Raw genomic sequence first — 130,481 nt, 5'->3', positions numbered from 1 at the left:
AAAAGCATGCCAAATGCAAACTTTTACCTTTCCATAAAAAGTCGTTTGTGTCATTGAAAGCTCTGTTATTGTGTTTTTCTTTTAAGACAAAAGATGTTAATGTATGAGCTGTTATTTTTCTAAAGTAAAACCTCAGTATTCAGGTTAAATTGCCGTGTTGGCACTTGGTGATAAATAAGTGGGTTTTGGGTTGCAGTTTGGGCACTCGGTCTCTAAAAGGTTCGCCATCACTGCAACAGAGCAAGGAAGGGCCAAAGAACATGGCCCTTTTTCATTTGTTAAAAACAAAAAAAGAAAGATGTTCAAGGGCCTAGCTTAGGGTTGCCAACCAACAGATGGGGCCTAGAGATTTCCCAGAATTACAACTGATGTCCAGACTACAGAGATCAATTGCTCTGGAGAAAATGGCTGCTTTGGAGGGTGAACTCTTATTACCTTATTCCCCACTGATGACCCTCCTCTCCCAAACCCTGCCTTTCCCATGCTCCACTCCCAAAATATCAAAGAATTTCACAACCTGGAGTTGGCAACCTTATCTGCACTAACTAAACATTACATTTTCCCTGGGGGTGTTCCTGCATTCGGTGAAGCACATTCAGAGTTTCCGCAGTTCACAGGCACATTTCTCCTGATTTGGATTGGAACTGAAGTAGTGCAAGGAGTATTATGTTGATTTTTCTGCCAAGGGTAGTTTGGTAGTTTTTAGATACGATAACTGGTTTTCATTATCAGGAGTTTGCTTTAGTTGTGTTTGTTAACCACCCTATGGACTGTGCCTAGGGTTGCCAGGTCTGGGTTGGGAAATACCTGGAGGTTTTGGGGGTGGAGCCTGAAGAGGGCAGGGATTGGAGAGGAGAGGGGCTTCGATGCCACAAAGGCAAATTGCCCAAGGACCCATTTTCTCCAGGGGAACTGATCTGTGTCGCCTGGGGGTCTGTTGTAATAGCGGGAGATCTCCAGCCACCATCTGGAGGTTACAACCCACAATAATTACTTACCGGTAGCTGTACTAGAATATGTTATTCAAAAAAAAAAACCAACCCAGCTGTATGGCTTATATTTTCTTTCTCAAACTTACTACTATTGAAGAACTTATTGTTATGTTACCCAAAATAAGGTGTTGGCTATAATAAATTGGCTAAAATCAAAATGATGGGACTATAGAAGCCAGTCAATGACTGCTAGATGATCCTAAAAAAACCATACAAACTACGATCCTTTGGGAAGAAATTTATTTAAACAATATAATTTTGAAACAATACAAAAACGGCCAGGAGTGGCTGAAGAAATTTCTTTTGAAACAGCACTACTCACCGGGAAGCTGTCCCACCTAATATGAACTACATGGACTGTTTTTGTAATTTCTTTTGGTTTATGGTGAAGATTTGATTTTTTTTTTGGTCAGTTCAGTTCAGATACCTTTATTGGCATATCCAACATTCATCCAAGTACAGCAAGGATATAACATAACTTATTAAAAGGAAGAGCGAATTGCCATCACACCAACAAAAAAATTAGCCACAATTTATATGATTTTAGGGTCCTGGTTATTAAGAAGGGTGAGAACCCTTGAACAGTTAGAAAATCCCTCCTACTGAATCAGACTAGTATTTAAGAGTTTTAATCGTAATCTGTGATACAGAGGGCACCGAAGAAGAACATGTTGAATAGTTTCTGTCTCTTCCATAGAGCAAGGACACAGTCTATAAGGCTGATGGTAATACATTAATTCTGGCTAGAGAAAAAGCCCTGCGCATTTCTGGAGTATACAATTGATATAAATACGTGGCAGTTTCACCAGATTTAGGGAATATTCCATGGTGGAGAGGTGAGCATGTCTTAGTAGCAGACTCATATAATAAATGGAGCTCATGTTAAAGTAAATTGGCTCTTATAATTGAAAAGGCTGCAGATTCAGTAAGTAGAAAAAGGGAATCTATAGTGATGCCGATGGACCTTATTTTTAATTCTATATAAGAGATCCAGTTCGAGTCGTTAGAGTCTAAGAGGAATTGAAACACATAACTAGAAGGATTTGAGTGGAACAGAAGGCGAAGCCAATACTTAATAGTAATAACCCGCATTTTAGTTATTATTAGATTCTGTCCACGTTCTAGGCAAAGAGCCGCATAGGGAACACATGGTGGTACTCCAAAAACTTTTCTCAAAAAGTATGATTGAGGTTGTTCTATGGATTTATCAGATGCTTGGATCCATATTGGGGCACCATAAAGTAATTGTGTCCCTATTTTGGCATTAAAGACTTTTAAAGCTGCCGGAATATACTGATTTCCTCTTCCAGAAAAATAAAATTTGGAGATTGCTGTACTATTTACCTTGGCGGTGTTAATGGCCCTTTTCCTGTGATGAGTCCAGGTAGCGTTATATTGGTAATGAACCCCAAGATATTTAAAGAAAGACTGTTTGGCAGCAATTTGAGTTATGATAACTGTTGTATAAAATTGTTTTGCTTTACAACATTATATAAAAAATACTTTGGCATAAGAAAATTTATTATAGCCAACACCTTATTGTGGGTAACATAACAATAAACTCTTCAATAGTAGTAAGTTTGAGAAAGAGTTTGAGGAGACGAGGGAACTCAGCAGGATGTGATATCAAGACCTGTGAGGTCATGCCAAGGGCAACGGTTGCTCCTTCAACTCCTCTGCTTCCTGTAATTTCTTCCCACCAAAATTTTACTTTAAATATCTCACCTGATATCATTTTCCCCCTGCCCTTTCCTCCCACCTTAATTCAATTGTGGGCTTGTGTATCCATATCATGCTAACCCTAAATATTTGTACTGGTGTAACTGGCTGCTATCCAGTTATGTTCCACTTCCTTAAAAATGCTCACAATCCTCTTCAGGTTTATCTCAGCATTAAAAAAAAAAAAAAAGTCAGCAATGAAGGCCCAAAGGAGGGTGCCAGCCGACAGCAGCCCCATCTCTCTTTCAATCCCCAACCCGTATCTGGCTTTTTGAAGTGCTATAGTGGCTATAGAAGTTAGATGCTCTAGGATTTCTGTTTCTCTTGTGATATTTCACAGAGAGTCCTGCCCTGGATATCCCAGGCCAGCCTGATCTCATCAGATCTCAGAAGCTGAGCAGAGTCGACCCTGGCAAGTATTTGGATATGAGACCTGCAAGGAATACCAGGGTTGTGACGCCGAAGCAGGCAATGGCGAGCCACCAGGATAGACTGATCTCATCAGATTTTGTGAAGCTAAGCAGGGTCAGTCCTGGCTTGTACTTGGATGGGAGATCACCAGGCAATACCAGAGTCATGACGCAGAGGCAGGCAATGGCAAACTACCTCTGAACATCTCTTGCCTTGAAAACCCCAACAGGGATCACCATAAGTCAGATGTGACTTGATGCCCAAAATAAATAAATCATAAAGACTATGAGAAACTGATTGACTGCTGTAACCCACCCTCTATAGCTACTGTAGGACTTCTGTTTCTCATAGACTGTCTGGTATGCCATACAATCTGCACTCTGAAGCTGCCGTTTCCTCCAGGGTATGACCTCTGGAGGATGAAGATCAGCTGTAAATTTAGAAGATCTCCAGGCCCTGCCTTGACATTGGTAAACCCAATTTTAACTAGTATTGTACATGAGATCCCTTTAAGGTTGCCAACCCCAGATAATAGCTGGAGATCTCCTGCTATTAAAACTCATCTCCAGCTGATAGAGATCAGTTCACCTGGAGAAAATGGATCAGACCAAGGCCCATCAAGTCCAGCAGTCTGTTCACACAGTGGCCAACCAGGTGCCTCTAGGAAGCCACAAACAAGACAACTGCAGCAGCATTATCCTGCCTGTGTTCCAAAGCACCTAATATATTTGACATGCTCCTCTGATCCTGGAGATAATAGGTATGCATCATGACTAGTATCAATTTTTACTAGTAGCCATGAATACCCCTCTCCTCCATGAACATGTCCACTCTCCTCTTAAAGCCTTCCAAGTTGGCAGCCATCACCACATTTTGGGGCAGGAAGTTACACAATTTAACTATGCATTGTGTGAAAAGATACTTCCTTTTATCTGTTTTGAATCTCTCACCCTCAAGCTTCAGCAGATGACCTCGCGTTCTAGTATTATGAGAGTGGGAGAAAAGCTTCTCCCTGCCCACTCTCTCTAAACCATGCATAATTTTATAGACCTCTATCATGTCTCCCCTTAGCCGCCTTCCTTCCAATAGTTTAACATAAAAGCCCTGATTCAAGTCAGGAGTCCCCTATGGCTGTTCATAAAGAAAATTAAATATGCTCAAAGACCCAATCATAAGTCTGTTTTGATTGTCAACTTAAGAACTTATTTGCAGAACTTTATAAACCATTGTTGCTGGAGGCTAGTAGTACTCCCTGTGCTATAAATGATCTCTGGGTGAGAAAAACAATACACCCTTGCTTTCTGGTGACTTGATTAGGGTTGCCAGCTCTGGGTTGGGAAATACCTGGAGATTTTTGGAGCGGACCCTGAGGAGGGCGGGTGTTGGGGACGGGAGGGAATTCAATGCCATAGAATCCAATTGCCAAAGTGGCCATTTTCTCCAGGTGAACTGATCTCTATCAGCTGAAGTTCAGTTGTAATAGAGGGAGGATGGCAACCCTAGACTTGATGGATGTTGGTTTGAACTACTTCTGTTTACTTGAAGGGAAGCACTAACCAACATTTAAGGTGGTGCAACCAGAAACCACGAAGGCTGCACAAGCAGGAATTTGAGTTACTGGTGGCATTTCCAAGTCATTGACAGCTTGGTTTGTTGCCAGATGCTTATTTAAAGCCCCAAATGCCAGGCTCTGCTCTCTGCACGAAAGACTTCTAAGAAGAAAAGGCTCCCCATTCCATAAAGGCATTCAAAAAAGTCCAGAGGCTTTTAAGTCCCCTTGAGTGGTGTCCAATGTGCCTACGCGGACTCACTTTGCTCTCTCCCTCTGCCCCTCGCCAGTGATTGATATGAATGATTAATCTCTGCTCCGCTGTCTTCCATTTTGGGTTGAGGCATTTGGGTCGCAGTAAAAACCAATACTTTGTCACATTATCACCTGCCCCCAACAGCCTATCAGAATGTTGGTTATAAATAGAGATCCTCCCAAGAGGCAAAGTCTTACCTGGAACAGTCATCTGTGAGTATTAAAAGCCATGATTCGTGCTTGTCTATTGCTTGGCACTTGTTGATGACTTTTTTTCTTCTGAAGGAGGAGGAGGAAGAGGAGGAGGAGGCAGGAAGTATTTCTTTCAGTACTGTATACAGTGTGCTTTGTGGGAGTTTAAGGGAGCCCATACGTTCTTTGGCTCCAAATACCACCTTCAATACCTGCATTTTTCAGCAGTACCCTCCCCATTATACAATTTGGGGGATGTTCTCAAGATCACTTAAGCATGGGTTAAATAATGGCTCGGAGGTGTAATTCTATTACTCTTGTTTCAATTGTTCACAAATCAGAAATGGGTTACAGAATTGTGTATTTCCCCTTCTCTCCTCCCTTCCCATAATCAACTATGATACATTAGTACATGGGTCCCCAATGTAGTCCCCGTGGGCATGATGGTGCCTGCCAACAGTGTTTTCACTGAGGAGTCCTCCCCCCAAGGCCAAAATAGCCCTGGAAAGTGCCCGGCCCCTCCCCCTACTGACATCAAGGCTGGCAATACTGTTGTGGTTTCTTAGCAACCTACACAATGGCCACTGAGAGGGCATTGGTATCTTGAAGATAAAGGTGCTCCTTGTATTATTTTAAAGGGGCTAACCTCCCATTTCTATATTTTAGATTTTTTTTAAATTTGTTTAGATTTCAGATTTTTCTGCAAAGCTGGAGCTTTTTCCAGGTTCGTAGAAAGATCTGTCCTGCGTGTTCATGTGTCCAGTCTCTGGATTAAAGTATCCACAGGTTTGCTCATGCTGAGAATTACATATATTGATGTTCTCAGTGCAGTGTGGGACACAATTACCCATATAGGTAAAGTCTGAATGTCATACCTTGCCTCTTTGGAGTTTAGTTTACTGCAAATAATCTGTTGGAGAGCCAGGGGGTGAAGGTTGCATATAATTTTACATGAAGGAGCTGGGGATGGGTGCCAGTTTGTAACAGACATCATATAGGTCAGTGATTCCCAACGGGGTGCCCACGGCCGCCATGGCACTCAACAATGTTTCCTGGCACCCACCTGCTTCTTCTCCCAAGGGTCTCTTCTCCAAAGCAAAGAGCCAATCCTGGCTTTCCTCCACTTCATTGGAGTAGAAGGTGCCTCAGAACAGCTCAGGGGGTATCGTTTTTGTGTTTGTGGGGAGCACCCATTTGGAAAAAGTGGCCTCCATCACAGGAGCATGCTTGCCTTTTTATGCCATCTAACGTTTTGTGGAATCTCCTGATGCAACATGATTGGACCCAGCCCTCAAGGCTGCTGTTGTTCCCACTTCCCATGACAGCCATTTTGATGTGGTGTAGTGGTTAAGAGCGGTGGACTCTAATCTGGAGAACCAGGTTGGTTTCCCCACTCCTTCACATGAGGCCTGCTGGGTGACCTTGGGCTACTCACAATTTTCTCTGAACTCTCTCAGCCCCACCGACCTCATTAGGTGTCTGTTGTGAGGAGACGAAGGAAAGGTGATTTGTAAGCCACTTTGAGACACCTTCAAGGTAGAGAAAAGTAAGGTATAAAAAACCAACTCTTCTTCTTCCTCTCAAAAATCAGAATGTGCTCATGGATTCAACAAAGTTGGGGACACTGGTACAGGTAAATTGTGCACTAAGTGGTACTGCATCTTCTCTCCCTTGCCCCCTCCCCCAAATCCAGTGTGATCCAGTCCTTTCCCTTGGGTTATTTATTATAACAGAGGTGATAACAGCTGTCGAAGGGCCCCACGTGACTTACATGTTCCCTTTCTGCCAACAGGTCAGCCAGTCCATCAAGACGTCTTTATTTTTATCGCACCTATTCATAGCCAGCTCTCTCGACCCACTTCAGAAGAGCTATAATTAGTCCTTTTTAAACCCCATTCAAGATAAACAAAACACAGATGGTGCGAGTGAGTCCCAAACTCATTTGTATGGGCAAATAAGGCAGGGAGGCTTGGCTATGAAACCCTGGCCTGGCTGCAACAGAATAGCTCTGGTTTGGGTTAGTTGAAACGGAGCCTTTAAGTCAGCCCCGGCACAACTTGGCCGAATTTGGTCAGTTGATCAAGGGAAGCCGTTTGTTTCCATTCTTATTTGCAAAGCTGTGTGTGGCCATGGCAACATAAAACAGATCAGGTTTCAGTTCCCTGTTGGACTGCCTATTTAAAGCACACCCAGCCCATTCGCTTTCACTGCGACAGATTCTTTTCTTCAAGCCATTCATTTAGCTTTGCCAAGGCATACATCCAGGTCCCAGGGCCAACGGCTCAGTTTACAAGAGGACCACAGAAGAAGAATCAAACTTGTTCCTATCTCTGTGTTTCTTGGGTTCTGTTTCTTGGTCATGCTAGATAATTATGGATGTCAAGGATTCATTCATTCAGACAGACATTATTATTAGTTTTCAGGGGACTAACAGAGAGCTATGTCATATGAATGTAGTGAAGCACTTGGGAGAATCATAGAATCATAGAGTTGGAAGGGACCACCAGAGTCATCTAGCCCAGCCCCCTGCAAATGCAGGAAATTCACAACTAAATCCCACACACACACCCAGTGACCTCTACTCCATGTGCAGAAGATGGAAAATAAAAAACAACCCTCCAGGATCCCTGGCCAATCTGGCCTGGAGGAAAATTGCTTCCTGACCCCAGCATGGTGTAGTGGTTAGAGTGTCAGACTAGGATCTGTGAGACCCAGGTTCAAATGCCCACTCTGCCATGGAAGCTCAATGGATGACCTGGGGCTAACCACTATTTATTTCAGCCTACCCTTTTGCTATAGGGATAAAACTAAGGCTGTGGCTCAGTGGTAGAGCATCTGCTTGGCATGCAGAAGGTCCCAGGTTCAATCCCCGGCATATCCAGTTAAAGGTGTTAGCGCCACTAGACAAGTAGGTGATGAGAAAGACCTCAGCCTGAGACCCTGGAGAGCCTCTGCCGGTCTGAGTAGACAATACTGACTTTGACGGACCAAGGGTCTGATTTAGTATAAGGCAGCTTCATGTGTTCATGTGTGTATATATAAATAAGTTGACCACATTAGTCTTTATTCTGATCACCTTCACTTCAATTATATTTGCTGTTCTCCTGTTACAGATTTCATGGAAGGAAAGTATACATGGGATTCAAGAGGCTTCTTTAGGACACCAAACTTAAACTTTCAAAAACTTTTAAAAACAACTCTTAAACTTTCCACCAGCAAAGTCTGGGGATATTCTAAGTAGCACAAGATTTAAAATGATGCAGCGCCCACTCGTTGCCTGGTAGTGCTGAAAAGGTAGGGATGGGAAGCCAAGGAACAGAAGCCAGATGGAGGTCTTAGTGCTACCTGGGAGCTCCAGTCTGAAAGAGGAGGAAGCCAGAAAGGGTCCCTTGCATGCTGGAAGAGAAAAAATGGGATTCACAAGGCAATGAGAGTTCTACAAGGGGAACTGCAAAATAAAGCCTTGAAGTTGAGCCCTGTGGATCTGTACTGCTAATCAGTGCTTTTCTGTGGTACAAGGAGCTTCCTGCTAATGCAAAAGTCTTTCTCTTCCATTAGTAGGGTTGCCAGGGCCCTCTTCACCACCAGTGGGAGGTTTTTGGGGCGGAGCCTGAGGAGGGCGGGGTTTGGGGATGGGAGGGGCTTCAATGCCATAGAGTCCAATTGCCAAAGTGGCCATTTTCTCCAAGTGAACTGATCTCTGTCATCTGGAGATCAGTTGTAATAGCAGGAGATCTCCAGCTAGTACCTGGAGGTTGGCAAGCCTTGTGCCAGATGAAAGACCCACCTTTAGCAGAGTGGGATACAGCCCACTGAGGGAGTGAGACCTCAGAACCACAGATATAAACTCAATTCTCTATCTATCGGACCACGCTGATCCTCGAAGCAGCGTGGGACATTTCTTTTCCTGATCAGATGAAAGGAAACATGCCAGGGGGACATTTTGAGAGCCAGCTGCAGCTTGTGTAATAGAGTGTCTGGCAAGCCTACAACCAAGGACTTTACAGTAATCCTATCTGGATGTATGAGAAAGTATATCCTACTCAGAAGATACAACATTTAATCCATCTCATGTTTTGCAGGTGATAAAATTTGTTTTATTGGTAGATTTTCCCCCACCATCACATTGGTGAAGAGCAAGCTGCAAATCCAAAATAACTTCGAGATAGCTCACAGGTTCACAAATAAAGACAGCAGTCAACAACTGCAGGAGTTTTAAGGAAACCTAGCACATGAAATTATGTATTTTATATCGTGCAAAGAATGAAAAAAGTTATTCTGGCTCAAGTCTCATAAAAAAGCAGAAACATATAAGAGGACAACCCTCCAACCTTGGTAGAGAAACCATTCGATTTCATTTTGATTTGTTGGGGTGGCATGTTTGTCTGTCTGTCTGATTGTATAGGAGATTTTTATGGTGCCTCTCAGAGTTCTGCTCAAGGCAGTTTACAATTAGAGTTATTATTTTAACTGATATTGGTAATTTATTAATATAAAATAAGATGTTAAAACAATTAAAACCTATAACTAGGACCAGACACTGCTCCAGTAGCACCCCGAAATCGAACTGAAAACCAACTGTGCCATCTAAATTGCTGAGGATGCGAAGAATTTAATCTGCAAAAACGGACTGCAAAGGGATAACAGCAGGGTTGTATATTTTCTGGGTCAACATTTTCTGTGGCCTGAATTAAAAGCCCCTCAGTCTGGAAAAGTTCTATTGTGCAGTCACAGTGGTGGCAGAGAAGTAAGGTTGCCTTTCGCTGCCTTCACTGCCACAGAACATGCACAATAATGTGCTCCCACGTGTGTTCATTTGCATTTGCTTTGAGTTCTTGGCCTCTTGCATTCTAACCATCTGCCCAACCCTTTTATCATCCCAAGCTCCTTGGATAACCAAGGGGCATTTCTGTTTCCACAGAAAGGGAGGGCACTCAAGGATGATCACCTCCACAGCCCAGGTAATCTCAGCGTTCCACGGGTCAACCGAAGCTGTAAAAGACATATCATCTTTGCTGACCAGAAAATCCCCAAGGAACATCAGTAAACCCTCTGGTCCGACACCCTCCTGGGGTGGACCATTCTGACACACCTGCCTCCCACCTTTGTGGAGATCCCAAATGCCCATGAGTCTAATGAAACAAAATCTCAAGAGCAGCAGGTTACTAGGCAGGAGAGCTTGGTTGCTGAGTGAGAGGAGGAGCTTTGGAAATGAGAAGCAGAACTGGTAGGTGAGCGTGGTATGTTAAAAGTTTTATTTAAGTGGTTTGGCAATGCATATAATCCACAAAAAAACTACCTTGGTAAGTAAAATTCCATCACAACAATATGTTCATTTCATATTCCAAATGTTTGTGGAAGATTGAGGGGGGTCTGTTTTCCCTGGGGGTGATTGCTGGCCCCACCCTCTGCTGTTGCTCTTGAGCCTTGAACTCTAAGGCTCCTCCTTGTCAGAAGCTAGGGCTGGCAACCTCCAAGTTGCGGGGCTGAATAAATGAATGAATGAATCAATCAAATCTCTCCTTTGATTTCCTTCCTAGTACCTTCCATCCTATTAGTACAGTAGAAAACCTGAGATGAAGTACCATGTACTTTACTCAGAGCACTGGCATACCTGCTTGGATCAAGGAATGGATCCACCATTAACTACTATTGCCAACCCATTCATCTTTGGTGAATTACAATCAACAATCAATCCCTATAAGAAAGACTGCAACTTATGATGGTTGTTGCTCTTGTTGATATCATTATTATGCAACATAAATATAAGTCCCATTCCCAAGGCTCTTGCAATCTGCAATAACTTTTATTTATTTACTTACTGACTTCATCTACACCCCACCTTTCTCCCCAAAGGGGACCCAAAGTGGCTTACATCATTCTCCACTCCTCCTTTATATCCCCACAACAACCCTGTGTGGTAGATTAGGATGAGAGGGTATGACTGGCCCAAGGTCACCCACCAAGTTTCCATGGCACAGTGGGGATATGAACCTGAGTCTCCTTGTCCCACACTCTAACCACTACACCACACTAGTTCCCACATTGCACTTTTTTTTAGTTGCATCTCTGCTCAGAAGTCTTAAAAGAGGTATCAGAGCCTACTGCTGCATTGGAGATTAACCGTCTATGAAAGAATGGTTTGCGTCTCGCCACTGTGAAGAAAGTTTGAAAGCTAGCAAGCCAAGGAGACTAATTTAGAAACAGCAGAAGAAAAGTTCATTAGCATGCCGATTAAGGTCACTATACCTTCCATTGGGGTCGTCCAACTAAATTCACCAGAGCTTCATTTCCACTGACCCTCAGCTCCCCTAAAGTTCAGTCAAACCAAGCCAAATGCAAAATAAATAATTCACTTTAAAAAAAAGCTGAAACCCTGGAGAAAAGGCTTCTGATAATTCTCCTTTTTATCTAGAAAGCACTGAAAGAAGAATATCTCAAGGGCTTAGTTTGGGATACAGCAGCCTCACATCCAAGGATGCACAACATAGCATCTGTATCAAAAAGGAGCCTTCTGGCACCTAAAAGGCATGAGATTCATGGTGACACCACTTTTTACAGGCTACAACCCACTTCATCACGTGCGTGAAGTGCGCCCATGCTAGGATAGAGAGATGTATAGCCAGTGAGATGTACTAATTAGAGGGTTGGGCCAAGAAGACCTAGCTTGAAATCCCACTCAGCCACAAAACCTACTGTGGGACCATAAGCCTGTCAAATTCATATAGGCCAACCTACTTCACAGGGTTCTTGTGAGGATAAAATGGAGGAGAGGAGAATCATGTACACTGGATAACAGTACAGATGTATCTGATGACACGGACTTTAATCTGCAAAAGCTAAATCTGTAACTTTAATAAACTGCCGAAGACTCCTTCTTTATGCTTTCCCCCCAGGCATTTATATTAAGGAGTAAAACTGTGTTGTGGGTGATGTACGGTAAGACCTATTTCGTCCCTCCCTCTGTTACTATAACTTAGATGCAGTAGAAAGAACCCACCAAAAGCCCCAGCCATTTCTCTCCTATATCCTATTGAATCTTTTAGTAACACTACTGTTGGCAGGAAAGATATGTAAGATATATTTAAATAGAAAAACACAACCTCAATGGAGGTACAGTTGTTTTCACATGCCTATGATTATTGTGCCCTGACCAGGATGGCCCAGGCCATCTGATCTCAGAAGCTAAGTAGGGGCAGCCCTGGTTAGTACTTGGATGGAAGACTACCAAAGAACACCAGGGTCATTATGCAAAGGAAGGCAATGGCAAACCACCTCTGTAAATTTCTTGCTTTGGAAACCGTACTGGGTTGCCACAAGTCAGCTGCAACTTGACGGCACTTTACACACACAATAGTAAATGGATTGGCCCTTGTACGGATAGAGGTAGCTGCACAATGCGGACAGTCCCAGACAACATAGGGGACATGTCTACGTGTGTGTGTGTGTGTGGATCGGTGGGTGGGTGGGTGGGTTGGTGGGGGGTTTCTCCTGTGTGTGTAAAGTGCTGTCAAGTTGCACTCAACTTATGGCAACCCAGTAGGGTTTTCAAGGCAACTAACAGAGGTGATTTGCCATTGCCTTCCTCTGCATATCATCTCCCATCCAAGTACTAACCAGGGCCAACCCTGCTTAGTTTCTGAGATCTTACAAGATCAGGATAGCCTGGGCCATCCAGGTCAGAGTGTCTCTCCTAGTATGCATAAAAATATGACCGTAACTAACTATGGGTGCCTGTAGCTACCAATTCTAACAGAGGCTGCTACAGTCACCCAGGGGCTTTTAAGTTTGTGATAGCTGCTTCGTAGGTTGCTTCATGAACTAGAGCATGGATTTAACAAATGTGATGAGAGAAATCTCAAAAGCTGAGGGTCAAATCATGGATGTCCTTGACAACGAAGGACATTTGAGAGAGACACCTGTGGAACTTTAATCATCGGGCAATCAAAAGCGAAAATTTAGGACGAGAGTTAGTAGTATATTGCCACATGTGTATTCTAAATTTATACCACCTGATTTATCCTCCTTCCATGAAAGCCCTATCCTATGACTTTCTCCTTAGCCCTTTGAGCTGCCTCAGTGGTGTTAATGCCCATTTTGTACTCCTTGGTTTTGCCTGCTCTCTGCTGCAGAACTTTTAATATCTTTAGCAGCTTATGGTACATGCACAGTTTAACAGAAGCGTATCACATGGATTTGACCTCTGGATTACTATGCTATACCACAATTAAATGCAGTTGTTTTCAATCAATACTATTCAAGTGCACTTGCTAGGGAAAAGCGGAAATGAGGGCCTGGTGTCTTTGTTCTTTCTTGTAGGAAATTTTGACTACTACTTTTTCCCCTTTGCAGGGAATGCCATTATTTTTTTCTTTTATTTTTCATGATTGCAATTTTTATAGTTATGCCACTAAAACCATAAGGTTGGATCCAACCTGTTTTTCCACTGATGAAAAGGGGAGGAGGGAGTCCCCTCTGACAACTTAAAATACTACCCTGGGGATCGTGGGTCCTGCATAGACAACAGCCATATTAGACGGGGGCTGCAATAAGGAGAGGAATTGGCCAAGAATGAGCCAAAAGCTGGTTGGATCAAACCCATTAAAAAGAAAAGGAAAAATGAGCAATTGTTTGGCTGAAAGGAGAAAAACCTGCTAATTAACTATCACCTCCAGAACACCATGACCACCATGAAGTAACTAATTTAGGAGCACAACTCAAAGGGACAGTTCAGTTGCAGGGACTGGTAGAACCTCTGATTAGAGTTGCCGGGTCCCACCCCAAAATCCGGTGGGAGGATTTTGAGAAGGGTGGGGTTTGGGGAGGGGAGGGATTTCAATGCCATAGAGTCCAATCGCCAACGTGGCCATTTTCTCCAGGTGAACTTATCGGCTGGAGATCATCTGTAATAGCAGGAGATCTCCAGCTAGTACCTGGTGGTTGGCAACCTTACTTCTGATGGTCAGGACTTATTCCCGTATAAATATATAGTAAAACCTGGCTAGTGGGGATGGGCAAGACCAGATTTTTAATGAGAACCGCAGCAGTATATTAAGTACCATATAGTACCACAGCTTTAATTCTAATTGCCACTGATTGCACAAAAAGAGTGAAAGAGCAATGCGAAAGTACTGCAATATAAAAGCAATCTAAGACCCCATAATCTGCTTTCTGATGAGTTACCATAGTCAGTCAGGCAGCCAGCAAATGGCTCTCCCTAAATCATCAGCTGTTTCTAAGAGTCATGCGAAAGGGCAACATTTGACTCTAGAAGAGTGACAGGCAGGAAGCCGAGGACAGCTTTTACCAAATGCTTCTCTGAATTCTTCTAGAGATTTTATTTTCATTATTGTTTCGATGGTTGCCACAGACAAAAAAACCCACAACCCACCAATTTGCTGTCTGCAGCTTTCTATTTCCACTGCTAATGTACACAATGGACCAACTTAAGACTGATTTCTGTTGTCTGCTATGGAGTCTCAATTATACAGTTTAAGGTACCTTCCATTCCAACATCTTTGTAGGCCTTATACTGGGTTATACAAAATTTGGAATAACTTTTGCAGGGTCAGCCTCCTTTTTGAGGAAAGGACTCTAAGGCATGGGAAGTTTATGACATCTTTGTAAGAATAAATAAATAAATAGCAGCTTGGGAGGGGGATTTGCATTGGTATCATGGCGCAGGGGAAAGGGTTCAGTGCCATCTTCCTTCATACAAGAGACCTGCCCCAAAGCCCCCTGCCCCCTACCTGTTTTAACCCATTAAGAAAACTGTAAGAAATATGCATGGGGTTATTTCCGTCACCATCAAGCCCTGACTACTTTGGGGCTTTGTTTTCATTAGGCATGTATTTTCCCGACCTTTTGAAATCGCCTCGCTCTCCCCTCGTGTTTTCCTCACGTTTTCTGGATGCTATTTTAGCCCGAGTTTACAGTCTGCCTCAATCCCAAATCAAAAGCTGGTCCTGTGCATAACCGGTCAATTTGAGGTTTTCTTCCCACACCCATTCTTGCTTCTCCCTCCCACTTGACTTTCCCCTCATCCACCCCTCCCCTCAAAGCTTTGTGTGTGTGTGTGTGAGAGAGAGAGAGAGAGAGTGCTTGACTAGGAGAGAAAGCCAAGCTGCTTATTTGGTTATTTTCACAGGGAGTCGGTCAGTTTCAGACCTCCGCCGTCTCCCCATTTAGTTCCGGGACTGCACACACGGCTTGCTCCCTGGTCATTTCTCTGCCACAGGGAGGAATGTGTGAAGTTGTGCTACTCCAGGTTGTAGTGGAGGAGTCGAGTTGGGGAGGCGGTGGGGAGAGGGAGAGAAAAAATCACAACCAGGTTTATCAAAAGGGTCAAGTGGATGGCTGGGGAGATCGATGGCTCCACTCTTCACCTCACTTCCTCTCTGCAGAGAGAACAAAGTGAAGATCAAACAGGGCGGTGGGATGGGGGTTATCTTTTTCATTCCCCCCAAAAAACATCCCTCCATAGGAAAATTGTTTTCGTAAACAGAGTTTGCTTATTTTCACAAGAGATGATCTTGTTTTCCAACTATGGTTTAGCATTTATAGGGCAGTCAGTCCATTTCTTTACTCCTCACCCCCAAGGAGGAACATCATTGGCCTGTGTGTGCGCGTGCAAGAGAGGGGGGTTAGATCTAGCCAGATGCAAAGGCCTGCTCTAAAGCTAACCTGATAGTATTTTAAGAGCATGTATTGTGTGGAGAGAATGCTGAAATAGTCAAAAACTACTTATGAGGCTGCATATTTGGTCAGTTTCACAGCAAGTGTTGGTCAGTTTCGGACCTGGCTAGATGGAACAGGTTTTTTTGTTTGAGGGTACAGGATTACTAAGAAAACGCTGAAATAGTCAAATGGGGGCTACTCGGGTATTCAGCTCAGTTAAAATGAAAGAATCCCACCACAGGGCTGGTGCCTTTCCCCACCTGTGATCTATCACGATATTACTATTGCTAGGGTGCATGCATGATCAAAAAAAGGGGGCAAGCTGTATAACAATGCCAACATTGTTGTCATTAATTCAGAAGCTCCTCATTTTCACAAGTACTGCATAATTCATCTCTGAGTAATCCCAAGTACCCCTGTGCGTAGTATTTTGAGAATCTGAATGAAAATACTATGCATCTAGAGAGCAGCATATCCGGCAAAAACAACCCATGCATAAAAGACCCTAATCACTGGTCCTGTCTACTTTGGCTCTAGGTTTCTATATGAGCTTCAGAAAAAAAATTCACTAATATAAGCCAAGCAATCTACATGTACCATGGAAGTCAAGACATCAGAATATAGTTGCTTATTGCATTTATGCAATTATTTGTATTTTTTAACTGCTTCTTCCGGGTATGGGATGGGCAAAGAGCCACTTCCTCCCCACTGAATATCTTGCTCAATTTTCACATCCCCTCATCAGAGATTTCACCAAGAATTGCCCAGTGTCTACATACAAAGTCTTAAAGGTTAGAACCATGCTTTAAAAAAAAGGTAGCTTGGATTTTCAGATCTTGCAAAAATGGCAGCTACAGGAAAAATCGCTGTCTCTGCAACTAATATAATAGTGTGTCTGGCTTTATCAACCCAGAAAACATATATTTGGATATCAAGATGAGCATCCTGTGTGAGCTTTAAATATCGAAATAACTATATCTACCATCTTGGAAAATGGCAGCTACAGGAAAAAGCATCCCAAAATTGGAATGTCTACTCAAGAAAAATTTAAAACAATAGTGTCCTGAAACACACACACAAACAATAAAATTCTCTGAACATACTCATACATATTTTTGTGGGGGTCTATTGTGGATCCAGGACTACTGAGTTCAGTATCTACTACCATTTTTTCCTGATGTCATGTAATCACAGAATTGCAGGATCCATACCACCTTTTAAAATCTTCTAGCATTAAGTAAAATTATAGTGTCTGCAATATGAAAGGTGGCTCCCTCCTCTAGAGAGAGGCTGCATTGGTTTCTTCTGACATGTTGTGAAGATCATGTATTTTTGTCCATCATCATTTAGCAAACTCTCCTCTGCAAACAACATGCAGAGGATTTTTTATTTATTCAGAAGATGAGTGTCATTGTTCCCTGGTTATGACAACAACCCAAAAGATTCTGGGAACCCAGAATTGTGCATAAATGCACAGAACTGTGAAGGTACATTCACGTTTGGGCAGCTACTGAACTGGCTGCCTTTTAGGCCAGACTGTGAGCCATCTGGTCTGGATTAGAAAGCCTGGCTAATAGACAAAAGCAGCTGCTATATGGTTTGGTGTGTTTTTTTTTTTTTTACTGCTTCTTCAATTACCCCTTCCATTGTAACCTTGAATGACCACCTTTCTAAGCAAAGGAATTCAGTCTCTCTCTTTCTATGACTGAGTCCTTAGATGTCAGGAGTTGCTGATTACAACAAGATTGCAAAATAAGGGGACTTGATAGAGGTGTGCTCGGTTTGCTTGATTGCATGCTCATTTTATTAAACTGGCTCTAAAAAAATCCTGGTTGTACCTGCTTCTGGAATGATGGTGAGGATGTTTTTTTAAAAAACCTTTCTGTGTCTATTTTTCATCCCAAACATTTCATGACACAGGCACATGATACGTTTAGTTCTAATCAGTTTTAGTTTCCAGCCTGAACCTAAATGTGTCTATTATTTGCAAGTAAAGTCCACTGAGTTCAGCAAGTCAGGCTTCCTATCCTTGCAAATGTGAGTAAGGCTGTAGTAAAACATGCTTTCGTGGATGTAAGTTCTACTGAATTCAATGAGTTCAATTTCCTTCCAAGTACATGTGCATAGGGTTGAAGCCTTAAACAGATCAAAGGTTAGTGCTATGGCTCCAAACCCTTAGAAGCTTAAAAATGGCTGCCAAAGGAATCGCACTGTTTGCTTGACTCATCTAATGCAGACATTACTATCTTCAAGATGCATTTAAGAGGGCTCTTTTTATAAAAAGAATGGGGATGTAGGGTTAGGGAGGCTCCCACGTGTTCACCATTCTGCAAAATGTATCAAACAGAATTGATCAGGAGGACATTTGGAAAGAGGGCAGTAGCGAAATGGAGAAGTTCAACAAAACCGTATTGTTCAAGAAGGATCATTTTATAAAAAGAAAAAGATTGTAGTTTTAATATTTGGGGGAAAGATATATTTTTTTTATTTTATTAGGTTAATAACCTGCTCTTTCCCCTCCTTTATATCATTTATTGGGCCCTGACCTGGATGGCCCAGGATAGCCTGATCTCATCAGATCTTGGAAGCTAAGCAGGGTCAGTCCTGGCTTGTACTTGGTTGGGAGACCACCAGGCAATACCAGAGTCATGACGCAGAGGCAGGCAATGGCAAACTACCTCTGAACGTCTCTTGCCTTGAAAACCCCACCAGGGTTTTCTTTGTTCTCTAATTGTGTAATCCAGTTTTATTACACTGTTTGTTGTATGTATCGTATTGGTCTTTATTGCATTTTTTTTCAAATTCTGCAATCTGCCTTGAGTCTCGATGAGAAAGGTGGACTATAAATGAAGCAAGTAAGTAAATGAATAAATAAATATTGAAATGTAGCATGAAGAAATTCCAACCATATCCTCTGGCAAAGCATTAACTGGAAACAAGATCCATGAAAGAATTATAAGGCATACACATTTATCAAAGCTTACCCTACTCAGGATTGTATACATAGCTTCCACCTACCTGTTTAATCCTCACCACTGCGTGAGGTATGGTTAGGCTGAGAGATAGCAACTAACCCAAATCACCCGGCGATAGGGTTGCCAAATACCAGGTAATGGTGGGCAATTCCCCCCCAATTAAAGGGGCTGCTCACCACCCCTCAGCTGGCCGGTGGACAGAACCAGGCCAGCTGAAGGGGTGGGGTGAGTAATGTTACTTCTGGGATAAACCTGGAAGTGACAGAGACGCTCCAGAACATTCCTCCAAAAACCTCTATGGTTTACCCCAGGGTTTACCCTGGAAGGGACGTCATTGCACCAATCACACCCCCACCACAACAAAGCTCCCTCCGATGGCAAGGGAGGACCTGGCAACCCTACCTGGTAGGCCATGTGGTTTATGATGAATTGCCCCTAGGTCTCTCCAGTTGGACTGGATGAATGTTCTAGTCATACCACACCACCCCTGTAAACCTGTCTAATAGCTATGTCAGAGGCCCTCAGTCTTGTTGTGCGTGTGGACTCCTTTGGGAGAAAAGATAGTGGACACCACCACGAAATGGTTGCCATGGGGAACAATTACAAAATGCCAGCATCCTCTTATGAAGGAGCAGCTGAATGGATGTTCCTTGCAGGTCCTCCTGGAGTTTTCTGAAGGGATCCCGGCTTCAATGAAAGGGAGGAGAGCCAGAACTGGCTATTTGCTTTGGAGAAGAGGTTTTTTGGGGGAGAAGCAAGTGAGCACCAGGAAACATATTGCTAGGCACCATGACCCCCATGGGTACCACATTGGGGATCCCTGAGTTATGCTATCTTCCCATGAAATTATGGGAATTGTAATTCGGTCAAGGTAGAGAATTCTTACAATTCCTGGATGGCCCAGGGTAGCCTGATCTCATCAGATTTTGGAAACTAAGTAGGGTCAGCCCTGGTTAGTACTTGGATGGGAGATCACCAAGGAAGTCCAGGATTGCTGCACAGAGGCAGGCAATGGCAAACCACCTCTATTCACTTTTTGTCTTGAAAACTCTCCAGGATTACCATAAATCAGCTGTGACTTGACAGCACTTTCAGCCACCAGAGAATTCTCACCACCTTGTCATAGTGAAGTTCCCAGGAGTCTTTATTTGTCAAGGCTGTCCCCAAACATGTCTAAAACCAAAATAAGCCTGAGTCCAAGGGCCACACAGCTAGGGAAGGAAGGAGCCTATGACTCTCTGTTTCCAGACATGTGACAAATGGGTGAAAAAAGACATCAGATTACATTCAGAGCTTCCAATCTACCCAAATTGCAAACCTCATAAACTTCTAGGTTCCTTCGCAGCAGCATTTCTTGGAGGAGGACGGAAGAGCTGGTGTCCTGTACCACGGCTGAAATGTGAAAGAGATTAAGAGAGGGCACACCTGTTGTGGCTGGAAAGTACTATGGTGTCTGTGACAAATGCATATGGGCCAGGCAGCTGGCAAAGGCATCACAAGCCTGACCTCTTCTTGAATCTTAGGTTGCCAAGTCCATGTTAAAGCAGTTGGGAGGAAGAAGATGAACAATAAATGTCTGCATAGGCAGGAAGGAGAAATGTCTCAGTAGGTTTTTGTACAAGTATGTGAGTCACTCCGGTAGGTGGAGGGAGAAATGTGACAGGAGATGGATGATCTTATGAAATCTAGAATACATACTGGAATCCTGCATTTCAGCCTCTGGTTGACACATGTCATTGGTTCTTCGGCTACATTTTTCAGTATATGTGTACCCACCAGAATTGGCATCTTTGGGGCACAACTGAGAAACTGGGAAACAGAGTGCTGAATACAGAGCTGCATTACAGTTGCTTCATGTGAATTTTTAAAAACAAATCCTATGACAATATGTGAACAGTCATCAGGATCCTCCTAGAGCACTCCACGACTATTGAGAATAAGGTTCAATGAATATTTTAGGCATGGCTAGCCTGATCTCGTCAGATCTCAGAAGCTAAACAGGTCAGCCCTGGTTAGTATTTGGATGGGAGACCACCAATGAATACCAGGGTTGCTGTGCAGAGGAAAGCACTGGCAAACCACCTCTGTTAGTCTCTTGCCATGAAAACCCCAAAAGGGGTCGCCATAAATTGGCTGCGACTTGAAGGCACTTTACACATACACACACACACACACACACGAGAACATTAACATTGTTGCTTTCTACGCAGCTGACAGAGACCAAATGCAATGAACCTGATGCCTGACATTTACCCGGGTATTTGTCTCTTCACTGAGTGCAGCCACTAGCATAACTAGCAGTACCCCAAGGAAGCAAAATTGCCACTTATTGCACACATGCATATATGCATGTACTACCCCATAAAAACACCATGATTATTCACAAACTGCCTGTTGAATCAAATTGAGCATGACATAAATAGTGGCTAGACAAGGGAATAAGTGGGGGGGAGAGAATGGCTGATCGCATGGCAATCTTGCAATGAAGTCAAGATGTATTTGATCAACGGCCAGTTTACATTTCCCATACGAGTTTCCTGGACACATGAGCACATGAAGCTGCCTTACAATGAATCAGACCCTTGGTCCATCAAAGTCAGTATTGTCTACTCAGACCGGCAACAGCTCTCTAGGGTCTCAGGCAGAGAGTTCTTTTCACATCACCTACTTGCCTGGTCCCTTTAACTGGAGATGCTGGGGACTGAACCTGGGACACTCTGTATGCCAAGCAGATGCTCTACCACTGAGCCACAGCCCCTCTTCTATCATGCTGCACACAGAAGGCCCATTCAGAATTATGTCAGGCAGTGGGATGAACTGATTTAACCAAAACTTCTTTATCAATTGTCCTGATTCAGCAAAACCATACCGAGATATAGGACTTAGTGCATTCCAGGAGGTGCACACACTTACAAAACACAGTTTGAGCTTACAAAACACAGGTCACAACCCTCTGTCTGCATAAGTGCCACTGAAATCACTGAAAGTCATACTCTGTTCTCAAACTTGTTTGTACAAAAGCTGTACTGAGCTAGGCCAGTAAGATTAGTTTCCTATTACGTGCGCTTAGAGTTGCAGCCTTAGTTCTGATGCCAGTTAAAGTAGGATCTCTCAGTGTTGCAACAAAAATACCCACCTAGATCCACACTTCACTGGATCTGTGTACATTAAGAGTTCTGCAGAGCTCTTGTAAAATAATAAAAAATAACAATGACATTTACAAAACGCATGACATTTACAAAGGTTGAGTATCCATAATCTGAAATGCTTGGGACTAGAAGTGTTCCGTATTTCGGATCTTTCCGTATTTTAAATTTTTGCATATGCATAATGAGATATCTTGGGGATGAGACCCAAGTCTAAACATGAAATTCATTTGTTTTATATACATCTGAAACATAAAGCTCGAAGGTAATCTTAAACAATATTTTTAATAATTTTGCGCATGTGGGCCATCATGGGGAACCTGATATTGGTGTCACCAGACTGCACGCATGCCATTTTATTACCCTTTGTGGGCACTCAAAAAGTTTTGGATATTGGATTTATATCCCTATATGCTTTCAAGAAGCAGATTGCAAACCATTCACAATGGCATCTATTGCACTCCTCTATATATAGCAAATCCAGTTTCATGGAGGCTTTGATTTGAAAGCTGTTTGATCTGCCTTTTCATCACCCGGTGATGGAAAGCACTTTCTTTCCTCTGCAAGGCAATCCAAGGAAAGAATATCTGCCAGATTTGCAGTGCATGAACTTCAGCAACTAGGACCAAAAATAGGTGGTAAGGTTTGCAGTTAAATTGACAAGCAACATTGTCTCCGTGCAAAATCCTGAGCTGTGCAACACAAAACTATGCACTGTTTCCTTGTAGCAAGTGAAAAATGAATAAACTGGCACATTTCACCCTTTGGGAAAGCCATTTCACGGAATGCACAAAATTCTTATGCAGTTTGGGGACCAATGGGCAAAAGATTACATGTTTTCATGTTTAGGTTCAAATGGGATTGGAATGCACGTGTACAAAGTAGAGAGCATGGGCATCTGCATAAATTAATTCTGGGGGAAGCAAAGTTTTATTATCTCTGGGTTATTGGACTGAGTGACTATAGTCTTTACATCACTGGCAAACCAACCCAACCATCAAACACCATAATATGGTGCTGAAGAGACACGATAAGAATAGTGAACTCTCTCTAAAGGTGATTTACTGCATGGTATGAGATCACTTATTTCAGAACTAACCTGTAACAAAGTGCTTTTATTTTTCCAAGTTAAGGCACTGGAATGACATACAGCTTTCATTTGTCTAATGAATGGCAAGAGTATAGGATTCTAAACCAAGTTAAAACCATGTTCCTAACATTGCATTTCATAGCTTTTACACAGAATCTGCCTTTATTGTTGGATGCAAGGCATGTCTGAAGATAATCTGAATTCTTTATTAAAGTCTCACAGCCCGTTCCTGACCTCCAAGGATGAAAATCCTTTGGAGGCCAAAAAGGGGCTGAATTGGCATTGGGCCCCTTGCTCTGGCACCTGTGCCACTTACACCATGCAGAGTGGCCCCAACGTCAGCAGGGAGGCCCGGATGCCAGTCTCCCGGCATTGCCAAGTCAGCGTTACCCAGGGTGTCCCACCAGCGCAAAGCCCTGCGCCGGCATCCCTGGGAGCATTCTCAGGTGTGCGGGGGGGCAGAGCTGCCAGTAGGCAGCTTCCTGTCCCCTTTTGGCCTGGCACGCCAGCGGGGAGAACGGTATTGCTTTTTTGCAGGCACAGCCTCATTGTTCTCAATGGGGCAAAATGCCCCATTTTAAAAAGAAAAAGCACCACGGCAGTGCCTCGGCCATGCTGTCCCCGGCTGCTGAAAGGTCAGGAATGGGCAGTTAATGTCATATAAAAGAAAACATAATGAAAAGGAGATCATTCTTTGAACAAAAACTGGAGTCTTTGAGGATCTTGGCCAAAATGGTTGCAAACTTATAAATTTTTCTTTGGGATAGGTCTCTATGGACACTCCTCAGACACTATTTATTTATTTATTTATCAATCATTCTTCTATGCCACTCTCCTTGACTGAAGCAGTCATTATTTCTGTTTGGCTCAACTGATAAGCAGAATGAAAAGTAAAACTTTGAAAGAATTGCTCTGCCCCTGAAACATCACATAGTTCAGTATGGGAACATCACCAAATTCCCACAGCAGATATCCCACAAGAGAATCTGCCTCTTTATCTCTGCTTGGAGAAGAGGGACTTGGCAGAGTACAAACCAAAAGGAGAAATTTACTCAAGTCAAATTTACATGCATCTCAAAAATGGTTGCTTATTGATTCCACAGTGGTCGTGGTCGGAGTTGTGCATTTCCATCCTCACTGCAGCACGGATAGAATGTACAGAAGGTGATAGTAATTTATTGTAACGGCCATTGGCCAGCATAAACAGAAGGCGATAGTGCTGAAACTGCAGGGCAGAGAAGTGGTGATTGCCCCCTCTGACCCTTACTAACAGCTAACATGCCTTGTGAACTGAATTTCTGTATAATCTGACGTTCGTGTTGCTCCACCACACTATTGCAACAGTGTTCCGGAGAAGTGTATGCCTGACAGCAGTAAACAAGCAAAAGAGATGGCACTTTAATAAAGGCAAACAACATGAATCCCACTCAGTGGACGGTAAATACAGCCCCTGGAAGACCTAAATAGCTGCTTGCCCAATGCCACTGTTCCCACCCATGTTACCTCTCTCCAAGTCACATGAAGCTGCCTTATACTGAATCAGGCCCTTGGTCCATCAGTATTGTCTACTCACACTGGTAATAGCTTTCCAGGATCTCAGGCAGAGCTCTTTCATATTCTCAGTACCTGATCCTTTCAGTGGGAGATGCCAGGGATTGAACCTGGAACCTTCTGCATGCCAAGCAGATGCTCTGCCTCTGAGCCACAGCCCCTCACGTCTTCTACTATCCTGTCGTGATGCCCCTGGATCTGAGAAAGGGGGTGCATAACCTTGGTTGAGGAACGTGTCCCGCACCTGCTTGAACCTCAGTATGTTTCATTATTGCCTTACATTAACCAGCACTCTGTAACAGGCAAAAGTAGACTGCAGAGAGCTGGATCAAAGGATGGCGACAGCTACTTCGCTCATTCCCTGTATACGAACTGCCATTGAGCCTGTCTCTGGATATTGTTGAAGAACTTCGGTCATAATCTGTTTTATGCTTGATTTTAGGACCTAGGTGGATGCTCTCAAGGACAGAGTGCTGGGACCTCTAGTTTGACCCAGATGGCAATTCTTTCATTACCTATTAGGGATGCCAGCCTCCAGGTGAGACTTGGGGATCCCCCAGAACTACCACTCATCTCCAGACTACAGAGATCCGTTCCCCTGGAGAAAATGGATAGCTCAATAAGGCTCATACCACATATGTCACACAACCATGAGTGTTTCCTTTGTATGTCTTCGTGACCACAAGTCATATCAAGTGACAGATGCAACAACAGATTCATGGATGTCGCTTCAGCAAACTGTAAGCAGTTTGGTTTTCATCGCTAAAATGAGCCCTGAGTGAGGTAATAAGGGAATCCAGGCACAGAATGTAGATGGGTAGCCAGTAAAACTCTTCTGTGGATTGGATGGGAGGATTGACACAGTTTGTCTGTCGTTTGGGTTGTCTTGGTGCTTTGGTGGGTGGACTCTATGGCATTGCACCTCACTGAGGTCCCTAGCCTCCCCAGGATCCATCCTTAAATCTCCAGGAGTTTCTCAACATGGATATGGCAAACCTACTCCCCATCCCCCACCGACGGCCGGGGGGACCTGGCAACCCTATTCTCTATAGAAATGTTTTAATCTATATGTTTGAATAGTATTCATCTTAATTGTGTATTATTTTATCTCTTGTTAGCGGGCCTGAGCCTGACTTTAGTCAGGAAAGGGTGGGGTAGAAATCAAACAAACAAATGCATAAAATGTTAATTCTCATCAGAGTGCTTTAATATGGAGTAAGTCAATTGGTCGTAAATAAAAACTGAATTTGCTGCTTTATATAGAAGAGGAAAAAGAGTTGGTTTTTATACCCCAATTTTCTCTACCTTTAAAGAGTCTCAAACTGGCTTACAATTGCCTTCCCTTCCTCTCCCCACAACAGGCACCTTGTGAGGAAGGTGGAGCTGAGAGAGTTTGGAGAGAACCGTGACTAACCCAAGGTCACGCAACAGGTCTCGTGTGGTGGAGCAGGGAATCAAACCCAGTTCTCCAGATTAGAGTCCACCACACCTAACCACCACAACATGCAGTCATTCCAGAAGTACCAAGGCAATAAAATCAAGACAAATGAAATGTTTCAGGTGGGGGAAGAGACCGCAGACAGGTCAGGATTAAAATGTAGATGACAACAATAGCAATTATTTGTGCCCTTGTCAATAAGTTGAAAACTGCGTTTTGAGTTTTCTCAGCCATTGCTAACCCTTGGCCAATATCTCATCCATGCTTCTGATCTGGAGGCCTCTGCCAACTCTTGCTCCTTTTTCTGTGGACTCTGTAGAGACGCAAGAATGAGACACATGCAATGGTGGCCTCCAAACTGGGCTCTCTGAACAGTGGGCTGCATGGTGCTTTTCCAGCTCTCTTGCCTTCTTGCAGGCTCTGCTTCATTTCAAATTCCTTTTAAAAAATAAATATTATTACAGTTGCAACATATGCTCATGGAAATGAGTACATTATAAATCTCAAATATCTCTAACACTAAAAGCCCCACTAAATACTGAATGTTCCACTTTCATCAATGGTGAAAATAAGCCTTTAAAAAGTCTAGAATTCCGTATTTCCCATCTTTGAATGTTCTAAGCCTCTCGGTTCCAACTGGGGAGAAAAATGGGATATAAATAAATAAACGCAAATGCATCTTTATAACAATCAGACCTTTCATCAGCATAATCCAGTCTCAGGCAGCCGTTTTACTACATTTCCATTCCACTGAGTCCCTTTTGCAAATATTTCTGCTCTCCCTATCAAAGTTCTTTGCTCAAGCATTCCAGTTCTCATCGATTTGTGTGCAAAACCATAGAATTGCCTTTATTCAAAGCCTGTTCTCATTGCATGAAGTTGCATACAGTTGAAATGTATCTGGGTAGATTCCAGCAAAGCCAGCTATTCCTATAAATATTCATTCACACCAGTGGCACTGTAAACTGTTGATGGATGCAGTAAGGATTACGTGAATATCAGAATGGCAGGTGTTTACCTCTTAATTGGTTTGGTGGAAGGGAATTTGTGCTCCAGCAGGGCAGGCATGGCTTCCCTTTCTTTTTTGATAGATTCTTTTCAACTAAATGTAGTGCAACAAGGAGAAATGAAAAAGGTTAACAATTTCATCACTTCATCCTGCCTTGGTCAGCATATTTGCAAGAGCATCTGGCGTGACAGCATGACTTGATTAAGAGGAAAGGCAGTACTTTTTTGTATGTGTCATTTCACAAGTACTTCTGCTCCCTGACTCTAATAGGAGCTCAGTTACATGGCAGCACATTACACATGCCAGAATCTGATCCTTTCTCATCCTGGAGAGGAAATGTAGTCTCCCATTCTAAGGGGCAATGTAAGGCCTCTAAATCCTTTTAATCTCAGTCACTCAGGTTAAGGTCTTGAAACCTGTCCAGGTTTACAGTTCCACTCCTTGGAAAAGGGTCTTGCTTGCAGAGAAAGACAAATTTGAGAAGGTTCCTAAGAGCAAATCATAAGTAGTTTTAAAAAAAAAACACATGTAAAATTACTTACTGGAAGTCCTTAATCTGTCAAGCGGAGCAGGAAACTAAAAGGAGATTTTAAAAGGGGGGATATATTTATGGGACTTTCATTCTTTAACTCAAAAGGGCTGATTTTAAGATGCATATTTCCAGGATGCCATAACAGAAGACAAAATCCAGCAAAAGGTAGTAACAGTTGAGGCCAGATGTACGCATGCAGCAGAATGAATTGAGTCCTGAAGTGCTAGGATAGACCGCAGGAAAGCAACGCCCATTTTTAAGCCAGTGTGATACAGAGGATAACATATTAGACTAGAATTGACAAAATCCAGATTCAAATTCCCCTCTGCCATGAAGGAACTTTGAACCAGTCACTCTCTTTCTAAGTCTAATTTATTTGCTGTGAGGACAGAATGGGCTATGACCTACTTCCCTCTTTGGAACAATCCTGCAAGCACAAAAACAGAACTTCTTCAAGTTCCTTTTCTTTCCCAGAAAAATGGCCATAGCAAGTAAATTATCTGCTAATCTGACAAATGCTGTATTTCTTTGCCTAGGACTCATCATCACACTGAAATAGAGAATATTAAGTATGGCATTAAGTTCTTCATTTTTACCCACTTTTTTGGGAACTAAATCACACTGAATCTTCCTATGTATACCCAAAAAGGCAGAACAAAATGGGTTCAGGAAGCCACGGTCCCTGGAGCTAAAGCCTAAGGAAGAACAAAATGGAACTGCTCTTACTCCTGAAGCAAAAAGCTTAAATAAACTTGCCAGCTTCACTCTTTCCCAGGCAATTTGAACTTTCACTAACTTATATATTCAAAGGTTCCTCAGTAAGCAATGCCTTTAGTAAGCTCAAGTTTCCAGACAAATCTTCCTTTTCTAGCACTTCCTTTTCACCTCCAGCAATTCTACTGATGCAGCTTAGGCCATATGGAGTGGGTGATGGATCTGGGGGTGCCAGCTGTGGGCTGGAAAAATCACCATCCTTTGCTGTCATCCTTTGACAATCTCCGAAGGTGGGTCCTTTGCCCACCTCAGTATTGAATCAGCTTCTTCCTCCTGTTTGCTTTTAGGTCATGACGTACTTTAAATTCTGCATTGAAATAATTTTATTTCACCATTTTTAACTGGGGAAATCACAGTTCCTTCCATACTCAGTTTAAATGTAGCAAGAAACCTTCGAATTCAGTTCCCATTGCTTGATGTGATGGATGACTTCAGACAGCCTCGTGCATTTCACTTGATTCCTAGCTGGTGGCAATTGCAAAAATCAGTACTTAGTGGGGAAACTGCTGGTTATATTGGCATCTCAAAACTTTTGGTTGGCGCCCACCCTCTGGGACTCATCAGCAAGGGTGTATTTAAGCAGTCTTTCCCCTCTCGGAATGAAACTGGGCATTTGTAGCTGTCAGCTGGTACAAATGATGTACAAATAAGTTATCTGAAGGTCTCTTGCAGAACAGGGCCTCCACAACCACATCTCTAGCATTGGAAAAAAAAATCTAGCTAGTTTAATAATAGTGAAGGCTTCTTCAAACAACTCAGAAGCACTTGATTCCTGCCACTGTAGCACTTGCCAAAATTAGTTGGTGTTTGTGTCAATCCACCTGTAGAAAATTTGAAATGTTACTATCTCTATACGACTATCATAAAATAATTGGACAATGACACCAATATCTGCATGGAAGACATGTTATTCTATATTTTTCCTTTTTCCTGGCAGTATAAAGTGAATGTATTCTGGCAATGAATATAGGCAAAAACAAGCTGCCGGTTCTGATGAGACATGCAGTACTCTTCTAGAAATTCAAGCAGTAAGAATGATATAATCTTTCAACACTAGAGGGCTGTTCTGCACAAGCTAACTCGATTATTGGCAGTGCTATCTGAAGCCAAACTTCAAAAAGGAAGCGACACTATTTTTATGTTGTGCAAAAGTTTAAAATGCTGCATTTTAACAAGAGGCTGAGACATCATGGTGCAATTTAGATATTATTATTTTTTGCTAGCAGGTGTTTTAAAGTATCTTTTCTGTGAAAATCCACTTTTTGCCTTTCATATGAAGTTTATTCCCTGGAAATTGCCATTCTCCTTCTGGATCTTTGTGGTCACAGCTCCTTATAACCTGTTGCTGGAAGTGTGAAATTGTGATGCTTTCCCCTTCTCTACCTCAGAGACTGAAATCCCACCCACCCCCTGTACTCAGATGACTCCAGAAGTATTTGCAATCCAAACTGATCCCCAAATTTGGGTATCCCATCTGGCAGGTTGTTACATTATGAAAGCTGTATGATTGGCTCAGTGCCTTCTTCCGATTGAATATCCAGCCTGTAACTTAATCTAGCATTCCTTTTTCCTAGAAATGCTTTCTTGGTTCTAACCTGCACTGATTTTCACTTTATTGTCGAAGAAATTTACTGACAATACTACCAATCTCTTCTAAGGACTGAAGTATTCTGCATACTTTGAAAATCACATCTGAGTGTTTCTTTATGATTTTATCCAAAGGAAGATTGGAACATTCATCTTCCTTTGGGGTATATTTTCGTTTCATTTCCACTGTGATTCTTCACCATTTTGGCACTGTAAACCTTTCAGCTTGCTATCAAAACCACAATTATTTCCTCCCCTTTATAAGTAGCAAATATGAAAAAGGAGATCAGGAAATAACAAATATCTATTTTATTTTCATCATATGTTTAATCTGTTGGCTAATAAAATATGGCATTTACTTTGAAAACAAACAATAAATATGATCACAGATGAAAATGCAGATGAAAGTATCAGAGTGAGGGCTGAAATTGCTTCTTCATGCTAAGCTGTGAAATGTATGTCAAACGCAGCAGAGGCCTTGCATACGACCCAGTCTATTCCCTGCCTCACATTTAATGGTGACCACCATCGAAACACCAACAACCATTTGTTGAGGCAAAAGAAATGAGGACTTGAAGCACTCTGCTAAAGACAATCAGGAATTCACTACCAAATTTTGGCCCAAAGATCATCAGGTCAGGATCCTGGAAATCTTTTGTCAATGTATTCTCTTCTCACAAACCAAGGAATTTGTCTCCTGCTGTGCTATCTTTTATCTCTGATGACTTCTTCCTCCACAGAAAAAAGTCTCACAACCCGTGCATTTTTTTCATGGTATATTCCAGGCCAGGGAAATATTTGCTGATAGATCATCAGAAAAGGAGCACTTTTTTTGTGTTGCCTGAAGTCACATTGTCAATTCTAAGAACATGGACACATACATCATCAGATTGAACCGTACATTGGTAAAGTTGGAGCTTGCAAAGGGAACTGGCAACCTTGTCCTGAGCACTGAGAATATTTACTTCATTTCTTGTTGTGCAAGGTTCAGCTGACTGATCTCTGCAGGTGGGGGGAGGGAAGGAACCCGTTGACGTAAGCCATCTTTAGGATAAATGTCTGCTCCATCTTCCCCTTTCCAGGAATACAGTAATTTCTTCTTTCAGTTCCAGCATATGGTTTAAGACTTCCCCCTGACACCCCAAAATCATCTTTATGGAACAAGAGTACCTGAATTTGTATCCATCGTCTGACAGCTCCAGCATTGCCTTATACACGATTTAACCGTTTTAACAATATTGGAGCAGGGTGTAGTGCCTTCAAACCAAAGCAAATCAGCGAAGCATACAGTGGGCGGGTGGGGGATGTGTGTGACTTGCATCAAGAACACTTGGGGATGAGAACAAATGTCCATCGTTGACAGTGCCTTGTCAGTGCATATGCCAACTAACTCCACCCACCGCAGCTCCTTGTGTGCAATGAAACTCTCCAGCATCCTGAACACATTTTCTGCACAGGTAGTCTTGGTCAGCAATTCAGAGAACAGATGATTGTCCTTCAGAGATTCACCTTTCGGGTACTCAGCATAAACAAGCAATTGTGCACAAGAAGTAAGGTCTGTTGATTCATCCAACTGAAGCACAAAGTAGGAACTTGTTTTAATTTTGGCAATGGCTTGATCCAAGTGGTCATCTTTGCTCATCTCAAAGGTTTGGCCTGGTGGGGAAATGCCTGGTTGCCCAATAGGCTTACCCACACTTGGGGGGTGGGGAAGGAAACTCAAATGAAAGAATGTTTATTGAGAATTAAAGTACATGCCTTGAAAAACTTATAAGAATCATTAAGTCAGTTTTAAAGCTGTGTATTCTGTAAAACCCGAACTGAAAAAATACCAGGGAAAAGCCATTTCAGTAAATTTTGGGTTTGGGTTTATCAAGTCCCTAAAGCTGGGGAGGATGGCATAGCCGAATTTGCAAATCCTCGAAAAAAACCAGATAAATATCCGGCTTTTTCGGGATTGGCTTTCTGTGGCTCCCGGGGGAGCATTTTTTGCAGGTAGAGCCCCCAAATTTGCATGTATGGCTGCAAGGGACTCTCCTTCCGAGAACTCCCAAGTTTGGTGAAGATTGGGTTAAGGGGTCTGATTTTATGAGGTCTGGAAGGGGTCACCCCCATCCAATTCTCCGTAGAAAAGTTAAGCAATAGTGAATTGGCTGTAGTCAGAATCTCTATTGTGAACGCTGCTAGTAAATTTAATGGAGAAGCTGGGGAAACCCACCGCTTTAAACAATGGGCCATTGTTACTCAGTGCCAGGAGGAAATAAGATTTTTCTTTGAAACAAACTGTACTCCAGGTATGGAATCAAGAATAATATGGGATGCTAGCAAAGCATACATGAGAGGAAGACTGATAACAATTGCCAATAAAGTGAAAAGGGAAAGAGAAGAGAGACTGAGAAGTCTTCATTCTCAATTAAGACTCTTAGAAGAGGAACATCATAGATGTGGGGAAAAACAAGATTTGATCAAGATCTCAAGTCTCAAAAACGAGATAGAAAGTATGGAGATTGAAAGGATGCACAAAAAACTGAGATTTGCAAAGCACAAGCATTTTGAACAAGCAAATAAACCAGGAAGATATCTAGCAAATACCTTGAAAAAAGAGTCAACCAAAAGGAAATTGTCTCTGTACACAAGAATGGACAACTGACATGCAAAGAGGAAGACATTCAAGAGGTCTTCAAAGAGTATTATACACAGTTGTATCCAAACAATGACACAGCACAAATAGACTTACAATCTTATGTACATTCTGCAAACCTTAAAAATTTTGAGGAAGATCGAAAAAGACTAAATCAAAAAGTTACTGTACAAGAAATATCAGATGCTTTAAGAAATTTAAAATTAGAGAAAGCACCAGGCCCAGATGGAATCACAGCAAGCTATTACAAGAAGATGGACTTTATACTGATTCCTCAATTACAAAAGGTCTTCAACGATCTGCTATTCGGAGGTAAAGTTCCAGAAACATGGAAAGAGGCACATATTTCCTTAATTCCAAAAGATGAAGCAGAAAGCCACCTCCCCAAAGCATATAGACCAATTTCACTTTTAAACGTCGATTACAAGATTTTTGCTACAATACTAACTCAAAGATTGAAGAGATGTATCAAGAAGATCATACACCCTGATCAAACAGGTTTTATTCCAAAGAGACAATTAAAAGACAATGTAAGAGTGGTTTTAGCGGCGATCAATTACATTAGGAGCAAAAAAGAAAAAGCCGCAATGCTTTTTCTAGACGCTGAGAAAGCTTTTGATAACATTTCATGGAACTTCTTGCTGGAAACTTTACAACAAATAGACTGTGGCACACAATTTTTGAAAGCCATAAAGACCTTATACACTAATAATCAAAGTGCGAGTTTACTGATCAATGGGATGTTAACAGAACATTTTGAAATACCAAAAGGGACAAGACAAGGTTTTCCTTTGTCCCCTTTATTGTTTGATTTAGCAACGGAGATACTTGCAAACAAGATAAGAGCTGATTCCAATATAGAAGGAATAAGATATGAAGACCAAGAATACAAAATAAGAAGTTATGCAGATGACGTGGTATTAATATGTCGAAAACCAGAATCTTCACTGATGGAAATAAGAAAACAATTGATCAGTTCAGTTATTATTCTGGATATAAGCTTAACAAAACTAAAACAAACATGATTCTCTACAATGTCACAGATGAAGAAAGACTGATTATACATAACAAATTTCAATGGTCAACGGTCAACGCCAAAGAAGAATGTGAAATATTTGGGTGTTAAGATACCAGTGGGATTAAACACGCTTTTTGACCTAAATTACAAAATAGTTTGGGGAAAAATAGAAGAAGATCTTTAACAATGGACTAGACTATAAATTTCCTGGTTGGGTCGTATAGCAGTGCTGAAAATGAATATTATGCCCAGACTTAACTTTCTGTTCCAAACAATTCCAATCTATATAAACTCAATAATATTGACCAAATAGCAGAGAAGATTGAACAATTTTGTTTGGAATGGCAAAAAACTTAGAGTGAGATTTGCAGTCCTACAAGACGAAAAAAGTAGAGGCAGATTGAATTTACCCAATCTTAAACTTTATCACCAGGCAGCTACTTTGACTGCTCTGACAGACTGGATCATACGTCCTGAAGATAGAATGGTTAGATTAGAAAAAGCGGATCTTGGACATGGCTTTCACCAATGGCTTTGGACAAAAAAAGATACCACAAGACCTAAAAATGTTAATACAGAAAATCTACCACTACAGATGATAAAGGTATGGAATTCATTGAAGAGATTTCTCAGCCCATTGCCACCTGAATTAATGTCTCCAATAGAAGCATACGCAGATTTTGCAAGTAGGAGCAATAATGACTTATTTACTTATAATGATTGTATTAAGGAAGACGGTAAAGTGAAAACACTACAGGAACTTCAAGGAGAGAATATTAAGATTTCTTGGTTTGTATACCATCAAATAATACATGCTCTGAGAAAAGATTATGTACAAGAAGGCAAACAAAGGAAGTTAACAGAATTTGAAACGTTGATTACCAAAACACAAGATCATCTCCTGTCAAAAATCTACAAACTATTGCTGACCATAGAAACTGCATCTGAGCAAGTAAAAACATGTATGGTGAAGTGGATGCAGAACTTAGGGGAGATGGTCTCAATGCAAACGTGGGAGAAATTGTGGAATATAGACATCAAGTTTACCAGATCACAAGCTGTAAAAGAAAACTGGTATAAGATGTTTTACAGATAGCACTATGTACCGAAAGATTTACAGAAGATGTAAAAATCAAATCAGGCAAACTGCTGGAAATGTTCTGACACAGAAGAGACATATTTTCACCAATGGTGGACATGCAAGAAAGTACAAACCTTTTGGGAAAAGATACATAAGGATACAAGACTTAACGAACACTAATTTTCAACCAGAAGCTAAATACTTCTTACTGGGTATTATTCCACCTCAAATCCCACCCAATCAAAGAGAGCTCTATCAATATGCCACAACAGTGGCAAGATTGTCATTGGTGCAAAAATGGAAAGATAAGGAGATACCAGATTTAAACATGTGGATTACAAAAATGCATGAATATGCGATGATGTCAAAACTCTCCACCTTGCTGCATCATGAAATGTATGAGGAGCACAAACAGAAATGGCAATCCTTCTATGTTAAATATGACAGTTCATAAGTATATATTTCAGAAAACATTGTTATGTTACCAATGATTGTTTTTTATAATAGTTCAAAAGGTATTACTAGAGATATTAAACATAATATTAGAGAATTGTTATATGAATGTAATAGAAGAGTAAGTTTATGACAGAGATAATGACTTAGAATGTCCGTACGCCGGTGTAATAGAAATGTAATATGAACAAAGATTGATTATCCCTTTCCCTATTTTTATGTCTTGTAATAAAAACAATATTTTTTTTTTAAAAAATGGGCCATTTAAAGCAATTGCTTAAAGCGGTGGGTTTCCCTGACTCCTCCATTACTGGCGTTCACAATAGAGATTCTGACTACAGCCACTTCACTACTGCTTAACTTTTCTATGGAGGAGAATTGGATGGGGTCGACCCCTTCCAGACCCCATAAAATCAGACCCCCTGATCCAATCTTCAACAAACTTGGGGGTTCTTGCAAGGAGAGTCCCTTGCAGCCATGCTGCAAATTTGGGGGCTATACCTGCAAAAATGCCCCCCAGGAGCTGTGGAAAGCCCCATAGGCTTTATTGGACCTGAAATTTTTTGGGAAACCCGGAAAAAACCGAATTCCCATATTTACCGGTATGGGGATTCAGCTTACTTCGGCTTTACCGGAAAAAATCAGGTCCAATAAACTAAAACCCGAAATTTACTGAATTAATTTTTTTTGCACAGCCGTAGTCAGTTTGTTAATCCCCCTCCCCCCACCAGTTATGAAACAAGGTATTAAAGTATGAATTTTGATTGCATTTCCATGTTTTGTCTTACTTGGAATTATCACACTTGATTTTTCAAGGTTTATACAGTTTTTAATCATGATTTTAACTATTCTATCATGGGTTATCTTAAATGGCAGTACTACATACCAGACCTAACACCTCAGACATAAAAGGAAGCACAGATCTCAACTTACCTTTTCAAGTCTGACTATACCTCCTTCCTCTATTCATTAACATATTCAAATAATATTTTTCAAAGCAAACAAATTTCAGCTTCATAGCACCTAGGGCATTTACATAATTGTTTTGTTGATTTTCGCACTGAATATTACTTTAACACCTTTATTTTGGGATACAAACTCTGGTTCAAAAAAGGGTATATATTTTAACAGAGACAGGTTATATATGTTTTTCCAGAAACAGGTCACCCAAACACAAACTTTTTCCAAACTAGATTTCTAATAGAAGAACCTGCTAATATAACTTAATTTTACCTGATATACAGTTTTTGAGCATTTCACATACCGGTACTTTTAATTTTTTTTCTTACAGCCCCTTCTCACTTCAAGTGTATGAAAGCAGGAAAGGACAAGAACATTTTTCTTAGAGGGGGTTGGGATTCTTGCTATGAGTGATGGCCGTACACATGTATTTTTGCTGTGTACAAATGTGATAGTTTAAAATAGTACTTTATTCAATCGGCTGAAATGACACACAGTCTATGTATAGTTAATAGATTTGACCTAGCGAGCGACACTGATGTTACAAAAATGTCCAGCAGTTTCTTTACTCAGTCCAAAGTGACTATGAAAATCCATACCAGTTTGACATGTTTCCAGCACTTCTCTCCGATAACCCCTTTCCATCAGTTTAAAGACATATCTTTAAACTTGAGTAAGAAATTATTTTGCTTCTTGTGGGATACAAAGAGTTTCTTGTTATCCATGGAGCAACTCTGCCAGTCTGACAGAAGGTAAATGATTTGTTACACAAAATTATCAGCTGTCTTCTGTTCTGAAAAGTGATTAGTTCTCATAACAGATAGCCACTGTCTGGAAGAGTTAGATATACTAATTTATTCTAATAGGACTGAAGTGCATGACTGTCACCACTTGGCCTGAGGGGGGCAGGTTTGAGAAGTTCAACACAAAAGCCTGTGCAATTTAAAACGGGTTAAATTCATTTAGTTTGGGGAATTTGAAGGACTGTTACAAGACACCCAGTCCAGCATATTAGATCAGCAGAACAATCCTAAACAGATTGACTTCAATGGAAGTCTGTTTAGGATTGTGTTGTAAATCTGCTAAAATACCGTTTTCTTATTTTGTCAGTATATTTCTTGCAGAATTGAAAGTTACCACTGAAGTTGCAAGGAAACAGATGTGTCTGACGTGCTTTTTAGGGATATTTTTTTTTATATTGGGCTACATAAAGAAAACTGCAGGAGTCTGTTTTTATAGAAATTTCAGCCAAAGTGGTACAGAGCCTTCAATACCTTAAAGCATGACATGAACCACTGGAGACAAGATATGCTAAAAAATGAAGACTGTGAATGTTTACCACCAAAAGATGCAAGGTATTTAATATCCTCAGTACTTTAGTTAGTAAGGTTTCGTTCAATGTTATGCTCTTGCAAAAGAGTCAAGGAACTATACTTCTAAATCTTTTCAAGAATGGCTCTGTATAACATTGTGTGCTTTCTATCCTTCTCCTGCTCTGTTCTGTCACAAAGTATTCCCAACAGCCATAATACTACTTAACAAGTGAGGCTAACAGTCTCCTAAAAATGACTATAAAATGAACAAGATCCCCTTCCCCCTTCAGAACTAGGAGTGCAAGAATTTCCATATGTTTTCTTTTCATTTTGGGATGACGAGAAAGCACATGGGGAAGCTGAGCTGCAGATGATGCTAATGCGGCGACTTCTGTTACCAATGGCATTCAGACTGACAGCTCTTCGTGCCAAACCAACAACTGTACTCCATAGCTCTGGAATAGGACACTGGCAACGGCCGCTTCCCCCCCATCTCCGCAGAGACAACAGCAGCCGCCTGCCTTGCTACCAGCCCAGCGCTAAACGGGCGTTTCTCCAGGATCCACCACTTAAACTGCAGGGAGTGAAGTTGAGAATCACACCATTGGAGACACGTGCGTGTTTCCCAGCTTTGACTCTTGGGTCCAAAACTCTTTTTGTCTCCTTCAGCCAGCTTGCAAAGAGATCGGCATGGAAGTGCTTACAAAGTCGCCTGCTGAGCAGATCATTATTCAAAAAGGGAAAGCTGGAAAGAGCAACGGCCGAATGATGAAGCACCATTCTCAAGAGCCATCAACATCCTCCTCCAAGGAATCGAAATACGTGGAGATTTATGATTTCCCTGGAGAGAGAGAAGAGAGTCCCCAGACTCTAGAACTGACTTTGGCAGGGAATGGAAGTAAAGTGGCCTTTATCAGACCTAAAAATGGATCTTGTGGGATCAGTGAGGTTAACAGATTGGCTAACAATATGCTGGCAGACAAATCTGCAAATCAAGCATCCCAGGACTATAAATCTAAAATGCGAGGCACTCCTTCCCCCATGGGAACGAAGGCTGATCAGGTGGGGGGAAGCATCACTGGCACCAGCCCAGGAGGGTCTAATGAGAACACTTTGTCCCCTAGTATTTCCAACATTCAGCTTTACACAAACGGCTGTCCAGAATCATCCTCATCCTCTTGTCCTTCACCAGTACAAACCACAGGCAGCTTTCCAAAAATGGATGACATGGGAACAGAGGGGAAAACCTCCTCTTCTTCATTTGGATATGAAAGCGATGAGGATGACGATGTGGACTGTAAAGAAATCTGCCTGGGTAACAAGAGAGGTGGGTGCAGGCATGCTTCACAACTGCTGCAGTCGCAACACAGCTACACCAGTGAAACCAACAGTAACAATAACGATGAAGCACATTATATTACAACCCATGAAATCCAGCTTAGCGAAGTAGACCATGACATGGACTTTGATTATGGATTAGCTTCTCGATGGGACTTTGAGGACAACAATGTGATTTATTCCTTTGTGGATTATGCTTCCTTTGGGAGTGAAGAGACCCTTGCAGACACACAGACTGAAGAGGACAATAGCTGTTATCTTAGCACGACTACCAGTGATCCCAATAATCAGACAGACAGTATTGATAATACCAGCAGTACAGAGATAGTCAGCATTAATTCTGAAAATGATACCCCTAGCACAGACAAATGCGCCAGCTCGGAAGAAAGTCAGTCCAAGAACCTCAGCAACATGAGTGAGAATTCTGCAGGCCAGATACTCCTATCAATCAAACCAACTTCCAGGGCTATAAATGAGCCTAGCAACCAGCACGAAAAGCAAAACATTATTTATGCTGCCAAGCATGAAGGCGACATGAGCCTCTGTGTCTCCACAGCTCATGAACGAAATGCAAGTTTAAAACAAGATGTGTTTCATGACTATGCAAAAAAATTCATTGCAGTACCTGCACGCTTACAAACAAAGTGTGGAGCCATAAGAGCAAGGGAACTGGGAGGATATTCAAGCGGTGCTTCCAGTGTGGTGAGTGAACTGGATGATGCAGACAAAGAAGTAAGAAGCCTGACAGCAAGGGCGTTCCGGAGCTTAGCTTATCCCTACTTTGATACCCTGAACCTGAGCTCCAGTGAATCCTCCACATCACTTTCAGATCATACCCTGGGAATCAACCGGTGGTCAACTTACTTGGACTTAAAGTGTGGGAGCCTCGGGCAGAAAGCAGAACAAAATCTTTTCAAAAGCAGCACCGCATCTGCTGGATGGAACAAAAGCACTGGGGCAAAGGCATCCAGCGACCAGTTCTACATTCACTCCAATAAGTCGCAGACTAAAGCGTTAGAGTTTGTTGTCAGCAAGCTTGATGGGGAAATAACGCACGTTGAAACACCGCCTTGCTTCGAGAAACGGATCCAGTCAGGCTCCCGGGTTGTTACTTTGTTGGAGACTTTGAATTTCAGCAGCAATATTAACGCGGGTGTCCCCAGACCTGCTAAACCTTTGGAAAATGCTGCTGCTGGATCAGGTTGCACAGATGAGATTACAGAAACACTGCCAAGGGAGCCGGGCAATGAAGCTAGCAAACAAACTGGGCTGGCTGCAGAAACCATGGAGGGCACACAGAAGAAGTCAAAATTTGCCTCTAGCCTCCTCAAAAATGTTATCTCCAAGAAAATGCAACTGGAGCATGAGTTCAAAATGGAAAGGGGAGAGATCACAGACAACACATATTCTGGTATGTCCAACTCTTTATCTTCTAAAGAGGTGGATGCCACCTCCAAGGAGAAGCTAAGAGATGGGGGTTTGCAGAGACAGAATTCTAGGTATTCAGAAGGCAGCTCTGACTACACTATTGTAACAGCAGATGATTTGGGAGAGTTCTTTGAAAGCAAGTCCCCTACCTCCAAGCGGTCTACTCCCTGGGAGGGAAATATTAGCCTGGAACGATCCATTTCAGAAACACAGTTGGAAGAGGCATGCAAAATAAAAGAGAGTGCTTCTGAAACTCTCAAGGCAACTTTCCTTCGTAGCCAAAACAGTGCATTTAGAACATGGAAAGAAAAAGAAGAAGGAAAAAAAGAGAAAAAAGAGGAGAAGGCGCTGGTGGGGAAATTGAAAACTTCACCCAAAAGTGACTGGAAGGCTGATTTAGGAGAAATCTCAGCCAGCAAGTCGACTAAAATGTCTCGCCTCTTTGTCCCAAATATTCAGCAAACAAACAAAGAAAAGCAGTCCAGCAAACAGGTGACAAAATATTCTACTGCAACCAGTGCAGAAGCTCAGACTGCCATTGCCACTACGATGATAAAGCCCAAAGCTCCTGAGATCAAGATCAGTTTGGGCAGCGTGCAGCAGAATAAAGATCACCCTTTCAATATTGCTAAGCTCCTCACTCCTAAGATAGCTGGAAATGTCCCAAACTTCTTCAAGGCAGTTGAAGATACCCGATGCCAGCAGCAAAAACAATTTAAAGGTGAGGGTGTGGATAAAGTGCCCCAATTCCTGGTTCGTGATGTAAGAGAAACTAAGCCCAAGGTCCAAGGGCCTATTCATCAGGTGAGAGATGTCAGAAAGCTAATTAAAAGCAACTATGGCCACGAGTCTGGTGATAACAACAGTGACAGAGGCAGCGTCAACTCTGATCAGGGAACCTCTGAACAGAAATCCAAGCAGCTGTTGACAGCCGGCATTCCCAGGCCTCTGTCTCCCATGGTGATAACTTGCCAGGCCGTAAGCAACAGCAAGGAGGACAAGATGTCCAGCAAGACTACAGAGATGGGGGCCAAAGCAAGCAGTGGTGGCAAGATGTTGCCTTCCAGCCAAGAAGGGACAATCCTGGTGCACAGGACCTCAGGTAGGCTGCCCGTGGCCACCATCGCCCCTAACAAAAGCGACCCTCGTCAGCCTGCTGTGCTGAAGATAGTCTCCAAAACATCTGTGCCCTGGAGGCAGCAACCGCAGCCTCCACTGCAGCCACAGCCTCCACCAGCAGCCGAGAAGAGCAGCAAGGTAGGACAACTGGTGGTGGCGGGGGAAGAGGACCTTTCCCGGGAGGAGATGCCCAAATCATCTGTCGCCGTGAACCACCAAGCTCTGGAGAAGCTGACGGCCGCCGTCCGGAGCATGGAGGAGCTCTACAGCTTCAACAAGAACGAGTGGAAGCGCAAAAGCGACCCCCTGCCCATCACCGACAGCCACGTCTTGTCCCTCATCGCCAGCGAGGAACGGGCCACCGGGCCCACGTCCAGCGCCCGGGAGGAGTCGGCCGCTAGTGCCAAGGCAGAGGACCAGGCCGCCGGCCGGAGCGTGCGGCCCACGCCACCCCCCAGCAGCGGCACCGCCACGAGCAGGGAGCGCCAACCGCGCAGCAGGACCGCCAACCCGGCGAAGGCCGCTGAGAAGGTCTCGGCCAAGGCGGCGGCCTTCGAGGACCTGGCCCAGGCCCAGGAGCGGCCACGCGGGCTGGGCTCCCGCGGGGAGGCGGCCGTGGAGAGGGCCAGGGCCGCAGCAGTGCCCCGCGGCACCCTCGCCTTCAACGCCCAGAAGGCCAAGCCTCCTCCAGAGCCCTCGCCACCGCCACGAGGCCTCAAAGGGCAGGCTAGGCCTCGCGCCACCAAACTAGGCCCTGCGGAGCCGGACCAGGGCCCCAGGTTGGCGGCGGCTCCCGACTGCGGGGACTACTTGGCCATCCCGCTCAAGGCGTCTTCTCCTGAGGCGCAGAGGGCGGGAGGCGAAGGCGGCAGCTCGGGCCTCCCTTGCGGCCACCTCAGGAGCCAAGGAGGCGCCCACCGGGCCAAGGCGCCGCAGCAGCAGCAGCGTGGGGAGGGAAGCAGAAGCGGCCCCGCCGTCCCTCAGCCGCCTCCCCTTCAGCAGCAGCCCCCGGCGGCGGCGGCGCCTCAGCTGGAAGTGTCCCCCGCCCCGCTCTTCCCTCAGGCCCTGTCCCTGGCCGCCGCCCTGGCAGGCGCCCAGGCCGCCGCGCCTCTGCTCTGCTTCTCGCCTCCCGTGCAGGCCGCGGCCTCCTCCTCCGCCGCCGCCGAGCAGGCCGCTTTCCTGCCCGCCCAGGCCCAGCGCAAAGTGCTGCTGGACCTGAGCACGGGCCAGTGCTACGTGGTGGAGGCGCCCGTGCTGCCGCCGCCGCAGAAGAGGCGCCTCTTCGACCCCGAGACCGGCCAGTACGTGGAGGTGCCCCTGCCGGCCCAGCCGCCGCCGCCGCCGCCCCCCGTGAGCCTCCCCATGTCCCCGCTGGGCCTGGGCGCGGCGCCGGGGCCTTACGGCGCGCCCGCCGCGGCCTACATGATCTACCCGGGCTTCCTGCCCGCCGTCCTACCGGCCGGCGCCTTGCAGGCCTCGCTCGGCCCGCAGCCCGCCGACCTCGGTGCTCCCGGGGCGGAGAGCCCTTATTACAGGCCCACGGGCCAAGCGGCCCAGCAGCCGCAGCCGGCGGGAGGCGGGGAAGGGAAGGCGCCGCCGCTCCTCAGCCTCGCCCCGCAGCCCCTGGGTCCCAGGATCATCGCGCCGCCCTCCTTCGACGGCACCACCATGCGCTTCGTCGTGGAGCACCGGTGATGGAGGGGGGGGGGCCGCTGCTGCTGCTGCGACGACGGGTGAGTTGGAAACTGAAACGCCTTCCCTTTTTATCCAAGGGGGGAGGGGGAAGGGGCTCGGGGGGAGGGGGGCAAACGTTGGCCTCCCCTGCCCCATTTCACCCTCACATGAGCCCTGCGAGGTAGGTTAGGGTGGGAAAGGCACAGGTGGTGAGCGCTCCTTCCCTGGAGGTGTTTTTTTCAAAGGTTTATTTTTATAATTTATTATTTTTATAATTTATTATTATTATTATAATTCATTTAAAGGTTTATTTATATTTTTATAATTAAAGGTTTATTTATATTTTTATATTTATATTATATTTATATTTTATATTATATTTATATTTTTATATTATATTTATATTTTATTTATATATTTATAATGTTTAAAGGTTTATTTTTTATAATGAAGGGGGAAAAGAAGGGAAGGGTAAAAACCGCTTGACCTACGAAAACAGTAGAGCAGAATCAACGGGAAAAATAAACTTAAGTCGAATACAATGCCATAGAACAAGCGTGAATATTAATCAAATAAAATCAAGTAAAATAAAATATGTCTTAACTGTGTTGTTGTAAAAATATAAAAAGCAATCAGATTGGTTCTTGTAGGTTATCCGGGCTGTGTGACCGTGGTCTTGGTTACACAGCAGCTGTGGCAGGCATCTTCAGAGGAGTAACACTGAAGGACAGTGTGTCTCAGTGTCAAGTGTGTAGGAGGAGTAATATATAGTCAGAAAGGGGTTGGGTTTATATATATAATATACAAAGAGTAATATATAGTCAGAAAGGGGTTGGGTTTATATATATAATATATAAAGAGTAATATATAGTCAGAAAGGGGTTGGGTTTATATATATAATATATAAAGAGTAATATATAGTCAGAAAGGGGTTGGGTTTATATATATAATATATAAAGAGTAATATATAGTCAGAAAGGGGTTGGGTTTATATATATAATATATAAAGAGTAATATATAGTCAGAAAGGGGTTGGGTTTATATATATAATATATAAAGAGTAATATATACTTATTACTCTTCCTACACACTTGACACTGAGAGACACTGTCCTTCAGTGTTACTCCTCTGGAGATGCCGGCTGCCACAGCTGCTGGCGAAACGTCAGGAAAGAAAATACCAAGACCACGGTCACACAGCCCGGATAACCTACAAGAACCAATGAACTCTGACCGTGAAAGCCTTCGACAATATCAATCAGATTGTTTAGCTATTACATAATAAAAGTGTATTATACCGTTTGAATGCCCAGGAGTTACATGTAACTTCCCTGGAGGTTTTTAAGCAGAGCTAGATGGCCATGTGTGTAGGATGGCCCAGGCTAGCCTGATCTCATCAGATCTCGGAAGCTAAGCAGGGTCAGCCCTGGTTAGTATTTGGATGGGAGACCACCAAGGAAGTCCAGGGTTGCTGTGCAGAGGAAGGCACTGGCAAACCACCTCTGTTCGTCTCTTGCCATGAAAACCCCCAAAAAGGGGTCGCCATAAGTCGGCTGCGACTTGACGGCACTTTACACACACACAGATGGCCATCTGTCTGCAGTGCTGATTCTATGATCTTAGGCAGATGATGAGAGGGAGGGCATCTTGGCCACCACCTGGGCACGGAGTAGGGGTCGCTGGGGGTGTGGGAGGGGGAGGTAGTTTGGAATTTCCTGCATTGTGCAGGGGGTTGGACTTGATGACCCTGGTGGTCCCTTCCAACTCTATGATTCTAGGTCCAATGTTACCCAGCCAGTGGAAGTGTGTGCAGAAAGGTGGGTGGTGTTATATGTGATGAACACACACATCTGTTTCACGACCCACACACAGAGTACAAATCTAATGCTAATCAAAACAGATGTGTGTGCATCGCATATGCAATGGTGTACTTGTGGTCTGCGTATGTGTTTCCTGCAGAAAAAGTGAGATCCGGGTACAAAACTGTTTCATGTGACCTTGATGATTAATGCGGCTGAAGCATTTATGTAAAAAAGTTGCTGGTGTTCCATACTGGCTGATTTTCACCACTGGTATTGCTCATCTGAAAGAGAGGGAGGGAGAGAAAAAATGAGTAGTATGTTTCTGAAAAGAGTATATATTGCAGGGGAATTTTTTTGGATGATTGATTGGATGCACAAGTTCAATACACCCAGTTTCTGAAGCCTGTTATGGTCTTCCTCTGATTGCAAGGGTGAATTCTGACAAATATCATAGAATCATAAAATCACAGAGTTGGAAGGGACCACCAAAGTTATCTAGTCCAACCCCCTGCCCAATGCAGGAATTTCACAACTACTTCCCCCACACACACCCAGCGACCCCTACTCCATGCCCAGAAGATGGGCAAGATGCCCTCCCTCTCATGAACTGCCCAACGTCATAGAATCAGCATTGCTGACAGATGGCCATCTAGCCTCTGCTTAAAAACCTCCAGGGATGGAGCACTTACCACCTCCCGAGGAAGCCTGTTCCACTGAGGAACCGCTCTAACTGTTAGAAATCTCTTCCTAATGTCTAGATGGAAACTCTTTTGATTTAACTTCAACCCGTTGGTTCTGGTCCGACCTTCTGGGGCAACAGAAAATAACTTGGCACCCTCCTCTATATGACAGGCCTTCAAGTACTTGAAAATGGTTATCAAGTCCCCTCTCAGTCTTCTCCATCTGATATGGAGGTGGGTGGGAAAAGAAGTGTGAATGTGTACATTTACACTGCGTGGTCTGATATACAGTATTACAGATAGGTGTTGAGATTGCAGATCACCACCCATCTCCCCACACATTTCAAATAAGTTGCCAGGGAGGCTGAGCTAACTATCTCATTACTCATGCATAACTTATGAGACAACACTCAGATTGCTCTTTTGGTGGGGGTGGCCAGCATGGTGTAGTGGTTAAGTGGCACACTCTAATCTGGAGAACCGGGTTCGATTCCCCACTCCTCCACATGAAGCCTGCTGGGTGACCTTGGGCCAGTCACAGTTCTCTCAGAACTCACTCAGCCCACACGGAGGCAGGCAATGGTAAACCACCTCCAAATGTCTGTTGCCTTGAAAACCCTACAGGGTCGCCAGAAGTCAGTTGTGACTTGACTGCACTTTTCACCATCACTTTAACTGACAGGCAGAAATTCAGTATGGAAAGCTTGACTCATCGCTATAGCTGCATAATGGAGAAAACTTCACTGCTGTTAAAGGCACGAATCATGCTGGAATCTATTGGCATTCCTAAGTCTTTGCCCTCACCTAATTACCACCTCTGTCTTCTGCTGGCTGGGCCAGCATGGGGTACACTGTATGTTTGGCCCTTCACAATGAGAAATATCCATGTAAGCTCGAGAGCAGTCCATCTTTCATCTTAATGAGAGGCATACTCTATATTTGTGGTTACTCAAATAGCCTTGTCAAATTTCTGCACAGACTAGAACTGCCAACAATAGTGATCTTCTAACTCAGTGGGCTCACTGTGAGCCCAGTACATGATTTTAAATATCCAGGATAATTAAACTTACATATATATTTTGTAAAAATTAGTTGAATGTAGCTTTTATATCACTGATACTATTGTGTTTTATTACAAGACGTATTACAGGAAATTGCATGTAACAAAGGAAGCAAGCCTAAGTGTGTCTGTTTGGTAGTAAGTCCCATTTTAGTGAATGGGGCTTACTACTGCAAAAGTATTCTTAGGATTGCAACCTGAGTCTTTTTTTAAGGAAACGAAAAGTATCTGACACGCACACCTGATGGTCAATAGAGTTGATAGGGTAGGTGACTACTGAGTTTTAGAGAGCTCTGCCAAAGGAAAATATGTTTTTCACAGAGATTATTTTTGCTGGGTTGGAGTACAGGGAGAACAATAGACAGAAAAATATTTTATTTATTTATTTATTTTCATACTTCTAGCCCGCCCTCCCCCAGCCAAAGCCTGGCTCAGGGTGGGTTACAGCATTTAATTAATAAATAAATAAACCTTCTTGTCTCTCATAGTCTGCTTCCTGCAGTCCCTTTTTCTCAGTTGTTCCATTATCAGGATCACAACTGAAGGGAAAATGCCCAGGCAGAGGGACTGTGCCTGTTTCGCTCCTTAGAATGATAGCTTGGTACATCACATGCCTTGCATACAAAAAGGCCCTAGGCTCAATCTTCAGAATCTCCAATTTAAAAATATCAGGTAGCAAACAAAGAGCTGGAAAATCACCTCTTTGAGGCAGAATTACATGAGATTTATTCATCTGCAGTTGCTGGGCTGTGATTTACACCTGTCCCTGTTGCCATTTACCCCTGAAAATCAACTCCCCAAACTTCTGTTCACCTCTGTTGGAAGGGGGAAAAGCCTGTCCATTTATTTAACCCAGTGAGAGTCAAAAGAGCTTGGTAATATTTGTGGGGTGGGGGTGGGGGTGGGGGTGGAGAACGGCACAGGAAGAAAAGTTTTAAAGCCCAATCCTCTTTCCCAACTCTTTCTACTTTTCCACTGGAAAGTGTAGTAGGTACAATCTGTAAGAGGGGAAAAAGTCCTTTAATGTAAAAATGGAACTGCACATAATATAGTGAATCAGAAGCACTGTTGGTTTTTTAAACTAAAAATGCATTTAAAAGTGACCTTTTGTGCATTTATGGGGTGAATGAGGCACAAATTGTAAAGCACTGTTTACAATGAAATGTGCTATATGTATGATTTATAATCAGGTCACTGTTGTAAGATGCTTTTTAGCAATCTTTATGCAGTAAATTGAGAACTTAATTTGTGTATTTGCTTTATCTTACAGGCACAAAGAGCAAGAATTTTTCTCCCTTAATCTGAAAATAACTTGGTAATGCTAAGCTCTCATTTTCATTGCTGCTTTTGCTTTCTCGTGTATTTCTCATGTATTGCTTTGTACAAAACAAGTGTGAATGTTTTTCATGTTTGCATAATGCCCTTTTTTTGGGAACTATGCATAAATTTAATTATGCACATGTGGATGGATAAATTATGGTATTTTCTGTAAAGTTTTTTATATAATGCAGAAACCTGGCAGTAATCTTTGTACCTAAATTATATGGTTAAGAACCTGAATACATGTTTCATCAAATCAGTGTAAAGAAGCGCTGATGACCATTCTTTTAGAAAAGCATCTTTGTGAATGAACAGTGGAGTGGGAGAAGAAAGTGTGCTTAATCCTTTTCCTTTCCCCACTCTAGATCAAGCCCCCTCAACTACTTTTTCCCTGTCAGAGTTCTAGATGCATGTTTACACACTTCTGGAATGTCAAGGGAGGGAAAACAGATGCAAGGGAAAAGGTTAAGTATGTTGTCATCCCTCACTATTTCTTCATGCTTCCCCAAACTGTTTTTTTTTTAAATAAAGCATCCACAGGGGGCTGTGCTAGACACATTTGTGTGTAATGTGTAGTTTGCCCTTAAGATTAACTTGCTGCATTTTATATGTACCACTCTATTGCCTAGTGAAGAAATATATGTAAAGGTGGCATGCCATGAATTGAAATTTTGTTCTGTTTCTTTGCAAGTATTCAGGATTTACAATAAGCAGTGCGCTGACATGATACTTAAAGAATGGGTGGTGGTCCTAAATAAATATCCATTGAAGTCATTTATAGTCTTGGGATAATCTTCAGTAGCACTTTAATGAGCTCCCTTCAAACTGTCTAAGTTTCAGTCTAGCTAAAACTGGTCATATCTAAGTTGCACTGAAAACATGTTAATCGTAACATATTTCCCTTGTTCTGTATGTGACTTAGGGGTACCTGCACACTATGTGGTTGGAGATCCATGATCAAATCTCCTGACATATTTTATCTGTAAAAAGCAGCAGGGGCCTTAGCACTTGGGTAACCCCTTTCTCCTGGTATCATTTTCCAGATAGAAATTGTGCCCCCCAGCTATGTGCTCCATCAGGACAAAAGACAGGCACCTGTATTGTGCCTGTCTTTTTTCCCCTCTTACAGGAGCCGATAGATATTGTCTGACCCTGTTCAGGTTGTTGTGTAAATTGTTCAGAGGAGTGGAAATGTTTTATCGCTTCTCCCCCTCCAGCATTGCAACTGTGATCCAAATCGGACTACCCTGGGGCTGCTGTTTAAGGCTTAAAAAAAGAGTTGAGTGATCTGATCATGGATCTTTTGCATAATGTGTAGTTGGACTCTTGAGCATGACTAAATTTAGCGGGACAGAGGCTTTAGTTTATCTTTAGCATGTATGTTTGTAATAATTTCAGATCTCATTATAGAAATGACTAAAAACTTGGTTTGGGTGTTCTGAAAATGTTAAATAAGCTTCTGGGTATTGTCTTCTAACATCACCAGGAGCCTTGACTGCCAAGATTTTCTTTTTTAGATGTTAGAAAGCTTTGAAAGAAAAGTAATCTTTGAAATTGCCATCTTCTTTTCTGGCAGGGCTCCCTGTGCCTTTAACAGCTGTGGGAGAGACAGAAATCCAGCTGATGAATTTTAGTACTGTATATTATGTGGGGAAAGATGTATGTATGCCTGTCAAATATCTGTCTGTTGTTCAGTTGCCCCAAAGAAGTTAACTCTAGCTTTAAAACTCTTATACACAGAAGAGGATAACATTTCTTTTCCGTTCATTAAGAAGGTTTAGTTATAGCTCCCCCACACCTCCCCCGGCAAATGTATGAATTTTTCGGAGAATTTCCAAAGGGAGTATTTTGGGAATGGTAACCTAGTCTATTGAGCAGTGAGGGAGGGAGGGGACACCCACCTAAGCAGCCAGATCAGCCAAATCAACCCTGGCGATCAATGGGGTGACAGATGTCGCAGCCAGATCGCCCTCACATCCAACCTAGTCTATGGTTTCTTGTCACTGTCCTAAGCCAGCACATATATATTTGGCATCAGGCTGATGTTTAAATATTTACCTCAAAGCTCTCTCAAGGGAGAATTAACACTTTGGAAGTGAGCTTTGGAAACGGAGAGGTATTGTAGAAGATTTACTGGAAGCAAGTGCTGTTATCTTTGTTAACGCTTGCAGTGCAATCCTGTGCAGAGTTGCTCCAGTCTAAGCCCACTGAGATCACTGAGTTTAGACTGGAGTACGTCTGCATAGGATAGCACTGCAAGGAAGTCACATCCACACAGGAGCATCCTGAGCTCCCGGTTTGGCAGTTAAGTGCCAGATTGCCAGTGCTAGACAGGGCCCCAAACAGAGGACACCAAATTGTTCTGCTGTGTTACTGATACTGACTGTTAAATCCCCCTGCCTGCCCTGCGGGGTTTGGATAACTGCACATGAAGTTTCATTTATGCAGTGGGGCTTTCCTGCCTCCTCGTTCTACTCTAGCCCCTTGTTTCCTGCGCCTCAGAAAGCAATCCTAAGGGTTTTGTGTCTCTCCAGAATAGTGTGGGATGGGGCAAAGGGGCTGCAGTTCAAGGGTAGAATTGATGGAAATAGGAATCCCTCTCTTTGCAAGAGCACAATGCTCTTTCGTTCTCTTCCACTGTGTATAGATGCTACATAGATCACTGGGATTGCATATGCTATCTCATATTTGCTGACCTAACTCATCCCTCCTTCCAAAAAACCACCAGAGAGACATATATTTATTTAATTGTATGTTTCACTGAGGTCAGTGCAGTTCAGAACCAAGAAACTGAGTTAGGGTTAGCCTGCCCCTTTCCCCTTATGTAGCCTACTGTTTCCTGTTGTGATTGCCGCTGAAATGAATCCGGATAGTCCTACTCAGGCGAAAACATCTGAGGAATTCTGAAAAAAAGCAAAAATATTTTCACAACTCTTGTGAAATTTCTCAGGGAGATTTCACACATTCACAGACATCAGTGAAGCTCATTGTCTTTGTGTGTTACCATATTTTCCTGTATAGCCAGGTGTACTTCATTTGTTAATATGCTTTATGCTGCTATGAGGAAGATATAACAGAAACTGAAGCTAGAGACATGCAGATCCTGTATAAGGAAATTATGCTCTATACAGATATGAAAGGATGTATACACAGTTCTCTTTGAGGCTGTTGTTGAGTAGTATGCTGGAAGCCTGGAACTTAAAAAGAGATTTTTTAATTTAGTTAAACAGGGGAAAGAGTGAATGTTCTCTTTGCTGTATAAGTCTTTAGCATGTACATGACGTGGATAAATAGATTGGCACTGTTAAGAGGAATGCCTTCTTTCGATTATGTCTTAGTCAGAAGTAGGCCCCTTATTTAGGCTGCAGATAGAGCCACACTGATCCATGCTACCATAACCTCCAAGTTGGACTACAGTAACATGCTGTGCATGGGGGCTGCCTTTGAAAAGGTCCAGAGAGCTTTAACTGGTACAAAATTCAGTAGCGGGATTCTTATCTGGGGTCAGCCAATTGAAACATCACACCAGTTTACCTATTTGCTTCTGGGCCCAATACCTTTAAAGCCCTTCATGGCCTAGGGCCCTCATGTTTATTGAACCGGATCTCCTGGTATAATTCCACACACCAGTTACATTCCTCAAGCAGGCTCGTCCTTGCTATGCCCTCTCTTAGGATGGTCCTTATGACAACATCTAGGCTGTAGGCTTTCTCTCTGGTGGGTCCAGCACTCTGGAAAGGCCTACCAGAGTGGATGTGGAGGGTGCCTTTGCTGGTTTCATTTACAAAGGCATGCAAGACAGTTCCGTTTCAGAGGGCATTTGGTGCAAGGTAAACGTTTTGGAACAGATTGTTTTTATTTTGTTCACGGGCTCCTTTGTTTTGGGGTCCTTGCAACTTGTTAGCTGCCTTGACTCTAAGAAAATAACGAGAGATATAAATATATATTTTTAAATGATGTAGGCACTTCAGAACTAAGGGCGTAATTCAGATCAGTGACCTGCTGCACTGATTAATGTCTTTTCCAGCAGCCAAATGCCTGGCAAACTCAAGACGTATCTGGCATACTGCAATGTTTACTAGCATTTTGTATAACGAGGGAGGAATCACAGCAGCCGTCAACCAATCAGAGCAGTATGAGAAACTGTTGCATAGAATCTGAGCTCCAGTTAGCCTGTGGTATGCCAGGGTGGCTTGTTAGCCATTGACATGGGTTTGTAGTTCATACCCTTGGATAAAATAGTCACGCTTCCTTCCTAACTCAAGTATATGTTCAAAATAAACCAACTATGACATTCTTCAAGTATGAGTATTATCCATTTCTCCCACATCATTTGATTTTTTTATAAAGTACGTTTTGACAAGCTCTAAACTCAATCTAGCTCGCAGGAATTAGGGTGCCCAGACATGTTCACTAGATCATGGGCTTGTTCTGAAAACCTGCATTTAAAATTTGTTCATGGGACTGGGTGAGATGGGGTATTTGATCTGCCACAGTGTGAAGGCATGTTCATGCATGCCTTCCACTTCAATTATCAACTGGATTATCACCATGGCTGTAGTTCTTTTGCATATCCTTCATCCAAAAGTGAAGACTTCCTGCATTAAACAAGCTTATATAGGAGGGACACTACTCCATCTGCTTACTCCAGAAAGTAGTGGTAATGTTAGATGGATGAACAATAATAACAGGTATCACCAAATGCTCTGAAAGCTTGAAAATGTATTGCAAATCCACCTTCCTTGAGTCTATTTAAAAACTGGATTCCCATACAGTCAGAGCTGCAGTATAGTCATTCACATGTGGTTACAAATAGGCTCAAAGGGGCTTTTAGTGGCAAGTGTGAAAAAGCTCTAAGACAGTTTCCTATTAAATACATTGCAAGCATATATCTAAAATCACATTTTCCCTGGTACCGTATAAAGAGAAATCATACCAACTATGAAGTGTGTGAACATGAAGTCTGCTAATTTCAGCCCCCATTCAGTCATTGTTCTCCCAGCTTTTAAAAGAAATGATTCTTAGAGCTCATTCCTGAGAGCTGCAGCAGCTGGGGTTTAAAAAAAAAAAGTTAAAAAACGGGGTGGGGGAAGCCCCATTGAAAACAGCGATGCTGCACTAACAAAAAGCTGGTGCAGCACTGCTATTGCTAAAGGGGGTGTTCCTGGGCTGAAAGGGGTTAAGAAATTACCTGCTGGCAGCTCTAACCTCCAGAATGCCCCAGGAATGCCTCCTGGGACGCTGGTGCGAGGACTTGCAGTAGCAGGACGCTTGCAGGAGGCTGCTCTGCCGCAGCAGTCTGGGGGGGGGGGGCAGTGCAAGTGGCACTATGCAGGCGGCCATGCCAGTTTGCATGGTGAAAGTGGCACAGACGTCAGCATAGGGGTCACGGCGCCTCCTAAGCCCATTTGGCTCCCAAGCTCAGGGATGATCTGTTAGAAAATGCCGCATCCTTGCTGTTGTTAAAAGACATTATTGATACTCAAAACACTTTGTTACATTGCAGAGCCTGCATGGGCTTCCCAAGAGATTTCTGTGTGATCAGTGTTTGTTTTTCCAGATTGCCAGACAGTACAGGGGGAAAGGTAGTTTAGTCATACTCTCATGCACATAATATAATGTGTAATCATCAATGACAAGATCTATCTTGGTGCTCATAGTTCCAGTATACAGTTTACAAGATACAGGTTTGCATGCACGATACAAGCACTCCGTACAATCCAGTACTGAGTTAGGCACACTTAACTTAGTATTAGACTGTGGCCAAAAACTCTCAGGGTTTACAGTTTTGTTCAGTGTACTTGAAAGCAAGAGCAGAACTATACATTAACACAAACATGGGGGTCAGTTGTCCTGTGTCAAGTTCTCTTCCCTGTCATTGGGTCTGTGTTTGAGTTACCTTATGCCCTGAAACCATGGCGTTGAATGTGTTTGACTCATCTCCCTCCACATCTTTGGCAGAAGGGGAAACTGCATCATGATGTCAGGCTATCGTGAGGGTCCATCTATACATTACAAAGTCCTCATGTTATTTGGTTCTACGTGTAAGATTCACAGTGGAAATAATATTATCTCCGTGGGACAGTTTCTGAAAGCCGCTTCTCCCTATGTAGTTTGATTGCAAACAGAACACACCCTGTGTGTGTCTGGGAGGTGCAAAACGTCTGCCACGTGTGTGATGCAAAGTCTTTGTGTTGTTCCCCTACAATCACAAATACTTTGTAAGGTGTAGATGGAGCCTCAAGTGTTTCTGATAACATCTAGTCCTGCCTAAAAATAAAAATAAGTGCCCTGTATTTAAGAATATGTAGAGATTTCATTTTGTCAGGTGCCTGTAAAATGGAAGTGATCCCATGAAGCAGTGCCAAAAGCAATTTCTTTTCTCAGGGCAGATCTCATTTGGCATATTTCACTCCTTAATGCCAGGCAGTGCTTCATTTTTTACAGTCCATACCAAATACATTTAATGGTTGCACAGAGAGAACTTGATTCTGTAAGACTGCTGTGAGATTCTTGATGTAATACTCTCTGGACCCAAGCCAGCAAAGGTGCTAAGTGTGTGATTTAACCTTAAGCACCCAGTGGTCTCAGTAGTTGCAGTGAAAGCTAAGCATACATGTAAATATTTTGCTGTGTTGGGACCGGAGGTTTCATTAATCACTTCACAGAGTTATGCTGCAGATCCCTAAATATGTACAGGCAGATCTGTGGGGTTGACCCTCTCTGAAAATACTCAAGTTCCAAAAGGCTGGGGAAATCCAGTAATATGGTGCTTTGCAAATGTCTCGATATTTTAAGTTGGGGGGGGGGTCTTAGTTCTGTAGTATAGGCTTTGCATGTATAATGTTTCAGATTCAGTGCAATTAAAACATCTCGGGTAGCAGAGCTGCAAAAGACAGTCTGCCAGTCAGGGTAGTCAGTGCTGTGCTAGATGGACTGTTGGTCTGTTGTTCTGGTATAAGCCAACTCTTTGTACCTTATAATACTGGAGTTATTGAGTTAGATTAAGTATAGTCATATGTCTTTTCCCCATTGCTTGTGAGACTGCTGAGAAAGCGCAGCAACCCAGCAATGGGGCTTCTACATGGCAGGTTTCCCCACTGTTCTCCTGCCCCTGTTCTCCAGCTGCAGCCACCACCACCCTGCCCTGACCACCTTTCCGTGCCCTGAGAGCCAGTGTGGTGTAGTGGTTAAGAGCGGTGGTTTGGAGTGGTAGGCTCTGATCTGGAGGACTGGGTTTGATTTCCCGCTCCTCCACATGAAGCCAGCTGGGTGACCTTGGGCTAGTCACGCTCTCTTAGCCCCACCTACCTCACAGGGTGTCTGTTGTAGGGAGGGGAAGGGAAGGTAATTGTAAGCTGGTTTGATTCTTCCTTAAGTGGTAGAGAAAGTCAGCATACAAAAACCAACTCTTCATCTGCTTGGGCTTTTGCAATTTTTTTAAAATCAGCACTAGAATATCATAACAATATACTGACACCTGTACTAGGCTCTCTGAACTCCCAGGTTTCACTTTTTTTAAAAGTCTCTATCCCAGGGGTGTCAAACATAAGGCCCGAGGGCCGGATCCAGCCCCTTTATCCAGCCTGTGAACCAGCTGAGGCAGCCACCGCCCCCTCTCGATCTGGGCTGGTGAGGCATGGCCCAGCCCAACCAAATGGCATTTATATCGTATCCGGCCCTTGTAACAATTGAGTTCGACACCCTTCTCTAGCCACATCCATTGCAGAGACATGTCCTATATCTCCACAACAGAAGGTGCTAAAGGCTTACTTTTTCCCAAAAAAGAAAGTTGGCAATTCAGAGAACCTCATACGCGTGTTGGCATACTGCTATATTGGTATACTCTAGTGCTGATCTTTTTTTTAAAAAAGCCCCCCAAGACAGGGGGAAGAAATTGCGGCTGTGGGGAAAGGGTTAGGGAAAACGGCAGCCATGTTGGTGGGAGAATCTGAATTTCCCACCCACAAAGCAGGCATCCAGGATTTACTGTGACGTTTCATAAAACTTCAGTGCCAAACAGGTTTGGTAAATATTGCCCATGCTTTTCTGAAGCCCTGGCTAGCCATGGAGGAAGAGACTGGGAGTGAGGTCATAAGAGACCACCATTAGAAGTTTGGTAAATATTGGAGAAAAGCTGGAGAAACCCCAGGAGATGCACAAATGCACCATGATGCTGTGAGGAAGTGGGGGGGGGGGGACACACACTTCCCAAAATCATTGAACTCAGGGCAGATAACCCAAGTGGAAATGGCCATACTTGAGGGCCTGCATGGTGTCCAATGTATCCAGATTCTCAGAAATCCCAATTTTACTACAAAAATGAGTTTTTAAAGACATTGTGGTTGAAAAGATAAGGCAGTGTCTGCTAAAAATTCTGAGACCATGTGAAGTTCAGAAGACATTTTGAATGCCAAGACTTCTCCTGCCATGCACAGGTCTGGCCCTCTCCCCATGGAGCTCAGTTCAAATCCATCTGTCCTGCTTTACTGCCTGCCATATCCTGATTCCATCCCTGTCCCAGATTCTCTTAACTAGGGCAGAAAAATCCAGACTTGCTTGGTTGGCTCTGTTTCAAATAAGTTTTTACCTTGCTTGCAGATGCAGAATACCATTTAATAAATCAAATGTGATTCATGAATGATAATGACCTGAGCTGGTTGATTACATAAGATGAGCTAATGACATTGGTAGAATTTGTGCATTTTCTGCTCACGGTCTGGCAGAAGTCTCCAATCGAAAGGTTAACAAGTTGATAGTATTACATACATTACAGCCAATCAAAAGGGAAATTAATCCTAGTCAGGATCAAGTATAAGGTTTAGGCATCATTTAAATGGTTTGGGCCTGCAGTCGACAGGGAAAGCCCAGTTGGTTTCACTGGATTTTGTAGGAGGCGGTATCTCCAAATGTAAAGTACCAGACATCTGTATCTAGAAACGACTTTTAAACTATTACGTTTGCTAGCATTTAATTTTCTTTTTGTAGCTGCTGCTGCTAACTGTTTCTTCTATGTTCAAAGATGCTGTCCGGTTTTGCAGGCCACAGTGTCATTCCTTCCACCCACCCCACCTCGTTAGTCATTGCAGCAATGTTTTGGCTACCTAAGGCAACAAATCTAAAAAAGTTGGCTTTTAAAAATGATTTGAGTTTCTCTTTTTCTGTTTTTGGATGGGGAAGATCAGTTATCGAGGGGTTTAAGAGTAGAGTTATAAAGAAATGGCCAAGATTGTGAAAAAGAATGTCTGTTACATGTTTGGTTGGAGTGCAGTAAGGGTGAAATGATGAAGGCGGAATGGTTTGCAGACTTTGTAGTGGATAAGATGGACTGCTGCTTGAGGAAAACCCAAAAACAGTTATTTGAAGAAAAAAATCGATTCTTCATGCTGCTTTCAACACAAAGGATATTATAAGAAGGTTTGAAGTGATCCTGATACAGAATGCTGCAAGCTTGGAGTTTTAAAGACAGCCAACCCATCACAGGAACTGCCCTCCTGGTGGGAGACCTTCTGGAATTTGTCACTACCTGTGTGTTATACATAGTGAAGATGTGATTGTATGAGGATCACAAGAATATAATAAACTGTTCAAATCATTTAAGCACCAACCTTTGTAAGCAAATGAGCAAGCATTTGTATATTTTTTGAATGTTATGACAAATGAAATGTATTTTTCAGTAAACTATACTATAAACAATCCTTCAGTTCACTGTCTTCTTTCCCTTTTTAAAAAATAGATCTACCTTATAGTAGCCACAGCTTATAATTAATAAGGCATATAATTAAGGCAAATTATGGGGAGGTAGTTATGAATTTCCTGCATTGTGCAGGGGGTTGGGCTAGATGACCCAGGTGGTCCCTTCCAACTCTATGATTCTATATCATCAGGTGTGTGCGCATCATGCATATTATATGAAGATGCTTGCATTGTATACAAGACTAGAAATACGTTCTTACCAACAAAATAACTCTAATCCATAATGTCCTCCAATTATTCCTACAGAAGGGAACCCATCAGTTAATGTTCACAACGGGATGATTGTGGTCTCATGAAATGCTACACATTGAGTTAACCATCTGACTGTACACTTCTGGTTCCTAACAGTGTCGTTTTGTATTAATAGCATAGCAGTTTAGCACAATTGTCATCACTCATGGTCAAGGGAATCAGCAACGAAAAGTGATTTCTGCACTGATCACCTATTTACACTTGCTCCAGCAGGACTTCCGTTAATAGCAAATAGGTGAGCATCGAAAAAGAGATCCATTCTGCTACTAAGGACCTATTCACTGAACTGTGCAAGGGGCCTCTGCTCATTGGTAGTTTCATCTTACCTTTGGTGGAAAGCATCCTGGCCCACAGAGGCTATGGAGGCTTGTCCAGAAATGTTAGGAAGGATTGGAGGCTGCTGTTTTCTGACAAGCAAAACCTTGCATGTTGTCTTTCTTTCAGATCTCATTTTTTAAAAAAAATCTTTTGGGTTGCCTCATTTTAGTTTAGTTGATTATTTTAGTGGTTTTATTTATTGTTATTTAAATTTGTTTTTGTTGTTTCATTTTTATTTGTAATTTTATGTCAAATTAAGATGGATGTTGTTCTTGGCTAAAATACAGGTTCAATTTTTTAAAAGTCACAGGTGACCAATGTCACCACAATTGGCAACATCATAAAAAGGATCGCACTTCCGCAGCAGGGGTGCAGGTCATTACTTGCCCTGTTACACCTGAACATGAAATTCATCCCACTAAAATCATTGTTACTACCCTGATTTAGATTAAATCCTAATCTGGATTGTAAATGAGTTTGTTTTAGCCTGATAGAATGAAGGAAGCGCACACAGAAATGATCCTAGCATGGTAAATTTCTTAATTTCACAAACTAATGAGGAGAGAAAATTTTGAGTTGAAGTGGGAGACGACGACAGACTGTATGTGTGTGTGGATTGTATTTTTGCAGTGCAGCCAACAGCATGTGGAAAATTTGCAAGGTTAAAGTTAGCAATGGACTTTCACAGGGTTGCTTAGCAAAGGCATTCTTGGTTAACTAGCAGGCTGTCACAGACCCTTTGAAAGCATGAAACTGAAATAGTTCTTGTTTCTCAGTAATAAACTTATGCGTCCAATCAAGCCTCTGTACAATATGACTTTTATGAAGAAATAGGTTTTGAAGTGCTTCTCCTGTAACTCTCTTTATTGCAGCAGCTTCATTTCATTTGGAGAATACTGCTGGCAAATTCCCATATGGTCTGGATTATAAGGCAAACTTCCTTTGTATCCAACATCTTCCACGAATGCATATTTATGGAATGTGTACACTGTGTTTCTTCAAAAATAGGGCCCAGGATGGCTCTTCCTTGCCTGTAAATTTGTGCTGTTCTGTTGTGCATTTAGTAATACACTCTGCCAGTTGTTAAAGCAATGCAGAGGTGGCTGTATGAATTGTAAACACAGAAAGAATGACAGAAAGGGCACATGAAACCTTGCACTTCCTAAGGGATAGGATAACATGAACACAACATTAGAATACCTATGACACTCTTTCCCAAACTGGTAGCTGAACCAGCTTTTTCGGAATTAAATGGAAGGTAAACTAAACGCAACCAAAAAGATTTATTTCTAAAATGCATAAGAACAGGAATTACCCTCCCTCAGAAGATCCCTCTCCAGGTTTCTGTCTGACTCACTGTTCTGGCTGTGCACCAGAGTGGAAGGAGGAAAGGGCAGAGTAATACCTGATGTAGGGACAGGCCTGAGACCCCCTCTGCAGTAGGGGAATCTTCTTACATGTAGAAACAAAACTCCCAAGATATCAGTGAAAAGGCTAGGCTAGAATCCTTTGTTGTAACATCATTTTTCTACATGCAGGGATTGTGTTTTTATTTGAAATACAAATTTAGGCTGCTTATGGTTGTCATCATATTTTGGTCCATTGTAGGATTGCCATATCAACACAGATCTCCATATTAGTAAACCATTACCTTCTGATTCCCAGCTGTTGAGCCAAACCCTTTCTGGCATCCCCATTATGTCCAGCTGTTGGGGTCAGATATCTTCAGAACCAAGTTCAGTGCTATGAGACGATGGAGAATCCGAGAGGGCATTTATCACTTCTGAAGATGGCTTCCGAGGCTTCAGTTTGCTGACAGCTACATTTGATTTAATTGGAAGGAGTACCATTAAGCGTTGATGGAGCCTAGAAATTGACTGAGAGGGGCAGCTGTTTGATGGCAAAGGGCTTATTTTCATTCATTCTAATGATATTTTCTCCTACCGCTGCCTGCTCCATTGCCTGGTAATAAAAAAAGCTGCATAACCAAGAGCCAGCGTGGTGTAGTGGTTAAGAGCACTGGTTTGGGGCGGTGGACTCTAATCTGGAGAACCGGGTTTGATTTCCCACTCCACATAAAACTAGCTGGGTGACCTTGCATTAGTAACAGTTCTCCCTGACCTCTCTCAGCCCCACCTACCTCACAGGGTGTCTGTTGTGGGGAGGGGAAGGGAAGGTGATTGTAAGCCAGTTTGATTCTCCCTTAAGTGGTAGAGAAAGTTGTCATATAAAAACCAATTCTTCTTCTTTTTCACAAGCCGTATTAATGTGAACAGGAGCACAGCGGCTCTATTCTGCTGTAATAATGTTACCTGCTCTCTCTGTCCTCCCACTGGCCAAGCATCATCGGCATCCTGCCAGACTAAAGAAATACTTCTTCAGACAACTATTATGTAGCACAAGATATGGAGATGGCTGCTTGCTAAGATTCAAATTAGATGATACAGGGATACATGATCACTGTTTATCTTGACTCCACATCTACCCCATACCACACTAAAAGATGAGAGAGCATAAGAGGCCATTGTGCTCAAAATTTCCCCTGTCCTCCCCTTGCAAGGGATAGCCAGTGAAGCGGAGGAGAGAAAACTAAAAGCAATAACTACGTCATGCATCTTTTACTCAAAGTTACTTGGGAGACAAGGTCAGCAGTGTGAGCCTGTGTCCTTCTATAACATCCAATTTGTTCCTTAGATCACTTTTTAGGCAACTTTAAGAAAGGAAGACCACACCTATCAATAGCTATTAAGAACTTCCATATTCAGTGGCAGTTTGCCTCTGACTAATAGATAGTGGAGACAAAAACAAGATGGCTTTCACCTCCATACTCCGCTCGTGAGCTTCCCAGAGGCATCTAACGTGCCACTGTTTTGTCTGAGCCAGAAAGTTGCCGGTTACAAGTGGCAATATGGAGGGCAGACCCAACCAGAATTACAGATGAGATGAACAGATGAGATTAAACATTGTCTTCTCAAATATGCCTGTCTAGTGCCAGCACCCAAAGGTGCATAATCTTTCATAATACATAAATACATAACAGAAACATGACAAACTTCTCACATGGTTTTGTTGAATTTTATTTTTAGGTTCTGAATGGAAATGCATTTTGGACAACACGTTAACAATAAATACATTATAATCAGCCCACTGAAAAGAGAAGTGCTAGATAAGGAACGCTTGTTCCTAAGTCTAACGGCTCCTGGCTGGCAAAGGGGTTCCAATACTCTCAAGCAACTCTTGCCGAGGGAGTTTCTCCATTTCAATGTAAGGACAGCTCTACACACATGCAGGAAGTGCACTGAAGCACAAATAGAAATGAATGAGAAGGTCCCCTTACCTAAAAGTTCTGGATCAGTTGGATTTTTAAGGATTAAGCCAGATGAGATGCTGGAGGCTCGCTAGTGTTTTTAAGTAGCAGCAGCAGCTGTGCAGGATGCCATTTCAGAGAGAAGAGGGCACGTAACCCTTCTCCCACCCTCCGTGCAGTTCAGCTAATCAAGACTACCCTCCCCCGCACATGGGAAGAGGAAAAAGACAGGAGCCCGCTCTTTGCCTGTCTTTATCCCCTTCTACAGCGATCATCAGTGTGTGTCAATTTCAATCAGGATCAAAGTTGTGGAAGAAGAGTTAGACCTCCCCTCTTGCACTGTGGTCCTGATCCAAATCACAGCTGCTACTGCCCTCTAAAAACCACTACGAAGATCTGATCATGGACCTCTCAGCTTCAAATTGCTTTGGGCCCTTAAACTTTGACATCATAGTAATAGCTAGGTGGAGCTGTGTATGTGCATATTGTTCACCCGGCGGACTGAAAATGTATTCAAATAAGCCCCCCCCCCAATGCTGTTTGCTTTAGAGTCTTGTAGACAATATATATGCTAATTATTATATTAGATGTTAGGGTTGCCAGCTCCCGGTTGGGAAATACCTGGAGATTTTGGAGGTGGAGCCTGAGGAGGGCGAGGTTTGGGGAGGGGAGGCACTTTAATGGGGTGTAATGCCCTAGACTCCACCTTCCAAAGTGGAGTCTAGGGCATTACACCTTTTCTCCAGGTAAACTGATCTTTGTTGCCTGGGGATCAGTTGTAATCCCAGGAGATCTCCAGCTACCATCTGGACGTTGGCAACCCTATTAGAGGTGAATATAAGGAAACCAGTCAGCTAAGGTTTGTCAAATAAGGGATTCAATACTTTGGGAAGCATAAATGTGTCATTTATTACACAGTAGCAATGAAAAAAAACTGTAAGGCTCCAATCACTTACTTCTGAGGGACTTGGTGAGTGGAGTGTTTGAGGAATGACCTGGAAGAAATTATTTTGAGTTTCACTAGTGTAGGCTGCAAATGACCTTCAGTGCTTACAATATCCTTCAGCAAGGAAGTCTTGGTTTCCTAAGGAATGGTATTGGGTACAATCCTGCCATCACAAGCAAGTCCAGTTGATGTAACTCTACACCTTGTCATTCATGCATACATCTGTTAGTTAAAATTACTCTGCTGAATAATTTTGAGTCATGTACACAGAAAGATATGCCTGCTTTCTACTAGCATTGTAGTCTTCCTGCACAGGAGAAGATATGCTCCAGGTTGATTCTGCATTGAGCAGGGGGTTGGACTAGATGCCCCCTTCCAACTCTATGAATCTAGACTTTTAAAGCTGTCCGGTAATTTTGACACTGCTGGAATGGCTCTCAAGAGTAAAGTAGAATACTCTTACGGGTGGGGAAGGAGTGGATCTGCAATTGTAAACAGAGTATAACACAGCAGGACAACAGTTATAGAATATACTCTGACGAAGTGTGGTAGTGCTCACCCAACCCCTCCAAACCATGTCTGAACTTCTCATCCTTCCAATAAAGTACATAGAAATGATGTCAAAAGGGAAGCTCTGTTGCCATCATTTCAAACCATGTAGGCCTTGGCAGAGTAGCCATAATAATGGTCATCTATCTGCTGCTTGGATCCCAGAGTCTTGCAGAGAGGGCAAAATCACAGCAGGAAAACCACAGATATGTTGCATATACAGTCCAGGATTGGAAGGAAGCAAAATCTGTCAGAGGTGTCTTCTAATCATTCTTAAATTAATCACCTATGTTGAGTAATCACCTTTCTCTCCTATAAATCAGCTGCCCCTGATTCTTGGCCTTTATTCTTTGTATCTATCAAAAAAATCAACCCTGGATTGACCCAATATGGTAGCTTTAAAGGTGATTCTATATATACCTGTTACTATACATGAGGTGGAGTCAATAACTCATTAATGAATTAGAAACTTTCCATTTCAGATTTCCTAGCAACAGAATGAAAAAATAAAACATTCTCATGGCAAAGAACAGTCTAGCATAAATGGGATGCTTTGTGAATACTCAAATATCATACAGTGTCAAACCATAATGGGTCTATCATATTATTAAAAAGGTAATCATAAGATAATAGGGGATGGTTACTTGTTGCTTTAAGATTTCCAGATCTTCTGGCCCAGCTTTTTGATGTGAGCACATTCCACGTTTTACATCATTTCAGGATGAAACTTAAAAGAACTAATGAGGACTATATTGGTGTCCACTAATGTTTGCTTGAGGAGGAGCAAAATTTTGTGTTTTGCACTATGCACATTAACATCTCTCAAATCTTTTGGCAAATATATCTAACCTTTGGACACAATGTATCTTTTAAAAACAATTTATGACGACAAAAAAAATCATTAGAAGCAGAGAGCTGCTTTTTGATTCAGCAACTCCGAAACAAACAAAAGCAATAATAGGCCAACTATATCCAAAAACACCCTCAGATAGCACCAGTAAAAACAGCATGTTTTTGTTTCCACACCATGTGTGCTAATAAATATATTCCCCATATATTGTCTTAGGTCTGAGGCTTTCTTTGAGTTCTAATTAAAATAAACTTTGCAATAGTGTACAAGTGAAAAATAAGCTTTCATCAGGAACGTCTACACAAACTCTGTTAAGATGCATGAGAGCTGTACAGGAATACAGTTGTGCTCTGCCACAATTCTTCATTTTAATCAGATAGAACAAAAGATATTCCTTATGGGGTTACACACATGATTCTTTGGGCTACCTTTAGAATACTGCTGTATGTTTTCCTCATTATCCCCTTTTAAAAATGGATACCACTAATGCCACGATCCCTCAATAATAAGACCTGTATAATAAGACCTTTGGAATAAGGTGACTGAAGGCTGCAGCCAAAATGTATTTAGAAATAATCATTACTTTACTGTGTAATTAAAAAAAACCCTGCTTATCAGAACCATGGATTCCATACTATATGCCTCGTTTTAAGAGATGTGTTTTTGTTTTTAACCCCAAAGGGATAAGGGCAGTGAGTGCTTGGAATTGCATCACAATGTACTCTTTCCTTAGCGCTACAACAACAAAAGATTCCTTTTAAATATGTAAACAGAGTGCCCCCACTCAAGGCTCGATTCTAGGCCTCTTGAAGTTGATAGTAAAGTTCTCAAGGACTTGGAAATGGTAGATTCAGGCCCTAAGTTAGTGCAGTACACAAAAAGACTACTTCAGCCACAGGCTTGATAAAATTAAAGATGCAGCACATGCTTCAAAACCAGCTTTCTGAGGAATCAGACTGGTCACCGAAAACTTTTCTGCACATGTTGGAGTTCTCTTGGTGAAGGGGGTATTGAGAACCTTCCAGTAGCCTTGTGTTTCCTTTCCGGGAGGTATACGATTTGCCTGAAGGTAGGCTTTCATACTTGGTTATGTATTGCCTACCATAAAAGAAAGAAAAGACCTTATTAAGCAACTAGACCAAAAGCAATAGAAAATGTCTCTCGCTGTATGTAATTCTTCTTAATGTAGTTCCCAATTGCAGAGATTTAGGACAAAATAAATGGGGCTATAATCTGGGGTACAGCTGAGGTCCATGTTGGCATTACAAAGGGGGCAGGAGGGGGGCCTTCCTTTCTTTTGTGACAGCCCCCTTAGCCCCTGTGGTTCCACCCCACCTCCATTTATGGTTGCAGGACAGGGGAGAGCCAGCATGGTGCAGTGGTTAAGAGAGGCGGACTCTAATCTGGAGAACTGGGTTTGATTCCCCACTCCTCCACATGAGGGGTGGTCTCTAATCTCATGAACTGGGTTTGCTTCCCCACTCCTCCATATGAAACCTGCGGAGTGACCTTGGGTTAGTCACAGTTCTCTCCAAACTCTCTCAGCCTCACCAACCTCACAAGATGTCTGTTGTGGGGAGGGGGAAGGGAAGGTGATTGTAAGCTGTTTTGAGACTCCTTAAAGGTAGAGAAAAGCGGGGTATAAAAACCAACTTTTCTTCTTCTTCGATTTCATTAAAGGCCCCCTACTTTACTCCCCCCAATTATTCAAGCACTGGCTGAGAGGGGGTAAAATTGCTCTCATTTCAGGATCTTTTGCCTATACATTGGAGTCATCAGGAATATAAAATATGTTTAGTCCCCCCACATATCGTAACATATCCCATGAAGAATACGATCAGTAGTACATAATTTGCAAAACAAAGCTTTCCTGGATGGGAAGAAGGGGTTCATTCCAGCATAATCCTAAACTTCGTCATCCTATACCATGCAATGTAACAGAGAAATCAGGAGGACAGAGCAAAGCTAAGCCTTTCCAGTTACATGGTAGAATAAATCATGTGGCAAACAGGTGTCTCTACTTTTGTTTCCTACCTGAGCGGAATTCCAGTTTTGTCCACCTTTATGCAAACTAAAAATGGATACTGTGAAAATTGAACTGTGGTGATGACATACAGCATTGCTTCCATTTCATAGCTGGTCTCCATGCCAGCCTTCACAAAGGAGGAGTCCACAACTATGTTGCCAACAACCACGTAGCTTCCCCTGGAGAAAGAAATTGGAGAACAAGGAAGAAGGTCAAACAGAGAATGGCAGTGGACCTCCTGAGCCAGAGAATGGCCAGATGAGATGATATTTTTGTCAATCACTCCCCTACATGAGGTAGGGAGCAGTGGTGCAGGTTTCTACATCTCCTTCCCAGTGAGCCTGCTTCACTGCCAGACATTCACTCAACAGCCTCCAGATCAGGAGTATGTATACATACATCATGTGGTTGATTTTCCAATAAAATTTGGAATGGACCACATGATATGTAGACACAGATGCTCAATTTGCACATTAGTCCCTTGTGTGGATGATCAGAGTAGAGATGGTGTGCCATATGGAAGGAAAAGGAAAGCACACCCTTACTTCCCAAAGAGTGTAGGGCAGCGATGGTCAAAGATATGATCTGATACCACCCAATCTCCCTCTCTCTCTGAAGTCCACAACAAATAATGCTGGAATATACTTTTGTTAGTCTTAAGAGGTCACAAGACTCCTATTTGTTTATGCTGCAACACACAAACATGGCTACCCTTGTGGAAGGATTAATTAATCTTATCTTTTATTTATTAAATGCTCCAACTGCATTATTGCTGTGAAAGAGTTATGGGGATTAAGTAGGATAAGCATTAAAGAAATAAAAGCAGGGATGTTCTCTATTCCCAGTGCGTTGCGGCATGTCTTAACTAAGTACGATTACTGACAAAATCATTTGATGCATTCCCTTAGTTGTGTACACAATGAATTGTCTCACCGGGATTTGATAGTGCTTTTGGATTCTCTGTACCAAAGACTAAACTCCAGTGAGCCTGAAATGTCAATGGACAAGCCACCCTGGAACTCGGTGCTGCACGTCAGCCCAGATTGCAGCTGGATAGTCTAAAAGCATAAAGGAGCACATTGTCCAATGTTATTAAACGTAAAACATTCCTGTTCATTCAGATCTCATTCCGAAACATGCTAAAAAGGAAAGCATTCAGATATTTCATGTGACAAAGGTTTAAGTGTGAATAATAGATTTAAGTATTTATTACACTGCGTTTCCCCCATCATTTTAATACAGGTATGTCCCATTTAGTCAGTATTCCCTACTCAGACTGGCAGCAGCTCTCCAGGGTCATTCACTACTACCTCCTTTCAATGGGAGATGCCAGCGATTGGACCTGGGACCTTCTGAATGCCAAGAACATGCTCTACCACTGAGCCAAACCCCCTCATGGAAGCAACAATAAGGGGATAGGGAATTGTAGCTATGAACAGGAGTAAAGAGCCATGAAAAGGGCAGGGTTCTTTTTAGGGTGGGTTTCACATAGCCCCCTCACTAAAATTGCTATTGTTGAGGCAAAAAGCAAACTGGGAAAACATTCCAGTCAGCCCAAATAAGGTTGTAGATATGCTCTAAATATCACCTTACTTTGCACTGCTCAGTTCAGTACCCATGATGCTGCATTTAAGAGGCAAGGAAGAATTCTGGACACACGTACACACCCTGTCCCTCCCACCAAGGACATTTCACAATCTCACACAACACAGGCAATAGGGCGGGGCAGTTGTGCAAGAAAGGTGAATCGCTACAGCATGTGCAACTTTCCTTCACTAGTTCCTTTTGAACATGACAACCCTTTACCACTAGTCAAATTCAGTGACCATAGGATTGTGTGCATGCGGAAATCCCTCAGATGAACTAAGCAGTCAGTGCTGTGTAGGATTCTCACATTGGGAGTTGCCTTAAGAGCATCTTTTAATAATTTGGGAATACTGCAGATAAAGTGCAACCTTGAGAGAAAGGGTATCAATTCAAACATGCTTTCTAGTTAGGGTTGCCAACCTCCAGGGGGTAGCTGGAGATCTCCTGCTTTTACAACTGAACTCCAGATGACACAGATCAGTTCACCTGGAGAAAATGGCTGTTTTGGAAAGTGGACCCTAGGGAATTGAAGTCCCTCCCCTCCCCAAACCCTGACCTCCTCAGGCTCCAAAATCTCCAGGTATTTCCAATCCTGCAACTGGCAACCGTATTTCTAGTCAATCTAGCTTCAGGCCCAGAAAATGCAAACGCCCATTTAAATGTTACTTGAGAAAATGGAATTGCTTTTCAACCTGATATGACTAAGCACAAGGCCCTTTATTGATGATCCTTAGTGCCCAAATGGCTGTTGAAAATAAGAGCCGTTCTTTCCTGCATTAGGCCTCCAACAACAATAACACAAAAGAGCTACTGTGAGAAGTGCCAAATGATTTCCCGCATAATTCACAAGGAGACACAACTTTATGGACAAGCGTGAGACGGTTGCATTTGCTGGAGTTTCTGCCAACGCTGGGGTTGACAGCTGTCAGAATCTTTTACAGCTGGACTGGAAATCCACCCCACAGAGTCAATTTTGGAAGTGATAATAGCTCAGGGTCAGAGCAAGTCACTTCATTTGAATGCTGACAGACAGCCAAGATTTTAAAGTTCACACAGCTTGGAAAGCAGATTAACTTTATATATAGCCACTCTGAGTAGCATAAAATAAGGTATGTTTGGGTGGAATGATTTATTATGCTTAGCTCTGTGATTTAAAAATCTTCAGGAAATAGAAAAAGAAGGCAGTCAGGAACTGAGATTTGGGGGTGGGGACCAGCACAGTGGGAGAGAGGCTCTTTCACCTTGCGTTGTTTTTCTACTTCAAGTCACCCCCACTAGGGTTGCCAGGTCCCTCTTCGCCACTGGCGGGAGGTTTTTGGGGCAGAGCCTGAGGAGGGTGGGGTTTGGGGAGGGGAAGGGCTTCAATGCCATAGAGTCCAATTGCCAAAGCGGCCATTTTCTCCAGGTGAACTGATCTCCATCAGCTGGAGATCAGTTGTAATAGTGGGAGATCTCCAGCTAATACCTGGAGGTTGGCAACCTTACCCCCCAAATTCCTTTTATCTACAGTGGGGGGAGGGAGATATATTTTCTCCAGCAGGGTTACAGATAACTCAGGGGTGGCAATTTTGGGCAAGAAAGCAGCACAAGGGGAAAGTTAAACAGCCCTTCTTGCACCAAGCCAGTTTCCCCCTTTAGAAGTCAGTCACTGCAGATTCAGTTAAATAAAACTGTGACAGAACTACACGTAATGTGTGCAGTCCTTTGAGCAGAGGGATTTACTACATGTCTTCTTTTTAAAATATCCAATTTTTATCACTTATTGTTTAGCAATTATTTATTTATTTAAAACATTTATGTGCTGCCTTTCTACTTAAGACTGGCTTGCCAGGAATGAGGGCGGGCTATAAATGCGAACAAATAAAATAAATAGAAATTAATTAATTAATCCAGGGCCCAAAAAGCAGCAAACAGAACAACATTTCAACCAGTAAACACGTCAACAAATCTGAGACATTAAAAAGCATTTAAAATACACACACACACGCTCCTATAAATATATACAATATTTAAAGCAATTAACTAAAACATAATATAAAGGCATAAACATGTAAAAATATAAACACAGAAACACTTAAGAACTCTCAAAGAGGGAGGAGGGCTAATAAGAGTTTGTGAGGTAATGCCAAAAAAAAAAAAAAAAGTCTTCATCCAGTGGCAAATGACAACAATAGAGGGAGACAGACAAATCTCCTTGGGAAGGGAGTTCCAAAGTTTCATGGTCACGACGAGCAAGAAGGGCCTTTCTTGGGTTGCCACCTGACAGGGCAGACCTGAAGCAGGGCTGCTGAAGATGAATGTTGTGGTGGGGTAAGTTCATACGGAAGTAGACAATCCTTCAGGCAAGCTGCCCCCAAGCCATGTAGGGCTTTAAAGGTCAATGCCAGCGCTTTGAATTGGGTTAGGGCTGCCAGGTCCTCCCTGGGCACCAGCGGGGTTGAGGGGGGGGGTAGTGTTGCCAGCTCGATTGGGAAATGAAATTCAGCCTATTAGGATATGTAGGTTACATCTACACAACAAGATTAAATTAAAGCGATTCAATTTTCTATGCATCCTTCTTTCATGTTTAATTAGCAACACTAGGAACTATTTTTCCATGAAGTTGCTGGAAATTTGGCAGAGAGATGTAGTTCTTGGGTTTCCTTGGGAGAAAGCCAGGGCACTCTTTGCCCAATGACTGTAGGTCCCCATCGTAGCCTGGTGCACAACCTGCAGAACTTGGTCTTGGGAAACAGTTTGAACCTCTACATATTCATCAACTTGTGGGATGCAGTTGGGCTAAACTCTCTTGGAACCTCAGTTCCCAGGGGGGGGAAAGCTGTGATTATCAGTGTGTGCAGGTGGGGTGGGGAGAGAAGCTTCTAGCACTTGGAGGTGGGTTGGTTCACTGGAAGGAGGCATACCAAGTGAGAGAGTATACCTCAATGGGCTGCAGGTTCCATTTTCATTTTGCACAGGAACAGGCATTCTCCAGATCAGAAACAGCATGCAAGCCTACCTTACATTGCTTTTGTTCTTAGTTGCTTATTTGAACATAAATTCAGTGCTGCCTAGGCTAGTAACATCACAAGAGGGAATAGCATCAACAGCACAAGGATCAACTCCACGGGATGCTAACCATCAGCTGGCTAACTGTCTGACATCTTGTGAAACAGCAACAGGGTATTTTTTTTTTTTACTTTACTAGCAGGTATAATAAAAAACACACTTTTTGATATTATAAACAGTGAGTACTTTTTTGTACATTTTCTTGTAGACTCAGAGGTTCTGCAGCAAGCCACTTGTTGCTATGGCCATGTGGCTCTGGGTTCCAATCCCCATGTCAAGGAACAAGAGGGACTTCTTCCTTAAAAACCACACCTCAATACTTCCAGATTCAGTGCCAGCTGTTTATTTCAAATATTTACAGCTCTTATTTTTGAGCTGCTGGGATGTCAATTTGCAGGACTAGGGAAGATTGTGGCTTGAGACCCTGGAAAGTCACTGTTGGCCATAGTAGACTTTTAATTCAGCTTAAGATTGTTACCAGTTTTGTAATATTGAATGATTTACAGAGACATTTCTTCTACCTAGAAAGTCAGCATGGTGTAGTTGTTAAGAGAGACAGGCTCTAATCTGGAGAACAGGGTTCGATTCCCCACTCTTCCACATGAAGCTTGCTGGGTGACCTTGGGCCAGTCACAGTTCTCTCAGCCCACACCGAGGCAGGCAATGGCAAACCACCTCCAAATGTCTCTTGCTGTGAAAACCCAATGGGGTTGCCAGAAGTCAGCTGTGACATGACAACACTTTCTACCACCTCAGAAAAGATCTTTTAAATTCTTCATTTCTTCTGGAATCCAGTTAGCATTTGGAACTGTTATAACAGAAACTAACAAAGCCTAGATAGTTTCCATCTGCCCAGGATGTTGACCTAGATCTCAGACTACCTGTGTCTCACCAGTGATTCTGGAAATGGCCGTTTCTGAATTAAATTATACACATTTCTTTGGGGAAGAGAGGGCTTACCATTATGTGGGTACCTCATATCATTCATATGACTCCCTGGTTGGCCAAAGTTAAGGATACCAGAATCTACATGTTGGCACAGTTCTTGGGGCAAGTAGCCAAGAATTCTGCCAAAGGTATTTTTGGAGCTTAGTGTATGTCAGGCAGTCAGGAAGACCAGTCCTGGAAACACCAGGTATGTAGGCTCTACAGAACTTAAAAGCCTGATCAGGTTTCCCACCCCCACAGTTCTGGATACAAAATAGACTAATGCTATTCTGGTTGTTCTTACCTGTGATCTTCCTATACTAACATGCCTCCTTGGAGGAGTGAAGCAGGGGTGGAAATATTAACTTGTGCTTGGAGATAATGGAAGCATTCAGTATATCAAGCATACCTGTGAGTGATCCATCAGAAGAATGAGTCCTTTCACCACATGAATGGGGTCAGAGGAGACAGAGAACATTTTAGACATTAAATCTCCGTATCCACGGAAAAAGGTAACAGGCCTAAATTGAACATCAAACAGGATTGCTGACATGCCGGCGAAGGACTCCAGATCTTCTTCCCCTTCATCTGGAGTTGCAGCTATAAGGGATTCCAGACCCTGAGCCTCAATCACCACCTGAAAGAAGGCAGCAGGACACAGCAGGCATGATGGAAGCCAACCAACTGCTTGCAAGTGTTTTTACTGAAGAACAACGGATGCACACACACAGGCTACAATCTTGGGGGCGCTCCTGGGAGTCAACCTCAACATATAAATTGGGACTAGCTTACAAATAAGTCTACTAAGGACTGTACAAAGGAAAGCATATCTCACTTGAAAATTTCACTTTGTGAGACAAAACAGTATAATCTGACCAAAATATTACATTGTTTTCTTCAGCATTGTTTTTTTTTTAAATCAACATCATATGTTACCTTGCATGCTGAAAATCACCTAAATTACTAGGAGCTGTACAGTAGGTAAATAAAACGAAAGCCTGATTTCAGGTTTGCAATCTAAAACTGACCAACATAATAGGAACAGTAAAGGAGGCAGGTGGGTGCGGAGGAAGAGGATTCAGTAGCTTAACTGTCCTCTGTACTCCACAATAAATCCAATTCAGAGCTGTTGAGTTAAGCCCCAGATGTTGTTTTACTAGTACATGCAATGAATAATACTTACCTGAAGGGCATGAAGTTGAGTGTTTTCATTGAAAAGAAAGACATTCATGTTACTTTTCCTCAAGATGCCAGAGCCAGAGTAGAGAATGGCTAAACTATATGTGGATGCCACGTCTGCGCCACCTTGATTAAGCAAAGGCAGACATTGTAATTATTCTTCCAGCAGCACTGAGCGTCAAGAAACATCAATGAAGCTACTGTATTGTTTGTTAGTCACATACGCATTAGATACCCAGAGAAGGCTGAGGAAGAACCCATCGTTGAGAATCGGTCATAGTTATGAATGAACATGTCCTTCAGAGCTCTGCGGATCATTTTGCTGAAACACAGAAAAGTGGTGCTATCCTTAGTAATCGGCAAAGTGTTTTCTATTAGTAATATTAACAAGCACCAGCATGCATTGAAAGGGAAGCTCTCCCTTTCCCCTGGATGATTCAAAAGCTTTATCTAAAGCCCACTGAAACCATAAGATAAAAATCACAATATTACATAGGCCTACAGGTTTGTAAAGCTCTCCACAGAAAAAGCTTCAGTGAAGTTCTGATCACTGCATAAGAATCAGTGAAAGAAATTATTGGAGGAATGCTGCGAAGTACTTATTATTGTATTTATTTTACATAATTTGTAACGTGCCTTTCTGCCCTCATAAGGGCCACCAAGGCAGCTAACAAATTAAACACATGCAATAAAATCACATAATTAAAAATAATATTATCAAAAATATAATTAAGACAATTAAAACAAGAGCTAAAATATGCATACAAAAACATCAGAACAACCATTAAAACACTGGGCAGTACACATGAACACATGAAGCTGTCTTATACTGAATCAGACCCTTGGTCCATCGAAGTCAGTATTGTCTACTCAGACTGGCAGTGGCTCTCCAGGGTCTCAGGTTGAGGTCTTTCACATCACCTGCTTGCCTAGTCCCCAGTGATTGAACCTGGGACCTTCTGCATGACAAACAGATGCTCTACCACTGAGCCACGGCCCCTCCCCTAACCAGTAAGGTGGGATCACTGAGGGAACGCCAAACGAAACAAATAGTCTTCACCTCTTGGCAGATGATGGCAACAAAAAGGGGACAGATGAATCTCCCTGGGGAGAGAGTCTCAGAGTTTTTGTGCCATGGCTGGGAAGGCCCTCTCCCAGGTTGCCACCTGCCTAATCTCAGAATCTGGGGGCATCCAAAGCAGGGCCTCTGATGTCAAATTCAGCTATCAAATCTCTAATGGAGCAAATACAGGCTCTGGCTGCTCAGATGACGGCACCCGCATTATGAGTTACTCTGAGACAAATGAGACAGACTGTGGTCATCAGTCTGGCCATCTTGGTGCTGCACTCAATGCACTTTTAAAACAAAGTCATCCCAAGAGTAAGGAAAACTTTCAGATACACTCTCCAAATTCAGAGAACGAAGACCTGACAAATGCAAGCAGCTTGTTGACTGAGGAAAGTGAAGAACATGGAACAATCCTTTCTCTACTGAAGCGAAGGAAGGATAAAGAAGGAGCGTTCCTCCCCTCACTCATATGCCAGTTTTGGTGGGAAGGGGTAGGGGAGTGTACCTTAGGGTTGCCAGGTCCCTCTTTGCCACTGGCAGGAGGTTTTTGGGGTGGAGCCTCAGGAGGGCAGGGTTTGGGGAGGGGAAGGACTTCAATGCCATAGAGTCCAATTGCCAAAGCAGCCATTTTCTCCAGGGGAACTGATCTCTATCGGCTGGAGATCAGTTGTAATAGCGGGAGATCTCCAGCTAGTACCTAGAGGTTGGCAACCCTAGTGCACCTTGCATTCTAGAATGTGCCGGAAAGCTCTGGAACTTTCATCTCTATGCCTGGCCAAAATGAAACAATTTAAAAACAAAATAACTTTTAAAAAATCAAATAATATTCAAAATCAGCCAGCACATTTCATAAATAATATTCATTTAAAAGACCTTTACTTTCTTCCCTCAACCCAACCAATTATAGTATAGTGAACCCACAAGCTCTCCTAAAAAGTTCTGAATTGCAGCCCTTATAAAATAGTAATAAATACACAGAACTGTTTTCCCCCCTGATGTAGACACCGGAGAACACCGTTCAATACGGTGAGAGTGTGTCCAAACCAACCCCACTATTTAAGAGGCCACATTTGACTTCCTTAGCACTTCAACATTGTCTATACACACACGTAGATATATAAATATCCAATGAAACTTGATATACCTGGCAGGCATTTCAAAATGTAGAATGTCCTGGACTAGTGAAAGCATGTACTTATTCATTTCAGGTGGCAGTTCTCCAATGGAGAGGAGGAGATTTTTTACTTCCATGTAGGAAGGATTGCTGCTAAAGATGATGGCAGCCGCTGTGGTGCGTACACTCTTCTCATGCACTTTCCGATTCTGGTGATAAATCCTGTTCATTATTTTCTTCACCTAGTTTGGATACAACTTGGTCAGTGATAAGATGTGCCCATAGCTGACAGCAGAGTGGAGGCAGGGAAAGTACTGTGACCAATGAATTAGAACAAGCAGGCCACTGACTTCTCATGCTGCACTTAGGCTCAGATGCAGCATAATAATCCACTATATTGTGCTGGGACCAGGAATACTTGATAGGGTTGCCAACCTCCAGGTAGTAGCAGGAGATCTCCTGCTATTACAACTGATCTCCAGCCGATAGAGATCAGTTCCTCTGGAGAAAACGGCCACTTTGCCAATTGAACTCTATGGCACTGAAGTCCCTCCCCTCCCCAAACCCTGCCCTCATTAGGCTCTGCCCCAAAAACCTCTCGCCGGTGGCGAAGAGGGACCTGGCAACCCTACTACTTGACCACCTACTAGCTGAACATTTGACAGTATAAAGTTGTGCTAAAAATGGTTGCAGATGTGCAATCTAGGGTTGCCAGGTCCCTCTTTGCCACTGGCGGAAGGTTTTAGGGGCGGAGCCTGAGGAGGGCAGGGTTTGGGGAGGGGAGGGACTTCAATGCCATAGAGTCCAATTGCCAAAGCGGCCATTTTCTGCAGGTAAACTGATATCTATCGTCTGGAGATCAGTTGTAATAGCAGGAGATCTCCAGCTAGTACCTGGTGGTTGGCAACCCTAGTGCAATCTCACAGTGCTTTCCTGCAGATTCCCTTCTGGCAGCCATCCTAGCTGCCTCCTTAACTACAGTTTGCCACATTTTTACAATTAAAATCACAGTGACTTACAGATTTGAGGTGCCTCTGTAAGTGATCATGTGACTATCTCAGTCAGCATTTATCCACATGAAAGGCAGGCAGTTGATCAGTCTAGATGTGGATGAATTATGTATGTTCTTTGCCCTGCCCCGAGTTGTCTCCTGTCCCAGCCTCCCCCTACTTATTATGAAGAAAAGATTGTTTTCACCAACAAAAACAGCTATCGCTAAGCTGCATGGCTTATCTTCTAAGCTCATCATGATTGTATGACCCAGGGTTTTTAATAGGGTTGCCAACCTCCAGGTACTAGCTGGAGATCTCCTGCTATTACAACTCATCTCCAGCCAATAGAAATCAGTTTACCTGGAGAAAATGGCTGCTTTGGCAATTGGGCAAATGGCATTGAAGTCCCTCCCCTCCTCAAACCCCGCCCTCCTCAGGCTCCGCTCCAAAAATCTCTAGGTATTTCCCAACCCAGAGCTGGCAACCTTAGTTTTTAAAGAGAAAGGACAGTAAACTGTTCAAATTTGAACAGTAAACTGTCTATCCTGGAAATGTAGGAAGGTCTGCATTCATGCATCACAACAAAAGTATAGTTTATAAACCTACTGTATTGTTTAATAGATGTCTTATGCTGTCTGATCATATTATAAATATGTTGTAACCTCAGCAAGGTTTCTCAGCAAGAAAGGTGGGCCATAAATAGAATAAAACAGATTGGATCAAAGTATAAATGATGAAGAGGCGAACATGTGTCTTCTCCTCTGCAATATTTATTTCCACATATTTGACTGGGTCCAAAGAGGGCCCAGTAGAACAGGTGAGGCCCTGGTGTAATCTTGCCCAAAGTGCCTGTCACTAAGACTTTCTGGAAACACTTTGTGGTGCTTTCAGAATGACTATAAAGACCTTTCACGCTTTGGAAACACAGAAAGGGATAAAAGAGAACATAAGGAAATATTTTTAATGAAGTATTTAAAAAAGGGAAGGGGGAATCTCATTTTGCTTTCGAAAGATTCTTTTGCACTCTCTTTTCCTTAAGGTTTTTTCTTTTCTTTTTTACCTCACTGGTGATGAAAGCGGGGTCGTATCTCTGCAGAGCACTAGCGGCAACATTGCTGACAGGTCCTTCTCCTGACTCCGCATATTTCAAAAGCAGTGGGATAGCTTCAGGCAGAAGGGCATTCTTTAGTGCTAGTAGGTAAGTCTTCACTTCATCTGCCTTCTCAGTCCTGCTCAGGCCTCCCAAGATCAGCTTCCTGCCTTCCACAACAGCCTGAAAGAAAACACTGCCACTTTCTAGGAAAGTTTCGAATTGAAAAGGAATCCACACATTGATCTGTGGATACACTTCCCTTCCCATAAGGAAGGGCTGTGTCTTCCCTATGGATACAGTCCTTCAGTCATTACAATTCTGGTGATCAAACGGCGCGTAAAGGGAAATCATGCAATGTGTTATCCTCTTGATACCCTGGGACGCCATTTGTGTGAACAGGGGTGGGGGAGAACAAGCACCTTTCCCAGGTTTGGCACACACAATTGGAAACCTACGTTTTTGAAATAACGTATTCATGCGTACTGAAGATGGAAAATATGTGCATCCCACTATTTGCACAAAACAGTGACTTTGCTTCTCAGGACTATCACAGACAGCACATTCTCCCATTATATGTGGTGCGGGTTGCCAAAATCATAATGACTACACGAGCTGGGATTGAAGAAATACAGGAATCATGCCATGCATAAATAAATACTATGCTTTCCTCATTGGGGCTGATAAATCTAGTAATATACTCTAGCGTTGAAAGCTATTATTATGAATCGGAAACTGCCTGGCGATCAAGCTCCCACCCATGAGATAAGAGCAAAGCATGAAAGTGGATCCATTGTTGCTTTTTAAAGGGCTCTTGACAGCTGTTTTGTGAGAGCAAATCCTGATGCTACTTTTATTTTAGTGCCAGAAGTATAGTAAGGAGCTGTACAGAATACAGAAATGACATATTCCTTGCCCCATGGATCACACAATCTACGCTAGATGGACAAAACAAGGAAGGGCAAGCAGTGGAGAGGTCAGGAGTCAGGCAAGGAAAAGACGATTCAGGCAATGGCTCTTCAAGAGCGTCTTGCTGGAAGAAAGAAAAGATGCTTCTGGTACAGATTAGTGGAAGTTGTTCCAGGTATAAGGAGCAGCATGAAAGGGCACCAAGACAGCAGTGGGCAAAAAGGACAAAGAAGAAAGCTTGCATGGATCTTCATATCTAAATGGATCTCCTCCAGCTTTCTACACCCAGGACTCTTCTGGTAGGAAATAATACATACGGGTAGTTTGCAGCTTCCTCTGTCGCACAGCTTTCTGATGAGAGCCCCAATTATGATAAGATTCGTTTCTCTGATTTCACTGTTTCCAATTGGACCGCGATATATATTCTGTTATATAAAGAAAAAAAACTATTTTTAATCTCTGATGTTTAACCAGAAACCTCTAAAGTAACCTTGATTATTCAGGGTAAGCTTGTAACAAGGTATCCCCCCCCCCAAAAAAAAACCATTGGTGCAGTTCACACTAGGGGTGTGCATTTGGATATTTCCAATCCAAAACAGTGCCCAAAATTCCCTGTTCAGTTTCAGATTAGAAACCCCTGATCTGAAATTAAAACAGGGAATTTTGGGCACCGTTTAGGATTGGAAATAACCAAATGCACACCCCTAGTTTACACCAGATCCTTTTATAAGTGACAGGATAGTGCTCCATCTCCTGATTTTCTTATGGAAAAGTGAACAAAAGGAATTATGCATTAGAGGGAGACCAGGTTCAAATGCCCTCTCAGCCATTAAACTCACTGAATAACTGTGGGCCAGTCACTTTCTCTTATACTAATCTTCCTCACATAGGGTTGCCAACCTCCAAGTAGTAGCTGGAGATCTCCTGCTATTACAACTGATCTCCTGCTGTTAGAGATCAGTTCACCTGGAGAAAATCGCCGCTTTGGTAATTTGACTCTATGGCATTGAAGTCCCTCCCCTCCCCAAACCCCGCCCTCCTCAGGCTCCTCCCCAAAAACCTCCTGCCAGTGGTGAAAAGGGACCTGGCAACCTTATCCTTACAGGGTTCTTGTGAGGACAGAACGGAGGATGGGAGCAGGGCCATAACTGGGGGGGGGGGGCAAGGAGGACAGCCACTGCCCCTGTGGCGTGCAGAGGGGGCAGCAGAACTGCCTCTCCTACCCAGCCTAGAGGTGCCTACAGGGGAGGCAGTTCTGCCACCCTCTCTGCACGCCACAGGGGCAGCAGCTGCCCTCCTGCCCCCGCCCCCCAGTTATGGCTGCCCTCCTTGCGCCCCCACCCCCCAGTTACGGCCCTGGATGGGAGAACCATACTAAACTCCTTGGAAAAAGAGCAATCTTCTAAGCAACCTCCAAACACACATAGGGTGAATTTGCCCTCCTTGAAGAGAACCACCAGATTTGCTGGATAAGATGGGGTGTGTGAAATGACAGGCTGGAACTCTTCCTACACCCTAACATACTGATCCACATGGAAGACTAAGATACCCACATTATCTTTTACCAAAAAACAAGGCCCCATGATACCTAGAACAAAGATACTTGCCAAGAAAATTTATCCAGAAGTAAACCCACTGAGTTCAAAGGGGCTTACTTCCACATAAGAGCACAGAATCTCAGCCTTTACTGTCTTGTTTTTGTGAGCTCACCTTCAGGTCTTCTCTCCGCTTTTCTGCTTCTCCTCAGCACAGCTCTCATACTTAGAACTAAGAAGTTAGCAGAGATCGTTCCAAACGAGGTTTGGGGAAGACTGCAGCAAAGCGGGGGAATGCACAGAAGCAGGACAAAGAAAGGATAATGATGTGTGGATGCTCCCCACAAAAAGTGCTGCAATAGGAAAGCCAATGCAGAGCTAAACATTCATGTGGAAACAGCATAGGTCTTTCCTTGGCCAACACTGTGACTTACTATCAAAGAGCTGAGTAGTAACTCGTTGGGGTGAGAGGCAAGTCCGCAGGCATAGAAGAACCGCTCCAGAAGGAGAGAGCTAGTGTTGTTCTTGAAGTCTAGATATTCCAACATAGCCTCTAGAGAAGCTGAGGTTTGTGCAGAGACTATGGCATCAACCAGCTGGAGTCTGTATGAGAGGGCAGGGCAGGGATGTAAAAAAAATAACCATTATTCGTTTTAAAACTCAGTGAGGCACTGAAAAAAGACTCACTCATTCTGGTAAAATACCATTATTTTTTAATTTAGAGATCTATACTGCATACAAATAATCTAGAAGGGCCATTTATATTATTGGGGTTAGCTACAACAGCAGCAGGAACACCACAGAGGCATTAACACCATGCTCTTCCTGCTCATGTCTACCACCAAGAGATGAGTTGGGAGTTGTCTTCCATCTTCTGTGTTTGCATAAATGGGTTTCCCTATGCGATAGATCGTTGCTGACAAATCAGTACCTGGGACTGGTAAAAGTGTAACTATCTCCCCCTTTAACTTTGGTTGACAGAACAGTGATTAAATTTAGGAATGCAGATTCCCATCCCACAAATGCTCTCTGGAATGAATTCCACTTTTCATCTTAACACTGGTTAATGGATTTGTCATCATTTGCCCCCCCTCCCAGTTTTTCACCTGGTTCCACATTTAACCACGATTTGAAGTAGGGTTGCCAACCTCCAGGTGGGGGCGGAGATCTCCCAGAATTACAACAGATCTCCAAGTGACAGAGGTCAATCCCCCTGGAGAAAATGGGTGCTTTGGATGGTGGACTCTATGGCTTTATGCCCCACTGAGGTCCCACCCCTCCCCCAAACCTGCCCTTCCACCACCACCCCAAAAATCTCCAGGTATTACCTAAGTGGGAGTTGGCAACTCTAATCTGAAGTTAGAGTTAAAAGTTGGTTAACAAATCCTGGTTAGAGGGAACCTGATTAGTGCAAACCATGGTTGAAGACAGTATTGACATATCCTTTAATTGAAAGGCAGCTGAGGGAATGTGAACACATGAACACATGAAGCTGCCTTATACTGAATCAGACCCTTGGTCCATCAAAGTCCGTATTGTCTACTCAGACCAGCAGCGGCTCTCCAGGGTCTCAAGCAGAGGTCTTTCACATCACCTACCTGCCTAGTCCCTTTAACTGGAGATGCTGGGGATTGAACCTGGGACCTTCTGCATGCCAAGCAGATGCTCTACCACTGAGCCACAGCCCCTCCCAATTCCATAGCTTGTTCTAGATCTCTTAACTATGGTTAAGAAATTGGGGGAATTACATTTGTATTAACCCCTGGAACTATCTGCCTTTGGGAACACTTTAAAACAGTCTCCAAGTGGTAGTTGTTCATGCATACTGGCTCTAATATAATAATACTGTCTCTACTATAATACTGTAAATATATTTATCATTATAGAAGCAACAGAACTGTGATTTTCTGTTCATGCCAAAGGAAGCAAACATTGATAGTATCCATCCTGTCTTGCAAATATTTGTATGTGGCCATTCCTCCTCAATGTATATGCACATTTAACATGGGGGTTACCGCACTTGTATTCCCAGCAATGTATTAAGAGTTTGAAAATGTTATAAAAAATACTGTTCGCACTTTCTATGTATTCCCACCGATGTATTAAGAGTTTGAAAACATTATAAACAATACTGTTCGCACTTTGTATGGCCCCTTTAGCTGTGAAGACGTTTTCCAACCATTTATAAATTGTGGTATCCAAAAACCCTTTTAAAGAGATGTTTTTTATAACATTTTTAAACTCTTAATACATCGCTGGGAATACAAAGTGCGGTAACCCCCATTGACAAACAGAATAAGATGGATTGTCATCAACTCACACTACTGCTGATTTACTTTCACTTCTCAGTATCTGAAGGATCTCTTCTTTTGTAGCCTTCCTCAGAGTCTGAACAAAGGATAAAAATCCCCTCACAGCATCAGCTTTGGGAAGGTTTTCTGGTTCCAACTTTTTTGAAATGGTATTCCAGTGCTGAGAGAGCTACCAAAAAGGGACAAAAATGGTGGTAAATATTTGACATTAGTTCTAATTTCTAGGTGCTGGCTGTAACTGGTCTAAAACAAAACTGCCCACATTCTGATCCAAAGTGAAATGGAAAAAAAACAAAAAACTACTGAACTTTTAGCCTGAAAAAATAAACAGTGGGTTGGATCCAGCCAACTTTTTACTCAATCTCACCTCATTCTCCTTCTTACTACAACCCCCCATCCCTGCCTCTGTCCATGCAGGTCCCATAGTCCTCAACACGGCCATTGTGTGTGATCAAAGAGGTTCCCACCTTCATTTTTATTAGGGGAAAGGTGGCTGGATCCAATCCAGTGGAGTTTTTCCCCCCAGGCAAAAATGGACACAAACGTTCTGCTTCAACATGGATACCATTGTGCCCTATATCACCTTGTCTTGTTTCTTGCATAGAATTCAGGGGAAGTCAATGAGAATTAATGGGATGCAGTCAGAAAGATGGGGAGAAGAGCAGAACTTGTCTCTGTTCCAAATATTCAGGTGAACAGGAGAGGATCCTGCTCTTTACCCTGACAATGTCTCCCAAGTGCATCTCTTTAACTCCTGCCATGTACATGAATGTTGGCACTCATGAGGAAAAAACAGAAGATCTATAGCTCAGCTGTAGTAGGGGCAAACCCTCCCTTGTCAGCATTCAGCCTGTTTTCTCCATTGACAAGAGACCCTAGTTTTGGGGGGTGAATACGGTATGTCTCTGCATGGATTTCCCACATCCTGGATCTCTGCAGTATACAGGACCTCTCTCCACCCATCCAATGTCAGGCATTTCCCTAGTCATTTTTATCTCCCATATGTTATATATTGAAGCAATTTCAATAATCAGTTTGGATGGAAGTGTTTTATTGTGCACTGCCCGGTTAATTGGAATACGTAATAATTCACACAGAATGCAGGTGTCTTGAACTAACAATGTTGTAAGTTTCTTTGCAACTTGGCTTAAAGAACAAACTGAAAAATAAAGAAGTGATTATGCACATGAGCATGAAACAGTATCTTGGAATAGGCTCTAGTAACAGCTGCTTCAGGAGAAGAGGTAGGCAAACCTACACAAAGTATTTATGGAATCATTTACTAGAAATGGTTACCTCTTCCTTCCGCTGTTTGCCTACAAACAAATGATTTATTAGTTTATCTCCCTGGAAAATAACATTCAACCATTTTAATGCATTTGTTACAACTACGTAGCTAGGAATTCCCAGCAGTATAAGGCAGACAGTCATTTGTCAGACTTGGAAATGGTATTATAGAGCTATAATTATTTGAAGGTCAGCCGTAGCCTCTGGTTGATCATTGGTTCTACAAGCATATCTTGAAATATTGTTGGACATTCAGGCTGCAATGCAGATGATCATGCATGTTGGGAAACTGAAGAAACTACTGAGGCACTAGGTCTGAGCCAACATTAAAAGCTGATAATGGATCAAATTTGCATATGTGGGGTGGAATATGTGGGGTGAAAGGGGGGCTGACTGGTTGGCTGTCTGGGCTGTAGGATCACTCCATTTATGTAATGGAGAAATACCTTGACACATTTATGTGTCAAGAAATACCTTGGCTAGCTCCCAGCTGAGCAAGCAGCACTAACAGGACAACAGTTACAGGCATCTATTGGATAGTTCCTGTACCATCAGTGGTGATTCTTTATCCATCCCTAGGCTTGGAGAAGTTTTATTTTGTTCTTACAGTGTGGGATATGTCCATCTCAACTTTTCTGGTTAAGGGGTGTGTGTGATAAGTGCCGTCAAGTCACTTCTGACTCATGGAGACTCTAAATGTTGTTCACGATCCAGTCTAGTCATGGAGACTCCAAAATGTCCTGTTGTTAACAGCCTTGCTCAGGTCTTGCAAACTGAAGACATTATTGTCTTTTCCAGTGAGTCTTGTCTTCTCATAATGTGACCAAAGTATGATAGCCTCCATTTTGTCATTTTAGCTTCTAGGGGACAGTTCAGGCTCAATTTGATCTACAACCCACTTATTTGTTTTTTTTTGGCAGTTCAAGGTATCCCTAAACACCTTCTTTTTTCCTGTCAGCTTTCTTCATTTTCCAATTTTCAAACCCATACACAGGGAATACTATAGCATGAATTAACTAGATCTTGGTTGTTAGTGACACATCCTTACACTTAAGAATCTTTTCTAGCTTCTTCATGGCTGCCCTTCCCAGTCTCAATCTCCTTCTGATATCTTGGTAGCAATCTCCGTTTCGGTTGATGATGGAGCCAAGGTATAGAAAGTCTTCAGTAATTTCAGTTTCCTCATTGTCAACCTTTATATTAATACCCCAGTAGTTGTCTTCTTGATGTTCAGCTGTAGTCCTGCTTTGGCACTTTCTGCTTTAACTTTTACTGCAACTTTCTGTTTAAGGTATGCTGCATCTCTTTTTTTTAAAGTAGTACACGGCTACCCGCTCACATATAGCAATACACCATCCTTTTTCTTTTAATCTTAACAGTGTGTACTGTCCCCTCTCCAGCACACGTAACAACAGTTTTGATGGGTTTTCCTTCAGAATGTAATAGGTAACACTAGAGGTTGCTCACTGCCATTACTCCAGTGGTTTATGAAGAGCTAGGAATTCACAATTACATAAATGGAGTGATCCTACAGCCCAGACAGCCAACAAGTCAGCCCCCTTTCACCCCACATATTCCACCCCACATATGCAAATTTGATCCATTATCAGCTTTTAATGTTGGCTCAGACCTAGTGCCTCAGTAGTTTCTTCAGTTTCCCAACATGCATGATCATCTGCATTGCAGCCTGAATGTCCAACAATATCTCGTGGTCTTTAACTCTTAATCTTCAACTATACTCATTTTCAGATTTCTGCCTCTGAAATCTGTTCTGGACTTTTGTCCCCTACGAGGAAAACACAGGTCGGATAGCATCCTTAAAAAAAAAAAAAAAAACTTCCACAGAGAAGCTGAGTGCGTATTTTGGCTTGCGCTATCATCTGCCTCCACGTCTGTTATCTAGTATTATCAGTGGCATTCCTTGGCAAAAGGTCAGCTGTTCTTTCCAGCAATGTTCATTGCTGCTCCCCGAACTGGGAAAACACATCAACCCCAGCTCAGCCTTTGCTAAAATATCCTACCTCCATCAGATCAGAGTTATTAAGTAACAGCAGATGCTGCTGCCCACAAATAGCACTACGATTTCAATCGTACAGAGGTCAGTTTACCTTAATTCTAACTAACCACACTTAGGTAGTAATAATAGAGGTGCAGGCTATTTCCTGTGGATTAATGACCAGCAGGGGTGTGTTAATAGCACAGGACACAGGTGGAGGCTATAAACCTCAACTGGTCACAAATGCCTAGTAGAAAGATAAATGATTTTGCAACCTTGACTTTCCAAAGCCATTGAATTCATGTTATTTTGTGCAGTAACAGAATGACATTTTAGTTCTAACAATCATAGAATTGGAAGGGAATACCAGGGTCATCTAGTCCAACCCCCTGCACAATGCAGGAATTTTACAACTACCTCCCCCCCACACCCCCAGTGACCCCTACTCCATGCCCAGAAAGTGGCCAAGATGCGCCCCCTCTCATGAACTGCCTAAGGTCATAGAATCAGCATTGCTGACAGATGGCCATCTAGCCTCTGCTTAAAAACCTCCAGGGAAGAAGCACTTACCACCTCCCGAGGAAGCCTGTTCCACTGAGGAACTGCTCTGTTACAAAATTCTTCCTAATGTCTAGACGGAAACTCTTTTGATTTAATTTTAACCCGTTGGTTCTTGTCCGACCTTCTTGGGCAACAGAAAACAACTCGGCACCCTCCTCTATATGACAGCCCTTCAAGTACTTGAAGATGGTTATCATACCCCCTCTCAGTTTTCTCCTTTTCAGGCTAAACATACCCAGCTCCTTCAGCCTTTCCTCATAGGACTTGGTCTTCAGACCCCTCACCATCTTTGTTGCCCTCCTCTGGACTGTTCCTTTCAAAGGAACTTCAGAGATCAGAATAGTTCTGGTTTCTGATGAATATAGTAATTGACAGCAGCATCCTCTGACAAGTGCATTTTCCACCACAATCCAAATTTTAAAATATATGTTAGGGACAAAGCTACTCACATACACACTTAAGGCCCAGTGCTATGGCCTTCTTTGTTTAACCAACAAATAAACAGTTAAAATGTACAATAACTACCAACCAAATAATGTAATGTCATGCCCTGATGTACTCCTATAGTGATATCTGCCAAGTTTCCATTGCATGTGGATATATTCAGAAGGGTTGAAAATGGCAGTGTTTTATAATTACATATCAAAAATCTTTACAGCACTGTGTTCCCTATGTGAGCTTCAGGTATATGCATCTTGACTTGTATTTACTTACTGAGGGACAACTTTTGCATTCATTGATGACTGGCTCTGCTACTAGTGAAATGGCTACATAATTTGAATCCAGAGCCTTGATAATACTGGCAACTTGCTTTCCAGCCATCATTCTTGGGCCAGCTTCAGTTGACTTCAGCTCCAGTCTCTGCCTGTATGTACACATATATAAACACCATTTTTAGGTTGTATTTTGAATATATATTCCATTCAACAGATGACGTCCCCAATAATGATTCAACAGATGACGTCCCCAATAATGATTCAAACAGTAGCTCATAATTATCATGATGTATGCATTGCTTTATTTTTCATCAATTTTTATCAATTTTCATCAGTGTGGGAGTTATGCTCTGGGGTCCCATATCCTGCCTCCATGCTCTTCAATCTCTATGGAAAGCCCTTAGGCCAAATCATTCATAGTTTTGGGGTTGGCTGTCATCAATATGCTGAGGATACTCAGCTATACACTTCCTCATCCAAATCTCCTGGTGATGTGGTAGAGGTCCTAAGCCACTGCCTGGCTGCTATGGTTAAATGGCTAAGACTGAACAAATTGAAACTAAACTGTGGAAAGACAGAAGTAATACTGGTTGGTAAGGATATTATGCTCCCCACTTTTGATGGGGTTAAGCTGATCCTTGTTGACTCAGTTAAGAGCCTCGGGGTTCTACAGGACCCAACAATATTGTTGGAGAAGCAAGTTAATGCAGTTGCAATAAAGGCTTTCTTCCAACTAGGGTTGCCAGGTCCCTCTTTGCCACCGGTGGGTTTTTTGGGCAGAGCCTGAGGAGGGCGGGGTTTGGGAAGGGGAGGGACTTCAATGCCATAGTCCAATTGTCAAAGTGGCCATTTTCTCCAGGTGAACTGATCTCTATCGGCTGGAAATCAGCTGTAATAGCAGATCTCCAGCTAGTACCTGGAGGTTGGCAACCCTACTTCAAACGCAGCCTAGCCCAAAAAATGGCACCTTACCTTGAGAAGGCTGATCTGACCACCTGGATACAGACCATGGTGACATCAAGACCAGACTATTGGAATGCTTTATACATTGGTCTCTTCTCAAAATCAATTCAGAAACTCCAGTTGGTGCAGAATGCCACAGCTCAGCTATTGTCGGGAGCTAGATGAATAGGGTTGCCAGGTCCCTCTTTGCTATCGGCGGGATGAGTTTGGGGCGGAGCCTGAGGAGGGCAGGGTTTGGGGAGGGGAGGGACTTCAATGCCATAGAGTCCAATTGCCAAAGCGGCCATTTTTTCCAGGTGAACCAATCTCTATTGGCTGGAGATCAGTTGTAATAGCACGAGATCTTATGCTATTACCTGGAGGTTGGCAACCCTATAGATGAAGCATGCAAATGACTCCAGTTCTACAGTCACTCCACTGGCTGCCCATCAGTTACTGGGCTCAATTGAAAATATTAACTATTATATTCAAAGCCCTTCATGGTCTTGGATCCTCATATCTGCAAAACCTTCTCTCCTCCTATGCTCCACCACAACAGCTTTGCTTATCTGAGCAGGGCCTTGTTTAGGTGTCAACCTGCAAATGGGCAAAATCAACAACTGCCTGTACACATGCCTTCTCTGTTGTGGCCCCACCTTGTGGAATGGCCTGCCTGAGGAGGTCAGGAAAGCTCCCACTCTCCTGGCTTTCTGCAAACTATGAAAAACTGAGTTATTCAAGAGGGCTTTTTTGTGTAGACAATAGGGTAACATTGTACCAAAGGTGTCACAAAGTTACCTGGATAAATTGTGGAGGACTGTGGTTTGTACTACTGTGTATAGTTTGCTGTGGGTTGGATCCTACGGTGTAATTTTGCATCATTTAATGTTAACACTTATGCCTTGCTTCAGTTCTCTCTTTAGACTACTGGTTGGCTCTACAAACAATATCCAATTTCATTGTTTATTGAATATCCCATCTTGTTGGTTGTATTGACTCACTCTATAATCTGCCGAGTCCAAGTGAGAAAGGTAGACTATAAATAATGTAAATTTTTAAAAAATTAAAAATGCATTTCAGAATTGGTAGGTAATGACTGCATGTTCTGAGGTATCTTTAATGGAGTAACAGCTATAGGCTGCATACATTCTATGATGGAGATCATCACACCGGTGAGGAATTATGTATTCACTATAGACTTCATTATTCCAAGTAGCTCAGCTTTCATTAAAACAAACCCAATGAATTCCAGCCTTTAAATTACTGTCATCTTTAAATTCTAACATTGTTTGTGACAGTAAGCCTAAGCAAAAGTAGAAAGGTGAAATAACAGGATAACAAGATTAATTTGTCTAATTTTTAGTCAATACTAAATATTTAAATTATAGCATTGGGGATACCAATCTCTATATCAGGCTAGCAGTAAAAGCATCACTGATGATTAGCCACTAATAATTTTGGCAAAATAATCTAACAAGCCATCTTACTTTGAAATGACTTTTGCATCAACCTGTCGCCAAATATTTTTCTTCAAAATATGATGTTCTTCTGCCCGCACAGTTTTTAAAAAAGTGTCTTCCAGCACATAAATGGCAGCAGAAGTGGATTTTTTGCTGAAGTCTTGAATCTGAAAAATAATTTTATAAAGATACTCAAAAGAGGCACAAAATTAACCTAGTATGCGGACTTCCGGTGGTGACACTGGGCTGAGTGCTTCGTTCTCCCAGGGGCTCCTGGGGGGAATCCAAGTTTGCGTTTCTTTTGGGGTGATTTACTGCACCCCAACCCAGCCCTTGCAAGTGGGCTGGGAAGCAGGAATTCCCTGCAGCCATCTATGCGGTTTGATCTCCTAAATTCAATAAGTCCCCCGGAGATTTAGACGTTGATCCCGCGGGCACGAAGGGATTGGAATCGCCAGAGCGCAACTTCGGCATTTAGACTCTACCCTCCACCACCTTATAAACATCATAAGGACTACATTAAGACAAGAACCTCACCCCCAGACGCCCAAGTGAGTAGATAAGAATCTTTCGTTTTTCACTGGCATTATCGAATAACGGGGGGGTTGAAGAAGACATTCCTGGAAACCCTGATCCTTCCTTGAAACGGATGACTCTGCTGTATGAGACTCATCAAATAAAGCGGCAGGAGCCTTATCAAACTGATCAGCTTAAACCAAAACAACGAGCCTAAATGATTGACTTAAGATTTGCCAATCCGACTCGCTCTTAAAGGAAGGGGAGGGAGATACCTTTGAGACTTTTCCGGTGTAAAAAGAGTCCTCCAGCCACGTTTTGCAACAAAGAGGATATCTCAGACCGGAAGACTCTGCGCTCCATCTATTATCCCTCTCTATTGCTCGGCATGCAAATCAGCAGGAAGTAAGTTATAGGACTGGAAAAACGTCTCACTCGTGCTACATTGAAATTGTTCCTGAAGGAAACAACCATCGAGAAGAGACGATAGAAGGTTCGTGACGAGGCAACTTCTGGAATACTTCCTGGTTAAGCCGACCTAGAGCGTCCGGTAAAACTCGTTGGTATTGTCAACTTTAAAAAGCGACTTTAAGGGTAAATGTTAACCTTTTCAATTCGAAAAAGTATTCAAGCTGGTCAATGAAATATCCTTTATCAATTACATGTAAAGGACTCCTGCCAGACGACCAACAATTTTGCAGCTTAACTACTCAAGTAAATATCTGGAACTCGTCCCTGTTCTGGTTTATTACATAGCCCTGCCTTTAAAAATTTAAAGGAAACTTTACAGAACTTAACCATGGAGAAAAAAGTGCAGGATATGTTAGTTAATCAGTCTGAGGTGACAGCTAAACATCTAGAACAGATTTTAATACAAATGGCTCAACTGATCTCAATGGTGACTACTCTTGACAAATCATCACAAATCATTAATCAGAAGCTGGATCTGGTTACAGAAGACATAAGGGATGTTAAGGTTCAAATGATGATCAACACAGACAAGCAAGCAATGGATTCTTCGGTCAAATTAGTCTTGGAACAACATAAGGATATAAAGAAGAAGATAGAAGACCAAGAATGTAACCTGCCTGTGACAATGAAAACAGACATGCAAGAAATGGACATTCCAGTTAACAAAGTTATGGAAGAATTCAAGGAAACAAAGGAGCTAGAAGGTCAAGAAAAACAAATTGAAGCAACACAAGTAAAACAGATTAAAGCTAAGGAGTTAGTCATGATGAAGATGCAGGTCAGAGAAAATTATCCTGGTGTGTGTAACCTACCAGAGGAGTTGAGAGAGAACAAAGAGACACTGTTCCTAACTGACCTATTTCAAATGCAGAAGGAAATATTAGATCATGGCTAAAAGACTTGTTTAAATAATGATTATTGGATTTGGATGGCTTTGACAGTATAAATGGGTGGCATGGCTATTTACGGTATAATGTTAAAAGGATATTTTTGAATTTATCTTATAACGGCTACAAGATTATTATCTGCAGCCAAATGGAAAGAGGCGGAAGCTCCAGGGAAAAAAAAGAAATTGGAATTTTAAGATTTTAGAGCTGGTGGAGATGGAGAAATTAATATGTTAAATTAAATTAAACAGTTAATGAATATCTATGGGAAAATGGGAGGATTGAATTAATTTTTAGAATTTATAAGATTTGGGAAAAATGAAAGGTTACCTTTTATCCTGATCCGGAATGTGATATTCTACATGCTATGAGATTAATATTAGGATCAGAATATATTAACGATGGATTATATTACTTTATCAAGTGGCAGACCGGGGTGGTGGGGAAGTCAAATTGTTTATTTTATATCTATTTGTAATTAAGACAACAATTGTTACAATCGTGCTTTGACATTATCTTTAAAATTGTTGTTAAAATTATGAAAAATTTATAGTTTTAAAAAAACCCAATAAAAATTTATTTAAAAAAAAATTAACCTAGTATGCAATTTAAGTGTGCATCTGTAATTCAAGAGGGGAATCAGCTATGCTCATTCAGAGCATTTGATTTCTGCAGGCAGCACAACATTTATGCTCCCATCTCGCAACACTACAAGTGTGGGGAACTGTAAGCCATGCACAGACAATTAAGGCATTAAAGGGTTCTTGTTTCACCCAAGTCACAGACCTAGCAAAATAGAAACCTCCCAGTATGGATACATCCCATGACTACAGAGTAGTTATTCAAGGTCATTTTCAGTTTAGAAGAAACGGCAGGGCAACTCCACACTTTATGTAGCAAATATGATTGGTCAGGATCTACAAGTATGTAATAGATAGCATGTAAATGTCCACAATTTATGTGTTTGCTATGGGAACTCTGTTCTAACACTGGTGTGCAAGTACTAAACACATTTGCCATCTAAACTGTGGAGCTACCCTAACAGAAGACACAATAGAAGTTTATAAAGTCATGACTGGTGTAAGAGTGAATAAAATGAATTGTTCACCCTCTAGCAGAATGCAGTACCTTCGGGTCATCCAATGAAATCACCTAGCAGTAGATTCAGGATAAAACACAAACCACTTCTTTATGCAACATATAATTAATTTAAAATCCATTGCCACAAGTTAGGATGATGGCCATGGCCATTAGCTTAGACAACTTTAGAACACAGAATAGGCAATTTCATTGAGGATAGGTTTATTTATAGCTATGACAATCATATATATCCTTTATGCCAAGTACTAGACAGAAACAGAGAATGCTTATCTCCCTTTGTGTGAGGTTCTCAAAGACTTCTGGTTGATGTTTGCTGCACATAAACTGCTAGACTAGCTAGCCCTTTGGTGTGATGCAGCACTGCAATTCTTATCTCCTTACATCAGGCCTTGGAACTCAAGACAGAGACTTCAGAACAACTGATAATATTGAGGAAGATAGATCATTAGTCTAACTGGGTGCAAGACAGTACCTTCTACCTCACTCTAAGGAAAGCCACGTACGTGGACAACATTAAGGTTCCTTGTTTTTACATTTGTACTGGATACAAGAAGTTAACCATACTGTACCTGACTGTGGCTGGTAAAGCCTGCCAATTCCAGTTTGCATGTGTTCAGGGCTTTAATTTTAGTGATTTGATTTTGTCGAGCCTGGTAAGTAACATTGCATCTCCCAGAAATATCCATCTAGAGGAAGCATGGTAAAAAGTTCCTGAGTCAGTAATACAGCAAAAAACATTGGAAATAGCTCTTCCCAAAAATTTTCCACATTTTTAACTTTTTCAGACCCACCTTTAACATTTAATTTTTTTACCATATAAATCAGTTTTCTTCTGCTGTGTTTTACCTGAAATCTATCCCCCCTTCTCTCTCAGTTCCTATGATTAATTTTGTAAAAGTAACTGCTAATGTGCACAAGATATATAAGAACAGTGAAGTCATGCAATATTATGAGTTTTCTTCCATGGAAAAAAATGCAACATGCAGCTTGCAGTTCACAAAAGAGGAGCCACAATCTCATGCATGTTCACAGCTCTACCACTATATCAGTGTAACTGACCCATTCCCGTTCCCTCCTCTCCCATCTTTCACCTTCTGTTAAAAAGAACATGTAAAAAATTGTGTGTGTGTGTTAAGTGCCGTCAAGTCGCTTCTGACTCATGGCGACCCTATGAATGAAAGTCCTCCAAAATTGTACAAAAAATTGTATAGACGTTCAAACCTGCGACCAGGATGTAAAAATTCAGAAAATAAAATCCCTGGGGTTTCTCCCTCCCCCCACCCTTTGAAGATTTTTTCCCCAGTTTTCCCAATGGAAAAATTGAAAATTGTATGGAGCACTTGGTTATTTGGACAAAAACTCTATGGTAGAAGTTTTTACCATAGAGATTTGCCCAAATACCAGTGTGTCTCCCCTGTCACTTCCTTAAGTGATGTCACCACCACCACAACGTCAAGGCCTAGGCCTCATTTTAAGTCTGGTAAGACCCCTGCCAACCAGCTGGATGGCTCTGGGGGAGGGGCCCCAAAACAGGGGATCCCCTGCCCCCGGCGAGGGTCTGACAACCCTACCGTTAGGCAAAGTCTGTTTGCTTACTGGCATATTAAATAAGTAACAAACCGCCTCTATGTTATGTTTGGAGTCAAGTCAGAGCATGCCATTATTTCATGCCATCCCCTAACATTTGGGATAGCTTAGCATACATGGCAAAAGTACAATACCTCAGTGACAGTTCCAGAATTCATCTGTATCTGAAACAAGCTCGCCAGACCTTTCTTGACATTCTGAACAACAGCAGGTTCATTTGCGTAAGAGTAGAAGTTGTTAACCTAGCAAGGAGGAAAAACAGCATGTAAAAGGACAGGAATCGCCTTCCAGATTTCAGGCCTGATAAGACCATGTAATCATTCAGACAATCTTCCCCAGACAGGTCCTGGTATGATAAAAAAAATACCTGCAGTAAAAATTCTACTGAACTATCCACTCAATGGCTAACTGATGCAGAGGGAAGAGGGAGAAGATTATTTTACTGTCACCAGGTCTCAAAGGTTTCTGTAGAGCAGTAAGAAAATGAAAGGTAATTAGAAAAGGGAGAACAGGTGGACAGAAAACCAAGAACTGTGCTTGGCCTTAAAAAACTTGGGCAAAATAAGCCCTATTTGGGCCATGGATTTACCTTAGGCAAATAATTTTATCTCCTTCTCTCTTCCCACTCTGACAAACAGGGGCAATAATAACCTCACAGGATAGTTGTGGGGGTCAATGGGATAAGAAAGATGACCTTTGTCCAGGAAAAGTGTCAACCAAATGACAAAAACATGATGCAGTAATGAACTGGATGTTTGGGGAAAAATATCCTTCCTAAAAAAGCAATTCAGCAATAAAAAGAAGCTGCCAAAGGCAGTAAAATGTCAGATTTTACCGTTTTTCAAATACTAGCTTTACAGGCATTAAATATTAGATGTTTTGGGTTATTGCGCTAGGCTGGCAAAAGGCTACTCCAATTGTGTGAATCTATTATTCTATACACATTACGGAAAACAAAACAGTTCAGTGCTTAATACAAGTCAAAACGATTTAATTAATTTTTATTTAATATGTTAGTAATACTAACTTAGTATCTCAACTTTCTGCTCTTAAAAAGCAAAGGCACAGCTTACAAAAGGGGTCCCCAAGCTTTTTGATCCTACGGCGCACATTTGGAATTCTGACATGGCACAGTGGGCACAGCAACAAAATGGCTGCCACAAAATGGCTGCTGCAGGAAGCAGAGCCAGCCACAAAATGTTTGCCACAGCTTAACTTCAGTAACACAGTGTAAATTCTTGTGCTGTGGTGGCAGCTGCTGCCAAAGTAAAAAAAAAAAAATTTAAAATCTGCACAACCAATTGTGCCTACTGATATTGTTTGCCTACTGATATTCATTGTAACACATAGCCACAGGTGAATGTTTGCTGTGTTCCAGGAGACAGTCTCTGTTCATGTGGGGCAAAATGAGTCCCAGCAGAGCCTATGGATCAATGGCCATGTAAACAGTCTGTGTATCATATAAAGTGCCCCAGAATTCTTTGCAGTGTACAGGGATTCTTTGGCAAGCATTTAAGGGCTCCTTGGCAGAGACTTCAATTTGGAAATTCCAGTTTAAAGGATGATCATTAAAAAATGAATGAATTCAGCTCAACATGATAAAGAATATACCTGAAGTACATTTCCAGTAATCCCTCTCATCACCTCAGAAAACATATATTGTGCACTTTAACCTAGATTATAATCAGGCAAAAATGAACCATAACTCAATCAATGACTTAGAGACGTGTCAAACGTACAATGATCTTTGAACCTCCAGGCAAGACTGAGCTGCATATGAACTTGCTCCAAGACTTTGTACCTTCAACAACCACTCAAGGAGTTGCAACCTGCAGGGCTTCAACCCCCCCCCCACACACACACACACTATAAACCAGGATTACAATAAATATGTTATCTCATTTGGACATCTGGTGATGCAGAACTACACAGTTGCAAGAGACATTATCAGCTTCTCCTAATACAGTAGTCAAAAAGAGCAAGAGTCCAGTAGCACTTAAAAGACTGGCAGGGCATGAGCTTTCATAAGCCACAGGTCACTTATTCAGATACTTCTTCTAATGCAGTAGGTAATCAGCATCTTAAATGATGTAAATAGAGGAAAATCTGTTCTGCTCTGATGCTTCATGAGGATCAGGTTTTTCCAAACAGCATGTAGATAAATCGTCTCAGGTCCCATCCTATCCCACCAATGATATGTCATCTCTCAATTTTAGCGCACTGCTTGACAAGCACGTCTTTCTGATTCAGCTGTCATCACCAGTGCAACATCACAAGTTGTGAAACTGTCAGAGGCTCACCAATGTTCGATCTATGCTTCTTTTTGTGGCACAGTGGTATATCAGATGAGGCCAGGGTCAGTTCGCACAGTCCAAGCTGCCTGTACATGATGGATCCTGATTTTCCTTAACACAACTGCACTGAGTGTCTTTGCATCTCCTTTGATATTGCCACTCATTCCTGGTTGCCCAGACCAGCCCTTGATAAAGGTCCTGATGCTAATTGATGGGAGGCAGTAGTGAAAGGTCCATGTAGCCTGGCTGAACCAACAACTCCTTTCATGGAAGAACAAGCTGGGAGAGGGAACAGCACCTTTACACCTGAACCCTGGAACCAATAGTCCAGCCCCCCAAGAATGCAGACGGAATACCCTGAAGACCTGCCCTTGGGCTTGCCAACCTCCAGGGGGTGGCTGGAGATCTCCTGGGGTTCCAACTGATCTCCAGGCGACAGAGATCAGTTCACCTGGAAAAATGGCCTCTTTGGAAAGTGGACTCAATGGCATTATCCCACGTTGAAGTCCCTCCCCTCCCTAAACCCCACCCTCCTCAGGCTCCACCCCAAATCTCCAGGTATTTCCCAATTCAGAGCTGGCAACCCTACCTGCCCCCTCAACTGCCTCCAAGGTGACCAGTTTTGCAGGAATGCAGGACTCCAAATGAGAGAATGAGCCCTTCAAGAGTCACTCTGACTGAATCTTTCTGAGCCTGCTCCAATATTTAAGAACTCAGTCTGGCTGAGGCAGCTGTTAGAACAGGTTGCTAACTGTGACTCTATCTGAAGTCCTGAAGCTCTTCTTCAGCTCCTCATACTGCAGACAGAACAACACTTGTCTGTGGTGACTCTTTTTTGTAGGGCCTGTTTCTTTAAGAACTTCCCTCTGCAGGCATCTATGGTACTCAAAATGAGACAAGAGCCCCTCAGAATGTGGAATCTGCACTCAAGAAGCTGCAGCTATACTCAGGGATGTTTGGGGGTCTTGTTTTCTCTGGGCATGCAGGAAGCAGAGAATGGCTCTGATTACATTGTATGGAAGCATTGTGGACTGTGCTAACTGGCCTTGCATTTTGTATCAAGGGCAGGAACAAGATTATATTGCTGTTCTTCTGAATTGACCTGATCAGAGTTTTCCACAATGAAGCACCTGAACTTCTAGGAAGACACTGAATCTTTGAGTGGGACAAGTGAATTAGGATACTCTCAAAGGAAGTAACAGACACTTGGTCTTTATGCAGCTGCACAAAGCTCAGTGTACAGAGAAAGGCAGGCAGTAACAGATAAAGGGATAGGACAGGCAGCAGCCGAACAAGGGCAGGAAGCTACATTTAGCTCAGAAGGGCAAACTGTATTACTGGATATGATGGTGATTCTGTCACCCAAAGTGGCTCTACAGTAATCAGAACCTTTGAAAACGGGAATCTGAAAAAATATGACAATCTATTTTTTTTTAAGATAAATAGAGAAGAAATTTTCATCTCTTGTGACCTGATTTATCTGGGTGGCTTCCACTATCACAGCAGCTACATAGCTTCATATACCACTGATTATGGCAAAACTAAATAAGATGCTGAGAGTTCTGCGAATGAGCTCACAAGTGTGTGCATTTTTAAGATTAGACTCCTAGAACCCCAATTCAGCTCAGCATATCATTTACATGACTCAAAATGGCCCAGTAGAGCTGCTAGTAGTCCCATTGTAGCATACAGCCTATATGTTTATCCCAAAGAGCCAAACAACAGCTCTGTGGGACCAATTTGGTTCACACAGAGGAAGGCCTCCCCCCTCCCCCCATACACCATGGTCCCAATCCAAATTTGGGCACAGAGCTTCGGCTGTTTAGGAACTCATCCACAAAATTCCTAGCGTTTCATGTAGTTTAGCTTATCGATTATGAGACTTTTGCTTCCCCTTTCTATCCCTTGATCGACCATTTCCAGTCCTTCAGAAAAAAATCCGCTTGCCTTTGCTATGGGCTCCATCACTCAAATGTCCAATTTTGCCTTCTTCATGGCCATTTTGGGACTCACACTTTCTCGAGTCTAGACACTTAACTCTCAACATATTTATTTTACTTATATTGCCGTCTGTGCAAAAGAACAGGGGTGGAGAAACTCCACATGCCCCTTGCACAGTGATCTATAGTCTCAAATCAAGACACAACCACAGTTCAGTGTCAGATGCAACAGAAAAATGACAAAATAGATCAGGCCCATGCAAAGCAAAAGGCAGCCCCCCCCCCCGGGGAATCAACAAATCTCAAATTTTGCTACTTACCTGAAACTGCAAGAACAATCAAGCATCTGTCAGATCACATTAGATGCCTCGTGGGCTGTCTTTGGCTTAGCCATAAACCACACATGAAAAAATACGTACAAGAGCTGACTTGTAGATTTGCCCAAAGAACGGACTGAAATTTCAAAACAATTTTTTTTACCTTTCCACGGGTCCAATGGAGAATTACAGGTCTTTTAAAAGCTGCTAGAAACTCTTTTCCAATTATTTTATCTTTATTTTTTTCATTAAAAATGTTTTTCTCTGCAGGACGCTCATTGACATTTTCAGTGGTTATATCTGTTATCTGGAAAAGGAGAAATGGAATGAAGACACATATCCACATTGGCAGGAAAAGAGTTTTCACTTTCAGTATGAATCTACTGATTCTCTACAAGGTGATTCGAATTTTTAGTCTGGAACTGCTATTATTGTCATTGGCAAGCCTCTTGGCATTGATCACTACTGACTCCGTGGACACAGTCATACAATCCAAAAAAGCCCAACTCAACAGCATTTCTTTTAATTGAAGGTACCAGAGCTAGAACCGGGGATCTTATTTATTCAAAACATGTCCTCTACCACTGACATATGGCCGCTCCCAAAAGAAATACTTCCCTGTTCTATCAAGGAAAACTTTCTCTAGTATTTAGGTGAGGGAAAGTGGGTGTCCAGAGTCGGCCCTCCCAGTCTCCCCAGACCTTCCCGTCACATCCCTGCACTTATCAGGCTGCTGGGTTGGAAAGCAGGGTGCTGGCTGGGATGTCCCCAGTGGGAGGGGGTGGCCATCGAGCTGCTGCGACAAAGCAGAATGCTGCCGCGTGCTGCGCCTGAGGAGGTCTTGGCCGAGCAGGAGCCAGCAGCACAAGGGTGCTTGGGGGCCAAAGCGCAGAAGCGGCAGCCCCCATGGGACCGGCCAAAGGCTCGACTCAGGTGGCGGAGCAGGAGGGCACGGAGGGACAGGCCTCCTCTCCCAGAAGAACAATGTTGAGGGGAGGGGTCGCAGGCAAAGGGAAGGCAGGGAGAGCAAGAGAGAGGGAAAGAGGGCCAATGGGGGTAAGGAGGATGTTCCACCCAGCTGAGATGGATCAGTAAGGTTGCCAGGTCCCTCTTTGCCACCAGCGGTAAGAGGGTTTTGGGGAAGAGCCTAAGGAGGGTGGGGTTAGGGGAGGGACTTCAATGGCATAGAGACCAATTGCCAACGGCCATTTTGTCCAAGTGAACTGATCTCTATCGGCTGGAGATCAGTTGTAATAGCAGGAGATCTCCAGCTAGTACCTGGAGGGTGGCAACCCTATGGATCAGGGGTGGGGCAAGGTGTAGTGCAGGAGAAGAGGGAGGAAAGGGTATAAGGGGAAGAGATGGCAGTTGGCTGGGGAGGAAGACAGCTAGTGGGTCTGGGCAGCTCAAGGGAATCAGGATCTCCAACTGAAGAGGCCCATCCCCATTCTGAGGCCAGGCAACAACTCCCAAGACCACGGCAGAGGGAAAAGCATAGAACTTGAGATAGATAACCTGTGCGGAAGACATCAACATCTGCTTGATAAACCTGAAGTGGCTTAAAATCAGTAGGAATCTTGGGAGCTGGAAATTCTCTATTTAAATTCTCCAGGTTATTACCAAATTTTAATTCCAAGGATTCTACATGTGGAAGATTTGACAGTCAATTATGTTTACATTTATACAGTACAGGTCTCCTGCTTTCTGGCTTACCAGAAGCGTTTTATCCGTTTTTGTGTAACATTTCGTGGACTTAGAATTTTTCGTTCATGAACCATATCTAACACAGTTAGTGGAAATGTTTAAGGTATAGCTTCATGTAAATTGCCTACCGCAATTTTGATCAACTGATCATCATCATTATTGGGATTTCTCCACACTAAGTTGACGTCCACTCCAGATGAAATTCGGAAGCCTGCGCTCTCCTGGGGCGATCCTTTAACCCTGTCTATAAGCACTTCAGTGGAGTAGACAAATTTATATAACTTGTCATTGTTAATTCTTGGACCAGTATTGTGACCTGTGCAAAAAACAGAAATCTTTCAGTGATAATCATAACTCCAAAGAACCCACCATGTTCTCTTCCTCTCAGTGCCTGAGAGTCATGCCTTCCAACCTGGATACCTACATTTCTAATACGAGAGTGCTGGATGAGTTTGCTTAGTGTTTTGCACATTTTCAAGGACATCCCCTTCGAAATAAGTACTTAGGATTATCAAATTGGCAATGTGGAGAATCAGTTTTAGTTTTCAAGTATCCTATTGCAGTGGGAAATGGTGCCAGCAAATGGAAGGTAACATTGGAAGATGTCTCATTGCAAAAATCAATAGGGTTAGGGCTCCATTCCTCTACCAGCAGGCATAAAGAGGTGGTATCAGCAACAAGAGGCAGGTGAGTATCATACATGTACAGGGCTGCTATTTGGCCAGCCGTTTCCACTGAGAACCAATGACATCAGGGCCCTGTTGCTACCTCTAGCTCCATCTCATCAGCCACATCTCACACTGCAGCAAATCCTTACTTCAACTTTGTTCTCAGATGCTTATGTCCTTTTAATAGACTATTCCCACATAAAAGATCTGCGACTGCCTGAGGCCCACTTCTCTCACACTGCACACTTTCCCATTACATCTCCACCAGTCACATTCTGCATTCATTTGCTCTGTCATAGGCTGTACTGCACTGTCTTCTTTAGAAGACTGTGCTAGTAAATAGACCACAACATTTTCATTTAAAAATATTGAATAGACAGTTAAATTTCACAACAGATCTAGTTGTGCTTATTTAAAATGGATTAAAAGCAAGTATATTCTGCAATTTTTGCTCCCTGAATAAGTGACAGTGGAAGGAGGAAGTGGAATCCAACTCATCATTCCAGATGCAGACACACTGCAGATCTACACAAAAGCACTATAATACTGGCTGTTTTATCTTCATTTGCTTTCCCAATAGTCCCTGGAATTCAATTTATCTTTTTTACTGCTGCTTCACACCAAGCCAACATTTTCTTTGAGCTATACATCATGACCTCAAGATCTCATTACTCCTTACAGTTCTGATCCCATCAACATATATTTAAATGTAGGATTTTTTTGCTCCAATGTGCATCACTTCACACTAGGGTTGCTAAGTCCCCCTCCCAATAGGTGGAAGGTTTTTTGGGGGGCTAAGGCAGCCACGTGCACACGGGGGGAGGGGAAATTATGTCACTTCCGGTTTTACTTCTGGAAGTGCCACATCGCCACGGCCAACTTAACACTCAAACCCCCAAATTTTGGGGTTTGAGTATTAAATCAGTCGCAGCGATGCAGTGCTTCCAGAAGTAAAACCGGAAGTGGCGTAATTGAGCCCACACGCACATGCAGCCACCACTCCCAAGCGGCTGGGTGGATTGGCAAGCAATTGTCCACCAAAAACACCCACCTTGCAACCCTACATCACACTTATACTGGCCTCATTTGCCATGTAGTTGCTCACTCATCTAGTTTGAACTCTTCACAATATACTTTGGCTCCCACCATCCTGAATAATTTGCTATCATCTGTAAACTTGGTCACCTTGCTGCTCTCTTACTGTCCAATTCCAGATCACTGATGAAGAAATTAAGCAGCATCACTCCCAATACTAGTCCCTGTGGATCCCTACTGTTTACTTCCCTCCACTACATGAACAGTCCTACTAATTTTCCTGTTAGCTAATCAGTTTGTTATCCACAATATGGACCCATCCCCTTAACACATGACTGCTACGTTTACTTAAAAACGTTTGGTGCAGGTCTTTGTCAAAAGCTTTTCCAAAGTCCTAATATATGTCAGATACCTTTGTCCATATATTTGTTAATACTCTCAAAGAACTCCAAAAGGTGGTAAGTTCAAACTCTGCTTTGAATACATATAGCTGTCTTACACTGACTCAGATCACTGATCCATCAAAATGCTGGGGATTGAACATGAAACCTTCCACATGCAAAACACATACTTTAGCACTGGTCACAGCCCCTTTCCTTTAGAGAAACCATGCTGTTTTTTCAGTAAAACTTGCTCTACAACAGCTTCACTAACGTAAATTGCTCTACTTGTTTAGTATATTACCCCCTTATGATATACTATCCACAGTGCAACCATATACCCTTAGGTCTCCCATTTCCTTCAACAGGGCTAGGTGTGGACTTAATACACTATCTTGATATATTGATTTAGGGTCAAGAGTGCTTCTGCGGTCAAAGTGTCTCTCAGGGAGGAGTGGCAGATCCAGCTTGACTTGCTGCTTACAGTGCTGGTATCTGTCATTAAACTGTCTATAATTAAAATCACGATACCGTATAATACAGAAAGTTATGCTGCTTGAGCTGAGACAGCTGTCAGGGCCTGTACCTTTTATTAGTGTACTTGGCATGCACAGCATGTGCAGCTCTAACCACTAGCTAACTTTAAGACTATAAGTTACATTTTACAGTTTCATGTAACTTTAAATAAAAGAAAAACAGCTCTACAAGCAAGCTATTTATTGGAAAGCACTGCTACAATGTCTTTCAGTAAAAACTATAATCTGGTTAAAGCAACACAAAATAATCTACAAGCAATCAAGACAAAATATCCTGGACTGAGATGAATTCCAGCCGTTCTACAACCAACTACTTGATCATTCAGATTAATAATAACTACTCTGTCGTATCATATATACGTAACAGCAACCTCAGCCCCACATGCTATTTGGGGATCAGGCACAGCTTCCTAAACATGCTGGAATATAGTGGGTGTGCATAGGCACTATCTGTACCCAACTTTACCCACCCCTTCCCAAAGTACACTAGCTTTTTGCTGCTGTGACTCACAGTGGCTCAGGTTAGTGTGCATGCACTAAGTATTTGATATTTTGGGAAGCAAGGGGGCTAGATCCCTAAGGAGCTTGTAGAAAGATCTCATAGAATCATAGAGTTGGAAGGGACCACCAGCGTCATCTAGTCCAACCCCCTGCACAATGCAGGAAATTCACAGCTACCTCCCGCCACACCCTGTGACCCCTACTCCATGCCCAGAAGATGGCCAAGATGCCCTCCCTCACATCATATTCCTAAGGTCATAGAATCAGCATTGCTGACAGATGGCCATCTAACCTCTGCTTAAAATCTTCCAGGGAAGAAGCACTTACCACCTGCCGAGGAAGCCTGTTCCACTGAGGAACTGCTCTGTTAGAAAATTCTTCCTAATGTCTAGACAGAATCTCTTTTGATTTAATTTCAACCAGTTGGTTCTGGTCCGACCTTCTGGGGCAACAGAAAACAACTCGGCACCATCCTCTATATGAAAGCCCTTCAAGTACTTGAAGATGGCTATCATATCCCCTCTCAGTCTTCTCCTCTTCAGACTAAACATACCCAGTTCCTTCAACCTTTCCTCATAGGACTTGGTCTCCAGACCCCTCACCATCTTTGTTGCCCTTCTCTGGACACGTTCCAGCTTGTCTACATCCTTCTTAAATTGCGGTGCCCAAAACTGAACACAGTACTCTAGGTGAGGTCTAACCAGAGCAGAGCGGTGAAAGCATGTGGTGAATAGACTCTTTTCTGAAACAGATGCTTTTTATGCTGGCTCCAATATTCAGTTAAATGGAGCTTTTCAAAGTAACCATGGGGTTATAAGAAATTGGGGAGATGTTTTTTGTTGTCATGATGACAATTATGAGAAATTGTGAAGACACTAGAGGATTAGGTTTTGTGGTAGCAAAATGTGGTCACTAAATATGAAATCCTGAAGGCTGAAAAATGATCTGGCTTCTACATTTTTGGGCTGGTTTGTAGAACCAAACATAATTTGTCAACGCCTGATTGGATCACCATTGTAAATAAAGCCTGCCTCCCATTTCCTTCACTTCTCAGATTTTTTATAGTTAATTTGTAAGCTGCTTTGAATAGCAGAATATATACTTTAAATAAATTATTTTAACTAATATAACTGTAAACTTCTTACACTGCTTTCATGGGTTTGAATAACACAGAATTTTAGACTAACTTGGTTCCAAACTCATGGTACAAGAAAAAGGGCCATTTTTAAAAGTATATTGGACTTTACTGAAAATCTGTGTTGCTTGTAATTGCCGCTTCTGCTTAAACACCAATTTCAATTTGTTACAGATATTTGCTACATTTGAATTACTAAACATAATTCAAAACATGTAAGTTTTCAAAGGAAAGAACACCGTTACACAAGAGCGTAGCAATAAAAAATTCTTGAAAAAATAGAAATAAGAGTTGTTAACGTGTCATTCAATTGGAAATGAGGTCATTATAACATTCCATTCATTATGTTTCCCCCCCACTGTGAACTGGTGGAGCAGTTAGCTGAGCACTCCATCATGTCTCCGGTATCCAAGTCATCCAATCTCACAAATAGTATTTTAGAGTGTTTGTAGAGGTGCACTAACAGGGCCTAATGACAGTCACATCATCCCTGGGTTCATCATGAGGACTTTCAATGGGGAATACCTTGTGTATTCCCTGCTTGGAACTCAATTCCCTGCTTGGAACAAAGGCCCAATTCAGATTGGGACTGTGAGGAGAGCAGGTGTCGGCCTTTCTACCCTGTGCCATTTTCCTCACCTGCAATGGCCCTGGGGTGATGCTATTTGTCCTCCTTGGGAAACCTACATATATCTATGTATCTGTCAATTTCCCCAGCAGGTCAAACAGGATATTCCTGGGGCCGTTTTGAGTCAGAGAGAAGGCTGAAGTCTAGGTTGCCAAAAGACTTAGAAAAAAATGTTCTATTCCTCTAATAGAAGTTTTAATGTGTGGAAATGGACCATTGACACTTTTCATGGCATGAAGGCAAGAATATCACCTGGTAAATAACAGACCGAAAAGCCTCTATTAAAGGGACAGGACATTTTCTCTCTCTCCAGTTGGCAACTCTGCTGAAACCTCATCTCCTCACATGCCATGGTCCTGATCTGGATCAGGCCATCACATGCTTGGGAACTGAATTTCAGGCACAGAACTCACAAGGTATGTATGATGAAAAGACATTCTGGTGGACCTGGGAAGGACAAAGAAGTTCCTGTTTTAGTCCTTGTGTGTTGTGTGACTGATCACATCATGCTGATGCAAGCAGAACAGTCTGGTTTACCTCTGACAAGATCAGGCCAGCCTGGACCATCCAGGTCAGGGCATCATTAACTTGACCTTAACATTAACCCCATTTTAACAACTGCCTACATGTCATAGTTATGGAAGGACTTTTCAGGGTTTCCACAACATGGGAAAACTGAAGGTGATCTCAGATCTGTGCTATGCTCTTTTGGATGTGAGTTTTCATTCCATATTTCAAACAACCCTGATTCAGAAAGCAAACTAACAGGTGTCTCTTTTGTTTATTCCAGTAGCAAATCATTAATTCAAATTGACATTGGAAAATTGACATTGATCCCAAAGGTAATTAAAATGAATCCCTTAGAATGGGAATAATCTCTTTAATGTCCAAGAAAATGAACTAAGTATATCCCCCTCCCCCCAAAACACACAAACAATATTTGTAAAAAGAAGATTCTTTATAATGCTTATTACAAACAAACTTTTGTTGCCTTACATTGTAACACAGGTGTTACCTAAGTTGCACAGTAGAATTCAAAAACTGATTTCATCAAAATTGTATTAGAAGTAAAGGTCTGAACTGGGAAAATAGCTGTGATCTCAGCCATGAAACTACTCAAACAGATCCTTTCTTGGATAAAAAGTACCATTACACTTTCTCCAAAGTCAGCAACAAAAGATTATCCAAAGAAATAACTTACCTTTCACAGACGCCGAGTATGTGGAAATGATACATGGGAAAAGTACAGTAAGAAGAATCATGCCTTCCTCCTTTAAGCTATTAACTATAATACTATGAAATACTGTACAGCTATTAAGAAGCGAACAGCTCAGACTGGAGTGAAGCTTGCAAAGAGAGCTTCAGAATCTGTTACAATACTGTTTATCTAGATGAAGTAAGGGTCAGATTCCAAACTCCGCACTTAGGTACTAAGTTCATTACAGATCTTGTCTGTTAATTATTAAGAATGGAGGTACCGTAATCTGGGACACTCAAAGATTTCATTGTTCCCCTTAGTTTTCATGAACGCTGACAAAAATATACTTGCTGTGGCTCATATGCAACCTAGTCCATCTAAATGAAATTTATAATGAAACAAATTACAAACTGCTCTAACAAATTTCTCTAACAACATGGTACTTACTGAACTTAAAACATATTACATTTCCTTTGCACGGCTCAATATTTTTTTTATAGTGCTGCTACATGCACATTTTTCCTGTTGGTGCTTTCATGATCTGCAGCTGCTTTTCTGAAGGGCTGGATTTAATTATCAGCAGCAACCTTGAAAATTACATTGAGAGCTGAGCAGGCAGTACTCTATATTAGGGTTGCCAACTGCCTGAAGAAAAAAAATGTCCTTTCCTTTTCATATGATTATATTATTACTTTTCATAATATTATATTATATAAAAACTTTTTAAATATATTGTATTTATATGCTGTTAGCCGCCCCAAGACTGGCTTGCCAGGAAAGGACGGGGTATAAATCAAATAAATAAATAAAATAAATACAGACTTAATGGGCTATTCTTTACCAAGTGGTATAATTTGTCTCCATGCCATGAAATGCTTCCACTGCCAATTTCCACACATTAAACCTCCATTATTGGAACAGGACAGTTTTCTCTAATTTCTGACAACTATAATTAAAAGACCTAAGGTATCAAGCCTGGTAAAGATTTCTCAAAACGCCAGCAGATGAGGTGCTGGATATCCCACTTTTTAAAAGTCAAAGCCATTTTCAGGGCGGGCGGACAGACAGAATCAGATCAAGACTGCTGTCCCCATGCCGGCGTAGGTGCCACCTTATCACCGAATAAAGTGGCACCTACGCCGGCAAGGGGACAAGCATGCTGGCACCGGGGAGTCATGGAGCTGCCATTGCAGCCATGCTGGCAGGGAATTCCCAGAAGGGAAAGCCTGCGCTGGCGTGAGGGGTGTTCCTGGGGTCGCAGCACCCTTTAAGCAGCTTCCTAACCCCTTTTGCCCCAGGAATGCCCCTCTCGCAGCAGCGTTGCAGTGCCACCTTTTTTGGTAGCGTAACCCCATTGACTGCAATGGGGGCATTTTTGTTTTATTTCCTTTTAAATTTCTTTACATTTGTTTTCCGCAGCCGGGAAGCCTCTGAGGAGGCGGCACAGCTGTGTTGCTCCCGGCTGCCATGGATCTACCCCTCCCTTCAGGAATGGACTGCCGGACAGCTTTGCAGAATTTATATGCAAATATAAATCAGAAAGGAGTACATTATTACACTCCAGAGAACAACTAGGTCAATATTTCAGGATGAACTTGCTATCCAACAAAATAATGGCAAGCATTACCTTCCGTTTGAATAGGGCAGCCAAATAGGCCCTTCCTGTACACCTCAGTTAAGCCTTGCTGGCCGGTGTTCTAGGGTTAAAGTACTACATCCGTCATAATTTTTTCAGAGTCCAAGCCATAAAATGTTAGCATTATCATCTGTTGATAAAAATTATGCTTCCTTTGACCTAAGTGCAATAAAACATTCTTATTCTGTCCTTCACATGGAGTTGCCAACTGCCTGGAGGGAGAAAAAAATGTCCTGTCCAGGTTCGAATCCCCACTCTGCCATGGAAACTTGCTGCTGATCTTGGGCCAGTCACGCGCTCTCAGCCTCAACCCTGACAAGCATTTGGTTGGGAGACCTCCAAGGAATACCAGAGTCGTGACACATAGGCAGGCAATGGCAAACCCCCTCTGAACGTCTCTTGCCTTGAAAACCCCACCAGGGTTTTCATAAGTGAGCTTGACAGAAAAAAACAAAAACAAAAAAACCCATGAGTGGAAATGGGCATGTGAAGCTTTACAATGTGTGAGATAAATAGATCACCTGGAAAATAAAAGCCCATTAAAGCTTCTATTGCTGTTGGTAACCCTGTCTTTGCATAATGTAGAATAAATGTTTAGTTGGAGATGTCATTCACAAATGTATTGCTTTTGTGATATTGTCATTTAAAAAAATGCTCTGATGATCTACTGAGGCTTCCACATGACGGTGATTCTCTGCATTCATGTATTTTGCAAAATTTATGTCCCTCTTTTTTGCCCTCACAAGGCAGCTAACAAATTAAAACTTACATGTACATCTCCAGTGGAGCCATCTGCATGAACGTTATGAATAAGAGACATCCTTCAGTCATTCAAAGCAATCGAAAACAACTGACTGCAAAAAGGAAAGAAATTAACAAGTCATACTGGCCAAGTGTTGGCTCCAGGAAACGACCAACTGATGTCTCACTGCCACTGTGAATGCAACAGCTCATCAGTGGCACATGACAGTTTTCCACACACTCTTCTTGCCTCAGCCCTCTACCATCTCTCTCTCTCTCTCACTCACTCACTCACTCGCACACATATCAAAGAAGGGCTTTTTCAGTCTTTTTCAGCAATCAGTAATTGCTATCACTGATTATCTTTGCTGGAAGTAACAAGGGAAGTATGTCTCTCTTGATTCTCGAGGCCCTCTTTACAGCTTTTGATACCACCAGCCACAGTATCTTTCTGGAGAGTCTGGCTGTGTTGGGAGTAGGGGGCAGAGCATTTTGGTGGTTCTGCTCTTACTTGGCTGGTCCAGAAGCTGGTTCTGGGGGACGACTGCTCAGCCCCACTGCAAATTAACATTCTTCCCAGAAATTATTCGATTGGGAAAGAGGAGACTTGCACAATATCCTCTATATCTAATCAGACAATAAAACTGCCGATTCAAAGGCCAGAGTGAGCTTTTGAACAACTATACTACACATTGTACATTTACTAGTACTGAAAAGGGCAAACAAGATAATTAAGGAGTTGGAGCACCTCTCCTACGAGGGAGAGTCCTGGACTTTTCAATCTAGAAAAAAAGATGGCTAAGGGGGGAGGGGGCAAAACAGAGGTTTACAAATTATACATGAGGTGGAGAAAGTGGAGACCTTTCTGTCCCTCTCCCATAACACTAGAACTCAGGGACACCCAATGAAATAGATTGGCCACAGGTTCAAGACAGACAAAAGGAAAAATTTCTTTAGTAAACAAAATATTTAACTGTGGAGTTCACTGGAGATCTGCTATTACAACTGATCTCCAGCTGATAGAGATCAGTTCACCTGGAGAAAATGGCCACTTTGACAATTGGACTTTATGGCATTATAGTCCCTCCCCTCCCCAAACCCCTCCCCCATCAGGCGCCGCCCCTAAAATCTCCCACCAGTGGCAGAGAGGGACCAGGCAACCCTAATGCCTAACAATCTGGTCTAAATTTTGCTATCATATCTTAAATGTATAAATACATGTACAAAATCACTCCCTTTTATGTTGGGATGTGTCTGAAATAATTTATCTCTTCTTTCTCTATAATTTTAACAGAGCAGAATTTTGCTGCGGCCGGCCGCGGTGCAACTTTAAGGCAGCTGTTCCGCTCCCTAAGGGGATACTTACACAAGAGAAAATGGAGAGCTTAGTTTTCTTTTTTAACTTGCTTTAAATGGCAGCGCCATGCTGGGCCCCCCATCCCCATCATCGCCTGGGGCATCAGCAGCCACAACATCTAGCTCTGGTGGATGGCACTTGACCCCGCCTCCCCCATCCTCCCCAGTCTCCGCTGCCTCACTCCGCTGCTGCCGATGACGTTGTGTCCACCTGCTGCAGAGGCTCGCCTTCAGCCACTGGCCCTGGCCACTCCAAGATGCCCAGTGACCGCAGGACGACTGACCTGGCAGTCAATGTTCACCTCTCTGGGGTTAGGGCATGAAGGTGGTCAATGATATTCGCCGTGAAGTTCAGGGAGAATAGCTCTGGGGTTGGCAAGCAGAGTGGAGCGTTAGCCCAGGGCCCAACCAGTATCTCCCCTAGTAGCACCACCAGTCGATTGAGTGGTCACCTCACCTCTGTCGACCCCTGCCTCTGGTGCCTCACCACCATCACTCTCCTTCTCATCGCTCAGCTCCATCTCCTGGCTAGCCACAAGGGAACATTTACTATGGCACTCGCTACCAGGACTCCAGGGGGATAGGGCGAACGGGGGTTCATGGCCGAGTCCCCCTCCTCTCTGGGCCCCGGGGGAGCTATATGGCTGCCCTGGCTTGTGCTTGTCATGGCATCCCCCTCGGTCACCTGTGAAGACGGTCCCACAATGGTTTCGTCACTCTGGCTCCATTTATGCATGGTCAATTTTGATGCTCACTCAAAGCTTTTGATGCTCACTCAACTTTAAAAATGCCTATTCATGGTCCCAAGGCAAAAGGAGAAATTCCACCCCCCATTAGCCTGTTCCTTCGTTCCTGTTTGCACAGCCATTAGCATGTGCCTAGCTAATGTGCCGCTGTTATTTTGCATGGTTCCGTCAGGGGATTCTTCGCGGCGGGGGCAGAGCAAACACCAAAGGTCGCATTAGAGGGGCTCTTAAGTAATGTGAAGCAGGTATGCGCCGGCTTCGCAGTCACTTCCAGAATGACAGTCCAGCGTGAAAAATTAAAAAAAAACTATGCAGGGCAATTCAGCCTGGAACTTGCTGCTAATTACCAAGCATAAATTGCCTAGGAGTCGCCTGTTGGGGGAAGGAGTCCATTGGTGCATAGAGCCCAGGAAGGATCACCCTCCTCAGGCTCCACCCCAAAAACCTCCCGCTGGTGGCGAAGAGGGACCTGGCAAACATACCTCCTTAGGATTGTGCTAGAAGGAAGCTAATTTTGGCTAGTGCAAAAAAACTCTTAATTTTTAATCGGAGACTGGTTTAGCAGTTAATACTGGACTAGGATCTGGGATAGCTGAGTTTGAACCCACACCCTGCTTCCACAAAGCTCACTGGGTAACCTTGCACGACTTGATGTTAGCCCATCCAACCTCAAATGTGAAGACAAAATGGGGAACCCATGAATGCTGCTCTGTGCTCCTTGGAAGAAGCACAAGATAAAAAAGTATTAGATATTGTACTACATTTGAGTCCAGGAGCACCTTACTAATTGTACTTCTTATTTAAGATATTGTACTACTTACTGTTCATTGTGGTTCTATAGTGTTTTTACGTATGCAGGCCAGTACTGTATGTACTGGGTACCATTACATATTTATTATAATAAATCAGTTTATTTCTCTCTGTCTCTCACCACCCTCCACTGGTGCTGCCTACTAGGTCCCGCAGATCTATAAAAATAGATCTACAAAAATGAAATGTAAATCTTTTCCTGGGATGTACTGAAAGGAATGACAGGATTGCCCATTGGAAATATTGGGAGAGGTTTGAAGGCCCATTGGAATACATTACAGCACAAAAAAGTTGCAAAGAAAATGCGCAATGGATTTTCCATTGTTTCTGGGGCCAGATAAGATTACTCTGGGACTGGAATGACAGTCCCCAAAATGGAATGATGGTCCCTAAGAATAGAAACAGTGCTCTGGGACTGGATTGGCAGCCTCCTAAGTGGAATGACGGCGCTGAGTCAGTGGTCAATAGAGTGGGCAAAGTTGTGCAAGGAACTCAGGCAGGGTGTGACAGGTAATGAGAACATGGAGGTCAGGAAGGCTGCAGAACTGGACACTGGAACTGGAAGGGGGATAAGGGCAAGATTTATACTTGAAAACAGATAATACATTTGTAAGGAAACTGGGGAGCTGACAGCCAGGATAATTATTGAGGTGGAGCTGATTCAGCAATAACTGCACACCTTCCAGAAATATTAATTAAAATGTATTCTACTTTACAGTTTGTGGTTCCAGTTGCAGGGCACTGACTCTACACCCAGGAGCCATCATTCCACTCTGGGGGCTGTCACTCCAGTCCCAGAGCACAGATTCTATGGCTAGGGACCATCATTCCACTCTGGGGGCTGTTATTCCAGTCCCAGAACCGCTTCTGCTATTCTCAGGGACTGTCATTCCAGTGACAGAGCATTGATTCTATTCCTAGGAACCGTCATTCCACTCTGGGGGCTGTCATTCCAGTCCCAGAGAACAGGCTTTGGGGGTTACCGCACTTGTATTCCCAGCGATGTATTAAGAGTTTGAAAACGTTATAAAAAATACTGTTCGCACTTTGTTTGGCCCCTTTAGCTGTGAAGACGTCTTCCAAACATTTATAAGCCGTGGTATCCAAAAAACCCTTTAAAGCAAAATGGGGGTTACCGCACTTTGTATTCCTAGCGATGTATTAAGAGTTTGAAAATGTTGTAAAAAACATCGCTTTAAAAGGGTTTTTGGATACCACGGCTTATAAATGGTTGGAAGACGTCTTCACAGCTAAAGGGGCCAAACAAAGTGCGAACAGTCTTTTTTGTAACGTTTTCAAATTCTTAATTACATCGGTGGGAATACTTAGAAAGTGCGAACGGTATTTTTTTTAACATTTTCAAACTCCAGGGAATACAAACTCCCAGGGAATACAATGTTTTATAACATTTTCAAACTCCAGGGAATTTCAAACTCAATTTTCAATACATCGCTGGGAATACAAGTGCGGTAACCCCTGATGTTTTTTATAACATTTTCAAACTCTTAATACATCGCTGGGAATACAAAGTGCGGTAACCCCCTTTATCACAGGGGCCACCAATCCACTCTGCAACCCACCATTCCAGCCCCAGAATGCTTCTGCTACTCCCAGCACCGTCATTCTACTCTGGGGAGCTGTCACTCCAGTCCCAGAGCACTGTTTCTATTTCTACAGTAGTAGGAAAGAGCAAGAGTCCAGTAGTACCTTAAAGACTAACACAAATATTTTCTGGTAGGGTATGAGCTTTCGTGAGCCGCTCATACCCTACCAGAAAATATTTGTGTTAGTCTTTAAGGTGCTACTGGACTCTTGCTCTTTTCTACTACTGCAGACAGACTGTGAGCCTGTGGCTCACGAAAGCTCATACCCTGCCAGAAAATATTCTTGTTAGTCTTTAAGGTGCTACTGGACTCTTGCCCTTTTCTACTACTGCAGACAGACTAACAAGGCGACCCACTGTGAATTATCTATTTCTAGACTTTATCATTCCACTCTGGGGGCTGTCACTCCAGTCCCAGCGTAGTCTATCTGGGCCCAGAAACCTTAAAGGAAAATCCATTCCGCATTTTCTTCGCAACTTCTTTTGTTGCAAAAAAAAGAAAGAAAAAAGGCCTGACCCGGTTTGCAGAACGCCCCATTACTAGCCAGAGCCTTTACTACTTCGTACCCCAAGCCAAACCGTGGCTTTACGCGGCCGCTGCATGCGACCGGCCTCGCCATATGTCGCAAATGTATCGCTTCGGCGACTGGCGAGGTGGGATGGACAGAATTCCCCTCCCAGTTCACGTGCCTTCCTCAGTGGGAAGGATTGCGTCAATAGAGTGCGCCGCTCTTTGCTGCTGTCGCGGCCAGCGGGCCCTGGCGTGAGAGGGAAGCCTCGCGGGGACTGCTGGAGTCCGTTGGCGGCGGTTGCTGTTCGTGCGCGCGCAGGCGGGTGAGTGTCCTCGCGCCCTGTCTTGTCAGCGCGGGAGACGGTTTTGCCCCCTCCCCCCTCCCCCCTCCCCCCGCCTCTGTATTACTCCGTTCAGGGAGCCTGGCTCTTCTCGTCCCTCTGAAGCGGTCGGGAGGCGGAAAGATGTCAGATATTATTAGAATTATTATTATTAGTCACTCATAAATAAACAGATAAATGCAACGAATTCTAATAACGGTGGGTCTTTGGGTCCTTCAGCCTTTCGCCCCTTCGGTTATAAGCACGAAGCTTAGGGAGTCACAACGTGTGTGTGTGTTAAGTGCCGTCAAGTCGCTTCCGACTCATGGCGACCCTATGAATCAATGTCCTCCAAAATGTCCTATCTTTGACAGCCTTGCTCAGGTCTTGTAAACTGAGGGCTGTGGCTTCCTTTATTGAGTCCATCCGACTCTTTTATATATATATAAAAGATATATCTATATATCTATATCTATTTTTTATCTATAGCAATTTTTCCAATAATTGCTATACATCTCATTTGACAATACATCCTATATACCAATCTTTGACTCGATAAAAAATTAAAAAATTGTTAGGTGCATGTCTTCAGTATTAAATATAATTAATAATAATTGACTTCCCCACCGACTTCCTCCCTCCCTACAAATATCTGGCGTCTCCTTTGTATTAATATTTTCTAATCCTTATAAGACATTATTTTAATGTTATACTATCCCCTTATTTAATATATTTCGATAAGCAATTATAATATAATGTTAATAATAGAGGAAAAAGAAAGAAACAATCATTTAAAAAAGTAAAAACAGAGACATAACAAAGCACATTAACATAATGAGTCCATCCGTCTCTTGTTGGGCCTTCCTCTTTTCCTGCTGCCCTCCATGTTTCCTAGCATGACTGTCTTTTCCAGTGACTCTTGTCTTCTCATGACGTGACCAAAATATGATCGCTTCAGTTTAGTCATTTTAGCTTCTAGGGTCAGTTCAGGTTTGATTTGATCTAGAACCCATGTCCGTTGACTTAAAGGGCAATTTCCAGCGTAATTCTAAACAGAGCCAAGCCATTCTAAATCCGCTGAAGCCAGTGGGTTTGGAATGGCGTTTAGGATTGTGCATAGGATTACATCTCTGGAGATATTTTAGGATATATGCAGAAGCAAGCTGTGGCTCACGAAAGCTCATACCCTGCCAGAAATTTTGTTAGTCTTTAAGGTGCTGCTGGACTCTTGCTCTTTTCTACAGGATTGTGCAGTAAGACATGTTTTTACAAATATGTTCTTTTCTCGCCATTTTATCAAAATGATGCCAGTTTTTTAAAAATGAAATCCATCTGAGTTGGAGAACTGCATCATCATGCAGCCCAATGTGGTGGTGGTGGTGGTGGAAAGAACCATCAAGTCGCAGCTGGCTTATGGTGACCCTGTAGGGTTTTCAAGGCAAGGGAGGTTATGGGGTGGTTCTGCAGAGGTCCTGGACTTCCTTGTTGGTCTCCATTCCAAAAACTGGCCAGGGCTGACCCGGCTTAGCTTCCAAGATCTGATGAGATCAGGCTAGCTTCTGCCATCCAGTAGTGTCAAGTAAATGGTTTATTTGGACTAGTTCTAGATACAAGTCAAGAAAAGAATGACTGTTTGAAATTCTGGGGATGAAAGGAAAAACTAAATTACAGTAGTAATCACTGCCATTAAAAAAAATTGCCATTTTTAAAAAGTCACACTAGATAACTGCAAGGGAAACCTCACCCGGCCCGGACACGGAAAGGATTGACAGATTGATAGCTCTTTCTCGATTCTGTGGGTGATGGTGCATGGCCGTTCTTAGTTGGTGGAGCGATTTATCTGGTTAATTCCGATAACGAACGAGACTCTGGCAGGCTAACTAATTATGCGACCCCTGAGCCCTTGGAATTATATACATCTCTTCATGTGATTCCACTGATGTTGCTTTTGTCTTTTGTTCTATATGGACATTTATGGTTTGATTACTGAACCAGTTGATACTGTTTTTGGAATGTTACTTTTATATTCCACTTTGAATATTGGTACATATAGGCCGTTAACGCATGACCAATTTGGTCTGCTTCCCCCCCCCCCCATGCAGCGGTTTTCCAGTGGTCACACACACGCTGTCCCCGCTCTACGGATCAAATCTACCACGAGCGCGATTTACTTGCGTGTTTTCCAAGACCCATCTTATTGCGAAATACAGATCACAATCGAGATAAATCCAGTTGTTTCATCATGCATGCGCTTCCGGGTTGATATTCCATTAGTGTGTTTACTTTTATGATCCCAGATTAAAATAGTGTGAAATGAGAGAGAGATTAACCGGTGACATCTTGCCCATGCTTTAACGCCCATAGTCTACTTCTGAGTATTTGGACTTGCTGTTGTTACCTTCAAAGTAATTTTTGTTGGTTTGAGCGTACAATATTAGCTACTAGTAATATTGTGCACAGTTTTTTTAGCCACTTATGCTGTTGCTTATATCCCTTAGATTTTAAGCTTCGTTAAGTACATTTGCAGTTACGTGATATATAAAATTCATAAGCAGGTGCAGTGCACCAAAATATTGGATATTTCCCCAGACTACTTACAAGTTTTGGACATTTAGTCCACTGCTTGATTTGTCTACATTTATTGGTAAATCAGTTTGTCTTCGACTTTTAATTTCCTTCGTTTGTAATTCTTAATTGTTATTATTGTTAATTTTAGAACTGTATGAATGGCTTCTATTGAAAATTTTAGAACTGTATGAATGGCTTCTATACCAAATCAGACTCTTGTCAGTATTGTCTATTCAGACTTGCAGTGACTCTCCAGGGTCTCAGGCAGACCTTTCACATCACCTACTGCCTGGTCCTTTTAACTAGAGATGCCAGGGGATTGAACCTAGGACCTTCTGTATGCCAAGCAGATTCTCTCCACTGAGCCACAGCCCTTTTCCTTTCTCTGTACTGTATTAGCTGCTTTAAAGCTTTTGAAGTGGGAAGAATACTTCATGTTTCTAGATACCAGTATCAGTGTTTTAAATTTCCCGTCGATCTATTGACTGGGATTATAGTTTTAACTTTCAGTGTGAATGGTTTCTAGCCATTTTTTTACTTTCTATTTTGTGTGCAAACTAGGATGTAAACATTTTTTAAACTCTTAACATTGGTAGTTTCTTCAGAGGAGAGCCAGAAAAATCATCAGAAGAACTAATGTCTTCAGAAATGCCACCAGAAAACCTTTCATCAGCCAAGCTTACTGATGTGGAAGAAAACACAAAATCCAGCGTTGATCTGAAAGCAATGAAAGAATCAACACTGGAAAAAATGAAGGGTATTGAAGCTATGTCAAAAAGACAAAGAAAGAAGCTAATGAAGCAGAAACAGTGGGAAGAACAGAGGGACTTGCGCAAGTATGATTTGTCCTTTGCTACATGGGTAATGTTTTCTCTTTTTAATAACGCTGAGCAGGTGATAGGTTGCCTTTCATTATTCTTCCCAGGCAAAGGCTGGAAGTGGAATGCAGGCTTGGATGCTTGTCTTCCCCGTCTGAGTCTGTATGATAAAACATACTAGAAAGCCACCAGAAGGTTGGTGAATATACTTATCTGCTGCTACATTGCTCATGCATGTCATCTACCAGCAATTGTTTCCTTAAATAATCTAGCTGATACAACTTATTTATTGATTCATGGCGAAACCTGAGAAATGGACGCCTCTCCATGCAATCCTGAAGGGGGGAACAAAGCTCCATAGGAGCTGGCATGACCCGCAGCGTTAAAGTGCCCATTTAACCTGGGATAACGGGCACTTATGCTATCCTGGGTGGCACACATGCCAGCGCCTGGGAGCTGCAGAGCTACACCAGCCTCCGCCACCAGCGCAGCCAAGGTGGGAACGAAATACTGAAAGAAGCAGCAGGTGCTGACGGGGGGGGGGGGGGTTTTCCCGGGGGAAGCAAGACTTACAGTGGAAGTGATAACAGGTACAATAGCAGTTTTTTTGTAACCATTTCCTCTGGAAGGGCATTTTTGGTTCAGATGTAATACTTGCACCATGGTTTTGTGCTATGGGAATGAGCTTGTGTGCCCCCTCTCCTGCAATTTGACTGTTACCATTGTAACCATTGGTGTAACAGGTTCTTTGAATTCCCAGCTTTCATATAAAACAAAAGTGAAGTCTTTAGCTCCTTCCGTTGTTAATATATGCTTTTATCTTCCTATTTGGAAGACACATTGTTCCTTTTCATGACATCCAAACTAGAATTGCAAGGCATATAGTTTACCATTCTGATTTCAAAGCCAAGCACAACCTGTAGTTTGTTGACCTGGGTGCAAGAGCATTTGACAACTTGCCTCTGATCAAGGAGGGAAGGAATTGAAGCACACAAGGGGATGGAAAAGAAGGAGCATATGAACCCAAGGCTTATTTTGGCTTGTTTTTGCAGTACCAAATCATGGTGTGGCATTGTATCTTAACCAAGCTGCTATCTGAGTCCCATTATAATGGGTGACAGTCATGAAGCAAATGTTCCTGAAAGGTTTAAAAATGTGCAGAAGTCACCACCACCACCCAGCTACAATAGGGACTGTATTCAACAAATAATTTCTCCCTTCTGCTGACCAGCCTTTGGTTACAACCATAAATTTGTGGCTGAAACTGGAGGGAGGGGAAGGCCACACACATCCCTCTGATAATTTAAGGTTAGAAAGTTTGGAGTAACGCCTAGCAGTCTATACAGCTGAAATGCTATGTAAGGTGCTGTACAAATCCATACAATCCAGCAACTGCCTTTCCAAAGTTACTTTCCAGAATAATCGCAGAGATAGAACTGCAGGGAAATATTGGGAATTGGTAAGGGGGGTGAGTTTGTTTTAAGCTGTATAGTAATTTAATCTGTTCATCTGAAATGAACACAATATTCTTAGCATTTATATCTTGCTTTTCTACCAATATTACCATGCAGGGCAGTTTATGAAGTTTTATTTTTAAAAAACTTAAAATTGAGACTTGCAGTAATTTTAAAAAAGCCCCATAAAGACAGGAACACTGGGACTGTGAGCCCAGACAACATATATCCTACTCTACGGTACTCAAATGGGGGAGGGGAGGCTGGCAAAGTCTGCCTCCAGGTGCTGAAGGATTGTCTGGCTGGAGGATATTCCCCCCCACAATAGTTGTGTAAAATGCAACCTTATATGTATGCCCATGATAACTGGTGGCAATGTTAAGAAGAGTTATATCCTTATAAGCCCATTGCATTATATACTTAGAAGGGTGTAATTCTGTTTAGGATTGCACTGTTAAAGATCCACACAGCAGCTTATGATCAGTCTTAGTGATACTTAATGTAGATTGCCAAACAGTTAGTTGGTGTCCCCCTTGCCATTAAGTAAAGAACATAAATAAGCACTCTTAAAACATCCTAAATTGTGGTAGGTGACAGGTCAAAGGGGTGAGGTAAGGAGTCTTTAAGCTATGATTCTGTTAGTAGAAGGGGATCATTATTATCAAAAATGAATTTTCTTCTCAGTGAACCACTGGTATAGTTTTCTTAGGACAGGAGAAAAGGGTATTTCTGGGCTTCCACAAAACTTCACATCTCTGCTACTTTTAAAGATGCAGTCTAGTTAGTGTCTCAGTACCTACTAGCATTTTTTCCTTCTTAAAAACTATATGTTGTGTAATTCTAAAGTTGTGTAATTGATTTGACTATATGCTAATGTATAATGCAATAATACTTGATTTTTAATATTACAATGCTTCAGGAAGAAGCGTAAAGAAAAACGCTTGAAGAGAAAACTGGAGCGCCGGTCTCAACTGGAATCAAGCAACGAAGGAAGCATCAGGAAGCATATGCGTCGGGATGTTGTTCCTAGTACCCTTCGCCTTATAATAGACTGCAGTTTTGACAGTTTAATGGAGCTAAAGGTAAATGAAACAAGTACCGTTAAGTGAATTTTTTTCTGGCTTCTTTGGTTTGAGTATAGTCAAAGAATTGCATGGTTTGATTCAATGTTAACCTGAACATTCTGGTCATTAATTCAGCCTGAGGAAGGGGGGATTTTCACAGGGTGATTGCTCAGCCTTAGCTGTCTGTACTAATGAAGAGCAAAGTTAATAAAATGACATCATCCAAGTTTTATTTTAAAGTAACATGGACAACATGTAACACTCGTCATCATTAACCTTTATTGGCATGCCAGAGAACAAAAATAAAATATCAATATACCTCCAAAGGACAATACATGTAATTCACAAATCGGGTTAATAAAACTTTTCTTGTTCTTTAAGAACTCCTGTAAGAAATTCAGCCACCGTAGCCGTAATTTTAGGATCCTGATCACTAAATAAAAATTTACATTTCACTTCATTGCTCCTGTAAACAACATGTAACACTCATCCTTGGTGATGAAGCCTGCCTCCCACTTAAAATAATGATTTCTAAAATTTATTTAAAGACTTTTGTCCAAAAATCTGGTACTACAAGGCATAACCACCACATAGGATAAAGTGGAGGAAAGAATTATGCAAGTCACTTTGGGTCCCCATTGGGGACCCGAATGATTCTTGCTTTCTTATTAGCCCATTTATTTAATTCTTACCCAACCATTCCAACTGACAAGTTCTCAGTTAGATACATTGTATTAAATATGGCCATCATTTTCAGACTACTCTTCTAAAATATGCAGTTGGTATTGATGTCCATCTCTGTAAGTTATGCTTTATTTCACCATAGTTTTACACAATTATTTTCAAATAATTGATTTGAATTCAGAGTCAGCCAAGCTCATAAACATTTGATCTGCCTTGTAGAGCCCTCTGAATTCTGTTTTTAGTCTCTTGGTTTATATTTAGATCCATGAATTTAGTTTTAGGTTTATTCATCTGATAACCTGACACCTTTCCAGATTCATAAATACATTCTAGGATGACTTTCAAAGATTGTAAGATATGTAGACTGATGTGCGTATTTTTGTTACTCGTTCCTATATATTCAAAATGTTTACATTAGAAATAATAAAAACAAGACAAAATAAAGCAAAAATCAAAGTGTAATCTTTGAAAAATACTTAACATTGCTATACACATGGTTTGTTGTTATTGGCTTCACTTCTGTTTTACAAAGATAAATGTTGTTCAAAAATAACCGTTGTCAGTTAAAAGTTTCCTTTCTCTCTCTTTAGCGTCTCTCTGAATCTCTTGGTTAAAGCATTTTAAGGTGCTTTCTCTGAAGGACAATATAAAAAACAAATTGTGTTGTATACAGGATGTCAAGAAACTGCACAAGCAAATTCAGAGGTGTTATGCCGAAAATCGTAAAGCTCTTCATCCTGTACTGGTATGCTAGTGCAAATCTTTTTCCTAATCCCTAAATTTCCTAATTCCCACAAACTGACTGCTTAGTGATGGGCCAGTGGACCTCTTGGAGATTTTGGCCTTTTCAGATCTCCATCTCTGGCCAACCTCCTTGACGAGGATATTTTAAAGGAGCTAGTTAGTGATGTAAGGCACCCAATATATGTTTAAATTGGGTCCAGTTTTAAGCTTTTATTTGCAAGTTTTAATGTTGATGTATTTATATGTATTTTTATTATTTATTGTATCCATTGTTGGAAGCTGCCCTGAGCCCTTCAATGCTGGGGAGGACGGGGTATAAGTTAAATAAATAATAATAATACATTCTAATGTGTGAGCGGCCACTCATTAGAATGTATTAAAGAGAAAATATTGTCCTAATTGACAATGTTTACACAGTTTGACAGTATTTTTATCACAATTACATTAAAGATGGAATTAGCACTTATTTCTGGGAAAGTGACAACACAGAGAACCACATATTCCAAAATGTATGTATAATTTTGTCATTATATTAATATTTTAAGAATATTGAGGACCAGTATTTTCATTCTACATGAAAATACTGTAAAATAATTCTGTGAGAATTATTTATACTTAAACTTCAGTTTAAGTAGTGATAACTTGTTTGAATGCATCAACAAGAAATTTGTGAATAGAAAGGAGTGGGGAAAATGGGTATTTATTTAAGACTCAAATATTACATACTTCCCCCCTTCCATCTTTCAAAGTTTTACTTGACAAGTCATGGAGGCCAACTGAAAGACAACATGGATGAAACTGACAAAGGTTGGATAAACTGGAAGGTAAGGTTTTTATATATAAGTTGTATTAGTGATCTCCTCTTCTCTGTTTAACTGTTTTCCCTTTAGTATGCTATTAACTAGTAACTTGGAGCAGATGACGTTGTATATGGCTGAGACTCTGGATGACAACTAAAGATTGACAAACTTAGAACACTGTAAAGATGCCCAAGTGAAATGGCCGTATCACCGCTTTTCAACAGTTTCAAAAATTCTGCTTTTTTTGAAGGCTAGTCTACAACCAGGCTTTTGCTGCTCATCATGAAGGTTGATAGGAACCCATTTCTTGACTAGGAGATACTTGGTTTAAATGAATTGCTCAGGGTATGTTCTTCTACAACAATCTTCTGAGTAGAGACAGTGTAATGCAGGGGTTGCCAACCTTTTTGAGCCTGTGGGCACCTTTGGAATTCTCACATAAGGTGGTGAGCGCAAATACAAAACATCTGCCACAGGAGGATGAGCCATGCACACAGTGGAAGGCCAAGTGAAGGGGAGAAGAGGGGTAATCAAAATACAGTGGGAAAGAGTAGTGACAGAGAATAAAAACGAGACTGTGGTAGCTGCATCTGAAACACTCCCCCCTTCCCTTTCCCCTTTTTCTTTTTTCTGCTTCCTCCCTCCCATTCTATCTCATGCCCATCCATTAACATCTCTTGGCGCCCCACGCTGGACATATATGGTTTTCTGGTCCTGGAAACAATAACATCATCTTAGAGCCATGATGGGGCTCCATTATTGTTCACTACTATTTAAGGTTGTAATTATTTATCTGGCATTTATTATTTTAATTGTAATTTTATGCTGTTATATGCCCTGAGCTCGGCTTTAGTTGGGAAAGGCGGGATAAAAATATAATTAGTAATAATTTTATTCTGTAACAAAAATGTTATAAAATCCATAGCCTGTTTTGATTTTGAGTGAAAAATAGTTATCAGGTAGTAGTATGCAAAAATGCTTGTGAGTTATTGGCTCTAGGCAGGCAAATCTATTGTACCAGTACCTCATCCTGTACTGTTTAGTTAGTCACAATTTAGACCTTAAGACTCAGTCTAACTGTGAAGTGCACATTTAAGTCAGCCTCATATCCTTGGATTTTTAAACTATTTCCTTGAATATTTTTGCTTGTATTTATGTCTTGAAGGATATCCACATTAAACCAGAGCACTATAGTGAATTGGTGAAGAAGGAAGACCTTGTGTACCTTACATCAGACTCTCCTGATGTCCTGAATGAACTAGATGAGTCCAAAGCATATGTCATAGGTGGCTTGGTGGATCACAATCATCACAAGGTATCCTGCTGTGGCTTCAATCTAGTGCTGATTTACTTAGGACTAAGTACCTGTGAACTTGGCGAGACTTCCTGCTGAGTACATGTGCTTAAGGTCATGCAACATAACATTATTTTAAGTTGTTTTGAATCCTAATTCCATTATATCAAAAGTGAAGAGGATTGCAGCTCTCCTGGTCTTTTATGGTAACCTCTGTTTCCAGGTGGTAATAAATCAGTTGACATTTTTTCGTGGAATGCTTTGAAATTCAGCAGTAACCATTCTTCCTTCAACTACCAATCAAAACAGTTTGCATACCCTTGAGTGGCAGTTAATGGGAGAAGTTAATGGGAGAGTAACAATGTGGAGAGGCAGAGAGATTAAGCTAACAGTAGCTGAGCTAAGAAAAGAGAGAAGAGACACAGACAACTTTCTCTCCCCCACCCCTTCTACCTGCCCAGAAGTTTTGAGAAGGAAGAAAATAAGCTAAATGTACACCAAATACCAGATAAATCCTTTGCTGGGAATGGGAGATGAAAGAAAAAGAAGACAATATTGAGCAAGCAGGGAGTGTTAGTGTCAGTCTGGTCTCTGAAGCAAGGCATGAGGTGACTGCTGGGCAAGCCCACCTCTGCCACTAGGCTCATGAAAGGAATTCCCAGTTTTGTCACTTCTTGTTTTCTTCATCCAACCCTGTTCCCTACAAGAGACAGATAATTCTGTACCCATTGCTCATGTTGCAGGATGATCCTTAAAACAGCTAAAGCAGGGTCAGCAATGTATCTGTTGCTGCCACAGCTATTAGGAGAACATCCTCAGTGATTCTGTTATTTTTAATCATGTTTATTGCAGCATTGCTAGTGTCTCACCAAGGATAGGCTCCTAAGTAATGCAGTCCCTGACCAGAGTGAGACACAAACTATGGGAAAATATTTAGAGTGTGCAGTTAGGGCAAGCTGTTGATTGGTTGGCATTATTATTATTTGTTTGTTTGTTTTACTTCTATTAGAAATCTTAAAGAAGATTGTATCAGGTCCTCCATCCAGGCACAGATAGGGGCTGTTTTTCCTTCATTTTACCAGAGCCATAGGATTAGAAGTTCTCACATGTTTTTTTTTTGTGTGTGTGTTAAGTTTTGTCAAGTTGCTTCTGATTTATGGTGACCCTATGAATTAAAAGTAAAGGTAAATGTCCCCTGTGCAAGCACCGGGTCATTCCTGACCCATGGGGGGATGTCACATCCATACGTTTCCAAGGCAGACTTTGTTTGCGGGGTGGTTTGCCAGTGCCTTCCCCAGTCATCTTCCCTTTACCCCCAGCAAACTGGGTACTCATTTCACCGACCTCAGAAGGATGGAAGGCTGAGTCAACCTTGAGCCGGCTACCTGAAACCGACTTCCGTTGGGATCGAACTCAGGTCGTGAGCAGAGCTTTTGACTGCAGTACTGCAGCTTTACACTCTGCCCCATGGGGCTCCTACCCTATGAATTAGTGACCTCTCAAATGTCTTATCGTTAACAGCCTTGCTCAGGTCTTACAAGCTGAGAGCCATGGCTTTCTTGAGTCAATCCATCTCATGTTGGGTCTTCCTCTTTTCCTGATGCCTTCAACTTTTCCTAGCATGATTGTCTTTTCCAGTGACTCTTGTCTTCTCATAATATGACCAAAATACGATAGCCTCAGTTTAGTCATTTTAGCTTCTAGGGTCAGTTTAGGCTTGATTTGATCAACCATGCACTTACTTGTCTTTTTGGCAGTCCATGGTATCTATAAAACTCTCCTCCAAAACCAGGTTTCAAATGAATTTCACCTCTTATTTGATCTTATTTATTTACTTCAATAAGATCTTAAAATCTAATTGAATTATACACCAGTTTTCTTCCCAAATGAGACCAGGGTGGTTTACAACATTCTCCCCTCCATTTTATCCTCACAACTACCCTGTGAAGTAAGTTAGGCTGAGTGGGTGTCTCCCAAGGACACCCAGCAAGTTTCCATGGCAGAGTAGGGACTTGAACCTGGGTCTCCCAGATCCTGGATCTAACCCCTACACCATCCTGCCATATTTTTTTTTACTTTGCTAGTTTTGTTTTGTAAAAGAGTTGTGGTTTTGCTTTATTTAACTTGCGAGTAGTGGATTCTGCTTATTTGTTAAAGTATGTGGGTATTGGAAGATGATGAGGGAAGTGGGGCTGAAGAAGGCTGAACTGAGTAGATTTGATAAGCTGTAGGTTATACGGTGACTTCTGGGAAATATGCAGTAGGAATATACAACTTGCCAGTATGACCTGGTTACAAAACATTTTACTGAAGTCTATTGTCAGTATATGAGCTTGGATTCTAAGCCTTTGCTTCCACTGGTGCTGCACTGTGGGGATGGTTCTTCGGGAGCTAGAAGCTGCTGCTAGTGTAAAAACCAGCCTCTTCCCTGGCGCTGAAACACCGAGTACCAGAGGAAAATGCTGTGCAGCACAGGACTGCTTCTGTGATAGATGAAAAAGGGTGCCAGTGGAAGCGAGGCTTAGGGTCCAAGCCACAGTTCATAAGCAGCAGTGGAGCTTCTCTAATCATTTCCCCGTTGTAAAATGTGCAGCTCTGCGAAACATCCTTAGAATAGACAAAACTAACTCACCACTGGTGATCAGATAAGTTTTATCCTGTGTCTTCCCTACAGGGCATCACATACAAAAGAGCACAAGAACTGGGAATAAGTCATGCACAACTTCCCCTGGGGATCTTTGTAAAAATGAACAGCAGGAAAGTTCTGGCAGTGAATCATGGTAAGCGATGAAGTTGAAAAAGCAAATGTTTCAGAATAAGCATGCCACAGATGTAAAAAATGTACACCGCACTTATCGGCTGTGGGGCTCTTGCACATACTGCGTGTTTGTGACTTTCACTTGGTGGTGATTGCCATCTGTTTTCTTGTACTGCAGAGGCACTGTCAACTTCTCAATATATTCTTGATTATGTTTAGTGAACCACTTCGGTAAGTGGGTAAGGGTATTTTTTCCTTGGCTTCAGTCACTGCCTGGACAAGATCAATGTGCTAATATGTGGCTTTCCAATGTTCCTTGAATTTTTAGCTCCAGCCTTTGCAGTGTGATTGCTTGGTGTTCACAAACTGCAGAGACAAATACTGTCACAGCTTGAGGACTGTGGTGTGTGCTGGTCATTGTGATAACAAATTACATTTATACGGCAGTTGTGTTTTTTTCTTTCTTGTTTCCTGTATGCTGGACTTCAGCAACACTCAACACAATTTTGGTTTATTGGATTGATAATAAATTCTAATGCATTTATTTATTTACTTTATCACCTTTATCACTGAGACTCAAGGTGGATTATAGGATATACAACTGCAAGCAGACAGCTTAAAATAATGCAGAGGACTAAGATTACAGAATTAGAGAACAGAGAACTATCTAAGGCAAGGTCTGTTATAAACAAAGCAAGACAATGCAGTAAACACAGGTTGCCATCTTGAACTGTTTTTATTAAGTGTCTTTTCTCGTAAATAAACACTTTCCAGCTTTTGGAACGGTTTGTTTTTTACTATAGAGATCCTTCTTTCTCTGCTACCACTCCCTTTAACAGAGCCACAAGACTCTTGTTTATTCCATATTTGTGTTCAGCATTGGTTTTTATTTGGATTTTTCACCTTTATATAAAAATATGTAAAAGTCATCAGTTAATGATGTATTGGTATACTTATGAAAATATGACTTTACTCTGTCAGCATAAGATAATGCAGCAGTGCTACTTAACGTAGGGGAAACCTTGGTAGCTCCTTTCTGTAGCAGTTGCATTCTGACCTGTTGTAACTGGGAATGCTTATGTTCCATCATGTCAAAAATTGTCTTGAGAGTAGTGCTTTAATTGAGAGCCTTGTTATGTACAGTCTGTTATTGAGGTTATAATTAAGAGTTAATTGGAATTAAACTCTGATTCTGACAAAGGACATCCTTTTTTTTAAAAAAAAAAGGAGTATCTTATCTTTCTTTCTTTTGGTTGCAGTGTTTGAGATAATACTTGCGTACCTGGAGAAAAGAGTGTGGGAAGAAGCATTTTTCACTGTCTTGCCACCACGGAAAGGAGCCAAACCACTGAAGGAAATAACTGATGCCTCCATGTGCAAGCTAAAAGAGTCAGTAGAGGTTCAAGATGAAGAGTCTGATAGTGACTAACCTCCAGTGGGAATATGCATGAAAGTATCATGGACTATGAGGGGAGGAAGTTGGATTGAATATACAGGGGCAGTATACTGTGCTTATGATGCAGAACTGGCTATGGGGCATTGCATAGCTTGGCAGTTTTACATTGCCAGATTTGAGCTGTATATTTTACTTTTAAAATATGTGATCTTTTGTAGCCTTTAAAGTAAACTAAAGGACACTTTCTCAGGCCTTTATGTTTCCCAAGGAAGCTAATATTTATTTTCCTCATAAATATTATTATTTAATATTTGCAAAGAGGTAACGTTTTTTTCCCCTCCGGGAGCTGACAATAGAATATTAGTGATGGTGAATAGTGCCTTGACTGAAACACTTCGATGTGTAATTCTTAAAACTTTTAAATTTATTCTTCTGTTACTGGCATTCTGAAATCTGCCCTGCTTTGGGGGTGTTTGGGAGCATTTTGGTGCACACATAACATATTCCAATTGGAATTGTAATCTCTGAATTCGTTTTCAGGAAAAAAAATGAGAGAAGGGCTTTCAGATCCTTTTCCCATGCTGTCTTAATTCAGTTTCCTCTTAATCTTGGTGTAGATGTGTAAATTTGTCAGGGCAACACTGAGATTTGTTCTGTATGTTTATTCTGCTGGGGATGATCCCACAGCAGTTGATCTAAAGGCCCTTTTTTTGGTTATACATGAGCTTCTTCCTGCAATACAGTCTTTCCTGCCCTCTGAAGCTCCTGGTCTTTTGTGCATGGCTGTTTCCCTCATGGTCAGTTTGGGTCTGATGAGTTTGGGTCTTTGTTTTGATTATGCATGTCATTTCTGATCATCAGAGGTCACCATTCTCTCCCCCTGCATTTCCCTGTGTTTTGCCCACTATTTCAGGGACCTGTTTTATCTCGAAGTTGAAAACACAGGGAAACGCAAGGGGAAATCGAGGTGACCTCTGACGGCTGGAAACGGAATGCATAATCAAAACTAAGACCTGAAATCATCGGAGGGGTGACCATAAGGGAAACAGCCATGCATAAAAGGTCACTGTCACAACACCAACCCATGCTGCAGCCACATTCCAGAAGGAGTGAAATGTTTAGGGAATGACATCAAGATAGGCTCCTTCGTGTCCTGGGATCTTCACATTACCTTCACAGCGCAGGAGGATACTGTGCTCTAGCAGCTCTTGTGCAGCATTGTGAGAAGGGAAGCCCTAAGTACCAATACAGTATGATAATTGTTGGATCGAAACAAGCTTTGATCACTGAAACTTTTACAATGACATGCAACTTGTCTCAATTTACAGCTTGGGCAATGTGTCAAACAATATTATGTTAGATGCAGTCTTTCAATTATAATGTTTCAGGGGTAAGTGTAAGCATGACTTGAGATCTTTAAAGGGCTTCAGTTTTCAGTTATTCAGAATTGCAGTAACATTCTCTTTGTTAAAAGATCTTGGCATGATCTAGCCAAAGTTGAACACCTTTTAATTCCATTCAGTTCATTGAGGTAGAGTTGAGCAATGCTTCCATTGAAATTAGCGAGATTTAAAAAGTGCTTAACTTTGGCTGGATTGTACCCATAGCTCAAAAGGTTTGCTGGATAAAAATGTTATGGACTGTGTAGTGTCGATAGAATGGAGTAGGAGTGTTTTGCCTTGATCTTAGACCATCTCTTTTAAAAAATTTAAATTGCAAAGAAATGTATAGTTCTAGGTCACAGTCCTTTTTGTCAATAAACCAAAATCCTGAGAAACAAATTTGCAGTTTGACACCCGTAATACTTAATCTCATTAAGGAATTTGCAAATTCAGCATATTACTATCTTATTTGCATATTTTGTTTCTGCCTTGAAATTAAGACCTATTCCAACTATTTCCAACCTGTAGTTTTATTAAAGGGACTTTAATAAACTTCTACAGAACTTCTACATTATTTGTGGTGTTTGTTCTGTTTAATAATTTATTTGCTTTAGTAAATTTAGTAATAGTGAATTGAAAAATCAAAAGTCCAAAGAAACTTATTTAGAAAATGACTCATTTTTCAATATTTGGTCACCCCCCGCCCCGATAAGTGTTAATACCCATTTTGTCTTCCGTTGACTCTATCTAGTAAACCATCATAATCTCCAGGCTTGTTAATGTAGTGACTATCACATCTTTCCTCTGTTCTTGGCTTTTTAAAGGGCCATCCCTGTCCAGCTTCATGCTGGACAAACATTTGCAATCAACTGTCAGATTTTACTGTATATTTTCAGTGGGAAGCTTTTTGGAAGGCTCAAGCTGTGACTTGCCCTGTCTTAGTAATGAAGTGCATCTTTTCCACATGTTTTCTTCATATTTTCTAGTGCTAGTAAATCCCAAGAATGTGCAGGACAGTAATTCTACAACTTTTTCATACAATTGTTAGCATTGCCCTGAATGATGTGGGGGTTTTGTTTGCTTTGATTTCCTTTGACTGAGATCAGCAGTTGCCGACACCAAGGAACAAAGAGAGGTGCTCTTGGCAGATGTGCCAAATATCAAGGCCCAGGGGAAGGAGGAGGCCAGTGGCAGCAGATCACCTGGGAGTGCCACCTGGCATGTAGAAATGCTTCCTCAGTCAGGCAAATGTCTGGGAGAAGCCCATAAAGGGCAGGGGTTTCTAGGGCCATCCAGCTATGCATACTTAGCTAGGACCTTAAAAGGGCAGCCGGGAGGGAGATAGGTTGGGCTAGGTGGAGAAGGTGTAGAAGGAAGGCGTAAAGGACTAGCAGACAAGAGGGAGGGAACTACCTCTCAGGGCATGCTGTAGGAAGCTCTGCATCTTGCTCCTGAAACTTTTGTCTTCAAGCTATGAGGTGTAACCCCTTGCCAACTCTGCTGTGGCCTTTGCCCCCCCCCCTTCACAACGGGAAGCCCATCCACAGCCATCTACCTTTTATGTAATTTCCACATCTTTTTAGTAAAAAAGCATGCAGTCTACATTGTTAATTGTCATAGAACTATTTTGCCTAGCTATTGGTGGTTACTCTGTACATAACAGAATTAAGCATGATTGCAATGACATAATACAGAACCACTAAACCACTAAACCATCACTTTAATTCTTTGTTTCTCTGTAATATTACCTTGCTTTTTAAAGAACAGTTGATAGTTTGTATGCTCCCATAGCATTGTGGATGTTTACTGTACATTGCACATGTTTTTTTTATTTTTAATGACTAGCCAATCTCCTGTGACATGTTAATAGCTCCCTGGAGTGAGTTGCATAAATATGTGCCCAGGAATATTAGGTTGCAGTCTGAGTACTTTTATAAAGTGTTTGACATGGATGTATGACTGTTTAAATTAGTATTATCAGAGCCTTTTCAATAGCTCCAGACAGACAGGATCCTAAAGACTTCAGACTCAGCTGTTAGTGTCTGGGAGGGAAAGAGTTTGAAGATGGGCTAGATCACTTTATTATAGTACAATGAAATGTGACCACCTCACCAGAATAGTCTTAGAGGGGTATCTCTCATTTCTGTACTCTGGTACTTCTTTTGGTGGAGGACTCAAGTCAGCAGGAAAGCAGGTGCACTCGGGTATTGGGTGGAAGGGGAATTGGAGGGCATAGGCATTACTTTTCCACCATGCAACATTGAGTTGGATAAACAGACCTCTTATGCATTTGTTTAGAACCCTCGAGACTAGGGCTTGGATCTGTATGGTCATGTGTGATGTTTCAAAAGTGTATTGTGGCTCTTCCCTCCTTTTTGCTGTGGCTG

The 130,481-nt window shown here is 42.3% G+C and overlaps 3 protein-coding genes across 3 annotated transcripts; 2 read left to right on the top strand and 1 right to left on the bottom strand.

The window, feature by feature from the left end:
- Nucleotides 1-38,053: 38,053 nt before the first annotated feature.
- Nucleotides 38,054-42,943, top strand: C9H4orf54 (chromosome 9 C4orf54 homolog). The gene is made up of 2 exons (XM_056855820.1): nucleotides 38,054-41,314; nucleotides 41,378-42,943. Exons 1-2 carry the CDS (start codon nucleotides 38,054-38,056, stop codon nucleotides 42,941-42,943), a joined length of 4,827 nt encoding a protein of 1,608 aa, XP_056711798.1.
- A 21,730-nt stretch (nucleotides 42,944-64,673) lies between these two features.
- Nucleotides 64,674-105,535, bottom strand: MTTP (microsomal triglyceride transfer protein). The gene is made up of 18 exons (XM_056855157.1): nucleotides 105,413-105,535; nucleotides 99,457-99,644; nucleotides 97,788-97,931; nucleotides 93,208-93,315; nucleotides 92,056-92,172; nucleotides 88,539-88,678; nucleotides 86,108-86,258; nucleotides 81,558-81,718; nucleotides 79,672-79,840; nucleotides 78,020-78,127; nucleotides 76,764-76,976; nucleotides 74,742-74,953; nucleotides 72,753-72,850; nucleotides 72,533-72,654; nucleotides 71,759-71,986; nucleotides 66,721-66,845; nucleotides 65,796-65,966; nucleotides 64,674-64,859 (listed from the first exon to the last, which is right to left on the bottom strand). The coding sequence occupies exons 1-18, from the start codon at nucleotides 105,471-105,473 to the stop codon at nucleotides 64,691-64,693; spliced, it is 2,685 nt and encodes an 894-aa protein (XP_056711135.1). The 5' UTR covers nucleotides 105,474-105,535; the 3' UTR covers nucleotides 64,674-64,690.
- A 10,773-nt stretch (nucleotides 105,536-116,308) lies between these two features.
- Nucleotides 116,309-126,805, top strand: TRMT10A (tRNA methyltransferase 10A). Its single transcript, XM_056855163.1, has 7 exons — nucleotides 116,309-116,536; nucleotides 118,892-119,054; nucleotides 120,394-120,465; nucleotides 121,214-121,288; nucleotides 122,430-122,579; nucleotides 125,233-125,338; nucleotides 126,576-126,805. The coding sequence occupies exons 1-7, from the start codon at nucleotides 116,337-116,339 to the stop codon at nucleotides 126,743-126,745; spliced, it is 936 nt and encodes a 311-aa protein (XP_056711141.1). The 5' UTR covers nucleotides 116,309-116,336; the 3' UTR covers nucleotides 126,746-126,805.
- The last annotated feature ends 3,676 nt before the right edge of the window (nucleotides 126,806-130,481 follow it).

This window comes from Euleptes europaea, chromosome 9 (assembly GCF_029931775.1).
Source record: "Euleptes europaea isolate rEulEur1 chromosome 9, rEulEur1.hap1, whole genome shotgun sequence".
Taxonomy (NCBI): Eukaryota; Metazoa; Chordata; class Lepidosauria; order Squamata; family Sphaerodactylidae; genus Euleptes; species Euleptes europaea.
This window is presented reverse-complemented; position numbering and strand designations above follow the sequence as displayed.

What these genes read in the sequence shown, in the direction of transcription:
- C9H4orf54 (XM_056855820.1), top strand. Translation starts at nt 38,054, where the DNA reads ATGGAAGTGCTTACAAAGTCGCCTGCTGAGCAGATCATTATTCAAAAA. An exon ending in AGATAGTCTCCAAAACATCT is followed by an intron (nt 41,315 to 41,377) that starts GTGCCCTGGAGG and finishes GCAGCCGAGAAG; the next exon opens with AGCAGCAAGGTAGGACAACT.
- MTTP (XM_056855157.1), bottom strand. Translation starts at nt 105,473, where the DNA reads ATGATTCTTCTTACTGTACTTTTCCCATGTATCATTTCCACATACTCG. An exon ending in ATCAGTTGATCAAAATTGCG is followed by an intron (nt 97,932 to 99,456) that starts GTAGGCAATTTA and finishes CTCCTTTTCCAG; the next exon opens with ATAACAGATATAACCACTGA. An exon ending in GAGGAAGCTGCAAACTACCC is followed by an intron (nt 76,977 to 78,019) that starts GTATGTATTATT and finishes GTTTTCTTTCAG; the next exon opens with GCTGTTGTGGAAGGCAGGAA.
- TRMT10A (XM_056855163.1), top strand. Translation starts at nt 116,337, where the DNA reads ATGTCTTCAGAAATGCCACCAGAAAACCTTTCATCAGCCAAGCTTACT. An exon ending in TGGATCACAATCATCACAAG is followed by an intron (nt 122,580 to 125,232) that starts GTATCCTGCTGT and finishes TCTTCCCTACAG; the next exon opens with GGCATCACATACAAAAGAGC. An exon ending in AGTTCTGGCAGTGAATCATG is followed by an intron (nt 125,339 to 126,575) that starts GTAAGCGATGAA and finishes TTTTGGTTGCAG; the next exon opens with TGTTTGAGATAATACTTGCG.